This window comes from Parasteatoda tepidariorum, chromosome 4 (genome assembly GCF_982258835.1).
Source record: "Parasteatoda tepidariorum strain Cologne lab strain chromosome 4, Ptep-v5.0, whole genome shotgun sequence".
Taxonomy (NCBI): Eukaryota; Metazoa; Arthropoda; class Arachnida; order Araneae; family Theridiidae; genus Parasteatoda; species Parasteatoda tepidariorum.
In genome coordinates, this window is record NC_141758.1 from 43,477,953 (window position 1) to 43,622,131 (window position 144,179).

A 144,179-nucleotide genomic window follows, 5' to 3' on the forward strand; every position below is an offset into this window, starting at 1 on the left:
TCCATAAGCAAGAAAAGTTATTTAGCTGGCCTAGTTGTAAGCTAAAGCTAAATATAAAAAGAACATGTCTCAAAACTTTGAAATATTGGGGGGAAAGTTTTTATCATTCTTAGAAAATATTATAAAAATATTTTTGTGAATGTTATTTTAAGTTATTATTTATAATGCGTTGACTGAAATCAGTTTGTTTTGAATGGCACTAAGAAAAAAGACTAAGCTTTTGATTGATAAATATGCGTTATGTGGTGCATGGAGATGTGATGTTTCTTGTGATGTGATGTATAATTGAAACGTGCTTGCGCGGTCTTGATATACTGACAAACTTCGTGCAGGAAAGTTTAATTTTGATTATTTGTATATCTATATATTCATGTATATTTATACTTACATAATATGTATTTGCATATTTATATTTTTACTATCATTTTTATTATTATCCTTATTTATGTACTCATTTTTATATTTATGTAATTATTTTTATGTATGTTCAATCTTCATCATATAAGATGAAATTAACTCGGGTAATGTGGCCATTTATTAATCCTTGCTTTTATTTCTAGGATACAAGGACCAAAAGGTTTCCACCTCAATGATCCTCACCACTCGATAAAGGGGTGAAGGGGAACTTCGGCCTCAGGCACCACGGCCAACCGGAACGACTAGGACTAGGCTTTTAAGTTTTCGTTTGACATTTATTCAACTACATTTATTCTGTGACGTATTTTTTAAAATCAGAAACATAAGGACATCCACATAATAATATTTATTCGCAAACAGGAAATGCTGATAAAAATAAAATGTAATTTTTGAAGTAAATAAGAAGTAAGTACAAAATATCAAATGCTGTCATAAAAAGAAGAAAAGAATAATTCAGATTCATTCTCCTCCAACAAATTGTTTTTGAATCTATTCAAAATGAGGATTTACAAATAATTTGGGGTTTTGAAATTACGAAAATACGGGATAACTTTAACCTAAGAAACGGGTAATGGTACCTGGTTTAATTATTCTGATGTTATTAAATATTTTTGTCCATTTTTCCTTAATTTTTGCACAACTTATTACTACAAATCCTGTGAAAGATTCACTTAACACAACTCTAGTTACAAAGCTACGAAGGCATCATTGTTAAAAGCAAACAGACTTTCAAAGTTCAACTTTTTAAATAAAAAGGATACACTTTGGTATACCTTTTCTGTTTCAAAAAGTTGAACTTTGGCCCTCAGCCTCGGGTCACATTTGTCCACTGTTCAAGGTTTTTTTACAAGAAAAATTGATATTATTTCTTTAAAAAAATAGTGTATGGTGAGAAGCATGCAATTTGTCAGGTAAAGAAAAACCAAATCATAAATATGATTTTTAATGATAAAAAAATAAAAATTGAAGATTAGACCAACTAATCCCTGATTATCCGACTCTGTTCTTAATTTAAAGCTTCTAATGCTAACGAAATCCAAAATTGTAACGATTATTATTTTTTTATAACATCGTTAAACAGCCGACCCAATTTTTGAGTTTACCACTACCAATGTAGCCTTATAATTTTGAACACAACCAAAAAGGCAAGAGAACTTCTAAATGAAGCATTGGTAAAAATCTTCGTGGAGTACTTTTTTAATGTAACTAACCCGCATTTGCGTTAGATGGAAGGTTAAGCCACGACAAACTCCTGGCAGCAAGATAATTCTATCCCATGATCCGTCTACCACTAATGCTATTTAACGTCACCACTGTGGTTAGAGTGATCCGGGTGTGCACATACGAGCCTTAGCTGGGATTCGAACCCGGGTCACCTCATTGGGAGCCGAGCACTCTATCCCCTGAGCCACCATGGCTCTGTGACTATTATTTTATTTTATTTTATTTTATAACCGTCGTTGCACAACCGAGCGAATTTTTGCATTCAAGACTACTAATGTTCAACCCCTTGCAATTTTGAATCTAATCCAGAAGACAAGGGAACTTCTGGATCAAGTTTTGGGAGAAATCTGCATCCGTGGATGACTTATCGATGGAATTTATCGTATTTGCGCAACATTGAGAGGAAGGCCATGAAAACCTCCCACGTTTTTCTCGACGGCACGAAGGTGTCATGTCTCTAATACAAAAAACTATTAATTTTTTTTTCTCATGCTAATCTTCGCATACTTCTTCCATCCATAAAGTATAAATAAATGAATTATGCATTGTTATTTGCTAATATCAAATGTTAGTAAAAATATAAGAAGTGACTTTAAAAAATATACAAAAAGCAACTCAAAAAATCACAGGTCGTTCTTAATAAATAGAAGAAAAAAAATAATTAAGATGCATCTCTATTTTAAAATTTGTTTTTTAATCTATCATTCCGAAAGCAATTCAGAGTTTTTAATATTACTCTGTTTTTAATTTAAAACCTCCAAAGCTGAAGAAATCCAAAATTGTGACTTCATTCTTGACAAAAATTGTTCATTGTGCGTCTAAAAATGAAAGACTTTAATTACAGCCAAGCCATGCACTCCATTTATCCATTTTTTCTTCCTTCGCCAAAGCAAAAGCAATTTCTTGTGTGCAAAAAGTGTGCAAGATTAGCCTTCAAGCTTTTCTATTTCAGGATATTAAAACTACATCTTTTCTTATTAGATAATAGCTTATCCTTTTCGTTCGTGATTGATTAAGGAAAAGGGGAAACAAAAATATTCAACGCCATGCATAAAAGCGTTATTATACACTTATAAAGAATTAGGGTAATCCGTCTTCGTCTTCTTGCTTAGATTATAATATATCATTTGAGCAGGCAGCTGCCATGCATAATTTAAAGGAAAAGTTTAACGAATGACGTCTATTCAGACGATTTGCCGCCAGAAATTTACCGCATCAGTTATGAAAAGCCTTTTATCTTGTTGCAGTTACTGAAATTTTGAGAGCCTCAATTCGTTTAAAAAATGTTAACGTTTTCAACGGTTCGAGCTTCTACTATGTGATATGGTGTTGAGAGAAATCAAGTTTAAAATACACTGCTGTATAAGTAAACATACGTTATAACTATTAAAAAAGAAAATCTGCAGTGATCCAGTTGTTTTGTAGAGTCAAATAAATTTCTTTAACTGGCATAAAATAAGAATACTTTATGCTCTTGACAAAAATATTAAATATCCATCACAAAATGAGTGGTAAAAAACGAAGGACTAAAAGAGTAAAGGAGAACATACTATTACATCATGTCAATAATTTAAGAAAGATACGAATTCCAAAAGAAAAGTTAACGGCCTGCAACTCGTCTGCCAAGCATGTTTCACACATGCTATATTGGTTGAAGTCAAAGGAAAATGCTGGCTATACCATACGGGTGATATCCTCCGATTAAATGCATTCGTTTACGATGTTTGCTCCTGACGGACGGAAGTTGCCATTCATAAGCACAAATTCTGCTATTATAGTACCCCTAAATCAATGTACATGTTGTTCCAGAAGTATATCCCGATAAATTTGGGCTGTCATTGTTCCAACTTGAGCATGCATGTTCTGGAGCCTAGGATAATTCCAACCCCAAACGAGTACTACCACCATAACGATGTCGTTTAATGATGCTGTCTTAAGTCCTGGTTTCTTAGGAAAGGTCGGCGTTACAAAACGCCAGCTTGAAGCTAGCGCTAACCCCTGATTGGTCAATTTATGAGTTAGACAGCATATGTCATCGAACGCTCAGCTTAAACGACGACTGACGTCCGAATCAACTGCAGTTGGATTACAACGTAACGTTAACGACGGAAGCAATGGCGGACAACATCCAACACTGCATTGAAATCAGCCAAGATTTTGATTTTAACATTAAACATAGCTTCTTCTTCCTCTTCTTCTTCATTTAGCTAAGCTATAATGCGTTTTTACTAAGACAAAGTCATTATTTGTTCTCTAAAGCACTGGTCGACAATAACAAAATCAATACACATTCAAAATAAATATTTGCTTACGACTACTCACGCTAAGCTAACAAAACAGTATCAGCTGGAAGTTGGCCCAGAGAAAGTGCTTGTCTTTAGAAACCAGGTCTTTAGAAGTAACGGGTACCTGGCGCTCTCCATATGAAAGTCTGACCAGAATCAGATTGCAAGCTAAGCCAGGACTCGTCGAGAACATCACTCAAGCCCACTGTGACGATGTTCACATTGCATGTTCACTACTTCAGGCTAAATTACTGACGACAGTGAGTTACCATTAACGGAACACATCTGGCAATCCTGCGACTGTATAGACCAATATTCTACAAACGTCGGTACATGGTTTGTCTTGAAACTGTGGTACCAATGGCTGCATCTGGTTGACGAGATATGTCTGGTGCTGTACTCCGTCTGCTTCTTTTGGCAGTTACTGCAGATTACTGGTCTTCGTTCGGCATTGTAACTAGAACACAATCTGTTCTGTAACGTCTACTGACATTTCCATTATCTTGGAATCATTTCCAAACCCTAGAGATGACAATTTGAGCAATTAAAAACCCCTTGCATATTTCCATATGAGAGCCCTTACGCTCCAGACTGCCGATTATTCTACCACGTAAAAAATCTTCTGCATGCGTCTACTGTGTCGTAACTGTACGATTATGACACTGAGTAGCCTTACCGAAAACTTGTGAACAAATTTACCTCTTTGCTATCAATCCTTATATACTACTATGTTATGCTCTCTTTATTGTGGTGTACAGGTGGAGTAATCTAAGGTCTTCCTATTATTTGAATATTATTCTTAAAGATCTCGATAATAATTCTATAGGTGAAATTTTATTTTGGAGTTCAATTTCGGTGTGCTTCTGAATGATCCTTAATTCATGGATATAATTGTATTTAGACAGATAAGATATTATTTCCGGTGCAGTATTTTATACTGACGCGAATGAGATCAATTTCAGAACGATCGGACAAACAGATAAAAGGTATGATAAAAGATATATCCAAAAAAAGTACAATTTTACACTTATACCTATCTACATGTCATAAATAGCCTAACAGACAAGTGAAGTATTATTTTCATTGTACTTTTTCTTGATTAATCGAATGTAACTTATATTTCACGAAATTGCGATGATTTTGTTAAATTTACAGCATTACGTGCAATGCAAGTCCTATTGTTATTACGTTTGATCTTTTCGATTAAGCAAGAAAAAATACAATGAAAACAATACCTCACTTGTCTGTTTAGTATATATAAAAAGTCAGCGCCTCGACAGCCCATTGAGAGCCAAGGGCTACTGCGCCCATCTCAGTTTTCTTGACCTTGGGCTCTGGGGTGCAAGAGCAGATGTTCCGGTAACGTTTTTAAATAGTGATATTACTGTTTTTAAATAATGATGTTAGTGTTTTTAAATAGTGATATCAATGTCAATGTTTTAAAATAATGATATAAGCCCTAAATAGTAATTCTTTGAATTGGAAGGTTTCTCTTCTTTGCTTTTTCTTTCTTCAATATTATTTGCTAACTTGTATGTTCATTTTTGATGAGGTTTCTAAAAATGTATAAAGGGTATTGATTACGGAAACCCTATTCAATCTCTCCTTAATAACTCAGCGTCTAACTCCTTTTTAAACTTATTTGTAAATGCGTTATAATGAATTCATTATATTTTTTAAGAACTTTTACATCCATAAAAATACCAATGACTCTTAACTATAAAATCATAATCAAATATTTGTGGCAGATATTTATTCAGTCTTATTGTCTTGTTATAAATGCATAGTATCCGAGTCTTATTGTTAGACTCTTATCACTAGTGTTATTGTTATGTTATAACCAGAGAAATAATCATCGAATACTTTTTTTCTATGTACCGTAGTAAAACTTAAACATAATAAATTTTACATTTTCTCCTAAAATATCCATGCTTATGAATGTAAGATTAAAGAGCAAATTTACTTTTCTTATCATTCCAATATTTGATATCGAGTAAATTTCTTCCAAACGTATAAGAACATTTATAAAATTACCTTATAACACTGAGGATTATTTTCCTCATGCAGCCATAGAATTGCAGAATGATATGTATTAAATCAATATTTTGGTAACTCACTAGAAATATAAATCATGATTCTTTTAAAGAAGAAACTTTCTTTTGAAAAAGTCGATTGCTTCTGTTTTGTATAAACACAAATTTACTACATTATTATATAACATGAGTTGTTGCCAGACGACAATAATAAAATATCCTTAATACGGTGCAAAAGATTTTTAAACTATCGTCTGTCATAAAGCATGAGTATTTCAATAATAATTTGGCGGACATATAAAACGAAGTCTTAATAAATGCACAACTCAACTCGAAGAAATCTCTCCATCTCATTCTTACTCGGTATTTTATGAGTTGATCATAAGCTTTACGATGATGCAAAAATGAAGGATAAAAAAAGAAAACTGGAAATAAATGGATTGAAGATGAATTCTGTCTTCATTGAGGACTAGATCGAATCTCGGTCGTAACTTCTTCGTTTTTTGTCGAAGAATAAATAGGCCTTCAACCTATGCAGGAAAAAAAGGAAAAGGAATTCGGCATCTGACATTTAGAAAAAAGGAGAAGGGGGGAAAAAAGTAGGAGTATTTCTACGACGAAATTCTGACCGTGAATGGCAGACGATTTTTTTTATCTCATTGCAGCTGAAACTTATGTTGATTTTATTTTACTTTTCCAGACATTCGGGAGATGGAATGACCGGATTGAAGATAGGAGGGGCAGAACTGAGTTAATCTATACTTCCCAGCCTTTTGGAAGTGAGAGCTCAGTTTGTCGTTGATTTTTCCGGGAAAAGATATCAGTCGATCTGTCTGTGTATTTCTCCGGCTTCCGAAAATAGGGGCTCTTCATATATTTAATTCTAAACTGATGACTTGTATTTCATGTATTTCAAATATGAGAAAAATTAGAAAATGCATTAGTCGCTCATACCCAAATAATTTCTTTTTTGTCAGTAGACACTATTAGAAGTTTTGAAGGGTGCTCCATCAAAATCGCCGTTCACATTATTTATTTTTATTTAAATACACAAATAAAAATAAAATATTTTTTAAAAAGACTTTTTTATATTGAAAGGATAAGTATGTACTTTTAATTGATCTAGGGTTTTCTGAACTAGATTGATGGTATTCAAAAATTCACATTATTAAACTACTTAAAGTTAAAAGAAAACAATTCTTGAATTAAATTCATGAGATGAATCATACATTTTCCCAACAGAATTATTTGTTTTGATCCAACCCCATTACTGGAATTTAAACCTGTGCCGTTTAGATGGGTAACAAGCATTCTATCTCCTGAAGTCACCTAGGTTCTTTTTTTCTTAAGTTTGCAAATTTGTCAAAAACATTGACACTACATTTATCAATTGGTAAAACCTTTTGCAGTTAACTCTATTTACCTATATTTTTAGGACCTGTAATCAAGAACGATAAAGCACTCTCCTAAAAAAAGTTGAGAAATCTATATGTTTAATTAAAACTTTGATGTATTGAGTACTCTTTTTAAATTTATAGGAAGTTAATCCTAAAAAAAATCGACAAAAACTCTACAATTTTTAATAATTTTAGTAATTAAGTAAAAATTTCGTATCTATTCAATTTTCAAGAAAAATCTTATATTGCCGTTATGGAAGAAAAGTATGGTCAGAACTATCAAATTACGGTCAAATTTACTGTATGCCCTATATGGAAACACAAAAGATTTTGGCAATTTTTTGCTGAACCGCTTTGGTAATGGCTTTGGTTAAATTAATAAAATTAAGTTTCATAATAAACGATAAAATTTGGGTAATGAGGTAAAAATTTGGTAATTTTATCATGATACTTAAGAGCATGGCATAAAAACCTTTAATTCGGTTAAATTTACTTTTCCGTTTTTACTAAATATGTAGTAATAAGAACTATTTAAAAACCAGAATTTACGGCAAACCGCTACTATATGAACGTAAAAATTATCAAGTGAATTCCTAATTTGGATCCGTCCTTAAATGATGTCCCATTTGGAGGGGTGTCTTAAAACTGTGATAATTTGTAGTAAACGAAGTAGAAATTAGATATCACACATCTTAGATAATCTTAAATTATTTTAAATCAGCAGGTGAATATTTTTTACAGAATTAGTTGGTATATTTTTTTCCTATTTCACAACAAATTAAATACACATTTAACTATTATTGTTGTTGTCCTCAAAAATTTCAGTTTAAAAAAGTTTAAAAATAAAATTTTAAATATGATCTATAACATGAGCTTTGGTTCTTAACTGCTAATGTAGCGTGATTAGGTGAGCAGGGAGTAAGATTGTATGGGTAGTAAAAAAAGGTAGTAAAAATATTGAAAAAAATTTATGATATTATCATTTTTTTGTTATTTATTACTTTAACAATTCAAAGGCTTAGAGCAATTTTAATTGCTCTATTAATTTGCTTCAAAAAAGATACCTTACAAGTTACCGGCTGCTCTAAATAAAAGCAAAATATATAGAAACATACTGTGTTCCAAATATATGCACATCATGGCATTTTCTTAAAAATACACTCTTAGAGAATTCGAAAATGTGTCTAATCATTACATTGTTTCAAGCCCTACAATACGCTAGCAACAGCCAATTCTTCAACAAAGGTTAACGTGGTTTAAGTAAGATCATTCAATATGTTTAGATCATTTTTCAACCTGTTTCTAACATAAAATATTAAAGCAGTTTCCCTTTCCTTTATCTTATTGCATTTATCTCTTGATAATATGGCGATAGTTGGAAAACATTCGTTAAAGTTCTATTAATTATTTTCATTTAATTATTAACTTCATTGTCTAAAAATTCACTCAATAAATCTTTAAACTTAAATAACATATTAAACTTGTAATATATCTTGAGCTTCAATTTTTTTTTCCTTTAATTTCATCGTTACTTTTTATTCTGAGATGTTTACTAAGAAAATATGTATATTTTTTCCCCAGAATGTCTATAACCTTTTTTTTATTATCAAAATTATGCCAAAGAACGAAACGTTCCCTGTGTTTTATCGAAATTCTGATCATTTTTTCAATTTATTTTATTCCTTTAAAGAATTTCTTATTATTTTTGTGAAGCAAATATTTTTCTGTTTTTATGCGTAGAGATATTATTCTACGTTTCTTAAAATTTGAATGAGAACTATGTACAATGAGCATTTTATAAATATTTAAAAAACATGTTTTAAAAGTTGGAGGTACAATATCGTAATAATTTTTTTATCAAATAACTGAATTTTCACATAATGATAAATCCTACAGATTGGAAAAGTTAACCTCAAATATGCTTATTAATTCAAAACATACTTCATATTACAAAATCAGACATGAAAATATAATTTTTTCTAATTGAGTATGTATTTGCTTTTTTGACGTATTTAGATAATTGATGTTTAAATTTACGGTTTTGACGCTATCTAATGACTAAGAATGACTTGGTTTAGACAAGAGAATGATCAAAAGCTTATACCCCTCAGCGACAATTTCTCTTTGATGAGTTATGTAATTTTAAAAAAAAATTACGATTGTAAGGCCCGCGAATTTTTTTCTATTTTAAAAAACGTGATTAAAAGGACTAAATCCACATTAAACCAAATAATTACAAAATAGTCATATTTTTGAACTTTCTTTTTCTCAAAAACTGCAATAATTAATACTTTAAAATTTGCCATTTAAAATTAAACAGTTTAAAATCATGTAAATACGTGTGTCCGTTATAAAGCAAAAATTTTCGGGATATAAATAAATTGAGCAATGAAGAAATTATTTTCATTTTTCCAAAACTATTTGAATCGTATTACTATCTTAAACAGATTTGAATTTATGGTATTTCAAACAAAATTTTTCCCATTGGCCACCAGAGAACGGTTAACCGATTTAACCTTATATCTGAAAACATATTTTCTCGTTTCTTAAATGCGATATTTATTTATTTATTTATTTATTTATTTATTTATTTATTTATTTATTTATTTAATTTTTTGAAATTATGGACAAATGTTGTCTACATGCATGCCGAAGGAAATAATGACACACTAACTGATCAAGTTATTATTTAATATTTTACAGCGAAATTTAAAAATGCTTAGTTTGTATTTTTGATCATTTTTGAGGAATGCTATAAATTATTTAATTGATAGGCTGATCATGAACAATCAATGTCTCGGTGAATTGGTACTTTGGTATCTTATTTATTTATTTCAAAACCATAGAATTTGCATTAGTTTGGCTTGAAGATACAAGTAACAAAAGCGTAAATGTTAACAAAAGAATTTCCTTGTTTTAGATAGCTTACAAGATAGTAATTCCTACGAGTCTCCTTAGCATGCCAATATTACTTGTGATTACCTAACATAAAGAATCAAATGTGCATAATTATTAAAGAGTGAGCAATAAACTGTTAGTGAAACTAGTTTTTAATTAAATAGAGCTATACGTCAACAAACATCAGTGATATTATTTTTAAAATAACTGAAGGAAAAAAGAATCATAAAATATTTTAATTGCAACAATGCTCAATGCTAAACGAACTAAAGGTAATGAGAGAAATTAATTTTTCATACGCCCCCCCCCCCGCCTGGTAAACGAACTAAAATTTATAATGATTTCTAGTATCGCGGTGTAAAGATGTACCTTGCAATCGCAGTTTTGCAATTTAGAATCCAGATCAATATATCTTTAAACAATTAAAAATATTTTAAATGACCTTATTTTCTGACTCTTTAGAGACTTTAAATGACCTTATTTTCTGACTCTTTAAGAGATAATGTATCATATGATATATTTAAGAGATAATGTATCTAAATATGATAATGTATCATATTTAGCTTATCTTAAAAACAAATATGAGAATTTATTTACTTGTTATATTACTTTGAAATCATTTTAGATTTTATTTTTTTGAAAGAATAAAAATATAAATACTCATTATTTGAATTTCTGTGCTTTTTGTGAACTTCTCAATACTTTAAAATAAGTGAAGAGTCCCTTATCGTCTAACTCTTGTGATTTATAACAGCATAGTCATCAAATCAGATCTAAAAGAGAAGCTTTTTCAAGATCTTCGAATTCGGTAAAACTCTCTTAATACACGTTAACGCTCACCCTTCTTCTCTCCCTCCCCACTTTCTATCTCTTTCTCTATATTATCCCCACTCTACCCCTAAAGATTTCACTATCTCCAATATATACTACAACTTCTACTTACTAGTTCTAAGAACCACTTTCGTTTTGTTTTTGCGCCATTTTTTTTCCTTCTGTTCATCTATCGTCGCCTACAAAATGTCACTGCATCTTCTTACATTCCGTTCAAGAGTGAAAAGGAAGAGATTCAAAATGAAGAGCAAAATATATCTGAATTTTTCCTGTCTTCACTTTATTTCCTTTCTTCTAACAAAAGGAAAAGAGAAATTCGTTATCTGGTGTCTTAGGTATAAGAATTGAAAAAAGCAGAAAATGAATTATTTTAACTGAGAAAACGAGTTAAAGCGAAAATGTACATTTTTAATACGTTACTAGATTTCTTTAACTAGTTGTGACTTTTAAAGGCCATTAACTTTTAGATTTGTAAAGTCTGATTTTTTTTGCACTATTTTATTATTTCTTTTAAATCAGAAATCTAACTTTAAGAAGAAATAAGTATTTAGAGTAAAATAAATGTTTTGAAAATTACGTAAGCGAAAATCTATATATTTTCAAAATTATTTTATCTGTTCCTAATTTATATTTTATGTAAATACTATGAAAAACACTAATGGTTGCTATAAAATGAAATGGGAAGTATAAGAAAATGGACAAACTAATGATTTTTTTTAGTTTTATCATTTATGATAAATTAGATATTTTCTACAGAATAAACTGCTATAACAAAATATTGAATTATATTACACTGAATTAGAGATAAAGATTATTTTTTCCACTGAAGACTTTTCTCAACATAAACTAATTCAACACTTATAATAAAATATATTTAATTAGTTTATACTGAATTCGAGGTTAAAATTTTTCCCCAGAATAAACAATTAAAACAAAAGATTTATTTTTGAAATAAGTGAAAAAACTTCATGTGACCTCAAGGGTAATTTTTATGTTTCTAATCTGTCTATTATATAAATATTATTGCAGTAATATTGAACCACTTCTGCCAAATTTCAGGCATTTTAAAATTTAGTTACTATTGCTACACTCAGTTAAGCAATAACATTTCAAATAAGTAATGAACTTTAAAATTGCATTCAAATTACGTTTTTAATTCCTCAGATTCCAGTATTTTGATACCATAATTTAAATACGTTAAAAAAGAGCATGTTTGAGAAAATTTGTCTAATGATCTCGTATGATTGGTCTAAAAATCTCTTATAATTGGTCTAGAAATCTCGTATGACGGGTCAGACAATAATGGTCAGACGTAGTGACAATAATGATCTCTTTCTCACTCTCTATCTCTCTATTAATTACTTATTGGATGGTGAAAATGAAAAATTAATAAAGAAAAATATAATTTCCGTTTGTTTTGAAATTATTCCCAGATAACGAACAAACGTTTTATTTGTAGCTTCTTTTGATTAATGTAGTAAATTTACTGATTAATCGTCATTCTCACAAAGCAGAGATGTTACAGTGCCAATATTATTTTTTTTAAAAACTGAGTAAAAGCATGCATAAACCTCTACAAAGAAAACATAATTTCTTAGCTTTTATTGAAAACCTTATTTTTGAACTAATTTTTTTCTTTTTTTATGTTTATACTGTTAAAAAATTTTTGGGAAAAAGTCTTTAAATAACAATTTATGTAATTGTTATTTTATAGTCTTCAACCATAACAGTCAAATAACCATAAAAAAAGTAATCAAACTGTTCACACAATTCAAACTGTTAACTGCGAAAAAAAAATTTAGATTGATGGTTTTTACCTAATACGGTTAAACAACCAGAATTTTATCCAAATCAATCTTGCAATGCTATCTAAGATTATTTATTATTTAAAATTTTTATGGAGTTATTCTTGAAACTTCATTCTTGACATTATTCTCTACATTACTCCTCAAACTATATTGAAATCAATCTCACAATGCTATCTAGGACTGTTTATTATTTAAAAATTTTATGGAGTTATTCTTGAAACTAATTTATTCTTGACACTATTCTCTACATTATTCCTCAAACTACATTGAAATCAATCTAACAATGCTATCTAGGACTGAAGTTTAAATTTTTTATGAATTTCCATTTCAATTATTTAAAGAAAATTTTAAAATCGAGCATTTATTTTAGTACAGAAAGACACTTGTGAAAAATCTTAAATTTAAAACTTCATTAGTAATTTTTAATGCAAAATTATTTCTGCCATAAATCAATTTATAAATCCAGGTCATAAATTGCTAATGTAACGTCCTGATATCTTTAAGTAAGCAGACACGGCCGTTAAACTTACACAAAACTAATGATTATTAATGAGGGGATTTTCTGAAGTTTTGCAAAAGAATGTTTCCTTGCTTGGAGTGTTCCAACTCTTTTGTTCCATCTCCACCTATCCGGAAATACACTTCTTGAAACAACAGATGAATGTCTTCGTATCTCTTTGTGTTCCTTTTAGTTCCCCACCACGTGACAGCTATGGGAACTCTTGACTTCCTCTCTTAGATTTCTCCAATCAAGGAAGGATGCGTAATAGTCACGGGACCCATTTGAACTCCGTGACATACGGATTACCGATGGGCATGTTTCGCATATCTTTGGGAATTTAACAGAGATCATCTGCTTAAATATGTTATTACTCGGAACAACTGTCACGTGATCGTCGCCATTTCATTATACGTAACTGACATTTGGATGTGGCTTCGAGGGGGTTTTATGCTAAACTGAATTTATTCATGACTTGAATTCAAACAATTTCCGCCAATGCATGCATGCAAATCAAGATAAGGAAGAAACACAAAGTATATAAAAGATAATTGAATTAATGCTATTTGCTTTACCTATTCGATAGGCAGATTTAGTATTTTAATCTGAGAAATAAAAATGTGGATCATACACGATAAAGTAACATTTGATGCTCACATAAATGTATAGAGAGAGAAAAAAAAATCGAAATTTCATATACAAAAATTTATGTAGTTCACGATTAAGTAACATTTGATGCTTACATGAATGTGCAGAGAGAAAAAAAATCGAAATTTTTTATGCGCCAGTTTATATTTTGTATACGGTTTAAACCAGTGTTTTTATGTCTAAAAATTTAGCGAATCATAACATAGAAGAGCTAATATGTAATTAGAAGAGACCCAAAATTTATTAAAATTTGATTTTAAGAAAACGAAGCAAAAATGGGTGTTAATTTGAAGGGGAAGAATTTTTTTTCGGACAGAATCAGAGAATTATTGACAAGCATTCTTTTTTTTCTTGCTTTTCTCACTTACTTAATTAATATCAACTCTTCAAAGTATCAATTAAAAACGTAATTGAGCTGCTGTGGCCTATGGATTGATCATTCACCTCCCAACGAGGTAACCCAGGTTTGAATCCCAGTTGTTACTGTTTGATACGAATTCTGATCCCAGCTTACACCGACCACAGTGCCTCCTCAATGATAGACAATCTCCTCAATGATAGACGGATTACGGGTCAGAGTCCCCTTGTCGTCATACTGACCGGGGGAGGTTCTCGTGATTTTAATCTCCGTGGAAAGTAAATTCGGGTTAGTTCCTTCAAAAGTCCTCCACGAAAGCAAATTCTTCTCAATACCTGTTCAAGGAGTTCCCTTGTCATCTGGGTTGGGTTCAAACTTGCAAGGTTACGGAATTGCACATTGATAGTAGTAAACTCAACATTGGGTCAGCGATTCACCCCCGGTTGTAAAATAAAATAAAATTATTGGTACTGCCATAAAATACATCCCTAATACTTATTATTCCCTTTGCCATCGGGTTAGCCCTGGGAGGTTCTCGTGGTTTACTTTACCAAGTAACGCAAATGTGAGTTCCATCAAAAAGTCCTACTACATGAACGCTAATTTGTACCAATACTTGATGCAGAAGATTCCTTGCTTTCTAGATTGGGTCTAAAATTACAAAGCTAAGGAGTTGAACTTTATCAGTCCTAAACTCAGAAAATTATAATTATCAGAAAATCATAAATCATATCAGAAAATCATAAAATTAGAAACATGCAAAAAATAAGCTACAACTTTATGAAAAAATTAGCTTTAAAAAATTAATGATTGCTGAGCTTAGTACTTCTATAAGGTTATTTACGTTATTATTATCCGAAAGAGCTGTTAATTTTCTGATGAAGCATTATTTTTCTTGCTAAAAAGTTGCATTTAGAACATTTCACAAAAAAACTAAAAACAAAATATTGCGTCTTTATTTAAAAATCTGCATCAGGAATTCAGCAATTTACTCATCTTTTATGAAGTTTGACGTGTCCAGCGGATGATAAAAAAAATCAAAATGAAACGTAGCTTGCTTTTGTCAACCTTATAAGATAGCGCGAGTAAGAAATGTAACAAATGTGGAAACTGCTTATTTTTTTGGGTATGAAAATACTACTTTGTACATGGGCACTCTAAACTACGCAGGCTTTATCCAGTAGAAATCTGTACAAAACGAATTATCATAGAACGATGTCTCAAATAAATTATGTTTGAAATATTTACAATGAAAAATTCTTGATTATAGTATTTTATTATGACCGAAAGCGTAGAAATATTTACTTTAACCGCTTTTTGCCATTTTGAGAATTTAAAACGTAAAATAATGCATTTGTCACTTTAGAATCTTAAAAAAATTTAACAAAGAAGTTCCAACTAAGAAACGTGGTCAATCCATAGACGAGTAATGTAAGTAAAGCGCGCAGGTTAATATAATTTTCATCTTCAGAATAAAACCACTTGACTGGAGGGCAAATGAAGATGGAAATTTTCTACCTTCCGTTTCTCCTTATTCTGTCGGTGGAAGAAATTTGGATGGAAAACGCAAATTTATTTCAATTGAAATTTATTTCAGCGTTCTTGCTCCAATTTTATTATAGCTCTATGGGTCAACTGAAACAAAACATAAGCATATACTGTTTTTAATAGTGTTCACATCTAGATTAATTCTTCACAAGATTTCAACAAATTTTCCATAAAAACAAGAGGGGTCTATTTGACCTGCTAATATTGTTTTATTGTAGTTTCCCACCAAAATTAACTCAGCTAACCCCAGATACGAGACTGCATCTCAAATCCCACTATAAAAAATTTTTTAAAAATCTATAAATTATTATTTTCAAAATAATGGTTAGACCCTTTCAAAACTTGGATTATTTTGCTTTTGAATTTTCTTTAATACTTGTGATACCTTTAATTTGTACTTAAAAGAAAAAGTATTAAAAGAAAGCGTATGTGAACGTAAACAACTTTTTACAGGAACAGAAACAATCATCATAAGACAGTACATAAATATCATGTATATATATATATATATATACAAGCTCCCCAGTTTAGTTACTTTATTTAACCAAAATCTCGTTTGTTTAAAAAGTATTTAATAAAACTACATAAAAACCATTAGCAAGAAAATAGTTCATTTAAAAATTATTTAATCATCTAATAATTAAACTTAATCTTAATATTAAAAATTTTTCATGATATAAACATTACCCTAATTGTTAAAATAATGTTAAATCTTATGTAAAGTTCTCATAAGTTTGCTTTTATTGTTTAATTTAAACTTCAACTTAAGTTTCAGGAAATTGCTTAATCCAGACGACTAGACGATTCAATTAATAATTAACAATGCAAATTTTTATTTACACTCCTCAGTAGATTTCACCATGCATGTTTTTTTCATTCTCTGCAAAGAAAAACTCTGAATTTTTTAGCGTGTTCTTTTTTATATATAATTTCATTGCAGTTAATAGAAAAACCTTTTTTGAATATCTAAATTTAAACTTGTTTAAAAGAAATAAACTTATATTTTAATAATGAAACAGTAAAAAAAAGTGTAAAACTATTTGTTCAAACATTTTAAATTAATGACATCTTTAAACTAAATGTATTTTTTTATTTATATTTAGACTTATAAAAAAAGGAAAACAAATACAGAATTTTTATTCTTGGATCTGTACTTATTAATAATTAATAAGGTATAACTTGTAATGAGATATTACTCGTCTATTACTCTCATGTTTGTGAAAACTGCAACACCATGAATGAATTATGAAGTAAATTTAACTGAGTAAAAGGATTTTATGCCATGCTCTAAGGTATCATGATAAAATTACCAATTTTTACTATGGTTGCAAAATTTCATCACACATTACAAAACCATATTTATTGTCAATTGTACCGAAAGTGCTTCGGTAAGAATTATCGAACTTCTTGATGTTTCATAGAGCCAAAAACATGCTAAGTTTTACTATATTCTAGTAGTTTTGATCATATTTTTGAACAGCGTAACGATTCCTTTATGATGTTACACTTTTCACACCCATTAGTGTATATTTAGCTTTAATGCTTTAGTATGATATACTCGTTAATTATATTCAACCTTCATTTTGCATGATATAATCGTGCTTGCTTAATATTATCGTAAATGATATTTAAATTTAATAATTTTATTTAATCTACTCGTGTATTATATTTTACTGTTTTGCATTATATACCGTATATTATATTTAAAAATTATGCACGATATACTCGAATATTACATTTAATTTTAATAGTTTTGCATAACATACTCCTATACGTTATTTAACTTTATACTGTAATAAGAAGAATTTTTCGTTTAATATAATTTCGTAATCGGACTAAAATAATTTAAAATTAATACATTCCGTGATTTTAAAAATTGTAATAATAAATTCTAATTTTTAAAAAATACATTACCACATATGACCCGTAAGAAAGGAACAGTATTTTAAAAAAGGAAAAGTATTTTAAGAGCTACAGTAAACAAAACAATCAAAAAATGTCTCAAAACACGTTTTATTTATTCTATCTATTGCATTTTTTGCTAGTGTTTACTTTTGTTCATTATTAATTAATTTGAAAAAATCACTATTTTTGGCATTACTAAAAAAAATTCACTTTTTTTGCACTAAAGATGTTTTTTTTTACCATTCAACAACGCCTTCAAATAGTGAATATTTTTCAAATTACATATAGTGCTACGATGTAGGAAATTATTTGTTTCTATAAATTTTTTATGTAGCAAATGCATCAGAGAGAATACGAGACAATCATATTTTTCATACTTTGCTAAAACAATGAAATCATTACATCAACACTCTTTATGTTAATTAACTATTCCATATCCATGACCATTGACCATTCTAGTGGTCAGTTCTCGTAAGCTTTGTTTAATGATACGCACATCATGCAATACTAACGAAATACAGTCAAACCCCGCTTTAGTGAACACGGCTTATAGTGAACTCCCAGATATAGTGAACGAAATGCTCGGTCCCGTGCCTTGCTATACACGTATAATGTTATTTTTAGTGGATATAGTGAATCAAAAAAGTGAGGAAGTTGGATATAATGAACTTTTTTCTGTCTTCGACAGATTCCCCCCCCCCCATTTTCTTTGTAATAATTTTGAAATTTCTACTTCAAAATAAATACATATACCGATTTTTAAAACCATCTATAGAAACTACTTTTATGTGCTCGAATGGCAGGTTAGACAGGTTCAAACAGAAATTCAGGAAAAATTATCTGAGAATCGGGAAGTGTTTCCATATCTGATGTTGAAGATTGCTCATCAGCTAAAGATTACTAGTTTTTTTTGTACGGAAGACAAAGAGTGATTAAAAATAACACATTATTTGCCACTACATAATATTTTTCAGTCATTTATATCAATATAATGTAATAAAAGGAAGGAGTTTGGGAACCATTAGTGAAATTGCCTGCGTAACGGATATAGTGAACTCCCGGTTATAGTGAACCGAAATTTCGGTCCCTTGAAGGTTCACTATAGCGGGGTTTGACTGTATATTGAATACATTTTCTTCCCAATTATTTAAACACGTCTAAATAACACATATTCGTCTCACACGTCTATTTCATGGGAAACGATACTGAAACATTTAATATTTTTCGAAAATGTTATATTTCCGAGTTACCTCACTCTAGCATTTTCAGGCATATAAAAATTAGGATAGATGATATTTCGTCCGCATTGATCAGAAAGTTGGTGATTGTACAGTTCTGGATCAAAATACGGTAAAAAGTACCGACAGTAATGAGCTTGATACTTTTTACAGTAAACTCTATTTTTACCGGAACTTGTAATGAAACGAAGAATCTGTTATATCGTAATGTTGACAATGATATTTAACTTAAAATCCCTGAATCACTCGAATTTACTATATATATTACAGTATAAATTATGGTATAATATTTTACGATGAAAATTAATTTTACCGATGATGCACCCAAACTGCTGATACTATACACTGTGATTTGATCCTGAATTTTTTACAGTGTAGATATCTGAAATAAGTAATTTTTTTTTAAAAAAATCCTAAGAATATTTATTAAACAGAAATTATACATGCTACGATTTTGAGTATGACAATTTTAAAATTAAAACTAACTCATTGAACATAGTATAAAAATAATGTATGCATAAAATGCAAAAGAAAAAATTGTTTATTTAATTCGATGTTACTATTTATTTACGCCCTAATTAAAAACAAAAATTATAAGCTTTGAATGAATATTAATAACAATTTTTTACTTTGCTTTTTTAAAAAAAAAGCCATCATAGTGAAGTATTTACTCATTAATTTATAAAATGAAATATAAAAGAAAATAAAAGAAAGCATTATTTATAAAATTACATTTAAAATAAAATATTAAAAAAAATATTTAAAGTAAAAAATATATAAGATACTAAAATGTCATATTTGTATGCCATTTCCGAGACCATAACGAAATATTCACATATAAATTCGTCGAGACATTTTTTATATCCTATTTCTGTCATTTATCATATTTTCTTACATTTTTCACATAGCCCTTTGATACATTTTTGAATGATATTTTTTGCGACATTTATTTTCAACTCCAAAAAACAATAAAAAGTTTCATATAGATTGGCAAATCATATGAAATCGCAATATGGTATTCGAGTTGCTTTAAATCAGTTTTATATTCTTTCATGAATTTTTTTTTCAATGAATATTATATAGTAAAAGACTTATAATATTTTCTTTTTTGTCTTCATAAAATGATATGGTATATTATGATGATTACTAATTATTATGACCATGATTACTTTGTGCCGTTTATTATCAAATATTAGAAATATTGCAATTGACACTAAATTTAAATTTTTTTCAAGGAAAGAATACCCACAAATATTTCAAACGTTACAGAATGTTATTTTAAACAAAAAAACAAGATATAATTAAATTTGAAAGCATATAAAAGACGTAATAAATTATTTTAATCGTAAATAAATCATTAAGCACTGCACTGAGAAAAAGTATAGCTAAAACTACCAGAATATGCAAACATTTATCATATTTGCTGTTCTATGAAAACAGAAAAAAAGCAGAGTAGCTTTTATAGAAGCGCTTTGGTATTTATTTTGATAAAAATAACAATAAAATTTGGTAATTTTATCAAGATACCTTAAAGCAATGGCATGAAACACATTTTTTGGGTAGAATTTATTTACAGTTTTTTATTTGTTACTAAATTTATGGTAATGAGAACCATAATTTTAAAACCCTGAACTTCCAGTAAACCATTATCATGTGAATGAAGAAATTAATAAATGAATGATTTAAATACAGTATGTTTTGGTTTTATTAACCAGAATTATTGTTTTTTTAACCAGAAATGTCATTACCATACAGTGAGGTAAATTTACCGGAATTTTTTCTCCGTATTTGCACCCCTAAACTTTCATTTTCGTCGGAAATAAATGACAATTCCGTATTCATTATGATCTGACTGAAACGAAACGTATACAATCCAAGCCTAATTATATATATATATATATATATATATATATATATATATATATATATATATATATATATATATATATATATATATATATATATATATATATATATATATATATATATATATATATATATATATATATATATATATATATATATATATATATATATATATATTTTGTAATCTGGCAATCTTGTTGCAAAAGCATTTTTAAGTCATTCTTGAAAAATTTCCCGTTCATGTAAATGCATCTGATATCCCTACTCGCTTCATTGTTTTTGTTTTATACTGTTTTTTCTCTTTATTTTATTTTATTTTCTGTTTTTACGTGTTATTTTTACTTATTGTGTTCTATTTTATTTGTTGTAATTTTTGTAAAAAAAAACATTTTGAGTGCTCCTCACACTATTGTATTATTCAGAGTTGGCCAAGAATGCAATCGATTACATTTTTTGATTACAGTAATCAATTACTTGTAATCATGATTGCAATTTTCAAAAATTTTGATTACAGCTGTTATCATGATTACAATATTAATTACGGTAATCAATTACTTGTAATCGTGATTACAAAGTTTGATTACAGCTGTAATCATGAATACATAGTCGATTACAGTAATCAATTACTTGTAATCATGATTACAACTTTCAAGAAATTTGATCGCAGCTGTAATCATGATTACAATTTTGATTACAGTAATCAATTACTTGTAATCATGATTCCAAGCAATTGCGATTACAAGTAATCGCAACAAAAACGATTACGGGTAATTATGATTACAAGTAATCAAAATATATGATTACATGTAATTTGATTACATGCAATTTGATTACATGTAATTATGATTACATGTGATCTGAATACACGATTACAAGACTTATTCTTATAAATGATTATATTTTACAGTAGATAGTATAATGTATTTTATAATGATACATTTTGCACGTATTAACATGTACTGCATTTTGTACGTATTTGTATACGTACAACTGAATGTAACTAAAATGTATGTGCATATGATTTTATCTAGTGCATATGTTCAGACATCTTAGTTTCACACACATGTACATACACTTATATTGTAAGTATAAAACATATGTACGTATGTATATAGATAATAATTACGTATGTATGTGCAAACAATGTAGACATGTACTACATTTATACACAATAAATATATGCATTTCATGCAAATATTTTTGTATGCAAAATGTATATCTATGTTCATGTACGCATGTATATACAAGTACTTGTTGTTTGCACGAACATACATACATTGTCTGTACAATGTATGTCCCATGCATGCATGTGCAATTTATTTCTGAACAGTATAATATATGTATGCATGCACAATAAAGGTATATATGTAGTATGCACAATATATGTATGCATACATGTACACGATATGCATGTCCAATGTATTAATGTATATATACACAATATGTTCATGTTCAATGTATGTATCCAAATATGCATAATACATTTGTGGACGATTGTACGTACATTGGGCGTATTTATATTTTACATATATTCATACATACATTCGACATGCATAACGTATGTACATACACACATTTGAGATGCATATATTGTACAGTTGTATATATTGTACAGATGTATATACATACAGCGTACAGATGTACATTCATATAATGTATATATGATGATATGAGCATATAATGTTCATATAATGTGCATATGTGTGTACATATACAGTACATATGTGCATAAATATATAGGGCAGAATTTTTTCATACATGTATACATGCATACATGCGTACATTAATACATGTGTACATGCATGCTATCCCTATCTATGCATATGGTGCAATATATATGTCCAATGAATGTATCCACACATGTACAATGCACGTATGTTCCATGTATGCATATCCATATGTACTATATATGCATGTACAATACATGAACGCATGTACATGCGTACATACATTACATGTATACATATCCACACTACATTTACGTCTAAATATGTGTACAATGCAATAAATAAAATGCATGTAAGTTAACTTTTAATGACCCAAGCAAGTTAAATAACAGAATCAAACGATATTTAAATTTAGTTTTCAGCTTTAATTGTTCTATATCATTTTGAAATTCTTTGAATAAAAAATTATTTTTAAGTATTTTCATGAAATGTTTGACAATAAAGATTTTTTTTTATAACATAATGCATGATACATAGAAAATATTTAAATGGTTAAAAAAAAAACGGTAAATTTTATGTGTGGAAATAATATTTAGAAATTTAAAATAAAATTATCGTTTACTTTCTAAAAGATATGAGGTCGAGTTTTATATGCCTTAGAATAAATTTTAAAACAAACTTCAATAACTTATATAAAACTTTTTAATGTATGCACAATGTATGTGTGTATTATAATTACATATATTTAAATGTACGCATGTATTTGTACATTACTTGTAATTATGTACATGTATACGTTATATGTACATGTATACGTTATATGTACTTGCGTACATTGTGTATGTAGCTATTTTTTTGTACCTCCATACATTACATGCGCATAAATATTAACAAAGTATGTAGTTATACAAGTACATGCGTACGTTGTACATAAGTACATACTTTGCATGTACATATATCGATGTTCACATAAATGTGCAAGTATACATGTACGCATTTTATTTACGCAACTATGTGCATATATTGCACCTTTAAATAACATTCTCACATATTGTACGTGAATACGTACAATTTTATATACATACGTACATTGTATACACGTGCTATTATCGTAAATTTATACAATGTATGCTCTTAAGTACATAAAAGCATGCAAACGCATAAACATTATTTTCATATACGTTATACATATATTGTCTATGAATACAAAGATACAAAACATTGCCTTTTTGTAAGAACTAACATACATTCGTACATTTATCATAAATGTATAATTATATGTACTAAGCATATGCATATTGCATTAAGTATATTACAATATAATTAGGAATATTGTACGCACAAACAACGTTTGTGCATACATTGTATATATAGGAATCGGAAATTGTACGTTCATGAGTTCGTACATTCTATGTACATAAAAATATGTAAACTCATGCATACTTACATAATGAATTTGCATATAGTATACAATCGTAGTAACTTGTAATCGCAGAGTTTGATTACAAGTCATCACAATTACATGTAATAAAATTACATGTAATCATGATTACATGTAATCATATGTTTTGATTACTTGTAATCATAATTACCCGTTATCGTTTTCGTTGTGATTACTTGTAATTTCAATTACTTGGAATCATGATTATAAGTAATTGATTACTGTAATCAAAATTGCAATCATGATTACAGCTGTGATCGTAAGGGTCGAATCGTCATGGATTGGTTCGAGGAACATTCCAGTGACTTTCGAGTCATGTCTTGGCCCCCAAATTCAACTTACCTTAATCCAATAGAGCATTTGTGGTCCTACTTGGAAAACCAAATTCGTGCTGCCACGCTACCCCCTCGCAATGTGAGGGAATTGCAGGACCAGTTGGTGAGCTCTTGGTACCAGATACCTCCGACTACCTATCAGCACATTGTAGAATCAATGCCAAGGCGGGTGCTAGCAGTCTTGAGGGCTAAAGGTGGTCCTTCACGTTATTAGCAGGGTGGTCATAATGTAATGGCTCTTCGGTGTATATATATATATATATATATATATATATATATATATATATATATATATATATATATATATATATATATATATATATATATATATATATATATATATATATATATATATATATATATATATATATATATATATATATATATATATATATATTAATTTTTTAATTGATCTGCTAAGTTGATTAGAATAATAAGTTTCACATTTGACATCTCACTCGCTTTATTTTCAATTTTTTGTTACCAACGAGAAAAAGAAACTTTATCGTTTTTTTTAATTTCTAGGTATAGAGTAGCGTTTTATACTATAAAGATTTGTTACATAGCAATTGTGACATGTCAATAATCGAAAATCATAGCGATTGTGACATGCTAATTTTAAGCAATCATAACAATTGTGACATGCGAATTATAAACAAGCAGCTCGGGGAAATTAATCAAATTCAAAAGATGTCACTTGGAAAAAGTCATTAAATTAAAATTTGATTTTCCTTCCAAGATGCTAATCCTTCTAATTAATGAAATTAATTAGAAGCTTAACTTTACTTTTCAACAAAAAGTAATTAAAAAAGTGTCCCCGTGGCATATTTTCTTTAAAGAGTATTGATTAATCTTTTCCATCAGCAAACTTGACTTATATGGATTTTTAAAGCTCGGAAAAGGTATGCACATTCGAAAAATTACGAGTTCAAACTTTTAAAGATGCAAAACTAATTAATGTGATTATTGTTGAAGCACCAATTAAAAACTATTTTTATAACTAAGTTTATAAAGTGTTCTTAGGAATTACGCTCTAATTTTTTAAAATTAATTTTTTTTTAATGCTTTGTACAAAATTTGCCATTTCTCATTATCTGAGAAACGAAAAAAATTATTTTTTAAAGCAAGACGTATTATTAATGAATTTCTAGTGATTTCTATTGATCAAGCAAATCCGGTGCATAATCTGACGGTGGGGGAGGGGGGCATGGAATTTATTAACTAGAAAAAATAAGCTGCCAAAAAATTGCTTAAAAAATTATTTCAACTTGAAAACCATCTTAATGAGGCTCTGATAGTCCTGCGATGCTTTGAATAGATTATAATTGTTGATATATGTATAAACTCATGTTTGGGAAAATTGCAACACCATGAAGGAATCGTCATAATTGAATGAAATTTAATACACAGTTGAGTGGTAGTGGTACAAATAAATGATTAAACTTTCAAAGCAAACAAACAATAACAAGAGATCGAAATCAGTATTTTGTGTAGCCACCAAGCGCCGCAATAAGTGCTGCTACACGACGTGGCATGGAGTCAAGCAAATTTTGAATGTCTGTCCGAGGAAAAGCATGCCATATCGTTTGTATGCGTACCCAAAGTTCGTCTGAAGAAGCAACAGGACGAGGATCACGAGTGAGACGCCGATCAACGAAGTCCCACATATGTTCAATCGGCGTCATATCCGGGAAATACGCTGGCCAAGGAAGAAGCTGTTCCTGCCGCGATGCAAGGAAGGATTGAACAGTCCTAGCAATATGAGGGCGGCCATTATCCTGTTGAAATACAGCGCCTGGCAAGGCTTGAAGGAAAGGAACAGCTTGGGGCTTCAGAACTTCCCTGATGCACCGGTTGCTGTTCAGATTACCCACAATTCGTAGCAATTGAGATCGTCCATGATATGCTATGGCCCCCAGACCATAACTCTGGGTGTTCGTCCACTGTGGCTTTCGATAATGCACTTCGGAAGGCGGCGTTCACCGGCATAACGCCTGATACGAATGCGGCCATCATGGTACCACAAATTAAAGCGGTATTTGTCAGAAAACACGACATGCTGCCAATAAGCCAGCCAGTTACTATTCTGATTGGCACATTGTAGCCGCAGGCGGCGATGGTTTAGCGTGAGGGGGATCCTGCATAAAGGAGTCCTTGCACGCAGTCTACACTGCAGCAGACGTCTACGAATTAATGAAGCACACAATGAAACACCTGTAGCTATTGACCACTGTGCTGTCAGTTGTTGAGAGGGAGCCGTACGGTCCGTCAGCACCATGCGGATCAGGTGTGTGTCATCGCTAGCTGACGTCACATTTCGGGGTCCACTCCCGGATTTTCGAGTTGTCCGACACTCGTCCGTCCACTGCTTTCAAACACGCATCACTGTGCTGCTGTTACGCTGCACACGAGTGGCTACTGTACGATAAGATAATCCAGCTTCACGAAGGCCGCTGATTCTCCCCCGTTTAAACTCCGTAAGTTGTTGAAATCTCGCTCTCTTTCGTCGAATAGGCATAAGTAATGACTAAGCTAACGTTTACCACTAGCAGATAACCACCGATAACCATACTCGCTTGGCTACAGCCGTCTATTTATTCGGATCCATCCGCCGTTCAGAGGGCGCTGCTCAGCATACGCATGCGCTACGGATCTGAAATTCTACTCATTTGCATATCATGCTCTACTTTGCATTTCCTGAAAATTTCAGCTCACTCGCAAAGTCCTTCATGGTGTTGCAATTTTCGCAAACATGAGTTTATATATATATATATATATATATATATATATATATATATATATATATATATATATATATATATATATATATATATATATATATATATATATATATATATATATATATATATATATATATATATATATATATATATATATATATATATATATATATATATATATATATATATATATATATATATATATATATATATCCATTAGAGGGTGGTTGGGTCCAGTTAGTTGGACCAAAGATCGAAAACAATGAAGATAAATTTTTGTTTTAATATAGAGAGTTATGACCAGATTAATGATATTTTACTGGATTTTACTATATTTGCTAGATTACTATAACCATACCAGATATATTATACTATACCAGATATATGGATTACTATACCAGAATATATAAATGTTAAGTTAATTATTAGGAGGAATGTGAAATCAATTTATGTGAAGACCATGAAAAGATGTAAAGGCTTACACGTGGAAAATACAGTAAAAAGTGATAAGACATAAATATGAAAAGACATAAAGACTTACACATGGAAAATACAATGAAAAGTGATAAGACATATATATGAAAAGATATAAAGACTTACCCATGAAAAATACAATGAAAAGTGATAAGACATATATATGAAAAGATATAAAGACTTACACATGGAAAATACAATGAAAAGTGATAAGGCATATATATGAAAGGACATAAAGACTTACACATGGAAAATACAACGAAAAGTGATACGACATAGATATGAAAAGACATAAAGACTTACACGTGGAAAATACAATGAAAAATGATAAGACATTTACATGAAAAGATGTAAAAACTTTACATAAAAAGGTATAATGAAAAGATGAAAGACTTTTATCTGGAAAGGTATAACGAGCATATTCCAAAATATCCTGAATGCAGAAAAGTTACGAGTTGGTATTTCTTTAAAAATTATGCTTAGAAATAAATTCAAATTCATGTATTCAGCTGAATTCTTTCTCAGAGGAGTCAAAACTTAGACATTTTTCCTGGAATTTCAATGTCTCGGAATTTGAAGATGATATAAAACTAGAGATGGCGATGTTATCTGCGTTAATGAATAATATACTTCCGAATGCTTCGCAACATTTCATTTCTTTTAAATTAAAATAGGTAAGATCTTTAGGACGAAATTTTGGGTTATGCGATATTTTTCTGCCTGAATAGTTGGTTTTAAGTATTCCTTATCCCCTGAGAAGTTGCAAGCTGCGTAATTAATCTTCTTGCATTTGAACGCAAAAGACATGTAAATGCAAAGTGCAACTGAATACCATGAATTAACAGGATATGATAATCTGTCTCGAGTAACGATGCATCCTGCCGATTGTTTTCCAACATTAATCATTTCTTCTGACTGATGGCTCACTTTTTGATATTTCTTTTAAAATGAAATATTTAATGTATCATGTTGGTCAAGTGTTTAATATTTTGTTACATAATGTCTACATAAACAAGGAAACAGTATTTTTCGGTTATTAAATCACAGTAAAATTTAATTTGTGTTTAATTAATATTATTGGCCAAATTTTTTTTTAATTACATAATTTAAACTATGATAAACAGATATTATAATGCGATTAAGGTGAAGGCTACACAAAAGAAGATATATAAGTAATTCCTATTAATTCATTAATTCCTATGTTGGAAAAATGTTTGAATTCGGTTCATAATTTCATCTGAAAAAAAATATAGCAATTTTCAATTTGGACCATATTTCCCAAATTTCGGCTACATCCTATATTTTGGGGGTCAGAAATCCAAATCCGTCGAAAAATAGTTATATTTATTCAGTGGAAGTACGTTTTTGTGTGAACTTGAAATGTCGTTTGCACGAAATAATTAGCCTATTTGAAGTCACAGTCTCGAGCCATTAAGAATAAGTGCTAAAACGTGAAAATCCGATCATTAGGATCAAAAGTTATTCAGGGTGGTCCGTTTTTTTCGACTCACCGTACGATGTTAGATACATATATGATTTTGGAACTTCATTTAAACTTAATCAGAAAGATAGAATTTTACGAATTATAAATTGTATTTGAAATTAGGCAGGGAAAGTATTTTTCTTTACTTTATTCTCATTGTTTGACGTATATTCGAATTCGATACTCCATTTAAACTCAATTAGGAAGACAGTATCTTGCAGGGTAATAATGCAGCAGGATAAGTCATTTTACTTTAATTAATTCACATTGTTAGACACTTATTTGATTTTGGTACAACATTTGTACTTAATCAGGAGGATAGTAATCTACTATTTTTACTTTTCGGTAAAAATTAGATCGGGAGATTTTTTAATTCACTTTGTTTGACATATATTTGACTTCAATACACCATTTAAACTCAATCAAAAAGATACTAATTAATTCGTGATTTTTAAATTTCGGTAGAAATTATACTGAGTATGACGTTTAAATTATGCTTAACGTACATTGTTAGACACGTATTTGGTCTTGTTACATCATTTAAATTCAAACAAGAAAAATATCAATTTTATGGAGTATTTTATTGATTGTGCTTTCTCAATTTGAATAATTTAAGATGAAATATGGAGTAAACATTAATTAATCTGATTACTTATATATATATTATCTATTACTGATCTATTACTGATGATATATATCTGATTACTTATATTATATATATATATCAGAGTTGGCCGTTGATTACAGTAATCGATTATACAACTGTAATTGATTACAGATAATTACAGCTATGTAATCAATTACTTGTAATCACGATTACAAGTAATCAATTACTTGTAATCGTGATTACAACTTTCAAAAAATTTTGATTACACCTGTGATCATGATTACAATTTTGATTACGGTAATCAATTACTTGTAATCATGATTCCAAGTAATTGCGATTACAAGTAATCACAACAAAAGCAATTACGAGTAATTATGATTACAAGTAATCAAAATATATGATTACATGTAATCATTATTACATGTAATTGTGATTACTTGTAATCAAACTATACGATTACAAGTTATTACGATTGTATACTATAGTCAAACTTTTTATGTAAGTATTCATGTGTTTACATATTTTTGAGTACATAGAATGTTCGTATGCATGAACGTACAATTTGCGATTCCTATACATACAATGTATGCACAAACGTTGTTTCTACGTTCAATATTCATAATTATATTGTAATATACTTAATGCAATGCGCATATGCTTAGTACATATAATTATGCATTTATGATACATGTACAAATGTATGTTAGTTTGTACAAAAAGGCAATGTTTTGTATCTTTGTATACATAGACAATGTATGTATGAACGTATATGAAAATAATGTTTATGCGTTTGCATGCTTTTATGTATTTAAGTACATATATTGTATAAATTTACGATAATAGCACGTATATACAATGTACGTATGTATATAAAATTGTACGTATTTACGTACGATATGTAAGAATGTTATTTAAAGGTGCAATATATGCACATAGTTGCGTAAATAAAATGCGTACATGCATACATACATATTTATATGTACATCGATATATGTGCAGGCAAAGTATGTACTTATGTACAACTTACGTATGTACTTGTATAACTACATACTTTGTTAATACTTATGCGCATGTAATGCATGGATGTACAAAAAAATAGTTATATGCACAATGTACGCATGTACATACAACGTATACATGTACATAATTACAAGTAATGTACAAATGCATGCGTACATTTAAATATATGTAATTACAATATACACATACATTGTGCATACATTAAAAAAATTTATATGAGTAAAGTTATTAAAATTTTTTTTGAATTTATTCTAAGGCATATGAAACTCGACCTCATATTTTTTAGAAAGCAAACGATAATTTTATTTTGAATTTCTAAATATTAATTTCACACATAAAATTTACCGTTTTTCTTACCATTTAAAAAATTTCTATGAATCATGCATTATTTTATAAAATAAAAAAAATTTGTATTGTCAAACATTTCATGAAAATATCTGAAAATAATTTTTTATTCAGAGAATTTCAAAAAGATATAGAACAATTAAAGCTGAAAACTAAATTTAAATATCGTTTGATTTTAACATTTAACTTGCTTGAGTCATTAAAAGTTAACTTACATGCATTTTATTTATTGCATTGTACACATATTTAGATATAAATGTAATGTACATATGCATACGTGTAATGTATGTACGCATGTACAATGTATGTACATTCATGTATTGTACGTGCTTATATAGTACATATGGATATGCATACATGGAACATACGTGTATTGTACATGTGTGGATACATTCATTGGACATATATACATTGCACCATAAGCATAGATAGGGATAGCATGCATGTACACATGTAAAATTTGTACGAAAGAATTATGCCCAATATATTTATGCACATATGTACTGTATATGTACACACATATGTACATTATATGAACATTATAAGTTTATTTCATCATATGTACATTATATGAATATACTTCTGTACGCTATATGTATATACATCTGTACAATATATGCATCTCAAATGTGTGTATGTACGTACGTTATGCATGTCGAATGTATGTATGAATATATGTAAAATATAAATACGCCCAATGTACGTACAATCGTACACAAATGTATAATGCATATTTGGATACATACATTGAGCTTGAATATATTATGTAAATGTACATAAATACACTGGACATGCATATCATGTACATGTATACATACATATATTGTACATCCTACAGATATACCTATATTGTACATGCATACATATATTATACTGTTCATAAATAAATTGCACATGCATGCATGGGAAATACATTGTACAGACAATGTATGTATGTTCGTACAAACACAAGTACTTGTATATACATTCGTACATGAACATAGATATACATTTTACATACACAAATATTGTACATGTCTACATTGTTTGCACATACATACGTAATTATTATCTATATACATACGTATATATATTTTATACCTACAATATAAGTGTATGTACATGTGTGTGAAACTAAAATGTCTGAACATATGCACTAGATAAAATCATATGTACATACATTTTAGTTACATTCATTTGTACGTATACAAATACGTACAAAATGCAGTACATGTTAATACGTGCAAAATGTATCATTATAAAATACATTCTACTATCTACTGTAAAATATAATCATTTATAAGAATACAATAGTCTTGTAATCGTGTATTTAGATTACATGTAATCATAATTACATGTAATCAAATTACATGTAATCAAATTACATGTAATCATGATTACATGTAATCATGATTACATGTAATCATATATTTTGATTACTTGTAATCATAATTACTCGTAATCGTTTTTGTTGTGATTACTTGTAATCGCAATTACTTGGAATCACGATTACAAGTAATTAATTACTGTAATCAAAATTGTAATCATGATTACAGCTGTAATCAAAATTTTTTTGAAAGTTGTAATCATGATTACAAGTAATTGATTACTGTAATCGACTATGTAATCATGATTACAGCTGTAATCAAACTTTGTAATCACGATTACAAGTAATTGATTACTGTAATCAAAATTGTAATCATGATTACAGCTGTAATCAAAATTTTTCGAAAATTGTAATCATGATTACAAGTAATTGATTACTGTAATCAAAAAATGTAATCGATTACAATTTTGGCCAACTCTGATATATATATATAAATTATCATATATATATAATCACGAAATCAATACAATTTACTAGGTCTATAATGATAACTAAGAGGAAAAAAACACACTGAAACTTTACTTTAATAATTCAAATTGGAAAAGCGCACAAGGCAGCTAGAGCCAAATTTGTATAATATAAACTACAAATAAGACAAAAATTCCTAATAATGCAGCTTTAAAACAACTCGACTAAAACAACCCGCATAAATAGGCCTATGCGGTGAACACTAAAGATTTTTTTTTCTAAAGCAGATGGCAGCACTTGGATTTTTATTGCTCATTGATTAGATGTTTTACTTTTCAGGAATTCCTTCACAGGTGTCAGCACTTGAATTTTTCTTTTATTTATTCGGACTATTTAATATTGTCACTTTTATTAACTGCAACTGTTACTTTACTTGTATTTGTTTAAATTGTGATTTAAGGAGGCGTTTCATTCAATTGTTGATTTAAAATTTGTACCTTTTAGGTGTGATTCTTTTTCAAATTTATGATGATATTTATTTGTGGTAAAAGTTTTTTTCTTGTCTTTTCATTAAGGGCCCTCGGGGCACTGTTAATTTTGGCTAACTCTATTAACAACAGAAAGGCTCCTGTGTGTTTGCAGGCAGTGTGTCCCCTGATGAAGTACTGTTCTGCAAACACACATTTATATATTATATTTTATTTTTAAGTATTTTTAATTATTAAGAATTTATGTCTTATTTATAGATCATATATATATATATATACATATATATATATATATATATATATATATATATATATATATATATATATATATATATATATATATATATATATATATATATATATATATATATATATATATATATATATATATATATATATATATATATATATATATATATAATTAAATATATATTACTGTGAGAAACCTGCTCAAACCAGAAATATTATGAGATATTTATATCAACATGAGATATTTATTTTTTAAAGAAACTTTATACAAACAATAGAAAATATGTTTATAAGCTCTTCAGAATACTCTGCTATATGCAAAATGCATAAGTCTATAATAGTAACGTTTAGCTAAGCGATTCCTTCTACGAGACATTAAATCCAACTCAGTAATGGAACGCGTCAGGAGAAAGCTGTTAAATGACTCGTGGCGTTACCCTGTGTTCGGATAGCCGAGAGTGATTCAAATATCCATTCTCTTTGGCACTGACGTAGATATACCACTCAAAAGTAACGTTACGACTCGACGTCGATTTGACGTTATCGCATTCGCGCTCCGGCAAGCTCAAACATGCAGGGAGAGACACTGATTGAATTGTTTTCATGGAAACTTCGAGCATTTCTTTGTTCGAAAAAGTTGATAGAAACTCGGGATGCTCTTGGTCAATAGGATATAAATATTTTTTTCCTTTCCTCTTTTTTAAGTTTTAGAATTCTTAGCATAAAATTTCGCGTAAATCGAATTAATCAGTTATCAAAGCAATCCAATATTTTTAAGTTGATACTTTCCTTATGCATTAAATTTATTCCTTACGCATTAAATTTAAATTAACGAAAGTTTCTATTCAAATTTCGACTTAATTGTTTAATTTTTATGTGTTTATGTTTGAATAATTTAACGAAAGAAAACATTATTTACAAAGCCAAGGTTTTGACGGACTTGAATTTTTAGGCAAATATATTAGAAGTTAGAGGACAAATATCTAGTTTTAGAATTAGATTTCGCTGATTTGAGCCTTTACATCAAAAAATGTTAAAGCTATTTACACTGAGAAAAGGATTAAATATAAATTTAAGAATTAAATGAAACTCATAAACATGGAAATATCACAAATGATATTATTGATATTACTGCAATCGGGATAGATATTTAAAGCTACAGCAATAAAATGCTTGTGATGTATGCGGACAATGTGAAAATGTGACGTGCAGAAATTTAAATGAAAGTTTAATATGTTTAAAACAATATGATATAGCAATAGCATCTCGCGGAACAATATCTATTAGTTTTCCAGGAACTTGACACCTAATCATTATAAATTATTTCTTTAGTTTAAAATATCATGCGCATACATTTATTTTAATATTGTAAGGAACTTTCTTTTTTTAAATACTTTGAAAATATTTCTTTTTACTCAAAGTCCGCATTTAAACATAAAAGTAACGAAAGAAACTTCTTTTAATTTTACAAAAAAATTAATATATTCAGAACCAATTTGAATAGTTTCTAAAGAATTCTTGAATGAAGTATCATAAAACAAAACCATAAAATAAACGCCTTGAACCTTATCACAACTCAACCCACTGGAAACCATATTTCAACGAAATGAATTCATTCCAAATAGTTTTTATAATACTTGATCATGTGTTTATCTCTGTAACTACAGTATAAATTGTTCTCCTTTTCCCTTTCAATTTCTGCTGCCACAAAAAAAAAAGTTCTAAGCACGCAAAAATCCTTTACTAATAAATAGCAAAGTTTCCTTTAATTATCGATTCTTACCCTTAAGGGATATGATACGATAAAGAGAAGAAACACACAAAAATATCGATAACTTCCGCTTTGATGATTCTGCAATAAACGTGCGCTATCTTACCCAGCATCCCTCAGGGATAGAATAAACAAGTGTACACCAAAGATATATATAAAAAAAATTCGAACAATTTCTCTTGTTTGATCATGATCTACAAATTCTCTTGGGGTTGTTGTATAGCGGAAAAAAATGTGAAATATATTCGATTCATAACTCGAGGCAAACGACTTTTGTCCTAAATTTAAAATATAACGAGGTACTATATCAATACTTTTGGTACCAGGGCTGAATAAATATATATTAAGATTCAGTAGCCGTTATGATGCTAAAATATTTTACGTTAACGCTGCGAATTTTTGTGAATAAACTATATGATATAAGTTTCTTGTTACCTTAGTGTAGGAATTTATCTTAGTTTGTTGATTTATTTATGATTATCCTGTTAGATTAGAACTTTTCCCGATGGTAATTTATCGTCTGGTAGAATGTCTCCAAGGGGGGTATGCAAGTTTATTTCTAATAAGTTTTTCTCTTGAATTTGATCTTTTGTTTACATTATAATTCTATTTAATATTCTGTAAAAATAGAGGGAAATGCTTTTTATTTGTTATCTTTAAACTTCTAGGATTCAGTATTTTAATTTATTTGCGTAATTTTTATAAATATAGGTTATTTTTATGTAATAAAATTTTTATGTTTTAAAGTACTTTTAGGCTTTAATTTTAATTTTCGCTTATTTATGAACAAATTCTCTAGAGTTTGAAAGTTATATAAAGGTTTCCTTATTGTTCTGAGAAATGCTTTCTATTTAATACTATAAAACTTCTAAGATTCAATTTATGTAATATTTTGATGAAATATATTATATATTATTGTTTTAAAATTTATAACATATTTCGATTTTAATTTGCGTTTGTTCATAGATGAAACAACTTGATTTTAGTTTTTTTGTTAAGAATAAATTTTATATATAAAAAGGAAAAGAAATAGTCTTTATATTATTTGTTATGTGAATTGAATGATTCAGTCTCTGTATGCTTTCACTTCTGTATGCTTTGACTTCATAAATTAATTATGCATCATCAGTTTTAAGCTTCACTATGTTCCTTAGCTTCCGATTGCGCTTTTTTGTAAATTCATTCTCATGAAGTATATCTTTTGCTCAGTTGTTTTCAGTTTTAAGCTTCACTATATTTCTTAGCTTCCAATTCCGCTTTTTTGTAAATTCATTCTCATGAAGTATATCTTTTGCTCATTTGTTTTCAGTTTTAAGTTTCACTATATTTCTTAGCTTCCAATTCCGCTTTTTTGTAGATTAATACTCATGAGGCATATCTTTTGTTCAGTTGTTTTCATTTTAATCTACATTTCTTAGCTTCCAATTGCGCTTTTTGTAGATTAATTCTCATGAATATATCGTTTGTGCAGTTGTTTTCATTTTTATCTACATTTCTTTACTTCTAATTGCGCTTTTTGTAGATTAATTCTTATGAATATATCTTTTGTTAAGTTGTTTTCAGTTTTAAACTTCACTACATTTCTTAGCTTCCAATTGCGCTTTTTTGTAGGTTAATTCTCACAAGGTATACATTTTGTTTAGTTTTGTTCATTTGTTTTCAGTTTTAAGCTTCACTACATTTCTTAGCTTCCAATTGCGCTTTTTGTAGATTCATTCTCATGAAGTATATCTTTTGCTCATTTGTTTTCAGTTTTAAGTTTCACTATATTTCTTAGCTTCCAACTGCGCTTTTTTGTAGATTAATTCTCATTGAGGTATATCTTTTGCTCACTTGTTTTCAGTTTTAAGCTTCATTATATTTCTTAGCTTCCAATTCCGCTTTTTTGTAGATCAATACTCATGAGGCATATCTTTTGTTCAGTTGTTTTCATTTTAATCTACATTTTTTAGCTTCCAATTGCGCTTTTTTGTAAATTCATTCTCATGAAGTATATCTTTTGCTCATTTGTTTTCAGTTTTAAGTTTCACTATATTTCTTAGCTTCCAACTGCGCTTTTTTGTAGATTAATTCTCATGAGGTATATCTTTTGCTCAGTTGTTTTCAGCTTTAAGCTTCACTATATTTCTTAGCTTCCAATTCCGCTTTTTTGTAGATTAATACTTATGAGGCATATCTTTTGCTCAGTTGTTTTCATTTTAATCTATGTTTCTTAGCTTCCAATTGCGCTTTTTGTTGATTAATTCTCATGAATATATCTTTTGTTAAGTTGTTTTCAATTTTAAACTTCACTACATTTCTAGGCTTCCAATTCCGCTTTTTTGTAAATTAATTCTCATGAGGTATATCTTTTGTTCAGTTTTGCTCGGCTGCTTTCAGTTTTAAACTTCACTATATATCTTAGCTTCCAATTGCGCTTTCTTGTAGATTAATTCTCACGAGGTATACCTTTACTTAGTACGTAGTATATATCTTTACTTTTTACGTAGTCTTACATTGCTTACTTTAAGGCTTAATGGACTAAGGGTGAGATGTAAGGGCGGGCTACAGTGTTGCCCTTAATCATGCGCATAAGCATTTTATACCACAAGTTCAGTTTAAATTCCCCTACATGTACTCGATTAGTTCACTCGTGTAAGCTTTTTTTTTATTTTTTACTTTGGGTCACTTCATAATTCAGTGTCATTTGGAAAATTGGTAAAAGAAGGAAGAAATATGTAATTTGAGAATATGAACTTTTTTAAAAATTAATTTATGGATTCAATTCCAATTCGCAATTTTGTTTTAAATACTTATTCTGAAGCTTTAGGAAAGCTGACCAATTAAAATCATTCGCTCTGCTATTTTTAATAAAAATTAATTTCCAGGTCTGATTGTCCAAGATTATATATTTAGCTTAAAGCTTAGTTATTTTACTTACTGTTTATAGTTTATTTCTGAAATATTAAGATCACAAATTGGCGAATCCATTGACATCAGTTACTTTGATTGCTTTTAAGAAAGTCTTTATTATGGATGGGTGGTCTAATGTAAACAATAACAAGCGTCCTTAAACCGGAAGAAATTTAGAAAATTTCCGGTGTATCCCTCCGCTTATGTTATGTCTACGAGGCGATGTGTGAACAAGCCAAATATTCTATGCAGTTTTGTCATTGTAATTTGGGTTCAAATCTAAACATAATTGTACCATTCATAAGAGCTTTCAGAAATGTATTGATTCTCAGAGGTCGTAAGGCCAAAAAAAATTTTGGAAAGTTAATATCTCACTGTGAATAATTCTTAAGGTTTGCCATGTTTTGTATTTCATCCCGTATTTGGCTACATTTGAATAAAATATCTTTAAAAATATCTTTTTAAGTTAGCCTACTTAGAAAATATTCTAATGATTATAATATTAATATGATAATGCTGAAGTTTAAAGGCTGAAAGAAAGAACTCGGTACATGTGAAATACTGCAAAAGATATGATGCAATAATATGATGGCGCGTTTTCTCAATCTGCGGCGTAAAAATATATCGGAAGCAATAACCCGGAAGTCTTGAAAGAGCAATTTTACCACTAGCGCGACCACCCTTAGCTTTACACGATCACCCATCCATAAAAAGTGGAAACCATTATATATTTAGTTCTAACTAAAATTAAATTTTTGTCCTTGAATGTCACGAAGTCTAACTATTAATATTTAAAAAAAATTATTGTTAGTGAGGTAACAAATAAAATTTTTCTCATTTCATTCCTGTTTGTTATTATAAAAATAAATAGCCCTAGTGGCCGACCGGCCTGTGTAGGGGGCAGGGAACTGTCCCTGCATTAGAAAGGTTCTGGTTTCGAATCCCGGGCAGGGCATGGATGTTTCTTTCTCTCTCTGTGTGTTCTATGTCCTCTCTCCTTTGTGTGTGAATGTGACTCGCCCTATAAACGGGTAGTAGTTGTGTGAATAGTGTGGCGGAAGTCAAATTCCTGGCCATAGATGGCGCCACTGAAAAACAGGAACAATCGCACCCCCACGGCCTAAACAGGCATACGACAAAAAAAATAGTCCTAGTAATGCAAGTTAACATTGTGGAACAAATTTTTTGTTGCCTTTATATGAGTGCAAATACGTGATCTTGCCTGATTCGGGTCGAGGATTTCAAATCTGATATTACTTTTGCTTCCATAAAGTTACAGACTTCAATTAGAATGACATTTTTTGTATATCTTTTGTCGAGATGTAAAAGTTTAAAGCGTATATTAAAGAGGTCGCGTAAATGTTACAAATTTCTAGGGGTGTTAGGGCACATCATCGGGGTTAAAATTGCACAAATATTCATGCCTGTAAATTTCGTCATACGTGGCTAGGGGCACTCCCCTATTTTGACCAGTTCAGAAGCACGCCAAAAAAGTAGCGCCTCTAACTGCGTATATGGCTTTTCTGGGCATGAGTACCTATGTTAATCCTGAACATACACCCGAAATTTACTGAAAATTTGTCACAACATTTATGCAACCCCGTGTTATATATATATATATATATATATATATATATATATATATATATATATATATATATATATATATATATATATATATATATATATATATATATATATATATATATATATATATATATATATATATATATATATATACACTGGTTATCATAAATTAAGGAAAATTCACAAAAATCGCGATAACTCAAGAAATTACACATGGAATTTTATGAAACTTACCCACAATATACAACACATAGTAAGGTATTAAACAACATAAAAAGAAATTATCAGACATTAATAGTAGTATAGAAATTAGCACATGTATAAAATAAACAAATTGGAAGTATCGGTTTGCAATAGAAAAAGTACCTTTAATATGGAATATGATTGCCTCTAGAAGCAATACAGCACAAACAGCGATGTGTGATGCTTTCAATTATGCGGTCTATCAGTTCAATAGGAAGTGAGAGCCATTGCTCCTGTAAAGCAGTTGCAAGCGTGGCAAGGGTCTGAGGGGGCGGATTGATGGCAGATACACGCCTCCCTAGAGCATCCCAAACGTGCTCGATAGGATTCAAGTCCGGGGATCGAGCTGGCCACTCCATGCGAGTAATTGTTTCCTGTTGAAGATAATCATCAACAATGCGAGCTCTGTGTGGTCTTGCATTATCGTCCTGTAACAGGAAGCAATCACCAATTGCCCCGGCATATGGGCGCACATAAGCATCAAGGATGTTGTCTCGATAAACCTGAGCATTCACGGTTCCCCTTGGAAAGACATGGAGGTATGTGCGCCCTCCTAAGGATATGCCTCCCCAAACACAGACACTGCCTCTTCCGTATGCATCTCTTTCACGGATGTTTGATGGATGATAACGGGTCCCAGGTTCTCTCCATATCAAATAACGTCTACTGTCACTTTCTAGACTAAACCTGGACTCATCCGTAAAGAGAACAGGCCTCCATTGATCTGACGTCCAGTGGACATGTTGTCGGGCCCACTGCAAACGGTCTCTCCTATGGCGTGATGTGAGCGGCACGCAAATGGCTGGTCGTCTCGCATACAGACCACCTTCGTGGAGCCTTCTGCGCACAGTTGACGTTGACACCAACCTTCCGGTGGCTGCAGCAAGAGAGGATCTAAGATGTGTCGGAGTAGCGGTTCTATTCCTGCGTGCACTTAATGTCAAATATCGGTCATCGGCACTGGTCGTAACAGTTGGCCGTCCTTGACTGAACCTCCTAGATGCCGAATCTGTGGTTTGAAATTGCCTCCAAAGTCTATGAACCACAGATGGACTCACATTTAGCCATCTGGCCACTTCTGATTGACTCTGCCCTGCCTCTAGTCTCCCGATGGCTCTCCATCGTAGTTCTTCAGGCAAATGATGCCTAGAGGTCATTATTACGAATTGGCTATCTCAGATTTTCAATGTCGCAATCACAGTAAAATTTGTGTGCTTTCTCTCAAACTTGGACTTTTATGCTCCAGGCAGATGACGTAAGCCGAGTGCAGCGCCACTAATTTGCATATTGCAATTTTACTCAGCTACTCTTAGTGGACAACATATGCAAATTTTGCACGGTTTGGCTTACTTTTGAAAGAGTTATCGCTATTTTTGTGATTTTTCCTTAATTTATGATAACCAGTGTATATATATATATATATATATATATATAACGTTTTCAAAATTGCACAGAAAAATCTCATCTGTTAAAAGAAAATTCATGCAACAGTAAAACCAAACAAAATCGTTCCCCAGTGTAATCAAATAATATTAAATTTGTAAATCACTCATTTTAAGCACTTCAGTTCTGTTTATTTAAGTTGACATTCAACTGTTGTCCATCCGATTAAAACTATCATTATAAAATATTTTTTTTAATTTGCGAAGTAATTAACAGAATATCGTTCATTTATTCTCAACTGTAATTATAAAAGCAAATAGCCCTGCTATTGCAAGAATAATCAAATGTTAACCACTCATTTAAGCAACTCAATTCTAACTGTTTATTTAGAATCCTTAAATAAACAAACCAATTAAAACCGACCAACATTGTATAAATCATTCTCAGAGTTAATTTATTCAACCCAGTGTTTATTTCTAAAATATTAAGTTCATAACATGCTCTCCTAAACTAGTGAATCTCGACTTTGGTTGACTACTTTTATCAAAGCTTTCATTACAACAAAAACTGTTGACTTTGAATCTTTTTCTTTCCAACATTCAATTTCTGTCTCTGTATGTTCCCCCATCTAATAAATAAATTAACGGTGTCTTTCTTCTTCTAATGGATAGAGGGGAAACTATCTTTGTAATTAAAATCAAGCCAGAACAGAACGTTTCTAGTTGTCTCGTCCATTGTGTATACATATTTGTATATCAGATACAGCCATAGGGGAAATCAATTGCACTCCCCTCGTTTAAAAGATATTCCCCGCCCAATAATACCCAAAGACTGAGCTTTGCTGGTGGGTGCCATTTTTAACCACATATTGTAAAGATAGTAAATACGTTTAGTAAATGAAGTGTTTGGTCTTTACCCTGCACTTTTAAAGAATTTCGGATCAAGTTATGGTAAAAAGTTTCGACCGTTAGATTGCCAGTACTTTTAAACATAAAATCCATCATTAACGCAAAATTTTAGGGAGCAAAATATTTTACGTAATTCAATTTTTACAGTAATATTTACTGCAAAATCACTGTTAAATAAATATTGCTATAAGAAATACGGTATAAAATACGCTATAAAATTTTATAGTGAAAGTGGATTTTACAGTAGAATAAATTTTTCGGTTACTACACTCGGTGTACCAGTATTTTTTTACAGCAATTTATTTTGCAGTGCTGAGGCAGAACCATAATTCAATTTAAAGCTTAATTTGTTAGGATTTTAGATTCATTTTTTAAGCAATTTTTATTCGAAAAATTTCTTATTACATATATTGATTCATTCGCTTATTACAGATTCTTCATTGTAATATCTTACAACCATTTAAGTTTCACCAGCCGACCGGCCTGTGTAGGGATTAGGGAACTGTCCTTGCATCAAAAAAGTTCTGGGTTCGAATCCCGGGCTAGGCATGGATGTTCAGATAGATATTTGATATGCAAGTTGAGTTTGATGTTAGGTACTTAAGTTGTGATTTATGTAGGTACCCATCTTTCCCTTTTACAATACTCATCTTCCCCATAATTTGTCCATACCCTATAATAATACCCTATAATAATAACCTTAAGAAATTTATTTTTATCTCAATTTATTTGATATATATATTAATACTTATATAAAAACAACTTGTAATTTAACCAGGTTCTAATGCTATTTTTATTTTATTTTTTTCATTTCGAGAAAATTTTTTACCCTCCAATTTTTCCCAAATCAGTCTACATTAAATTGTATCACGTTTTACCCAGACAAATAAGGGTCAAGTTATTTTATTAGACTCATAATCAATTTTACATTATCAAAACTATGCAGATGTAATAATACAGACGACCCAAACCATGAAAAGAAATCAGCCCTAATAACCCTGACCCGCCTACGGTTTCAAGTTTATATATGTTATACGTTATTTTCTGAAAAGGGGGATTTATTTTTTTTACCTATAAGGTAAATGTTTTTATAATTTTGAAAATGGCTGTATTATAGTTAAAAATAATAGACTGGGTATTTCCTAAACTTACAGAAAATTCAATATATCTTACTACAGACACTTGTCCAAATAAAGAAAATGTACCTTACTAGAACATTACATGATTAAAAATTTGATTAGCTCCAAAAATACCCTAATTCCCGCCTGGCAAAATCTTGAAAATGGGTGCCTGTTTTTGAGCGCTTAAAGCACGTGTTTTTAATAAAGTAATATCTTACAGCTTCATTAAATTTCTTATTTATTAAAGGTATTAATCAAATTATACAGGCTTTGCAAAATTTATTTTAGACTTAACATAAAATATTGTAATACGAATTTTTTAGAATAACTTATGCTTAACTCAGAGTCTTACAACAAGTTAGAAAACATTACAACATAATTGACATTTGACTTATTGGTTACGCATTTACTTACTAAAATACAGATTCTGTCATTTGAGAGATTCGCATAATATATTCTAGTTTAGTTCAGACGTAAGTAAATGAAGTAATCATATAATACATATTATATTTTTATGAATCAATGCAATGCATGCTTTTTTTGAATCAATACATTTTTGAAGGGTGGATTTAAATTTTTAGTCCTCTAAATAAAGAAAGGGATGTTCGTAATCTGAAAACTTTTAAAAAAATGTTCCAAATGATTGTTAGAGCTCTATAATGAAATATTCAAGTTTTACAATTTCTCTAAAATCTCAATATCATTTGCTCCATCTGTACTATTTTAAACACACAAACAATTTTACCCGAGATCAAGAAATTCACTTTTGCCTGCCTTTTTTATGTCTAAACAATATGGTAATTGAAAAAATTTAATCAATTGCAAGTTAAAATTTACTGCATACATATATATACATTGTGAATACACTGTAGCAGAACTGAAACCGTTGGAAAAAGCTAAAAGGAACTTTTAAAATATTACAAATTTGAATTATCCTGAGAGGCTTATCTCATCACTGCAGAAATCGGTTTACGATAAAATAAAAATAATGCCAATAAAAATTTAAGTTGTTTAAATTGTGATAACTTAAGCGAATAAAAGAAGCCAAAACATTTTACAAGCCCCGTAATTCAGAGTGATATTTTACTAAGAATGTTATATTTTGCACACAGCTTTAATTCAAAAACACATTAATGTTGCAGCAAATTTTGAAAACGTAGCATCAAAATAAGATTGCATCCAACTTACACGCTGTCATGATTGAATGACACTTTATTAAGATCAAAACAATTTTTTTACAATGTTATATATCAAAGTAATACCTTAATAAAGTTGCATCATCGAGTCACCTTATTTTAATTGCACCAAGCTTTCTGCAACAACAGTGCAGTTTATTATTTTTAAAAATGCTTACTAGTCTTTTTCAAGCCAAATTTCCAATCAGCAAAGGAGAATCGTCTTCGTTTTATCATATGATATATGTGCTAATAAGACCAATATTAAACGCTGTATGATGTTAGGTACATAACATCACAACATTATAATATAAGATAATCAATTAAGATGATAAAAACACAGTTCCTCAAATAAGCAATACCATGCTTGCATAATCGGAATTTTAACAGTTCATTTTATAGCAAGCTTATTTCACGTTCAAACTTTCGTGTTTAATATGTAGAAACATGTCCTTATAAGGAATTATATGATCATATTACGAAAAGTTTTTTTTTTGCAAAGTCAAGACTGTTCACCCCTTTAAAAATCAAAGCCCACGATCAAATAACTCATCTTGACATCCATAGGAAGACAGCCACTACTCTCGTCAGACTAAGAACAAAACATCATAAAAACATGAAAATTTCTACAGATGGGACTGGGAAATATCAAAACTGTGGCAACTGTCTTAATGTGGAACTGATACCATATCATGTTTTTAACTGCCCTGCAGTCGCTGCAGGCCTTCACCTCTTAAGCTACCCACAGAAGAGGATTTGTATTTATTTAATGCCATAGAAATAACAAAAACTATTTAAGCGCACCATGAAATATGATTCAATAGAGGATACGACACCAACCAACCAACGAAGAGTTTTTTTTAAGAAAGTAACCGATTACATTATCTAAACATTTTGTAGAGAAAACAGTTCTTTTCTGTTGATAATATAGGATTATATAACTTTGCTTAAACAGTCTATAAACATTCTAGTAAATATATTGGCATAACCTATGTATTTTTTTTATCAATTAATGGGTCTTTGTTCTTTGTGAAAGTTTTGCAATTATCAATATCAGTCCATGGCTTATTGCAAGCAGTGGGATCCATACACAAACACATAGTAAGCATGCTTAATTTAATTTCCTTTCACGAGTTAATACCGAAGCAAATTAAAGCTGATGAGAACAAAAATGGCGGTTATGGAAAGAAGCTTGAAGAATACACCCACATCTCATGGTGTTGTGATTTCAAACCGTCCCAACACCACACACACTCCCTTGCGACTTGTGATGTTCTAGGCAGAGAGCTTCCCCGGTATGATATATCTGAAGAGGAGCCAACTTAATATGCAAATGGTCGACCTCCGTTAAGTTTTCGGGAATTTAGTCCGCTGCAAGTGGCAGAAGCAATTCACGGGACGAGATTAATTAGCTCTAAACACACCCATCGCTCGCTTCTGTGATCGAGAGTAGCCCAGGATAAATTTAGGTCACTTCAAGCCGGCTTTCTGATGCCTTGTTCTATTGGATTTTGGTGTGGAAATGTAGATGCCAGAAAATGCGCGTTCTTTTTCACTTTTTGCATAATCAATCATTCCCATTCTTTCATGTTGTAAATCGAAGGACGGAACCTTTTGTAAGAAATGGTAATTAATTTCAAATTATTTAAAATTCAGTCGATGCCTTTTTTAATAAATTATAAAGACATTGTATTGAATTATCTTATGTGTTGAAAGAACTTACGCAGGGATGAAATATTCATTTAAAAAATAATCAAAAGGCATGTATTATGTATCATCTGAGCTTTTTTTTTCTAATTGATCAGTGAAAAAATGCTATAAAATATTAAAAGAGAAAAAAAAAATTATTATTCAGATTGGTTTTTTTCTGGATAAGTTTTAGCTATGGATAGTAATTAAAAAACCACTTTAATAAAGGTTATCACTAGTCTTTTAAAAACTATGGTATGAGGTGACCTTATCTCTAAAAAGTACATAATTTAAAACTGCTAATCATTTTTACTTCATAATTATGAGGCGTCTAAAATTTATTATTCATCTTTACCCTAACTCATTAGATAAATTTGAATATCACCAGCGTTGCCACTCCCCGTAACTATATTAAACACAAAAACCCCTTTTTACACTAAAATTGCTAAATAGCTACGAAAAAAAAACATAACTAACGCTCAGAGGGCCAAATGCAAAAGGGAAATACATTTACATAAAACCGCTAACTAATGAAGATAAGATATCAGAACTGTGGTGCAGCTAATTCCATTTTTCTGCTTTAAAAAGTTTTCGAAATCAAACTTTCTAATTCTTCTATCAGATATTTATTCAATTTATTTTACTTTCCTTACTTCACTAGAGAAAGTAAAGTATTGATATACATCTTAAATAATCCAGAAATTGAGCGATTGTTTCTCACATAGATGACCGGTTAATTTTGACAGTTTTAAATTTTAGCAGTTTAAACTGATTTACATCCTATTTTCTGTTCGTAATAGAAGCAACGATGGCTTATAAATGTTTACGTAAATTGACCATTATGAAATTATACGTAATTTACCGTTACGTTATTATATCTGTTACGTGAATTAGCCATTAAATCAAAACCTCTGAATCACAAGTCCATAAGTCTGGTTTAATGTGTCAAAATTGTGGATAATTAAATTCAGATGCCCTTATTCTCCTGAAAACAAATTTCATTTCTATAAAGTACTGAAGGCGAGAAAATATCATATGAATAAAATCTCATAGGTGCAAGTCGTTGCGTAAAAAACAATTCCGCACCACATGAATTCTGATTATACAACTTTTTCCCAATGTTGATGCAAAACTGTAAACTCTTGCATTGACAGGTGCCTAAATTCGTCAACTCAATTTTTTTTTTTTTGCACAAATCTTACCTTAGGATCCAACTTGTCTTTTGATCAACTTACTGTCTGTCAACTAATAAAACTTCAAAAGCGCTCGTAGAGAGAAGTATTAAATATGGATCACTAAATTTTTGGTGACATTTTACGTTATCTTTAATAAGTGCGATGAACAAAACAATAAATACCATGTAACTCCGCCTCTATATTTGATAACAGTTTGAATTGAAATTTGGCAGAGAGTATTTCTTATAATTTTTTATATTTTATAACCGTCTTTTAACAGCCGACCCAGTTTTTGGGTTTACGACTACTAATGTTCAACTCAGTAGCCTTGTAATTTTGAACCCAATCAAGAATACAAGGGAACTCCTGGATAAAGTATCGGGAGAAATTAGCCTTCATGGAGGACTTTTTAATGGAACTTACCCGCATTACATGGAGAGGAAAACCAATAGAATCTCCCACAGTTAGCCTGACGACAAGGGGACTCTAACCCATGATCCGTCTACCACTGAAGATATTTCACGTCAACACTGTGGTCAGTGCAAGCCGGATGTGGAATTCATATCGAACAGCCATCGCTGGGATTCGAACCCGGTTCACCTCATTGGAAGGCAAACGCTCAATCCCATGTGCCATCACGGCTCTGGCAGAGAGTATATCACATTCAATTAATGACTCTCTCTCTGTATTTGGTCACGGAAATCCAAACCATTGGTGGATTTCGGTGATTTGGCGGCTGTTCTAACTCGTCCCAAAAACTTTCCATGGGTGTTCAAACCAGGGGAGTTTGCTGACGTATCAAGATGTAATAAGGTGTGGAAGTGCTCATAAAACCAGTAACACATTCTTTTAACACAATGAACTTTACTGTCGTGTTCTTGATAAATAGATGAATCAACATCATGTTAATCATTAGGATATTAATTGAAAGACAACATATGTTCATCCGGAAATTTAAAGTAAACATGCTAGTTTAAAATTTTGGAGCGTACCAAGTTCATAATAATAAAAATACCCTCAAAAAATTACACACCCATATCCATGTTTTACTTGCCATATCATTTTGTTTTTCTTCCAGTCAGTATAAATACGTAGATGCTCCTAACAAATACTATTATTTCAAATTAAATCACAAGTTAATCAAATATTTCCCCAGCAGATATTAATAACACTTATTATTTTTAGTGATCTATAATCAACATTTTGTTCCAATTGCATTTCAGACAAGCAACAAAATATTAAAATTGGTTTTTAAAATAGTGCCATTCATTCAAAATCACAATCAGCATTGATGTTAACTATTTTTCTCTGTTACAGTGGTTTGGCGGCACTATAAAAAAGGATTAAAACTCAGAAGTAACCACTTTATCAAGCATAGACACTTGACTTACCTCATCTTTATAAAAAAAAATTATCACCATAAAAATAACGGAATGTATTTTTAACATCAGATATCGTATACAGTTTTTCTATATTAGCAGCACACAAATCACATGTTTTCATAGACAGATAATTAAAAATGTGTTCAAAAGTTTAAATACATAATTTTAAACAGCTTTTAAAAGCAATATATTATTTAAGGACTAAAACCTCTCAGAGATCATTATAATCTATTATTAGTTTCGAGGGAAATAGATTTCAACATTAAAGATTTCGAAAAATACGACTATTTTGGGAACAGACAGAATCTTTGACATTTCGGTACGTCTTTCGAGAGTTTCGAAATCAGTCTGTAAATATAAAACTTTGTTTTTTATTTACATCTTTGAGGATATTTTATCACTATTTATATCGTTATATCTGTTTGTTTGTTTGTTTTTTCTTCAGATTTCATTTCTCAATTTATTCGATAAGAAATTGGACTTAATTTAAGTATCCCATTGCATTTTATCTAATATGTTTTATCCAGAATCGATTTTCAACATAAATACATATTTCAGTATTTATTACAATTGCTTGTAAGTTAGTTGTGTAATACAACCTATTATAATGTACAGTGTGCAAAAAAATAAACGGATCACCCTGAATAACTTTTGATATAGTGATCGGATCTTCACGTTCTGGAACTCAATCCTAATGGTTCGAAGGGGTGACCTTAAATATGCTTATTAATTAGTGCAGACGATATTTCAGTTACAAAATCAGGCACAAAAATGCACTTTCTCTGAATAAACCTACCTTTTTTTGATGGATTCGGATTTCCGACCCTCAAAATGTAGGGCGTAGGTGGAATCTGGGAAGTATGTTTCCCATAGTTTGGTCATGAGTGCAATCCAAAGTTTGAACCCCTTAATGTTAATTTTACTTTTGAGTATTTCGCCATATCTCGGGAGCTTTTTAACCAATTTAACTCGGGAGCTTTGAAAAAATTTGTTTATCCAAAGATATTTACAGTAAACTTTAAAAAATATGCTTAATTTTTTTATTACTTTATTTAATAACAATCGATAACATTTTGAAAAGTATCATATACATTTTTTACGTCATTCTAAATTAGATAACTTTTATATAGCAAAATACAAAATTTAAGCGAAATCGACTGAATAGTTTCTGAGAAATTTAATTTTAAATATGGAACTTTTTTTGCCCCAGTACACTTTTTAACAGAGTAGCTTTTATACTTCAATTTAAATTATTTATTTTATAAATATGTAGTCACTGATCATAATAGCATTACTAACTAAAGTAGCTATATAGCCACCAATGCAATACCACACCCAACCACCAACAACTATATACATTACATGTCTTTATGCATTTTTTTTATGTTTCCAGAAAAGCAGGACAAGAACTATCTACACTACCTAGAGTTTTTAGGCAATGTATAAAACATGAGAATTATTATAGACCTCATTTAAGTATTATCAATGGTAATTTCTCTCTAGATAAAGTATGATAGCATAGATTTGAGAATGCAAAACACGAAGAATTTTTATCGCCTTTTTTAAAAAAATATATATATATATCGATTACTGCTTTGCCAACCACGGAAAAACAAACTTGTCTTCATTAAATAAGCTAATAGTTTTTATGAAACACAAATTTTACTTTATCCGGTTATTGATCCTGTTTATTTATCCAATTAAAAAAGAACAATTAGAAATCCGGTTTATAATTTGACAATGTATTCAATATCTAATCGTTTGTCTGATTAATATACAGTCGAACTCGTTTATAACGAGCTCGGATTTAACGAGAACTCGGATTTACCGAGAACTCGGATTTACCGAGAACTCGGATTTACCGAGGGAAACGAGAATATTTGGTTGGACTAGTGTTAAGTCTATGGAACAGAAGTCGCTTTTAACGAGCAAGACCCGGTTTTAGCGAGCAATATTTTTCTGTCTTGCAATCTTTTTTTCAAAATGATAAGAAATGCGCGCGAAATAAAAAAAAAAACCGTGAACTGAAACTTCAAAGTAAGCTAACAAACTACTATTTCAAATATGTAGATTAATGAAAAAAATAAATGTTTTGGTAAGAATCTTTTCCTTCATTTTTCTTTCCGTTTATTGCTTCTTTCCTTTAAGACTGTAGCGCAACTGGAAATTTTTTGCTGGTTGGGGGGGGGGGGGGGATAGTTGTCAATAAATTAGGAAAAGTATTTCATTAAATTAATTAAAGTAAGTAAGTATTAATTAAATTTTGTGTAAACTCAATAATTTGACCTCCCAACCCCCCCCCCTCTTCTGGTTGCACGCCTGCCTTAAGGACCCGTTTATTACGAGCACTCGGATTTAACGAGTACATGTTACGGTCCCTTTGTGCTCGTTATAAACGAGTTCGACTGTATATATATATATATATATATATATATATATATATATATATATATATATATATATATATATATATATATATATATATATATATATATATATATATATATATATATATATATATATATATATATATATATATATATATATATATATAAATTCCTAGTTTTATCTAATTCTGAAATCTCGCTGAAAAACAACATTACTTGTTCTATATATAAGAATATATTTTATTTATTTTATTTGAAAACAAAAAATATTTTCCTCTATCACTTCTACTTAAATGAAAAGAATAAAATGTCCCATTTTCCTTTCAAAAGATCACATAGAAAATTGAATTCAGTCAATGGGATGACGGAAAAAAAAATCTACCCATAAGCGTTCCATTGAAAACAAACATCTCACAATATCTGAAATCTCGTTTTAATCTTTTGCCTTTATAAAAGGTGTCAAGAATCTGGCGTCTAAAATGTGCGTTCCAATGATACGTTCACCGTAACTTTTATGATAACTGGAATGGCAACGACGTAGGGCAATGGAACTTGGCCCGCCATCTATTGGAAATCAATTGTATTCAGCCACTGGAGGGTGTTCGTTGATTACGCAATCTAGAACATTATCTGTCACGATTTCAACATTTTCCGCTCATTTACACTACAAATGTAACACTAAATCGAGAATCACGCCCACTGGTAATCGATTTATTGAAAAAGAATTGTACTTCAGAGCACTGTTTTGTGCTTTTTTCTATTGTATAATGTTTAACATAGTGCTAGACCTTTGAACATGTTTTCTTCGACCAGTCGTACTCTTACGGACCATTGAACAAAAGTTTTAAAGTTAGTTTGATTTTCTATAGTATAAAATTTCGTCTTAAACTTAAGTATCTGCTTTGGTCTAGATTCTGTAATTAAATTTGAGTTTAAATTTACCTTACAAAGAGTATCTGTGATAAAACACAAAATTTTTTAAGCGACATTTTTCGGACCGTGGAATGAAATCAATATCTTTAAAGGATTTGATTTTTCTAATATATCTACATATAAAACAATTTTAAATCAAATAATTAATAAAACGGAATACTTGAAAGTAGCAAGTAAAATTATAAATACTCGTTTCTTATATTAATTTTGATGAACAATAAATAGGATATTAGACAATTCATTAAGATCGATTAAGCCCTTTAATTAAAGAAAAATATCCCGTTTCTAATTCAATAAAATAAACTTAAAAATTGGTAAAATCTGTCTATCATATGAGGTTAAAAAAGTTTGTCATTAATAAAATTATGATTATCTACGCATCGCAGGTCATAAATATTTAACAGTAAATATAGTAAATATAATTTATAAAACAGAATACTTGAAAGTAGCAAGTAAAATTATAAATACTCGTTTCTTATATTAATTTTGATGAACAATAAATAGGATATTAGACAATTCATTAAGATCGATTAAGCCCTTTAATTAAAGAAAAATATCCCGTTTCTAATTCAATAAAATAAACTTAAAAATTGGTAAAATCTGTCTATCATATGAGGTTAAAAAAGTTTGTCATTAATAAAATTATGATTATCTACGCATCGCAGGTCATAAATATTTAACAGTAAATATAGTAAATATAATTTATAAAACAGAATACTTGAAAGTAGCAAGTAAAATTATAAATACTCGTTTCTTATATTAATTTTGATGAACAATAAATAGGATATTAGACAATTCATTAAGATCGATTAAGCACTTTCATTAAAGAAAAATATCCCGTTTCTAATTCAATAAAATAAACTTAAAAATTGGTAAAATCTGTCTATCATATGAGGTTAAAAAAGTTTGTCATTAATAAAATTATGATTATCTACGCATCGCAGGTCATAAATATTTAACAGTAAATATAGTAAATATAATTTATAAAACAGAATACTTGAAAGTAGCAAGTAAAATTATAAATACTCGTTTCTTATATTAATTTTGATGAACAATAAATAGGATATTAGACAATTCATTAAGATCGATTAAGCCCTTTAATTAAAGAAAAATATCCCGTTTCTAATTCAATAAAATAAACTTAAAAATTGGTAAAATCTGTCTATCATATGAGGTTAAAAAAGTTTGTCATTAATAAAATTATGATTATCTACGCATCGCAGGTCATAAATATTTAACAGTAAATATAGTAAATATAATTTATAAAACAGAATACTTGAAAGTAGCAAGTAAAATTATAAATACTCGTTTCTTATATTAATTTTGATGAACAATAAATAGGATATTAGACAATTCATTAAGATCGATTAAGCACTTTCATTAAAGAAAAATATCCCGTTTCTAATTCAATAAAATAAACTTAAAAATTGGTAAAATCTGTCTATCATATGAGGTTAAAAAAGTTTGTCATTAATAAAATTATGATTATCTACGCATCGCAGGTCATAAATATTTAACAGTAAATATAGTAAATATAATTTATAAAACAGAATACTTGAAAGTAGCAAGTAAAATTATAAATACTCGTTTCTTATATTAATTTTGATGAACAATAAATAGGATATTAGACAATTCATTAAGATCGATTAATTCCTTTAATTAAAGAAAAATATCCCATTTCTAATTCAATAAAATAAACTTAAAAATTGGTAAAATCTGTCTATCATATGAGGTTAAAAAAGTTTGTCATTAATAAAATTATGATTATCTACGCATCGCAGGTCATAAATATTTAACAGTAAATATAGTAAATATAATTTATAAAACAGAATACTTGAAAGTAGCAAGTAAAATTATAAATACTCGTTTCTTATATTAATTTTGATGAACAATAAATAGGATATTAGACAATTCATTAAGATCGATTAAGCCCTTTAATTAAAGAAAAATATCCCGTTTCTAATTCAATAAAATAAACTTAAAAATTGGTAAAATCTGTCTATCATATGAGGTTAAAAAAGTTTGTCATTAATAAAATTATGATTATCTACGCATCGCAGGTCATAAATATTTAACAGTAAATATAGTAAATATAATTTATAAAACAGAATACTTGAAAGTAGCAAGTAAAATTATAAATACTCGTTTCTTATATTAATTTTGATGAACAATAAATAGGATATTAGACAATTCATTAAGATCGATTAAGCACTTTCATTAAAGAAAAATATCCCGTTTCTAATTCAATAAAATAAACTTTAGAATTGGTAAAATCTGTCTATCAAATGAGGTTTAAACTGTTTGTCATCAATAGAATTATGATTATCTGCACATATCGCAGGTCATAAATATTTAATAGTAAATATAGTAGGTTTAAAGAGGAAATGATTACTTAATTATTTTCTCTTTAGACCCCACTCATACTAGTAAATCGAAAAACAATAAAATTAGCACAAATGCAAATAATTAAAGTTGGCTTCTTTCTGTTCTTTAAACACAAACATTGAGGAAAAACACCTTGAATAACTTTTGTTCTAATAATCGGATATTCAAGTAAATGGCAATTTGAATTATTCATACGGATATATTTAAATATGCTAATTAATTCGCATCAACTACTAGCTTTTTGACCATCAAAATAGGGTATAGCATCTATCTGAGAGATATGATCTGAATAGCTTAGTTAGGGCTGCGGTCAAAAGTTTGAGCCTGTTTTGTTAATTTCTCTTTTCTCATATTTTGCCAAATCACTGAAATTTTTAAGCATATCGAAAACGTTTTGCACTTGCTTGTAAAACTTCTTTATCCAAAGATAATTCGATGCAAGAAATAATTTTTAATAATTTATTATTTTTATTTATATTATTTAATTTATTTTATTTTTACTTATTTTATTTATTTTATTTATTTTATTTTTACTTATTTTATTTATTTTATTTTTACTTATTTTATTTATTTTATTTTATTTATTTTATTTATTTTATTTATTTTATTTATTTTATTTATTTTATTTATTTTATTTTATTTTATTTTTTATTTTTTATTTTTTATTTTTTATATTATTTTTATTTTTATTTATTTTAATTAATTTATTTATATTTATTTTATTTTGCTCAGTAAATTTAAATTTGAAAGATATGCAAGTTTTTACATAATTTTAAACTATGTAAATTTAAATGAAAAAAAAATTAGCGTTTAATGAAAAAAAAATTAGCGTTTTATCAAAATCAGTCAACTAGTTCTCAACTTTTTGATTACGGCGCGTGATAGCACCCGCTATTCTGAACAATCAGTTGCACCAGCCGTAAGAATAAGGCTAATAAATAAAAATATGACCTTATTTTAAACTTCATAACACAGAAACTATTCGACAATTAAAATGAAAGTTATTAAGGGTGATGTTTTGACTCACTGCACCAACATCAATACCAAGACACTGACAGTAAAGAGAAATACAGAAATATTGTAGAATTACTAGATGTAGTTTACTAAATACACTGAAGTAATAAAAGTCATGGGATACCCCTCAATATCGTCTTGGACCTCCATTAACTCTGTTAAAGGCAGTAACTCGACGTTGCATGGACTCAACAAGTAGTCCCTTGCATGAATATTTACCTATGTCGCCTCAATTCATGTACATAATTGCTAAAAGGTTGCGGGTGCAGGATTTTGTGTACGAACTGAATTTTCAATTATATCCCATAAATGTTCGAAGGAATTCATGTCAAGCAATCTAAGTGGCCAATTCATTCGCTGGAATTGTCCAGAATGTTCTTCAAACCAATCGCTATCAATTAAGGGCCAGTGATATGGTGCATTATCATCCATAAAAATTACATTGTTGTTTGGGTACATGACGTCCATGAATGATTGCAAGTGGTTTCCATCTAGCTGAACACAACATTTTACAGTCAGTTATAGGTGGAACCCAGTCCATGGCGTGAAGCACAATCAGATTGCACAGTGATTTGTTTAATAGCTTGGGTTTGCAGCCTCGTGGGGTTTGAACCATACTCGAACTCGTCCATCAGCTCCAATCAGCTGAAATCATCCTTCATCTGACCAAGTTAAAGTTTTCCAATCATTTAAGGTCTAACTAATATGGTCACGAGCTCAGGAGAGGCACTGGACGTGATGTCGTGCTGCTAATAAAGGCACTCGAGTCGGTCTTCTACTACCATATCCCATTACAGCCAAACTATCTCACACTGTTCTGACAAACACGTTCATTTCACCCCATCCATTGCTTGGGGTTATTTCCCGCCAATGCTACTTGTCTGTTAACACTGTCAATTCTATGCACTAGTCAGCGATCTCGGTCATTAAGTGCTGGTGGTTGCCCACTACGTTGTCCATGATGGGAGGTCATTCCTGAAATTAGATAGTCCCGTCACACTTCTGACACTGTAAATCTAAGAATGTTGAAATGCCTCACAATTTCCAAAATAAGATGTCCCATACTTCTATCTTCAACTATCATCCCACGTTCAAAGTCTTTTAATTTTCGTCCCGTGGTCATAACACATTATCGGATGAATAAATAACTTGTACAGAAATAAAAGTCTTGTGAGAGCACTACTCATACACAGATTTTGTACGGGATACTTCAGCCATCTGTATATTTGCCTTTTGCTATCCTATGACTTTTGTCATCTCAGTGTGAAGTTTACGCCGGAAAACTTAACCAACTAAAAAAGGAACTAACAGGAAAACAATACCGAACGAGTGAAATGAAAAAGCACCTGGTATCATGGTTACAACTTATTATTAGTAATCTGGATCAACGATTAAAGGAGTTCGTGATTGCGAGATATCCTAATACAATTACACTTAAGTCAATTAATTGTCATTTCACTTAGCACAAAGATTTCTGTAGGAAAAATTTATTACGTTACATTAAAGTTTTTTTTTCTTCTGCTAACTTGAAAAATATATTGATAAAAATTCATTATATCGACTACTTTTTGGAAAGACGTGTAATAAATGAAACTTACTAAGGATTAATTGATTGCTTGAAACCATGCATCTCTCTAAATAATTAATATTGATATCATATTTCCTTGTCATGGATGATTAAGATTACTTGTAATCATGATTAAATGAACTGATCCACATGGAACCTGATTTTTAATCAATTACATTTTGACTAACGTGGCCAACAATTACTTTTTCTCCCCCCCTCCCCCATTCAACCTATTTGTTTCCTTACACTCTACAAAAAAAGACATTTGGAGAAATGGAATCAAGATAGTAAGAATGAATAATTTGAAGTCATTGGAAAGAATTTGTGATCGATATTTGAATTGATATTAAAATTTAACTTAAAATTATTCAAAAAGTTCCTAAATTTTGTCAAAACAAAATTCCTCATAGTTCTATGCCTGAGACTCTCTTATAAAATATAAACATTTTAGTTTTAAAAGTACGGTTGAATTAACCTATGTAATGGCAGGTAAAGAACGGAATAATAATAAAATGTTTAAAAATTACTTTTTTCATGTGGATCAAAAAGAAAAGAATTCTATTTTGTCTCACTTAAAACGAAATGACATGCTGCAATCTTCTATTACGAACGAAAATCCTTCTGTGTCTTCTGAAAGCAATGCTACCTACACTGTAAATAATTCAGGATCAAATTACGGTTTAAAGTGGCTGTACTTTGGGTGTAACCATTTCACTATAATTTTTACAGTAATATTTATTTAATTAGAGTAATTCAGTAATTTTGAGGCAATTATTACTGTAAAAACTATGGCATATCAGATTTTTTGCTCCGCAACATGTTCCCGTAAAATGGATCTAACAGTAATATATGCCAGCACCCTGAGTGTCAGAACTTTTTACCGTAATTTGATTCGGTGTACGTTGCAGTGAACGTTTTTTGTTTTTGATGTAATAATTATCAAACCACGTAGTTTCGAAATATCGAAAAACGTAGTTTTCAATTTTTTTTTTATTTATAGTTTATTTCTTAAATAAGATATATAATAGACTAATCAATTCGAGTTATCAATCTATCTACATATATATATATATATATCAGATTTGGCCGTTGATTACAGTAATCGATTACAACTGTAATTGATTACAGATAGTTACAGCTATGTAATCAATTACTTGTAATCACGTAATAAACAAGTAATCAATTACTTGTAATCGTGATTACAACTTTCAAAAAATTTTGATTACAGCTGTAATCATGATTACAATTTTGATTACAGCAATCAATTACTTGTAATCACGATTACAAGTAATCAATTACTTGTAATCGTGATTACAACTTTCAAAAAATTTTGATTACAGCTGTAATCATGATTACAATTTTGATTACAGCAATCAATTACTTGTAATCACGATTACAAGTAATCAATTACTTGTAATCATGATTACAACTTTCAAAAAATTTTGATTACAGCTGTAATCATGATTACAATTTTGATTACAGTAATCAATTACTTGTAATCATGATTCCAAGTAATTGCGATTACAAGTAATCACAACAAAAACGATTACGAGTAATTATTATTACAAGTAATCAAAATATATGATTACAGGTAATCATGATTACATGTAATTTGATTACATGTAATTGTGATTACTTGTAATCAAACTATACGATTACAAGTTATTACGATTGTATACTATAGTCAAATTTTTTATGTAAGTATTTATGTGTTTACATATTTTTATGTACATGGAATGTACGCACGCATGAACGTACAATTTGCGATTCCTATACATACAATGTATGCACAAACGTTGTTTGTACGTACAATATTCATAATTATATTGCAATATACTTAATGCAATACGCATATGCTTAGTACATATAATTATGCATTTATGATACATGTACGCATGTATGTTAGTTTGTACAAAAAGGCAATGTTTTGTATCTTTGTATACATAGACAATGTATGTATGAACGTATATGAAAATAATGTTTATGCGTTTGCATGCTTTTATGTACTTAAGTACATATATTGTATAAATTTACGTTAATAGCACGTATATACAATGTACGTATGTATATAAAATTGTACGTATTTACGTACAATATGTAAGAATGTTATTTAAAGGTGCAATATATGCACATAGTTGCGTAAATAAAATGCGTGCATGTATACATGCATATTTATATGTACATCGATATATGTGCACGCAAAGTATGTACTTATGTACAACTTGCGTATGTACTTGTATAACTACATACTTTGTTAATACTTATGCGCATGTAATGCATGGATGTACAAAAAATAGTTATATGCACAATGTACGCATGTACATACAACGTATACATGTACATAATTACAAGTAATGTACAAATACATACGTACATTTAAATATATGTAATTACAATATACACATACATTGTGCATACATTAAAAAAACTTATATGAGTAAAGTTATTAAAATTTGTTTTAAAATTTATTCTAAGGCATATGAAACTCGACCTCATATTTTTTAGAAGGCAAACGATAATTTTATTTTGAACTTCTAAATATTAATTCCACACATAAAATTTACCGTTTTTCTTACCATTTAAAACATTTCTATGAATCATGCATTATATTATAAAAAAAATAAATCTGTATTGTCAAACATCGCATGAAAATACCTGAAAATAATTTTTTATTCAGAGAATTTCAAAATGATATAGAACAATTAAAGCTGAAAACTAAATTTAAATATCGCTTGATTTTGTCATTTAACTTGCTTGAGTCATTAAAAGTTAACTTACATGCACTTTATTTATTGCATTGTGCACATATTTAGACATTGTAATGTACATATGTATACGTGTAATGTATGTACGCATGTACAATATATGTACATACATTCATGTATTGTACGTGCATATATAGTACATATGGATATGCATACATGGAACATACGTGTATTGTACATGTGTGGATACATTCATTGGACATATATACATTGCACCATATGCATAGATAGGGATAGCTTGCATGTACACATGTAAAATTTGTACGAAAGAATTATGCCTAATATATTTATGCACATATGTACTGTATATGTACACACATATGTACATTATATGAACATTATATGTTCATTTCATCATATGTACATTATATGAATATACATCTGTACTCTATATGCATATACATCTGTGCAATATATGCATCTTAAATGTGTGTATGTACGTACGTTATGCACGTCGAATGTATATATGAATATATGTAAAATATAAATACGCCCAATGTACGTACAATCGTACACAAATGTATTATGCATATTTGGATGCATACATTGAGCATGAACATATTATGTATATGTACATAAATACACTGGACATGCATATCATGTACATGCATACATACATATATAGTACATCCTACAGATATACCTATATTGTACAGTCCGCGAAAAAAAAAACGAATCACCCTGAATAACTTTCGTTCTAATGATCGGATTTTCACGAACTAAGTGTCAATCTTAATGGTTCCTGGGGGTGACCTCAAATATGCTAATTAATTAGTGCTAACTATTAATTAAGTTACGAAATCAGACACAAAACGTACTTTCTCTGAATAAACATGCATTATTTTTTACATATTTGGATTTCTTATCTTCAAAATATAGGGGGTAGCCGCAATCTGGGAAATGTGGTCCCCATAGTTTGGTCAGGAGAGCGATTCAAAGTTCGTACCCCTTAATGTTAATTTTGCTTTCTGCGTTTTCAGTCATATTTTCCAAACTAATGAAGCAATTCAAAAAAAAATTGCACCCACTCATAAAACTCATTTACCCAAAGCTAATTTCATGCAAAAAATAATTTTTAATAATTATTTATTACTTTTTATTATTTAATTAAAGTGAGGATGAAAAAATATTGAATTATAAGGTATGAATTTTTCTATACCATATTAATCTACATATTTTTCAATTGAAAAATCTAAAGTTTCAACTGTTTTTATTTATTAGAAGCTCAGAAAAATTAAAATTAATTATTTGGCGACAATAAAGAAATAACTGATTGGGGCGATTAATATTAAAATGTGATAAACTTGGGAGGAACTTGACTTCGCGCGCGTAGCGTAAAATTTCATTCATATTTTTTTCGCTAATAATCGTTTGCTAATCTTTTTATTTTTATTTCTTTCACACTATGAAATACGATGTTTCTTTTTTAGTCATTTAATAATTTATTTCCACTTTAATAAAGAATTTTGAATAAAAACACTTTATTCAACAAATGTCTAGTTTTAAAAAAGCTTGCTTCTGATAGAATACACCAGATTGTGCTTATTTAATGTGATTATTTTTTATTTTTCTTATTTTGTTTTTCAATAACTGATACAATTTCAATAATATACATACGTATGCATAGATTTGGAATAATTATATTTATCAATTTCTTGAATATATACTTTATAAATATTAATAAAAATACGTAGTCAACATTTTTAAACATCTCTCACAACATCGCAAATTTCTCAACATCTTATAGGGTAAACTAAACAATGAAGGAACACTTAAGCTTAGCTTGCTTTTAAAAAAAAATTCATAAAAATTTCAAAATTTTTAATTTTAGCTAAATGATGGTGTCGACATATTTGTTATTAAATGCAAATTATGTAAAAAAAAAGTTAGATAACTTACATAATATTGTTTTAAGCTTTTGGTGGTTTAAATAATAAGTAGTAAGATGACCAAGTGAAGGAACAGTTCTTACTAGTGAATAAACACTAAATTTTCCAGTGAATGAACACTTAATTTTGAGAATGTTTGATGCTCGTTAGGAATCCATAGGTCACACAAATGTATTAAAAAAACAATATTTTTCTTAGAATTACGACATATAACCATAGTTAATGTGGAAAATATTACTTTTTTTTCAGTCATGGAATGGAAAGTAAAATATGTTTGAATACATATTTTTAAGAAAACGTTTTTCATTTTTTTCTCACAGTTTAATAGTCCGTTCTAAATTATGAATGTTTATCATTGTGTAATCCGATGATGTTTTTATTATTATCATAATTCGATCATTTTTTTGTTTACTCTTTTCCCCATATTTTTTAAGCTTTTTTTTTTTTTAAATCTTTTTAAGTATTTTTTTTTCCTCTTCGTCATGAGTAATTTATTTCTTTTTCTTTTGATTTAACCTTCCTCTTTTTTCCAAATTTTGGGTCAATGTAAATGTATCTCTGAAATTTCTTTTGGTTTTCCAGTTCCATTTCCAGAATTCCTCACTGGATAATAAATGAGAAAAAGGAGTTTCGAAGTTTGAGTAAAACCCATCTCTCATTGACTTATATCTAGTAGTTACTTATAAAACCAATTGTTTTTGCAACTAACAATGCCTCAAGAGGACTTATCTCAAAATCAGTTTTCAAGATACTTTCATTATTAATGTTAGTTGTCTCAGCTTCAGAGCCAAAATTTGATTATGCAATTGTTCTTTTTGAAATAAATTCTTCAATATTGAAGAAAGCACAGGCTATTGGATATTTGGGAGATTAAACTTTTCTGTCAATGTTCCTTTAAAAATTTGCAACATAACTTGTGAGATTTCCTTCTCAAGCTTCTGAAGAAATAGCGCATCGTTACTCTCAAAGCATGTGTTTTGTTGATAAGTTGTCTTGCTCATTAACTCTTGGTGTCTGTTTTGCATGCATTTGTTACAGTCAACGTTTTTTACATCGAATGGAAAAATATCGCATTTCATAAAAGCATTTTAACTTCATCAGTTATTGCCTCAAATCTTATTTAAAAATGGATGTAAAATTTTCTAGACATATTGTCTTACAATTCTCTTGTTTTCAAGATCTAACGAGAGATTTCCATGAATTAGGTAGAAAACTTAACCAGAAAATTTGTTTTGAGGAACAAAACTTGCTCAGTATCAAATTGATATGAGATTTATACCTATCCAGAAGAAGCAAAATATGGAATTTGATTGCATTTTTAATTAACCATGGGAAGAAACATTTGCAATACATTTGTAAAATGTTGCTGCGGTCATCGTTTCATTTCATGAATAGCTTTTTCCAATGAAATATGTAGCAGGGACTGATTCTGTAATATCTCAATGAATTCTTCTGTAAGGAAAAACTACCAATGGAGGTATTTTTTCCTTCCTAGGTACTTTAGAATATAAATCCTTATAATTTTTAAGGCCGAAGATTTTTCCCGTTTAAGGGCAGTATTTAACTCTTGTTTCATTCGCATTGTAAATGCAATCACTTTATAAAAGGAAGATTCTCCTAAAGATTCTTCTGAAGTTCTTAAAACCAGTATTTCGAATATTATTCTCTAAGGGAAGTTTTGCCTTTTGAAATTATCTTCTCATTGCACTGAGTTATCGGTGGATTTCGCCTTAAAAAAAACTTCATCCATTTTTCACCTAGATAATTGTCTTTAAATGGATTTTTCCTACCAGTTCCCATTAGGACATCAAAGACGGCAATAAGATAATAATTTAGCTAATTATTGGCACAAAATCCTGCAAGGAAATTTTCCATTCAAGCTTTTATTATTATATTTAGTTGTTATATTTAGTAAATAAACATAGTTTATTAAGGTGTCTAAGGTATGATGTAATAACTAATCACTACATTTATAAAGATAAATAATAAATTAATTATTATTATAATTCTTTAAATAAATTTAGCAATTAAATTTGCATATTTAAATGAAATTGTTATAGGAACTATTCATACAACATTTAACTGAATTTTAGGAGTCCTCTATTTCGCTGAACTACTAATTATCCATGTAAAATCATGTTTCACACATACTATTCATTCACTGGGAAATCTATTCTCAGTGAAGGAACATGCCTGTTCCTTCACTGGTTAGAAGTTGTTGTTTTTTTTTATTTTTAACATAATTTTGATTTATAATATGACAAAAGGTACAAGAAAATTAAAATTTTCTTTTATTTTCATTAACTTGAAAAAATCCCAGTAAAGGAACACTTGTTTATTCATTGGTTTTTCATCGTTCGGTAATCTAGTTAATAAACACCCCCTAATCTCAGTACTTGCTTATGTTATGATGCTTAAAATAAATAAAACGTAACTACAATGACCATATTTTGAATTCTTTTTTTCACAATGAGAAAAAAAAAGCATTATTATATGCAATTAATTGTAGTTTAAACGGATAACAACAAACACTGACCTTATAATTTTGTCAAAGAAACAAGGCGTTGAACAGATACTAACAAATTCAAAACTTTTTCCAGAGAAGACTCAAAGACCAGGTAACTAAATGCATTGTTAGATGACTTCCTATTGTTAGGTAGTAAGCTACTGTTACCAATCAATCTAAATTAAAACGTTTAAAATCTTATTTCTAAGAAATATCTATGAAATGCTCCTTCATTTGTTGGTTTACCCTATATCATCCTAATCTTAAAAGAAATTTCTGGAAGTGTATCGCAGAACTATTTCACCAACTATTTAATTAAATTTTAACATTTTAAAAATCTTATTCTTTACTATTTTACGTTTATTATTTCTTCATTAATATACTAAAAAATGTTTTTAGAACTTTAATTTAGATTTTCTTTAATTTAGGTTTCCTTTTTAAATTATAGTCAAGTTTTTTTTAAAGAATTATTGTCTGCTAGCTAAGAATAATACCTTGTTAAGAAATTAAAAACATTTAGCTGTTTAAAATTATTTAAGGCAAAACAGCTGATTATTTACTTAGCATACTATTTTTTTTTGAAAAAATAATATAAATTATTGATTGTCCTTTTTTTTGTTTCTTGTGACTTCAACTTAGATTATCTAAAATAGTGTTGATGTTTTATAAGTCACTACAAAGAGGATAAAGATACCGAACAGCTGTGGAATACGTAGCCAATTTTTTTAGTGTCTTAAAATATCTCAGTATCTTAAATGTCGTCCTACTATCTTGGTTGTGAAATTAAATTTTTAATTATCTGACCACGTGTGATTCACTAATTATTTCATTACATCTTTTACTCTTTATGATACCAAGTAGATTTTTTTCTGATAATATACTAAACTATTTTGTTTAATTTTTTACTTTAGCATGATTTCCAAGATATTATTGTAGTATAATTTATTATCAGGAAAATGCCTTATTTTGTCAAGCAGGAAATACTAAAAATTGAAATTTGTAAGGATTCCGAAGCTGTGCCAATTTTAGAGTCATCTGATTTTTGAAAAAAGTGCTATAAAAAATACACAATTTCCGAACTTATTTTAATAAAAAAAAAATTTAAAAAAAAACATGGCAAGTAGGCTAACATACTTTTTACAGAAACTGTGAAAACTAATTTTTCCTATATTTCTTCAAAAGAGGATAAGAATGATATTGCTCCAAGGGACCTACTCAATAATTTTGCTATTTCCAGAATGAAATCTGTTTGATCGAAACATATTATTCCTTGAAAATTAAAACGAGGGAAAAATTAACTTTTATTATTTATCTAAGCTTATTCCATTTATTTAATGATAGCGGTATTAAGGTTAAGGATATGCGTCGGAAGCTCCGTTTATTATTATACTATAAATGCATTAAATCATGTAGCTTGAATAATTTATTTTAAGAAAATTATTTAATAATTTTAAGCAAATAAGGGTGTAAAATTAAACTCGATCGAAATACTCCGAAAGTATACCCTGAAATATATGTAGAATAAACTTTGGAATCGATATATAAAAAATACCTTTTCAAACAACTTCGAGTAGGACGAAAACGCTATTTTTTAAAAAAGTTGTCCTTGTAACTATTTAATTTCGATTCCTGGTACTAGGGGACATTCCATTTTCACATTCGACTTTTGAAATTTCAATTGTAAGCGGAATTTTTTTATGACCTTAAATTAAAATGTTAAGGCTTGCAGCAACAACAACAAAAAAAAAAATTTTTTTACTGCATTGATTTTTTTACAAAGTAGTGAATTATTATTTTTTCAATCTAAGAACCAGTGCCTATACCATATGTAAATTTTATTTTAATATCGAGTGGAATAATTTAATATGTTGTGTAACTAAATGGATAATCCCAAGAAACTGAATCGAAAATATAAAAACTTCATTGATTTAAAAAAATAATAGATGATAATAAAAATAGACATGTTTTGAGCGTCCAATAATATAAGTCACAAGTTATCCAAGCCTGACAAGTCTTGAGAATGGGCGATTATATTTGAAATCTCGAAACATGTCAACTTTTACTTCCCTCTTCATATGTTTTGAAGCCATTTGAGTTTTTATCGTCAATTATACTGCTTTACATTTGGATCTTGATCATTATTTTGATAAGGATTTTACACTCGTTAAAGTAAACATATGCATTTAAATATTTTATCAGGATTCATGTGGTCTTTAAAAACGTAAGAACATCAATATTGTAAAAGTTATATTTAACTTAAAAATTAACATTTTGACATCAGATATTTTGAGTTAATGAAATTAAATATTTTATCTTTTAAGTTTTTGTGCCCCCATTTCAGTATCTTAAGGATCTTACGAGCTCTGTTTAAAAAGAGAGCATCAGATATATATAAGAAAACAAAAATAACCATAGTAGCAGTATTTGGTGGTAAATGTAGCTTATCGTAAATGAAGAATATGCTGTGCGACATTTTATGGTGAATTTGCGAACGTATAAGTTTCAGAATGTATCGAAACATGAGGATGCTATTTGCTAATCATCTTTATCCAAAGAAAACGATGTAACCTAAATATCTAGTAGAATGAAGCGATTTTTTAAACAATGAATCCTACAATATGCAACATATTATTTCAATATCTTATTCTTAAACATAACATATTTCAATCTTTTTAAAATGCCACTAAACATTCAGCAATTCCTTGAGTTACAGAAAAAAGAATTATCGTAAATTACAGAAAACCTTGTGAATGTGCATTAGAATTATTATACAATCTACATTTTATTTTTCAAGCACTTTTTTTTTCTTCAAACTTTCTTGCCTAGAAGACTCGATTAGACTCGATTTACTGCCAAGAAACTTCGAGATAATATTATTAACCCCCTATTAACAATAAATTAAACCTCTCCGAGCCATCACTGAACATTATTTCAATTTTTTTACTATCAAAGCTTGGTTGCGTAGCAACCTAGTAAAACTAAGCACTCCACTTTTGAATTAGTCAATGGGTTATCTTAAAATATTTATTTGCGCAGGCGACTTTTTTTGGCGGTTCTCTGGACTATCGCCAAATATATAAACCTTTATTGCTGCCCAATTTACCACCCAATTTTTTTAAAATTTTGTCTACCCCCCCTAGTTCAAGTGTCTAGATTCCAAATATGTAAAAAAAAATATATGTTTATTCAGAGAAAGTACGTTTTTGTGTCTGATTTCGTAACTTAATTAATAGTTAGCACTAATTAATTAACATATTTAAGGTCACCCCCAGGAACCATTAAGATTGACACTTAGTTCGTGAAAATCCGATCATTAGAACGAAAGTTATTCAGGGTGATTCGTTTTTTTTTTGCGGACTGTACGAATCACCCTGAATAACTTTCGTTCTAATGATCGGATTTTCACGAACTAAGTGTCAATCTTAATGGTTCCTGGGGGTGACCTCAAATATGCTAATTAATTAATTCTAACTATTAATTAAGTTACGAAATCAGACACAAAAACGTACTTTCTCTGAATAAACATGCATTTTTTTTTACATATTTGGATTTCTTATCTTCAAAATATAGGGGGTAGCCGCAATCTGGGAAATGTGGTCCCCATAGTTTGGTCAGGAGAGCGATTCAAAGTTCGTACCCCTTAATGTTAATTTCGCTTTTTGCGTTTTCAGTCATATTTTCAAAACTAATGAAGCAATTCAAAAAAAATTGCACCCACTCATAAAACTCATTTACCCAAAGATAATTTCATGCAAAAAATAATTTTTAATAATTATTTATTATTTTTTATTATTTAATTAAAGTGAGGATGAAAAAATATTGAATTATAAGGTATGAATTTTTTTATACCATATTAATTTACATATTTTTCAATTGAAAAATCTAAAGTTTCAACTGTTTTCATTTATTAGAAGCTGAGAAAAATTAAAATTAATTATTTTTAAAAAAATAATTTGGCGACAATAAAGAAATAACTAATTGGGGCGATTAATATTAAAATGTGATAAACTTGGGAGGAACTTGACTTCTCGCGCGTAGCGTAAAATTTCATTCATATTTTTTTCGCTAATAATCGTTTGCTAATCTTTTTATTTTTATTTCTTTCACACTATAAAATACGATGTTTCTTTTTTAGTCATTTAATAATTTATTTGCAATTTAGTCGAGAATTTTGAATAAAAAACACTTTATTCAACAAATGCCTAGTTTTAAAAAAGCGTGCTTCTGATAGAATACAGCAGATTGTGCTTATTTAATGTGATTATTTTTTATTTTTTTTTAATTTTGTTTTTCAATAACTGATACAATTTCAATAATATACATACGTATGCATAGATTTGGAATAATATATTTATCAATTTCTTGAATATATATTTTATAAATATTAATAAAAATACTTAGTCAACATTTTTAAACATCTCTCACAACATCGCAAATTTCTCAACATCTTATAGGGTAAACTAAACAATGAAGGAACACTTAAGCTTAGCTTGCCTTTAAAAAAAATTTATAAAAATTTCAAAATTTGTAATTTTAGCTAAATGATGGTGTCGACATATTTGTTATTAAATGCAAATTATGTAAAAAAAGTTAGATAACTTACATAATATTGTTTTAAGCTTTTGGTGGTTTAAATAATAAGTAGTAAGATGACCAAGTGAAGGAACAGTTCTTACCAGTGAATAAACACTAAATTTTCCAGAGAATGAACACTTAATTTTGATAATGTTTGATGCTCGTTAGGAACCCATAGGCCACACAAATGTCTAAAAACAAGATTTTTCTTGGAATTACGACATATAACCATAGTTAATGTGGAAAATGTTACTTTTTTTTCAGTCATGGAATGGAAAGTAAAATATGTTTGAATACATAATTTTAAAAAAATGTTTTTCATTTTTTTCTCACAGTTTAATAGTCCGTTCTAAATTATGAATGTTTATCATTGTGTAATCTGATGATGTTTTTATTATTATTATAATTCGATCATTTTTTGTTTAATCTTTTCCTCATATTTTTTAAGCTTTTTTTTAAAATCTTTTTAAGAATTTTTTTTCTCTTCGTCATGAGTAATTTATTTCTTTTTCTTTTGATTTAACCTTCCTCTTTTTTCCAAATTTTTGGCCAATGTAAATGTATCTTCGAAATTTCTTTTGATTTTCCAGTTCCATTTCCAGAATTCCTCACTGGATAATAAATGAGAAAAAGGAGTTTCGAAGTTTGAGTAAAACCCATCTCTCATTGACTTATATCTAGTAGTTACTTATGAAACCAATCGTTTTTGCAACTAACAATGCCTCAAGAGGACTTATCTCAAAATCAGTTTTCAAGATACTTTCATTATTAATGTTAGTTGTCTCAGCTTCAGAGCCAAAATTTGATTATACAATTGTTCTTTTTGAAATAAATTCTTCAATATTGAGAAAAGCACAGGCTATTGGATATTTGGGAGATTAAACTTTTCTGTCAATGTTCCTTTAAAAATTTGCAACATAACTTGTGAGATTTCCTTCTCAAGCTTCTGAAGAAATAGCGCATCGTTACTCTCGAAGCATGTGTTTTGTTGATAAGTTGTCTTGCTCATTAATTCTTGGTGTCTGTTTTGCATGCATTTGTTACAGTCAACGTTTTCTACATCGAATGAAAAAATATCGCATTTCATAAAAGCATTTTAACTTCATCAGTTGATGCCTCAAATCTTATCTAATGAGATTTCCAAGAATTACGTAGAAAACTAAACCAGAAAATTTGTTTTGAGGAACAAAACTTGCTCAGTTTCAAATTGATATGAGATTTATACCTATCCAGAAGAAGCAAAATTAGGAATTTGATTGCATTTTTAATTAGCCATGGGTAGAAACATTTGCAATATATTTGTAAAATGTTGCTGTGGTCATCGTTTCATTTCATGAATAGCTTTTTCCGATGAAATATGTAGCAGGGACTGATTCTGTAATATCTCAATGAATTCTTCTGTAAGGAAAAACTACCAATGGAGGTACTTTTTCTTTCCTAGGTACTTTAGAATATAAATCCTTATAATTTTTAAGGCCGCAGATTTTTCCCGTTTAAGGGCAGTATTCAACTCTTGTTTCATTCGCATTGTAAATGCAATCACTTTATAAAAAGATGCCAGGGCTACTTCCCTCCTAAAGATTCTTATAAAATTTTCAAATTTTAAAATTCTTATTCTTTTCCATTTTACGTTTATTATTTCTTCATTAATATACTAATAATTTTTTTAGAACTTTAATTTAGATTTTCCTTAATTTAGGTTTCCTTTTCAAATTATAGTCAAGTTTTTTTTAAAGAATTATTGTCTGCTAGCTAAGAATAAAACCTTGTTAAGAAATTAAAAACATTCAGCTGTTTAAAATTATTTAATGCAAAGCAGCTGATTATTTGTTTAGCATACTATTTTTTTTTTGAAAAAAGAATATAAATTATTGATTGTCTTTTTTTTTTGTTTCTTGTGACTTCAACTTAGATTGTCTAAAATAGTGTTGATGTTTTATAAGTCACTACAAAGAGGATAAAGATACCGAACATAAAAAGCTGTGGAATACGTAGCGAATTTTTTTAGTGTCTTAAAATATCTCAGTATCTTAAATGTCGTCCTACTATCTTAGTTGTGAAATTAAATTTTTAATTATCTGACCACGTGTGATTCACTAATTATTTCATTATATCTTTTACTCTTTATGATACCAAGTAGATTTTTTTTTCTGATAATATACTAAACTATTTAGTTTAATTTTTTACTTTAGCATGATTTGCAAGATATTATTGTAGTATAATTTGTTATCAGGAAAATGCCTTATTTTGTTATTCAGGAAATAATAAAATTGAAATCTGTAAGGATTCCGAAGCTGTGCACACAATACACAATTTCCGACCTTATTTTAATAAAAAAAATTTAAAAAAAAACGTGACAAGTAGGTTAACATACTTTTTACAGAAACTGTGAAAACTAATTTTTCCTATATTTCGTCAAAAGAGGATAAGAATGATATTTCTCCAAGGACCTACTCAATTATTTCGCTATTTCCAGAATGAAATCTGTTTGATCGAAACATATTATTCCTTGAAAATTACACGAGGGAAAAATTAACTTTTATTATTTATCTAAGCTTATTCCATTTATTTAATGATAGCGGTATTAAGGTTAAGGATATGCGTCGGAAGCTCCATTTATTATTATACTATAAATGCATTAAATCATGTAGCCTGAATAATTTATTTTAAGTAAATTATTTAATAATTTTAAGCAAATAAGGGTGTAAAAATGAACTCGATCGAAATACTCCGAAAGTATACCCTGAAATATATGTAGAATAAACTTTGGAATCGATATATAAAAAATACCTTTTCAAACAACTTCGAGTAGGACGGAAACGCTAACTTGTTTAAAAAAGTTGTCCTTGTTACTATTTAATTTCGATTCCTGGTACTAGGGGACATTCCATTTTCACATTCGACTTTTGAAATTTCAATTGTAAACGGAATTTTTTTATGACCTTAAACTAAAATGTTAAGGCTTGCAGCAAAAGAAAAAAAAAATTTTTTACTCATTAATTTTTTTACAAAGTAGTGAATTATTATTTTTTCAATCTAAGAACCTGTGCCTATAACATATGTAAAACTTATTTTAATATCAAGTGAAATAATTTAATATGTTGTGTAACTAAATGGATAATCCCAAGAAACTGAATCGAAAATATAAAAACTTCATTGATTTAAAAAAATAATAGATGATAATAAAAATAGACATGCTTTGAGCGTCCAATAATAAAAGTCACAAGTTATCCAAGCCCGACAAGTCTTGAGAATGGGCGATTATATTTGAAAACTCGAAACATGTCGACTTTCACTTCCCTCTTCATATGTTTTGAAGCCAGTTGAGTTTTTATCGTCAATTATACTGTTTTACATTTGGATCTTGATCATTATTTTGATAAGGATTTTACACTAGTTAAAGTAAACATATGCATTTTAATATTTTATCAGGATTCATGTGATCTTTAAAAATGTAAGAACATCAATATTGTAAAAGTTATATTTAACTTAAAAATTAACATTTTGACACCAGATATTTTGAGTTAATGAAATTAAATATTTTATCTCTTAAGGTTTTGTGCCCCCATTTCAGTATCTTAAGGATCTTACGAGCTCTGTTTAAAAAGAGATCATCAGATATATATAAGAAAGCAAAAATAACCATATTAGCAGTATTTGGTGGTAAATGTAGCTTATCGTAATTGAAGAATATGCTGTGCGACATTTTATGGTGAATTTGCGAACGTATAAGTTTCAGAATGTATCGAAACATGAGGATGCTATTTGCTAATCATCTTTATCCAAAGGAAACGATGTAACCTAAATATCAAGTAGAATGAAGCGATTTTTTAAACAATGAATCCTACAATTTGCAACATATTATTTCAATATCTTATTCTTAAACATAACATATTTTAATCTTTTTAAAATGCCACTAAACATTCAGCAATTCCTTGAGTTATAGAAAAAAGAAATATCGTAAATTATAGAAAGCCTTGTGCATTAGAATTATTATACAATCTACATTTTATTTTTCAAGCACTTTTTTTTTCTTCAAACTTTCTTGCCTAGAAGACTCGATTAAAACTGTAAAAATGATTATCCCTAAAATTTTGTATATAGCTATAATAAGTTATGCTCATTATATTTTAGTATAAAATCCTCGAATAAATATAGTAAAAACAGTGTAATCTAAATAATATCAGATAAAAAGTTCATGTATTTAAATTCTAAAAACTATCATAAATAATTTATAAATCGATTCAAATTTACTTTTCAAAGGAGATTAAAATAATATTTTTTTTGCTTTTTGGACAGAAATCACCTAAAAAAATTGTTTATGGCCTGGAAACTTCGAGATATTTCCTATTAACAATAAATTAAGCCCCTCCGAGCAATCACTGAACATTATTTCAATTTTTTTACTATCAGAGTTTGGTTGCGTAGCAACCTAGTAAAATTAAGCACTCCACTTTTGAATTAGTCAATGGGTTATCTTAAAATATTTATTTGCGCAGGCGACTTTTTTTGGCTGTTTTCTGGACTATCGCCAAATATATAAACCTTTATTGCGGCCCAATTTACCACCCAATTTTTTTAAAATTTTGTCTACCCCCACTAATTCAAGGGTCTAGATTCCAAATATGTAAAAAAAAATATATGTTTATTCAGAGAAAGTACGTTTTTGTGTCTGATTTCGTAACTTAATTAATAGTTAGCACTAATTAATTAACATATTTGAGGTCACCCCCAGGAACCATTAAGATTGACACTTAGTTCGTGAAAATCCGATCATTAGAACGAAAGTTATTCAGGGTGATTCGTTTTTTTTTATTGCGGACTGTACATGCATACATATATTATACTGTTCATAAATAAATTGCACATGCATGCATGGGACATACATTGTACAGACAATGTATGTATGTTCGTACAAACACAAGTACTTGTATATACATGCCTACATGAACATAGATATACATTTTACATACACAAATATTTGCATAAAATGCATATATTCATTGTGTATAAATGTACATGTCTACATTGTTTGCACATACATACGTTATTATTATCTATATACATACGTACATATATTTTATACCAACAATATAAGTGTATGTACATGTGTGTGAAACTAAAATGTCGGAACATATGCACTAGATAAAATCATATGTACATACATTTCAGTTACATTCATTTGTACGTATACAAATACGTACAAAATGCAGTACATTTTAATGCGTGCAAAATGTATCATTATAAAATACATTCTACTATCTACTGTAAAATATAATCATTTATAAGAATACAATAGTCTTGTAATCGTGTATTTAGATTACATGTAATCATAATTACTTGTAATCAAATTATATGTAATCAAATTACATGTAATCAAATTACATGTAACCAAATTACATGTAATCAAATTACATGTAATCATGATTACATGTAATCATATATTTTGATTACCTGTAATCATAATTACTCGTAATCGTTTTTGTTGTGATTACTTGTAATCGCAATTACTTGGAATCATGATTACAAGTAATTGATTACTGTAATCAAAATTGTAATCATGATTACAGCTGTAATCAAAATTTTTTGAAAGTTGTAATCATGGTTACAAGTAATTGATTACTGTAATCGACTATGTAATCATGATTACAGCTGTAATCAAACTTTGTAATCGATTACATTTTTGGCCAACTCTGATATATATATATATATATATATATATATATATATATATATATGAAATATGCGGTGTATCCACACCGATATTTTTTAGTTAATTGCGTGAAAAAAGCATGATTAAAGAGTCCAGTTGTGCATTATCTGTTTATTTAGAAGCGATGGTGAAAGCATACACATTTTAGCCTCCTCCCGCTGGCGATGGGTGGAGACCCATGTCCCGTCTAAGCAGACGGAATTTAGTTAAGCATGATAAACAACAAAAAGCCACGCAAAAACTATTGCTCTTCGTTTTATAGGATGATTAAACAGTGTAAAAAGGTTCCAGTCATATGCCTTTTCTGTATTCTTACGCCTCATCAAATTTATTTATTACTCATAGAAAATCGTTTAATCTTTCCTTATATGGAAGTGAAAGATCTTAAAATAACTTCTCTTTTGAAGTATAAATCTAATTATTATTCATTGGCATGTTTTTAGCCTTGAAGTCCCAAAATAGAATTTCTACCCTTATCCTTTACTAAAGATATTTTATGAAAAGGCCTGAAGTTTTAATGCTTTTATTAATACAAAAGTATTTAATTTTTGTATTACATCCCCCCCAAAAAAAATATTTTGGTAAGCCAAAAAAAAAATAATAAAATTTAGAATACTATGAATTTATAAAATTTACGTTGGTATGACTGTCCTTTTTCCTACTATAAATAAAATTTTTCCAATATGTGAAAAAAATTATTTACAGCAACAACAATAAAAACATAATAATACAATTTATCTATTTAGTGAACTAAACAGAAAGAAAAGTTAAACATTTTATAACTATTCTACTAAACTTTTCAAAATTTTTCACACAAAAATATACAAAATTTTTATGCAAAACGACCTGGACAACAAGTGTCATTTAATCAGAATTTAAGATTCTGTATGATTAAAAAAAAAATATTCACAATTTTTATGTGAAAGAGGTGGACAACTAAGAGTCATTTAATCAGAATTTAAGATTCTGTATGGTAAATGGGGTTATTTACTAGATGAAATTCTGTATTCCCCGTTAAAATGGAGGAAAACAGAGTTTCATGAAGCACTGTGAAATTGAGAGATCCAGACTGGATAAAACAAAAATAGTTTAGAAATAATTTTCTCACTGTGTTGAGAAAAAAAAGTTCATGTTACTTCGCCCTCACTCCCAACTGATGCTGAGGTAAACATCTCCACACAACGCGATTCGGATCTCTCAAAAAAATAGGGATTACTTCTTCCCTTGAAGAAAGTAAAAATTTTCTTTTGGTGACTATTCATGATTTAATTTTAACATTTGTGGGTTGTGATATTTCCTAAGCTTTGAAACATGTACTATTTCAAAATTTTGTTTACTTAAATTATTCTTTTTATTTATTTTGTAATTAACTTCTGAAATTTTTTGAAGAATTTTATACGGTCCACTGAAAGGAGGTGACAACTTCCTCGCATTAGGATAAGTAAATTCTTCAAACAGAACTAATTCATCATTTTTAAAGTCTATATCTAAAAATCTATCATCATAATAAATTTTATTTCTTTCATGATATTCTCTAGTTCTTTGAATTGCTATTTTTTTAGCTTCTTCAACAGGTGGATAGACTTTTTCATTTAAGGGATTTTCGTAGGGGAGTCTACCATGCAAGAGGTATGCAGGTGGAAATTTTGTTACAGAATGGGGAGTTAAGTTATAAGTATTAACTATATCTTTTAACAAAACAGGCCAGGGAGTTTTAGTAGGTTTTTCATTAATTTTACATTTTAAACGCTTAATTATTGTTTGACCAAGGCGTTCAACCTTGCCATTAGACTGCGGATGATGTGCAGTTGTCAATAATTGTTGAATTTTATTATGTTTCAAAAACTTTTTAAAATGAGAAGAAGTAAAGGCAGCTTTTCGATCACTCAACAAGGATTTAGGGATTTGATTTTGAAAAATTTGATGCAAAAAATTTTTATAAGTTTCTGAGCTAATGGATTTTGATGCAAAAGCCCAAATGTAGCGTGTAAGGTGGTCAATAATTAAAGTTAAATATTTCTTTGTTGAATTATAGTAATTCAATCCACCAACACTATCTATTGCTAGTAAGGATTGTAATAATCCAAATCTTTTTTGTCGCGGTTTTTTATTTAATTGGCACGTATGACAATGTTTACAAAATTTTGTTATATCTGAAGTTATGTTGTTCCAATAATAAACAGGGGTTATTAAGTTAATCATTTTCTGAACTCCTGAATGATTAAATTTATCATGAGCACTTTGCAGAAGTTTTAATCTTAACGAAAATGGAACAACTATTTTATTAAAATTTTTCTTACGTACACACAATACATTATTGATATCAACAAATTTACCTTGTAAGTTATCTTTCCTTTGAGCTTCCACTATTTCACTCAAATTCAATAAATGTGAAACATGAACATTATTATTTTTACTATTACTTTGGACAATTGAATGTGTTGCATCTCTCGAAAGCCAATCTGCTTCAAAATTAGCAGAGCCTTTTGTGTATTTAATATCATATTCATACATACTTAACAATAATGACCATCTAAATAATCTACCTTTTAAATTTTTAACATTTTTTAGCCAAACTAAAGCAGCATGGTCAGAATGTATGGTGAATTTTTGGCCAAAAAGGTAATGATGGAATTTATTTAACGAATCAACAATAGCAAGACATTCAAGTTCTGTAATTGCATAGTTTTTTTCATAGTCCCTTAATGAACGAGAATGAAAAGCTACAGGATGCAATACACCACATTCATCTGTCTGTTTTAGCACACATCCAATTCCAACTAATGATGCATCAACAAAAAGATGACATTCATGATTAGGGTTAAAAATTTTCAAAATTGGTTTACAAATAATAGCATTTTTTAAAAGTTCAAAAGATTGTTGACATTTTTCTGACCACACCCATTTTACATCTTTCTTTAACAAGTTATTTAAAGGATGTCGAATACTTGCATAACTATCAATAAATTTATTGTAAACATTTATTGATCCGAGAAATCTTTGTAATGATTTTACATTTTTAGGGGGCAATAATTTTTTAATCACTTCAATATTATGGTTATCGGGTGATACAATTCCATTTTTAATTTCATATCCTAAAAATTCTATTTGTTTTTGCAAAAATGAATATTTTGAAAGTTTTAATTTTAAGTTTTCTTGTTTACAAATATCAAAAATCTTTTTAAGATGGGTTAAATGTTCATCATAAGAATTAGAAAATATAATGATATCATCAAAGTAGTTTGTAGCAAATTTAATTTTATGTTTATTTAAAATTCTACGAACTGTACGTTGAAAAATGCTCGGGGCATTCTTCCAGCCAAAAGGTAATCTTAAGTATTCAAATAGACCATTGTGAGTAGCGAATGCTAATTTCTCAGTGTCATCAGGATGAATACGAACATGATGATATCCCTGTGATAAATCTATTTTAGAATAATAACTACTATTAGACAATTTTTCTATTAAAGTTTGTATTAAAGGTAGAGGTTCAGAATCTGTTTTTGTAATTTGATTTAATTTCCTGAAGTCGATACATAAACGACTCTTTTTATTTTCATCTTTTTTAAACACTAAAGTTACTGGGGCAGCATAAGGGGATGAACTTTCTTTTATAATGTTATTTTTTAACAATTCCTCTATTTGTAAATCAATTTCCTGTTGTTGTTTTGGGGATGTTTTGTACGGCCTTAGAGATATAGGTAAATCTGAGGTTAACCTGACTCTTTGCGGTTCCATTCTAATTTCTCCTACGTCATGTTTGTGTTTCGCAAAAATATCATCATAACTTTTTAAAATTTCTTTTAAGTCCACATTTTCTATCTCCCTTTCATTTTTTATTTTTTCGTCGATATTAACCTGATAATGTATGCATCCATTACCTAGATTTATCTTCGAATCATTTGAGATTTTTGGACATTTTTTCTTTTTCCTATTTGTCCTTTTCCTTTCATTTTTGTTACCCTTTACATTACTTTTTTCAATGTTTACTTTTACTGAAACATCTTCAACTTTTATTTTTTCAACATTTTTACCCTTAACATTTTGAGAATTTTGCTGTCTAATGTGCAAAGATAAGTTGTCATTGTTAGAATTAGCAGAGGTGATCAATCTCTTACCAAATTGAGTAACAACTGGCCCGACACAATCAATAAACAAACAAAACTCTTTGCAAGCCTACAACCCAAGTAAAGCATATGGTAAATCAGTATCAATTACAAAAAACTTAACTGACTTAACAATTTCGCCTAACTTAAGGGGAAACTCACAAATTTTGTTAAGTGTTAGTTGTCCTTTCGTTTGGGTAACCTTTAATTCCTCACATTTTTTAATAGGAATATTCAATTTTAACACCAAATCTTTTGGTATTACATTCAATGTTGACCCGGTATCAACATTCAATAATATCTCTTTTACTTTTTCATTTTTATTTTGTTTTGGACGTCCCTTTAGGTATTTATTTTTCACTTTACCTCCATTTAGGTATTCATTTTTAACTTTATATCCGGATATTAGTAATTGCTATTGATTACTTGTCATATTTTGAACGTTCACATCAACCGCATTATTAGGGTTGTTTACACAGGTGGAGCCCATGTGAAATTGATTCAAAAGTCCTTTCTTTGAGCAATATTTACATTAATTCAATGGGTTCTCCTGTGTAGTATGATGTATTTTGGGTTTTGTCACATTCGGGGTTACATTTTTATTTTTAGGACAAGCCGGGGCTTTATGTCCTGGTGCATTACACTTAAAGCACTTAATGTCATATTTCGGGTTTTCTAACTTTTTAACATATGGTCCCTTATTAGCTTGAAATTTATTTTTATCTAAGTCACTTTTAATTTTTTCATAAAGTTTAAGTTTTTGTTTGAATTCAAAAAGATTATTGGCTCCATAAAGAACTGTTTTATTATTTGTTTGGTCTGGTATTCCTTGAATCATGTAAGTGATTAGAGCTAAATCATCAATATCACTTTGTGTAGCTATTTCTCTCATTTTTAGGAAATATTCTTGAAGAGTTTCATTATACCTTTGTTTTCTTTTTTGCAACATTGCATGTACTTCTGCACAATTGCAACTAAGTCCAAATTCTTCAAGCAAAAGATTTTTTAATTTTTCATATGAATTTAAATGAGTTTCACTTCTAATTAAAGTTAATGCGTTATTTTTCATACATCTTTTTGCAAATAAAAATTTTTGCATATCAGACAATTTAAATAAATTAGCATGAGTTTCAAAATTTTCAAACCAAGAATTTATGTTATCAAAGCGGTTTCCATTAAACATAGGGGTAACTGATTTAATATCTGAAAAACTAACTACTAATTTTGTTTCATTTTCCTTATTTATATAATTACTAGAACTTTGACTATAGGATACCATATCTTCATCAGCACTACTTTTTGTACATGTAGAATTTAAACTAACTTGTGTAAATTTATTTACATAAGTTTTAGTCTGTAAATGTGGTTCAAAATCAGTTTGAGTTTGTGTACTTTTAAACTGAGTAGTTTCCTCCTCATCTTCGGAGGGATTTTCATTTACGATCGAATTTTTTAAGTAATTAAAATCACATAAACAATTTAAAATATGTTTTGCGATTTCATTTTTATTTCCCTCACTGGAAATATTTAGAATGTCTGAAATTTTGATTAAATCCGAAAAATTAAAAGTATCACAAATTTCTTTCAGTTTGTTTGCAAATTCATTATCGTTAGTTTCAAAAGAAAATTCTGAAAAATTTAGAATTTTGTTACGGTTTAATCTAGACCAGAGTTTCTTAACCTTTTTGATACAATGGACCCCTTTTAAAGTTTTTTAAGAAGTCACGAACCACCCCTCTGAGAAACAAAATTGCAAAAAAACATCAATTTTTAGTATTTAATTTATTTTAGCATTTAATTTTATTATTTCAATAGTATACAAAATATTTAAAATTAAAATTTTTAGTCTGAAAGTTGTTGCTGCTTTTCCTTAATTAATAAATTGAATAGAGGGATGGTTTTCGACAAAGCAACGAGCATAACATGTTCAACATTCAATCGATAATGATGTTTTGTTTTTATTGTCACAACTGTGGAAAGTCCGGCTTCGTTAAGATACACTGTAGCTAACGGAATTATAGCTGAAATAGCTCGCTTTACAAGCAATGGGTAGGCTTCTTTCACAGAAGACCAGAACTCCCCGAGTGTTTTTGAATCGAAATCCATTTTTAGCAAGGACTTTGTTCTAAGATCAATAAGCTCATCTTTGGCAAGGTTCATATCATCGATACAGTCAATATCACAAAAAAAAAGGATGACGAATCCACAACTCATCTTTTATCTTTATCTCATCTAAATTAAAATATTTTTTCAATGAAACTTGAAGTACTTCCAGGTGTTCACAGATTTCATTTTTTAAGTTATTCAGTAACAAATTATCTTGCCAAGATCCATTTTCAGAAAGCCCTTCGTCCAAAGTTGACCACAAGAACTTTTAAAAGTTTGCATATATCTCTTTGAATTCTATTTTTTTCAAAGTGGCATCTTTAATTAGAATGCTTGTAATTTCTCAGTTGCATCCATAATGGTGATATCGGGTCCCAGAATTAAAAGACTTATATTGTTCATGTGGTTAAAATTATGTGCCAGGTTAACCAATTTATGGGTAAAATCTTTTTTGTTTAAATATTCGAAGAATGAGTTATCTTTTTCTTCTAGAACAAGTGATAATTCGATCTTCAACATGAAAAATTGTTTCAAAACCTACCGTCGTGACAGCCAGGGCAATTCCGTGTGGTACAGAAGTACCTCATGTTCTGTGTCCATTTCTTGACACACCGTTTTAAAGAGACGATGATTAAGAGCTCTACGTCTAATAAAATTTACAGTTTTAATAACTTTTGATAATACTTCTTTTAAGCTGGTTGGAAGAGTTTTTGTAGCCTGTTTATGTAAAAAAACAATGAGTAACAAGAACATTAGGAGACTTTTTTTTTTACCAACAGGGCAAAACCAGATTTATTGCCAAGCATCACAGGTGCTCCATCTGTACGAAGTGAATGAAGTTTTTCTTTCCAGCCGAAGTCTTGTTTGGTAAAGAAAACATTTAACATTGCTAAAACATCAACTGTCTTTGTAGTTTACAAAAGAGACTCACAAAATAAAAATTCTTCTTTGATAGTATAAAGAGGCACGTAACGAACAAAAACAAGAAGTTGACTATAATTCGAGATATGTGTAGTTTCATCCAGTTGCATGTTAAAGGGAAATGGCGATACTTACAATTCATCGATGATCTTTTTCAAGATATTGCAAGAAATTTCAACTATTCTTGAATGTGTCACATCATTTGAAAATGGAATTGCCTCAAGTTTTTTTTTTCTCTGTTCCAATCTACAAACTAATTCAACCATCTCCAGCGCATATGGCTTAATTAACGTCTCTCCAATAGTATGCGGTTTCTTGCTTTTAGCAATATGATATGCAACTTTGAGAGATGCCACAACCAGAGGTTTTTGTGGAATACCAAATCCAAGTTTGTCTAATGTTCCAGATTTCAATAACTGGGCTTTCTTCTTAGTAATAAATTCTAGATCTAGTAACCTGAACAAGGTGTCAAATGTACGTAGCTTGATTGGGGATGATAAAAATAGTACAGCGGCCGTCATCAGGGGATTGCCCCTGATGGTGCAAACTGAAAGCCGGTTAGTGGAGGATGTTGAAAATATGACAGGGATATTAGAGGGCTGTGTGCAATCCGTACTGAATTTGGGGTATCTCGATCACCTAGTTTCAAATATGTATGTATTTTCACCTTTTAGAAAGAAAAAATGATCAATGTTATTTAAATATTATTGATCCAAACGATTTAAAAATTAGGAGCAGTCGGTTAACCCCCAAAATATGACCCATGGACCCCTAAGGGGTCCATGAACCACAGGTTAAGAAACCCTGATCTAGACAAATCATTTGGAAATAAAAGTTTAAATAATAATTTAATTTTGTTTGCCTTCGTTACTTTAATTGACGTTTGAACCACATCTATTTCTTTTAAAAACATTTTAAAAGCAGTATAAATGCACTATATCATAAAAAAAAACAATATAAACACAAAAATGCACTTCATATTTCACTCTTCCAAAGATTCGTAATAAAATAAAAAAAAATTAGATTACTAAAATATGAAGTAAAAATTATTCATTATTGAGGGAAAAAAAAAATATACGGATGTTCACGGGATTCATTTTTGTTACTTAAAAAAAAGCACTTCGAAGGAGAAAATAAATCTTTTTCCTATGAAGGAATTTTCTTTAAAGGAGCAAAAGCTCCTCTAATTTTTCGAATAAAAAACGCGCACATAATTGGTTTTCTTCTTCTATGTTTTGATTTCACAACACTTTCTTTATCACTCGGTGCCGACTCACTACACTTTCTTCTTTTTTTTTCACAACATCATGATTAGGACTTTTCTAAAACACTAATCGCACACTTCCATTGTTTCTTGGGCACTAACAGGCATTGTAGACACAAACGCTTTCATGGCTGTGACACAAAATCATCAATCACTTTCAGCATTCTAGTAGCGGTGAATGTACCGGAACTGGTACCGTAAAATCACCGATGAAGCAATTTTTCTCCCGGGTGGGGGCCAAGTTGGTGAGTGAAGGGATGAGGAATCCTTCAGAACGGCATTAGGCGATTTCTTCCGGGTGTCAAGGACGGGAAGTCTTTTCATTTTTTCCCCACAATCGAAAACTTTTTAATCTCAGGAGTCCAATGAATTTTTTCATTGGACTTCAAACCAAGGGGGTGAAAAAGGGAGTTCCACGGCGACGAAGTAGCAGTCAGTTTAGACATAGTTTCCAGCGCGAAGCCACATCCTTGTCGGCTTGAAATATGCGGTGTATCCACACCGATATTTTTTAGTTAATTGCGTGAAAAAAGCATGATTAAAGAGTCCAGTTGTGCATTATCTGTTTATTTAGAAGCGATGGTGAAAGCATACACATTTTAGCCTCCTCCCGCTGGCGATGGGTGGAGACCCATGTCCCGTCTAAGCAGACGGAATTTAGTTAAGCATGATAAACAACAAAAAGCCACGCAAAAACTATTGCTCTTCGTTTTATAGGATGATTAAACAGTGTAAAACGGTTCCAGTCATATGCCTTTTCTGTATTCTTACGCCTCATCAAATTTATTTATTACTCATAGAAAATCGTTTAATCTTTCCTTATATGGAAGTGAAAGATCTTAAAATAACTTCTCTTTTGAAGTATAAATCTAATTATTATTCATTGGCATGTTTTTAGCCTTGAAGTCCCAAAATAGAATTTCTACCCTTATCCTTTACTAAAGATATTTTATGAAAAGGCCTGAAGTTTTAATGCTTTTATTAATACAAAAGTATTTAATTTTTGTATTACATATATATATATATATATATATATATATATATATATATATATATATATATATATATATATATATATATATATATATATATATATATATATATATATATATATATATATATATATATATATATATATATATATATATATATATATATATATATATATATATATATATATATATATATATATATATATGTATATATATGTATATATATATTTATGTGCATATGTGTTATTTTTGTTCAGCTTTTATATAATTATATTATTATATTATAGGTAGGCTCCCAGATTCACATTCTTCTGAGTGTAATTAAAGCGGAATCTACACTGATTTTATATCGTTATTAGTCTCAACTATAAGAGGAAGCAGCCTGTTGACTAATCATTGTAAAACGCCGACGGACAAGAGGAGAGAATGAGTGAACATTAATACTATTACCGAGGAACTCTGAACCGACAAATCTGTCTTCAATACCAAAACTCTATGTGATTATGGTTTCTGAAATTCCTGAATAACAGACGGAATTATTCGCCTGTCTAAGGTCCATGATTAAAGAGTCTCCAGAGTCTCAAGCGAGGCGCTTATCTCCAACGTTTTCTAATTATTGACGTCACTGGGCGCTCTAAATTATTCACTGGCTGCCGGTACCATAGATGCTGCATGACTTATTCTCATAGACTTGAAGTGAATCAAAGGCAATATTATTTGTAAACTGTAATTACAAAAGAGTATTTCCTTTGCTCTTCTTGATAATTAAAATTTGAATACAGTGAAATTAATTGTTTGTTTTTAATTGAATTAATTTCTGATTTTGTTATTATGTTCCAATTTAAAGTACTATTTTTCGCTATAATTTGTTTTTTTTTATCTCTTATGATGATGCATATAATGAATGTGTTACCATTGTACACTGTGCGAAAAAAATAAACGGACCACCCTTAATAACTTTTGATCTAATGGTCGGATCTTCAAGTTCTAGGACTCAATCTTAATGGTTTAAAGGGGTGATCTCAAATATGTTAATTAATAAGCGCAGACGATAATTTAAATTACAAAATCAGACACAAAAACGTACTTTCTCTGAATAAACATACGTTTTTTTTCGGTGGATTTGGGTCATTGACCCTTAAAATATGGAGGGTAACCGCAATCTGGGAGATATGATCCCAACAGTATTGTCAGGGGAACTTTCCAAAGTTTGGTCTAATTTTTGCGTATTTCGCTAGATCTCGAGAACTTTTTAAGCAAATCGAAATATTTTTGAGCACAATTATAAAATTATCTTATCCAAAGATAATTCCGTGCAAAAAATAACTTGTAGCAAATATTTATTTTTTTTAATTATTTTATTTAGTATAGGTCGAAAGAATTTTGAATTACAAGGTATACATTTTTTGCATCATTTTAAAGTTCATAATTTTAGATGGCACAACAAAAAATTCAGTCAAAATCGGTTAAATAGTTCCTGAGACTAATTTTGCTAACATTTTACATTCTGCCTCATAAAATTAACAAATTTAATGTGATGCAAACAATTTTATATCTTAGAATTCAATTTGTTTCTGGGCAATTCCATATGTGACGGAATGACATTTTGACTTGCAAAATAACAATTAATTGAAGTTTCTATGTATCCAATTTCAAATAAATAAAAAATTCTCGCGCATATCATTATTATTGGCATAATGCGCTTCATAAACTAAAAAAGCAGGATTTTCTATCTTTTTTATTTTTAATTTTACGAACTTTTTATTTGCGTGACGGAATGACATTTTGGCAACCAAGCTTTTGGCATGCCACTTAGAACTGGTAGTTTCTGCGAATTTTGCAGCTATTATTTTTCTGGACTATTTTATACTTTTAGTATAATGTGTAAGCAATGTAAAATGTGAATTTGGAAAATTAACCTCAGGTTGGCTAGCAGTTATTAACATCTATTTGCTGTGACCGAATGACCGTGACGGAATGACGAAAAGTTTAGTAGAAGAAAGCCTTCATTTAAAAAATGTTTTATTAATATGTAAATAATAAACAGAATGTAACAGATAAACAGGATTAATATTTATGTAAGAATTAGTAAAAATTTCAACATTTTGAAAATTAGGTTGTCTCTGAAGAGGTTTTATATCTAACTTGCCAATGTCACATCTTATCTTCGTTCTCAGGAAATTTATACATTATTAAGACATGTGACGGAATGACGTAAAAGAAGTTACTTTTATTTTATATATTAAACTTAAAATGTTTAAATTTTGTTCTATATGCATATTTTTATCAAAATATTGCAAAAGAAAGATACATTTCTTTTATTTTAAAAGCATTTTTCAAGAAAACAATTTGAGCTCAAATGTGAACAATTCACTTGTCAGTCATGTGATTACTTTAGAATGCTGCCAGATTCAAAAAATTTAAAATTATCAAAAATGAAACGGCAATATGTAGACTTTGGCTATTTTTGAATATATTTTTAAAATTAAAATATGCAATTCATAAAAAAAAATTTCACTTAAAAGTTGACACTTCCGTGGAACTGCCCAACTATTATTATTAAATAAAATAATAGAAAATGCTAAATAGTTACAAAAATTTGTTTCTTACATGAAATAAGTTCTAAGAAAAATACTTTGACGATACATTTAACGTCTCTTCTGACGATACATTTAATGATTTTGTTTCTATTGTATTCTTATTTTTTGTTCTTGCCGGTAAAATTTGAATTTTGACGCTATAAAATCAACTTAATGTTTAAATAAAATCACTTTCTAATAATGGTATAGCATTGATATAGAATCAAATTCTAATTAAAAGGTATAAAAAAGTGCTTTTATGTTTTTAAATGTTCTGGGAAAATACTTATTTCATCTGTGTTGATGATATATTTAATGATTTTGTTACCAATGTGCATTATCTTTGCTCTGTAACATGCACGCTATTTCCTGTACTTTCTGATTAATGACAAAATGGAGTACTCATGACATAATGACATTACGGAGCCCTTAATGTCTGCCAGTACCATAGATGATGCATGACTTATTCTCATGGATTTGGAGAGAACTAAAATCAAATGCCGTCGAATTTATGAATTGTAATTAAAAAGGTGTAGCGACTTATCCTTTGCTGGTGTTATAATCTAAATTTTAATAAAGTAAAACAAGTGTGTTTTAATCGAATTATTTTCAAATCTTAAAATAGAATTATTGACCTAGATTCCGATTTGATATTAAAAAAATAAATATTTTTCTGAATCATAACAGTATAGTGAAAAATGATCTTTTTTGTTCTAATGACAAGATATTAATGATATTTTTGCCGCCATAATTTTTATATGATAAGCTTATTTAATAATTTTTATCATATCTGTTCTGAAGGGATACATTGCTTAAATATTTCTTTCGTGGCATGTTATATAAGAAAATGAACAATAAACCTTTTCAAAATTTTAAATTAAAAATACCAAGAATTAATATATAGAGAATGGAACAATACGAATGCTACCATATGAAAAAAATAATTACAATTTGTTCTTTATCGAATGTTATGCTTTCAAAAATTATAAAGTTTCTAAGTTTAATAAAAAAATGCATAATTCACACAAAATTTAGGAGATAAGTTTAAACAAATAGTATTTCTTGAATATTTCTAGAAATGTTCTAAATATACGAATTTTTATTAAATTACGAAAAAAAAAGAATCTAAAACATATAGTTTTACATATATTTCAAATATTTTCTTGAATATGATTAAAAATATTTATTTTTTCCTCAGAATGTATTAATATTTTTATATTTATCTAGTAATTTCATTGACATCATACCAATAAATAGAGAGTATCATTACTATCAAAAAATTAAAATTGTACAATCTAAATTTTTGTAATCTGATCTAAAAATATTTGCTATAAAATAATGAATTAAAAAGGTTTTCATTGTAAAGATATAAATACTATCACTAAAATGCAAACAGAGGCGGAGTTTTTTTATACATTTCATTTAGAGTAAAATTTTTAATAGGTACAACTATTTTAATGGATGTCCTTGCATTTTAAAAATACCAAAGTAATATATCTGTCACATAATTTTTAAATAAATGTTGTTGACATGTATTACAATACAGAACTGAAAATTGTTCTTTAAAAAAAAGAATGAAATAGCTAAGAAAAATGAGACGCTAAAGACTGTCAGACATGTTAAACTAAATATTCGTTTGCTAAATTAAATTACTTCAAATATAGGAAACATTATTACCCTTAAAATGACTTTTTATTCTTGAAACTGCAGAGGAAGTGCTGAAAACCAATAGTTGATGAAAAAGAATTAGTTTTAACAGTTATTCGTACTCAGAAACTCGTTCGTATTTTCCAAAGAAAAATTGTTCCAATGCTCATTACCAAATCAATCAGAAAAGGTGTCATTATATTTGATATGCAATGCTTTATCTCGGGTCTTAAAATTAATGTTTACTTTCACACATACAGGCGAAAACTTTTCTCGAAAAATTACCCGGAATTGTTCAAAACGAAGAAAAAATTGCGGAAGACGAAAACTGAAGCGAAATCTAAGATCGTTTGGCAAAACAAATGTTGCCAGCTCTTTTACCATAAATACTAATTATCGCTGTCCATCATAATTACTTCGAGTCGCGCAGCAGGCTATGAATAGTTGCTTTATCGGTCTTTCTTTCCGTTTAGTTGATGAGAAAAAAAACTTTGCTTTAATCAAAACTCTTCACATCCTTCGTAACCTTTTCCCTCATTTATTTTATATTTTTTTTTAACTCCCATCACACTGAAGCCGAGATTTTCCCTTGCCTTTATATATCGTCTGCCACAATCAATTCTTTCTTACTTTTACTTCAATTCTTGGCTTCTAGCGAATTCTTTTCAATCTTAATCAGAATAGATTTCGAAAGGGACCTCTGAAGTCATTGTTACGAAATAATGCGCAGGGCTTCCTTTTTTTTTATTTTCTCATTCATTCCTTATAGGGAAAATCTTCTAAAAAAAGTATCATCTATTGTTCTAGCTAAATTGATTATTAATAATAGGAAAATATCTTTCCCATCAATATTAAAAGGCAGTTGCTATAAACGCTGCAAAAAGTAAATGCATAAATAATAAATATTTATAGAAGTCAGTTCAATATAGATTTTAATCATTCAGTTTAAATCATATTAGCATTCATAAAAATGCTTAATGGTGATTTTAAAAAAATTACCTGTATCATTAGTTCAAGTTTGAATCCGTGAATATATCTATAACGTAATGGCAGATGTTGGTGATCGATTTAAAACCAAATAAAATTCGTCTCATTTTTTCAAACAAGTTTATTTTCTCATTAATTCCTTTTAAGGAAAATATTCTAAAAACTATATTATATGTTGTTGTTGCCAAATTTATTAATAATAATAAAAAAATATCTTTCTTATTAATATTTAAAAGTATTAGCCATATACACTACAAAATGTAAATGTATGTACAATAAATATTTAGAGAAGTCAATTAAAATTTTGTATTAAATATTTAATTTAAATCATATCAGTATTTATAATTATTCATAAATTTGTTTGCTATATTATATATCCATAAATATGTTTAGTTATGTTATTCATAAATATGTTACGTATAAAGACAAATTTAGAAGGTTGCTTGTACCAGTAGTTTAAATTTGAATGCAAGAATATATCGATGAAGTAATAAAAAAAATTACTATTTATTTTTAAAATAATATTTTTCAGTTTTTTCAATGATTATCTTTCAACGTTCTATACATTTTTTAAATCTACGTAAGTTTTACGTAGATTACGTATAAATTACGTAAGTGTTTTTTTTATTACTATTATTTTCATAACAAAATCTGCAAGGATTTGTCATTCAAATTATTTTGCCAATAACAGAATTTATGAAAATAGGAAAGCAATGCACAAATTCAGATGTATATGACATATTTCACAATTTAAAACTATGTTTAATCAGTGTTGTGACCAAATGATAATTTTGCAACATGGGGTGAAAAACTCTTTTTTCCATTGATCAAGCCTGACTTTTTTTATACTAATATCAAGTTAAGTTAGTTAATAATTCGCAATACTTCTCTAAAATTACTCGCTGCTTTCATTTCTCTGTGATTTTACTCGTGATTTATATATAACACACCCTTTTTTGTTATCAAAGATCATGCATAAAGTTTTAAAACAACCCGATAATAGTAACTTAAACGCGTATATATCAAATACTGCATTCATAAAATCAACTAATAAACATATATGAAGACGTTCCTTTTTCGAGTACAAAAACTTTAAATTAAAGTAATAGTTTCTAAGTAAAAATGCAGTTTCTGAAAAATATCAAATAAAATATAAAAATACAAGTGATAATCTGAAAAAGTAACGTTTTTAAAATAAACATATTGAGAAGCGCGATTAAAATTTAATAATTAAACTGTTTGTTCGTAGTTGTCTATATTTATTTTATAAAATAATTGCAATAATTGGCAGACGTTTTGCTCTACAAGTCAATTCACTATTGATGTTGCCAGAGACTTAATTCTTTCTTCTTTTCTTCAATTTCGAAGAAGTGAGTTAATTCTCTCTTCATTCTCTTTTCTTGTGGCAAACGCAATTCTGAACAAAATGACCGTAACTCAAGCTTTAACTCAACCAATGATGATTCTTTATCAGCTGAAATTTTTCATACATTTTGTTAACTTAGGTATTTGAACTGCACATAAATAGCAATTAAATTAGCAAAACCTTGGTTCATATGACAAATTATAGTTCATATATCAAGTTGCCAATTTTTTTTTTCGAATTTCCGACAGAAGAAAAAAAAATTATTGCTGAAAATTAATAAATGTTCTATTATAAATTCGAAAATGCAAAATATTTTTGTCAACAAGCAGTTTCTTGTTTGACCTATTGATGATGTAATATGTGATGTCCCCTCTATTGATCTCCAGTTTTCCCTGCGATGCATCTAAATTTTATCTTAAAAAATACACTGTTATAACATATTTATTAACATATTTATTAACTCAATATTGCATTAAGGTGTTTAAGATAAACATTTGCATAAAATAATTGTTAAAAATATTCATATTGGAGAGATTATTGGTTGATTATTCAAGCACACATCACCCAACAGTGACCAAGTACCTTTCCCAATTTTTAATATTCTATCTTTTAATGACAATGGTAAAAAAATCACGCAATTTTGACCCAGTCACACGAGGTAAACAATGTTTGAGCTAATACATCGTTCTTTAAAAATCCTCCTCAACACTTACAAGAGGGCTTTAAGCCATGTCAGACTTAACGTGCTGCTTGCTGCGTATACACCGGTTGTATATTGAACGAAATGGATTAAATTTGAGACCTCGAATCCATCAGGTGTGCACGTATGGTCCTTTGATCCAGTAATGCCTCCAACCCGAAATTTACCTCAAATTGTTTGCGTTAAATGCGGATGGTAAATCCGTTAACACATATGTGTTGTTTCATATATTATTTTATCACAACGTAAATATTTTATATTTACTGAATTCTCCAGATCTTCTCGAGCATCTTATATTTTCTTAAATTAATATCCTTTGAATTTTAATTAAAATGCTGATAAATGAATTAAATAAGTCGTAAAAACATTTGAACTTTAATAAACTTTAGAACAAGCGCACACAATGGCAGATAATTGATTAAAAAAATTCATTATTTTACATTATTGTTGAATATGAAGTAAATTATTAATATAGAGAATATCAGGAAAATATTGAAATACGCTAACAATTTCCTGTAGCGAAAATCTATGTGATTATTTATTGTACGCAAACTAAATTCATGTAAATGGCTTTTTAAATCTTTTTTAGTTGTCATCGTACTTGAGAACGTACTTATCGTAGTTGCACAAACCGTACCCTAGTTTATCTTTTGAATAATACTGAATGGAGTGTTTAGTGCATGGAAAAGCAACCATAAGTAATGTTCCCAAAATGAATTCACGGTTATTAGTTGTAGGATTAAACATCCATGTAACTCATTTATCACTGTTTCAAGTTTTTAAAAGAGCCTACCAGGTGGCTGAGTGGCTATCGTGCCTGACTGCGGAGCCAATGGTTGCAGGTTCGAACCCTGCTCAGGGCATGGATGTTTCTTTTTCTCTGTGTTCTATGTCCTTTCTCCTTTGTGTGTGAATGTGACCCGCCCTATAAACGAGTTTGTGGTTGGTGACGTGGGCGACGCTGCTCCACTGCCATGGCTTGGCCACAGGTGCCCACTGGGTAACGAGAAAAGAGTAGCAGTTCTGGCATTTTCTGAGGTCAATGGGCCTTCGTCCCAAGTGCCCGCCATTAAAAAGAAAGTTTTAAAAGACAGCAAAATGGAATTAATTTTAACAGAAATTTGACACTGTTAGATATTTGAAACCATGCTAAACCATAAAACTGTGCAAGCTTATGGATACTCTAATACACTGATGGCTTACGTTGTACGATAGTATGCTACGTTGAAATAAATAATCGTGCAGCTTAAGCCCTCTTAAACTTGATTACGCGATACACTTGGTTTAACTTCGATGGAAACTTTGTCCAATATAATTTCCGATAAATTCAAATTAACACTTAATTTATTTATTTGACTTTAAGTAATTATTATTAAAGTCAATGTATCACGTTAATTTATTTGATTTTTTTATCACATTGCAAGTTTTGTAAGGTCACAAAATAAAACTGACTACGGTGAGAATTCTGCATTGCTAAAAAGTTAAAAGTTAGAACAATAATACCATATGCCTGCATTCTTAATACAATGCTAAAATGAAGTATATTATCGTGCAACTTAAACTACTTTAAAACTTGATACTACGGTTAAATTTGGAGATGGAGCCTTTATTCAATTGAGCTTCTTTAAAATGTCTCTGTGACTCATTTATGACTGTTGCATGAATTGTAAAAGCACAAAATAAAATTTATTACAGAAGCCAGCTTTAACAATTTTTCACTGTTAAAAAGTATGAACTATGTTGAACTATAATGCTAGCATGCAAGATGGCTGCAGCCTGAAAGCAGCTTTAAATAGAAGCACATTATTGCTTAACTTAAGCCTTCTTAAACTTGTTTACAAAATGCTATGGCTCAGTTTTGATGAAAAACTTTGCAACAACTTTGAGTAATACAACGTTGCATATAACCAATGTTATTAAACGAGGAACCGATTTTTTTAGAATCTTGTTTTCTCATTATTCAAAATTATATATGATTTCGTCCACAAACAATTATTTAAAATAAATATTTTTTTTAAAAAAAAGAAGAATGGAGGAAAGAAAAATGGAAAAAAAGAAAAACGGGTTTGGGACATATACTTGTGGAATTCCTGAAATTATGTGAAAAGCATTACTTGCATTAGGATTCATCAATCTAAAAGCAAAAACATGTTACTCCTTTGTCCACAGCTAAAAGCAGCAATTTCTTATTTTTTGATGAACAACTTTTTTGTGAAGAAAAAAACGACCTCACCTAGATCTAAGCTCAAAAAGAATCCGGTTCAAAACTGGCATTCTGAGTCTATAAACTCAAAAGTATCATTTGTACCCCCGCAACACCTTCTTATCCCTCTCTCCCTTTCCATTTCGAGTATTTTTCCCCTTCCACCAAAACCCTGATGCGCCATCAGTGGCATCATAATCACATGTCCTTTTCCCCCAAACCCCTTTTATTTTCCCCTTTCACACAGAGATAGAGAACTCAAAAGTCAGGAAAACGACCGAGTAAGCAGCTTTCCGTCTTCGCAGACAGACGGCGCCACCTAGCACACCGTGGTATAAATCACGGGACAAAATGGTCGTTGCTAGTGAAGCCATTTATCTTCTGTTGGAAGCGCGATCCTACAAACAAAGGTAATGGACTCCATTTTGAAAGTTGTCAAAAGAGCCTGGTCTCGAGATTATGTCCACGCGTTGCTTTGAAGAATACTGTCTCTCCTTTTCTATCTTTTACTCTCGTTTTCTTTTATTTAAAAAGATACAGCACTTGTGCTTTTCTCTTGTCGTTCCATTTTTAAATTAGTTTCAGATACTGATAAGTGAGGTGGAAAGTCTGAATTCTGTGACAAGTCGGTTAAATCTACTTTTAAAAATGGCAAATACCATGCACGTTATGGTTTCCGATCAATTTGCTGCCACAAACTGTTCCGTTTATCGTGGCTTTGGACGTTTTGGAACAATGTTTGACAATATCAGCTACAAATCAAGTTCTGCGAATTTGTACGTTAAATCATTATAAACAGCTAGGTGACAAGAATATTTATGAAATATTTTTAAAAATATGTTATGACAATACCAAAGATAAAAAGAAATATCATAACTTTAAGCTATTTTATTGTGTGCAAAAATTATACCACTTCTTTTTTATTCCCTAAAGTTCAATTATTCTTTTTATTTCAAAATTGATGGTCTATGTAGTCGGGTCATATGCGTTCATAAGATCCATAATTTATTCATTCAGCAAAAGAAAACTATTTCATTTCCCTTAAAGGAATTCGGTCGGATTATTGTGCTTTGAGGTTTATTAACGTCATGTATTTTTTCTAAAAATCAAAACAATTTTTAATGGCGACACCTGCTGACCAATTAATAAATTTAAAGTACAGAAAAGTTTAAGTTCAGGTAAACCCAAAGTAAACTTTGAAGCTTCAAAGCTTCTCCATTCTGAATTTAAAATTTAAAATACAGAAAAAGTAAGTTCAGGTGAACCCAAAGTGAACCTTGCAGCTTCAAAGATTCTCCATTCTGAATTTAAAATTTAAAATACAGAAAAAGTAAGTTCAGGTAAACCCAAAGTAAACCTTGAAGCTTCAAAGCTTCTCCATTTTTAATGTAAAATTTAAAATACAGAAAAAAGTAAGTTCAGGTGAACCCAAAGTGAACCTTGAGGCTTCAAAGATTCTCCATTCTGAATTTAAAATTTAAAATACAGAAAAAGTAAGTTCAGGTGAACCTTGAAGCTTCAAAGCTTTTCCATTTTTAATGTAAAATTTAAAATACAGAAAAAGGTAAGTTCAGGTAAACGCAAATTAAACCTTGAAGCTTCAAAGCTTCTCCATTTTCAATGACAAATTTAAAATACAGAAAAAAGTAAGTTCAGGTAAACCCAAAGTAAACCTTGAAGCTTCAAATGCTGATTTTTTTTCAAAATACCAATTTACAAAAATTATGTTAGGATTACTTCTATAAAGCTATAATTTCTTTAAATTTTATATTTTGAAAATACATTTCAGCGATTGAAATTTCATGGTTTACTTTTGATTAAACAGATTTTTTTTAACTAAAACTAAATATTTTTTTTAAATTTTGAATTACTAACATTTAAAAAATATATGTAAAACATGTAAAAGTAGAAAATTTATGTAAAACATAATTTGAAAATTTTCTCCCCCGATATATTGCTGTTTGAGAAGATAGGCTTTGATGAAAACTTGTACTTACTAGCTCCAATATAAGTGATAAGGACCGATATAAGTTACTCAAAAAGAACTGAAAAAAGATTTTTCATGTACATACTAGGATCGAATTTATTTTTCTCCACTTAAACTTCCAAGAAAATATCCAAACATTAATATTAATCAGAACTGAAATCTTTTAAAAATTGCTTTACAGCTTCAATTCCTTAAAACCAGAAAAAGTTGAAATTAACTTATAATATTTTTGCTATCCATTATTAAATTTATCTCACGTAATATTAAAAAGGTAAACAATGATCAAAGGTAATAAAACTGTTACTCATAAACCCAAAGTAACTTCGGCCACCAAATGTTATCTATCGTAACTGCGATTAATTAAGGAAATAGCACATATATTTTACTATAGTGTAACTCACGCAGTTTGAAAATAAATTCTCTTCAATTAGGAATTCGCTTCATTGTTACCTTGGAGATGGAGTTGCTTGGAATTTTTTCGGAAGACTTCTCTTGGTAGCAATATTATCTTGACATTTTTTTTCACGTCCATTGCTCTTCTTTCATCATAAATGGTTAAGTTATGCATAAAAATGCCAACTCCTTTGTCAATGCTCGGGTCAGTATTGAATAATAGCTGTTTTGACACTTGGTGACAGTTAATGCAAGGTGGGCAAAGAAACTGGGGATCATAAGATGACATTGCTCTACTAAAAAATTGGAAGTAATTAGAAATTCTCCAATTCTGCTCATACATTAGTTATTATATGTACCACATTTAAAAATAATATGAAAAATTTTCCAGCTATTCCTCATGGTCTCTAAGCTCAAAGTAACTGACGTTCTCAACAGTCACTTCCCCAACTGTCAGTTTACAAACTAACTATTTTCACACTTATAAAGATTACAGCCTTTATCTTTTTCAAAATTACAACCAGCATCCATAATTTACTTATTAAAAACTTCATTCAAATCAAAAATATACAGGTAGAAAATAACAGTCGATATATTTGAAGCACTCAAATGCAGGTGACCATTTACAAGACTCGTCAAATGTCTTGAAAATGGGCACGTCTTTTTGAGAGTTTGAAACATGTCGACTGTTATTTTCTACCTGTATATTTTTTAAGTGAATGGAGTTCTTAATTAATTAATATCTCACCACTTCAGTTTCTTAAGATTATTTATTCAACATTCCTGATTCAACATTCTAAAGGCCAATGATTGACTGAATTTAACCTTCCATTTTTTTATGGAATATCCAAAGTTACCCCCCCCCTCAGAGAAAGTACCTCCAGTTTAGTTACAGAAGTGACTAAAAAGAATTATTATCTACTAACGTCTTTCGATCGAATTGGTTCTATTTTATCCTATAAAAATTCTAAATAAGAATCCAAACTACATTGCAACTAACAATCAGAACCTTTTTAAAAAAATGTCTTACAGTTTCATTTTCTGTTAAAAGAAAAAAGAGATTAAACATATAGCAGTTCATTCGATAGTTTTGTAAACCACTTTTGTCTTACATTATTAACTTAAGAATTTAGGCAATGATGAATTCTAGTACCTACATGCGCCAATGAAAGTGGCTCATAATCAAGAGTCTGGAAAGGATTATTATTCTTTGACGTCCTTGGATCAAATTGATTCTATTTTCCTTTTTTGGTGTATATACCTTCTTCGTGATGATGTTCTTCCAGGAAGGTCCTCAGAACCTTCCATGTTTTTCTTGTCTGCGCTTCTCTCCTCTCGGAACTAATTCATTATCATGCATACAGACTACTTCGGTAAAGTAACAATTACGTTTCTTGCTCGAACTTTCTTCTGACAATAGTTATTATCATAATAACAGCATGTTCTATTTTTAGCTAAAACTTATCAGGCAAAAAGGATTAACTGAAGTCTAATTATCTTACCTTCTTTATTTACCATTATGTAACATATCTTCGTATTGTGTTATAGAATTACTGGATAAACTCTTCGTGATTATATTAAATTTCATTAAAAAGAGCGTTTAAAATCTCAAATGATAGAATTTTGTAATAATAAAAAATAAAATTGTAAAATATAATAATACGAAGAATTAATAATAATTAATAACAAAAAAAATTTCATTTGTGATTTTAAATCACAAATGCTAGAATTTATAATAATGAAAAATAAAAATATAAAATATAATAATAAGAAGAAGAAGAATTAATAATAATTATTAACAAAAAAAATTTCATTTGTGATTTTAAATCACAAATGCCAGAATTTATAATAATAAAAAATAAAATTATAAAAATATAATAATAATAGGAAGAAGAAGAATTAATAATAATTTATAATAAAAAAATTTTCATTTGTGATTTTAAACGTTATTTTTAATAAGAGTTAAAATTATATTTAAAAACCAATTTTTTTTTTGCTTTGATGAAAAAAATTTTTAAGTTTACTAAAATGCAGAACAGATTCAGTCTAAAAAGTTTCTTGATAACATTAACTTCCGATCAAAAAGAAGCATTTGGAGTAGTTTAAGTGTCAACTAATGAAGTTCAAGTTGAAAATTTTAAATATAAAAATCAATGATACGTGAAATATTGTTGCATAAATTAGCGCTTCTTAAATCTCTTTAAAAAAAAACTCAGTAGCCATGTTGAAATTTTTCAATGTAATCTTTATTTAAAATTAAAACGTATCAAATATTGTTTTGTTCAGAATAGTGTAAATAATTTTGAAAAAATAGAATGCTAAGTTTTTATAACATTTAACCCTTTAATGCCAATAGGAAGATAATCATCCTTATACTTGCCTGACATAAAACCATGTAAAAGTTGCTTCACTACAATTCGAGTCTCTCGGCTGAGAAGCAACTAATTTCACCTCGCTTTTCTCTTTATCGCTAGTGTTCCATTTTAACTAATTCTTCTTCTTTTTCCATTTTTCTTTTTTTTTTTGTTCTTTTTTTTTTTTTTTTTTTTTTTTTGAAGGAAACCAAAACAGCTCACATATTATTACATTCAAAATAATACAGAAGATTCTGAAAAAAATAGCATTCAAAATACGAAATATTGCATGTTTTAATGCCAATAGCTAGAAAATAGTTGCTACATCTGCCTGACTTAAAGCCATGTAAAAGTTGTTTCACTACAATTCGAGTCTCTCGGCTGAGAAGCAACTAATTTCACCTCGCTTTTCTCTTAATCGCTAGTGTTCCATTTTAACTAATTCTCTCTCTTTTTTCATTGTTATTTTCTTTTAAGAAAACCAAAACAGCTCACATATTATTGCATTCAGAATAATACAGAAGATTCTGAAGAAAAAAAATAAAGCATGCAAAATACAAAAAATTGCAAGTTTTATTGCTAATAGCAGGAAAATAATCAATACATCTGCCTGACATAAAACCATGTAAAAGTTTTTTCACTACTATTTGAGTCTCTCGACTGAGAAACAACTAATTGTATTTTTTTAACGCTATTGTTCCATTTTAACTATTTCTCCTTCTTACTTTCAATGTTATTTAAAATAAAACTAAAACAGATTACATACTGTTGCGTTCAGAATCGTACGAAAAAGTTTGAAAAAATAGCGTGCAAAATACGAAATATTTTAAGTTTTAATGCTAATAGCAGGAAAATAATCGCTGCATCAGCCTGACATAAAACAATATGAAATTTGTTTCAACAAATCTTTAATTTTTCGGCTAAGTTACTTCGTACTTTGTTTTTTTTCCCTTTTAAAAAAAATTTATAGGTTTCCTTTTACGTAATTTTTAGTACATTTGAAAATATATTTACTGAAAAATTATAGCCAATATCATAAAACGAATTCAGAAATACACACACGTTTAACAATGTAAAAATCAGAAATTGATATGCATGTACTTCTTGTTTTTTTACTTCAATTTTGTGTGTATTTCTTGTTTTAAATTCACACTTCTGTTTAAGTAATGAATCCTGTCACCTCCTAATGACTAGTTTAACAATTATATATTCTGGTAAATATACTTAAAATATCATTAATCTGGTCATAACTCTCTACATTAAAACAAAAATTTAGCTTAATTGTTTTTGATCTGTGGTCTAACTAACTGGTCCCAACCACAATCTGATGGAGATTCCAGTTTTTACCATTGGGATTTTGTCCTTAAATATAAAATAACTCTTTGAAAACATTCAAAAAAAAATTTCAGTAGCATACCTTAAAACTAAGTTCATAGCATTTGTAAAAAAAACTTTCATTAAGTTTTTCATAAAATTTCTCAGTGTTAATATTTTATGCGTCAAGTATAAAGTATGCTTACATATCTGAAGACATTCTACAAACTCGTCACCAGCTAACACGACCATATCCGCTAAAAAAGAATTCCCTCCAGTATTGCATTGATACAGCCAAAGCAAATCACATCAACACAACAGCTCGATGAAGAAAGACAATATATGAATATATAAGTAATTTTATACATATATATTTTTCCAATGCCCACCACCTGGATAATGACATTTCGTCAATACAGGCAGGCATCTGAATCAAAATGAAGAATAAAACAAAGAAAAATTATAGACATATGAAGAAGAAAAAAAGGGGGGAAGGGAAATAATAAATAAAAAAATAACAAACAACAGTTTTTAAATATATATATATATATATATATATATATATATATATATATATATATATATATATATATATATATATATATATATATATATATATATATATATATATATATATATATATATATATATATATATATATATATATATATATATATATATATATATATATATATATATATATATATATATATATATATATATATATATATATTTCAGTAATTTTCATTTCCATTATGTTTCCAGAATCTTCTTAAAGAAAAGGATAGGTAGAAAATGGTGCATTTTTCGAAACACTTATTTCATGTTATAATTAATTAATCAAACATTTTGAAGGAAATGAAAAAAAACTAAATGCAACGCAAACTACTACGGAAACTGAACAAGCATCAAGCTATTAACTATTTTAATCAATCAAGTTGAATAGAAACCAATGAACTTATCGAACCCTAAGTTTAAAAAAGATTTATTTTTTGAATACAATGCCACCTATAAGTTGTAACGGCTGAAAACTTAACATTGGTAATATCTACCTAATATAAGGATTATCATTTACTTTTAAGCAATCATTTTTCTATTCATATATAAAAAAATTGCCATGCAACACTTTAAAACAAGTATATCATTTTTTTAATGTTATTGTTCATACAAAACAAAAAATATTATAATAGATCTATAAATTTTTGTCATTGCATATTATTCCAATTTTATTCCGTTTAATATTTCGCTCCAGGTAATAAATAATTGAAAACGTTATTTTTGTAAAAAAAGAACAAAACTCAGCATATTTTCTTCAGTATGGAAGTAAAGATATTACTGAAAGATAACAAACTTTTTATTATATACATTCTGCTTGATATAAATGACGTAGACATACCTTTCGTTTTGTTATTGAGACAAAAGTCTCATAAGGCCTTCTTCTTGACGTATGGCTGGTTCAACAACCTCGTTTATTTTGTTTATGGTTGCATAAAGATAACACAGATCTTGCATCAAACTAATAAAGGAGTTGTTTTGTTAGACGCTATGCATTGCTCACTATGTGCTTTTGCCATAAATTTAACAAATTAATAAAATGATTACTAGTAATCCTTTTCATTTATAATATTTTGTGAAATATTTGTAATTTATTAACACAATTTTTGTATAACTATGTGTGGGAGTTTGGGGCCATATGACGGCTGAATGAAAAATATTTTTTTCAGATGAAAAAGACTTAGCATGTTTTTTTACAAGAGCATTGGTAGACGCTTTCCAAAGCAAAAAACAGCATTATTTTTTAGAAAAAATAATATTTTTTAACAAATTAGTTAAAAGAGAACTAAAATTAAAAGCTATCCGATCATAAAAACTAAAATTTCTACTATATCAAGTTTAAAACTCGTGTTAAATATTTTAAATTACTTTTTAAATAAGTTATGAAACAATAAAGATATAAGTATTTGAAAGACAAAACAACACTGTCCGCTTGTTTATGTCTTGTCTGTTACCGTGCATTATTTGCATTTTCAAAACTACGCAATTAAGATTTATGTATTGTGTCAGTTTAATATTGAAGGCAGTTTAAGAAAGAAACGTAAGCAGCTATTTCTGATGCTCGATATTTGATAGATGAACCGGAAGCTTTTTAGTTGTAAGTACTTTTTACAAATGACATATCGTTTAACATAATTAGATTCATAAAAAATATTTATTTATTCATTTTTTAGAAGTATAAGGCTATGAAGGGTTTAGTCTAACGAAAAAGAATTACAAGTTACTGAATCTTTACTTATACCGAATTTTATAGTTACTGAAATTGATTATTGTTATTAATAGCTGCATTTAAAGGAGTTATTTGGCGAACATTTTAATAAAGTTTTATTATTTTTTGGCTTGAAAGGGAACTTTGATATTAATACAAAGTGAAAGGATAGGTGTAAAAATTTCCAAAAACATATACATATACTAAAAAGTATTTTCAGAACTTTCTCAAAACTTTTTTTTACTTTTTTCCTTCCCACTCTATAAAGTAAGCGAATATGTCTCTATAATCACTGAGAATTCAAATATGATATATAGCTGTTAAGAAAATTCTGTGTAACCAGCACTTAAAGTATCCTACTGCTGATTTTTGTTTTAGGCTATTCTTTCTTTTTTTTTACATATTTTTTATTTATTATTAAATGCATTTGACGGACAATTTAACGATTTCTTTTATAATTTTTTTTGAAAAGAGAAATTTGATGTAAATATCGAGTTGAAGGACAGGTGTCAAAATATCCAAAAACTTACGCATATGTTAAAAATTATTAACAAAATATTTTCAAAAAAAAATTATTTTGCATTTGTCCCTCTATGTAGTTAGCACAGATGTTGCTAAACTCGCCAATGTCGCAAATATGATATGAAGCAAGTTAATAAATTCTGGGTAACCTATATTTTATGATATCCTATTGCTGATTTCTGTTTAGCACATCGCTTTCTTTTGTTTATAAAGTTGTTATTAATGGCTACATTTAAGGGAGTCATTCGGTGGACAATTTAATGATTTTTTATAATTTCTTGATATATAAGTATCAAATAAAAGGACAGGTGTCAAAATTTCCAAAAACATATACATAGGATAAAGAAGTTCATGAAATATTAAAAAAAAAAATATTTTGCCCTTGTCCCTCTATATAAAAAGAGCAGGTGTCGCTATAATCACTGAGAATGCAAAGTTGATATATAGCGGTTAAGAAAATTCTGTGTAGCCTACCGTTAAAGTATCCTTCTGTTGATTTTGGTTTCAGACTTTGCTTTCTTTTGTTTACATATTATTATTAATAGCTGCATTTAAGAGGATCTTTTGGAGAGCACTCTAGTCAGTTTTCAAAGTTTTTACGTTTGAAAAGGAACGTTGATATTATTATTAATGGAAAGTAATTTTCAAAAACATATAAGTATGCTTAAAAAAATTATTAAATATTTTTTAAAAAAGATTATTTTGTCTTTGTCACTCTACATAGTTTACGTAGATATTGCTATAATCACTAATGTCGAAATATGATATAATGTGGGTTGTTAAAAATTCTGATTACATGCTAATACGAGCGAACTGCATCGACATCACGTCCCTTTTATCTTGGGCTGCTATTGTCAGAAAGGTTTGTTTTATGTATGATAACAAGTGCTGTTAAGGGAGAATTACGAAATCACGTGTATGTAATCACGATTTTTAAGGCGTTAAAGATGGCACGATTTAGTTATTTGATTCAATATCTCGTTTCTATCACACAGCTGCTATCTTCACTTTTCAATGGATCTTACGAAACGTGGCAGCTCGCCAAAATTACGACCAAACATCATATTGACCAGCCATAGCCTAAAGAGATCCTAGCAATATTGGACTTATCAGCACAAAGTTTGAGTCACGCACAAAAAGGGGACCACTGTAGGCTAATTCGGAAATTGGTGCAAATCATCAATATGGAGAAAAGCCGCATTTTTGTGAAAAGGAAAAGAGTTTGTGATTTAACTTTATAATATTTAATACGTTACACCGCTGCATTATCTGGGTTCATTTAAAATTCGCAGAATTTGATAAGTGTGCCCTAATTTTGATCATTTTCCTCCAAGCGCAAGGAATCACCCTAATTCTGCTATTTTTAAAACAGTTTAATAACTTTTAAAATATTTAAGTTTTTTGTTCGTTCTAAATCCTAATTGATAACACAGGGAAATATTAATTTTTCTGTTACAAGAAATTCTTCAACGGATTTTGGATACTTTTACGTCCTTGATTCCAAATCAGCAACCGATTTCATTCTATAAAAAAAAAAAGAGAGAGAGAGCCAGCCGCAGTTTTCTTTTATTATTTTTATTTGTGTTTTTATTCAATTTTCTGTCAAGATGAACAAGTTTATAAACAATACATATAACAAGGGGTCGCGTAAATGCTGCGGCAAACGCTTAGGAGAGTCTAGATAAATTTTTATCATCATACGCAGCTAGGGGTACTTCCCTATTGTTAACTGTTTCTTCGTGTGCTTCTGAATAGGCAATAATAGGAAAGAACTCTTAGCTGCTTATTACGACATTTTCAGAGATAGTTTTTCATGCAATCTTAAACTAATGGTATTCCCTAAACCCTAGAAGTTTGACGTATTATTTTCACAACGACTTACTACGTACAACGTTTTAAATTTGTACATTTCGACGAAAAATAGACTAAAAAGGTCATTCAGAAAATTTGTAACTTTAGGAGCAAAACAATTTTAAATTTCTTACATTCGAATTAAGCAAGATCAAATATTTGTATAAATGCAGCAAAAAATCTGTTCCCCAGTATAATCAGTGGCTTCAAAATAATTAAAAATTGCAGCTAAGGTATAGTTCGTTCACCAAGAGTTGGCACTTGGCTCCGCCTTCATCACGTGGTATCCGACAATACTATTTCGCCATTTTTGGGAGAAGAACGTGAACAATCCTGAACAAGGTTGCTATTTGGCGATCGTGTGACAAAAATATTTACTTCGCAATCTTTAAGTGAAATTTTTTTAACATTAAATATTTTATAAATTTGATAATATTCCTCTGTTTAGAGTGAATAGTTTGTCCTTTTATAAGACATTTTGTTGGGAAAACAGCAGTTTTTTAATTTAAAATACATTTAATTATCTAGAGTAACGAAAGATATAGTAGCAGTAAGTGACTGAAAAAGAATTCACTGTTTGCGTTTGACGCGCATTAAGGGTTGTCTCATTTTCAAGCGCTGAGATGCTTCGCCTCTTACTCCCGTGCTGAAATGAACTCTGCATCCGAGGAGGTGGAGCTAAGTGACAACTTCTGGTGAATGAACTATACTTAATCTTGCAGTTTTTCTTATTTCCCTTGGCGAAATTTCAAGCTTCGAAAACCATTATTAATAGAGTATAGAATCTTTGACGTAACAAACCTAGATTTCGCTGGTTCAATGCACCGCAGTATAGAGTGCTGAAATAAAACGAACGGTAATAAAACGAACAAAAGAATATACATCAATGGGATATTTTTCAGGAAATTGAAAAATATTTGAAAAATTAAATTAAATAAATGTTTATAAATATTGGGCTTTCAAAGGTTAAGTGAAAGGCAACTATATACCTACGTTTAAATTTCTGCTGGGTTATTATTTATTTTCTTAGTTCACACTTATCCGACAATAGACTAATTGTGCATTAAAACACTCTTCAAAATATGAAAACTTTTCCCCAATTCTTTTGTAATGATTGGTTTTAATGAAAGAAGTGTCGCAAACATAATTATAAGTAAAATACGAAAATTGCTTTCATTAAAACCGAATCCTCTTTTTAAAAGTTTGATTTTATCTCTAAAAGAAGAAAAAAGTTCAACGAATTTGAAAATTTTTATTTAAAAATATACATCGCCGAAAGATTTCGTTCAGAAATCCAAATGAAGCTTGGTGTGTTATTAACGTCAGTTCCAATTTTTTTTTTTTTAAATTTCAACTTCGCGTTTGAATTTTTACCGATTGCTACTAATTAGCTTAATTAAGGCAGCCGAACACTGAAGCCAAATCGACAACCCTCTTATTCTAGAGTTCCTGATCAATAAAATACACAAAAAAATCTTAAGTAAGTGCTCTCCTTTTGGTACATCATTAATTCTCACCGAATCTACTCCCAGCCCTAGAAAACATCTAACACAGCACTTGTGATATTTTATTTTATTTTTATCTTCCCTTTTTTTTTTGTATTTGCTCATGAAAACGAAAGGAGAAAAGGAAGACAAAAAAGAAGGAAAAATTCCAACTCAACACAATAGCGGTGATCAGAGGAATTTATCTGTTCCGTGTTAGTTGTCATTGATTGGATGGCAACGGAAGACAAACGACGTCCGCTAGCGCCATCTGTTGGACAAAGAAGCCATCGTCGCCTACAATTCAGAAACATGCCTGATAGAGGGGGAAAAAACACCAACTCGTTTTACTATTGGTGGACTCCAGCTCTATATCTTTGCTCAAATAGCCAATTGGGGAACAGACATGGAATTCCAACCTTTTGTGTAAGACACTTTTTTTTTTCCCAATTGTTTTTTAGCCTTTCTTTACCTCTTCCAAATAAATGGAATGGGCATTTAGCAAGAAAGAATTTTCGGTATCTTGATAGTAATTTTATTATTTTTTTTTTCTCAGTCATTCTTCCTAACGCGTATGATAATAAAGGTAAAAAGTATTGCTGCCCCATGTCACTTTAATGATATCCTCATAAATTGTTGTAATGATCCACGATAAATTGTATTCAAACTCATTGATATAATGCGTCGCCAATGCCAAGATCATAAAAAAAAAAAAAATACGAATGCAATATAATTAAAGCTTATTTAAAGAACAAACATTCATTTTATATGATTTTACTGTTTGTACAAATACTACTTGCTGCTGCTATTTTACTATTTGACAAACTAGAAAAATTAAAGAAATTTTTACACTTACACTGAATGCTGCGATTTAACAAAAGACAAAACAGTTTTAAATAGAAATACATCGTATACAAAATGGAATAAAAAAATAAGAAAATACATAGAATCTTGAAATCTTGAGGGTAATTTTACTATTTTAAGCCATTTTTTTCTAAGACAAAAATTGTTTTGATCCCTTGTGGCTCCATTAATATTCTCATAAGTTGTTATACTGATTAAAAATGGACATTGTTAACACTCATTTTCTCAATCGTGCTAACACTCATAGTGTTTATTAAGGTCAGGAGGAATTTAAATGAAATAAAAACTTAATTAACTTAAAAGTAATAAAAGATCTGACTTTCCTATTATATGCTTTTTTATCTAACATAAAATAAGCATTGTTTTTTTTTCATCGTTTTCCAAATTTACACTGGTTTTATGCTTCTTTAAACTTTTATCAGTTCAGATTTCTATTTTTTTTTAATGTCAGAGGATGGAGCTCTTAGCTTCTAATGATGACTAGCCGATACGAAATCCGCACCCAACTCGCAACGTATGAAGTGCTGACGTACAATATTCTCAGTGTCAGACAGGTCATAGGTTAAACTTTCCTTGTCGTCAGGCTGAAGTGAGAGGTTTTCCTCTCTGTATAACGCAAACGGGATTAATTCCATCAAAAAGTCATTCACGAAAGAAACTTTCTCCCAATACTTGATACAGGAGTTCCCCTGTCTTCTGGATTGAGTTCAGAATTACAAGGATACAGAATTAAACGCGTGGGTAGTAATAAACTCAAAATAGCGTCGGGAGCGACGGTTATAAAATAAAGAAATAAGAAATCAAAGAAATTTAAATAATAAATTTATATTTACCAGGCTTTAATAATATTTTTAGGCTTCTTCTAGTAGATATTCATTATTTCTTAATGAAAACTACAAATTGATTTACAAAAAAAATACATTAAAAATCTATCAAAAAAACAATTAACGCTTCAAAAATATATTCCAATTAGAGATAAAATAAACATTGCTCATTAAATTGTTTATATAAAATATACAAATCTTCAAAAATGTAAATGAAATCTGGTTATAAAAAAAATTAGCATTTAAAACAAAATGGTATTTTGAGATAAAAAATGACACATTAAATTGCTTATAAAAATATTAATTAGATCTACTTCGTTTTAGGAAATATATCATTCAACATCCAAGTACCATTCCATAAATTTTCATACCAAGCCATTATAATCCAGTCTGTAAAAACTCATTTTTGAACGAAACGCGTCGGTAGCGTTCACATGGTACTCCGTAATAACCGCCTTGATTAGATATATTTTAAGAGTCAAAGTCTGAAATTAAGTCAAAAAATGTTTGTGATCGCAAATTAGATTTAAACGATGAGGAAACAAACTCGCTATTGAAGTTTATCGAATTACACATGTTGAATATTGACAGAAGCAAGGACGCAATCTGAATAAACCACAAATGAAAATAGTTTCACCAAGGCTAATATGGATTGCCGGATTAAATTTCGTGGTTTTCTTAATAATCATCTATCAACTCTTTTGTTTATAACAAAAAAACTGGTTTCGATCTTTTTTATCCTGCCTTCTTCAATAGTAATTTCTTGGATTTCAGAAGAGGTTAGAACTTTTATTTTATTCTCACTTAAACGTTAGTTTGCTACCCCAAATGTGCATACATTTTATTTTATTTCTTGAAAATATTTTAAAACTAAACTTTAGGAGACTTTATTTTGATTTTTGGTCGAAAAACAACTTTGTGTACAAAGCATGTGTGCTTTACCTTCGGTTTCTCTGCATAAATACTATATTTAAAAAAAATCGTCGAGCTACTTCCTTATTCCGTAGATGTTAAGAAACAAATTCAGAATGAGGTTTTTTTTTAACGGTTTAAGGTTTTATATCAGCGAAAATACGTGAATAATAAATTGAGATTTTTAAATGAGGAATGACTAAAGCAATCATTAATTGGCAATGTATTTAAACTTTTGGAGAGCTTCATATAAAGCTAAAAATTACAAATATTATTATTTATGCACCAAAAAAACACTGTGATTTTGCACTTTCAAAATTTAAGTATTTTTTCTTTTATCTAGTTCATAATTCTTGACCAATGAAAAAAGTGCGTTCTCAGAAAAATTGGTAAGCCTAATATCGGTACCTTGAATGGTGTGAAGTCATTGCAGCCCTAATAGGAAGTTAAATTGAATCACAATTTCGTTCAAATTGAACATAGCATCGCTTAATCAAATTTAAAATGTACGGTTTACTTTAGCACCATGTTTAAGATTGGAACAAATTCAAAAGATATAACTGTTCAATACTTTCCAAAATTTCAAACAATGTAGTCTTTTATTTGTGTTAGAGCAGTGATTCTCAACCATTGTGCCGCGGCACTTTTGTGTGCCGCCGAATTCTTAAAGTGTGCCGCCAAATTTTAGAAATGCATATACTAGTAAAATTCATAATGCTTTTCTTATTACCAGTAGAGTCCCAAAAGATTTTAATAAAACTATTCATAAAATTGTTAATGACCATTTGACAACAATAGAGGAGAGAATTATTAATTGTTTTACAAATTTAGATATAAAAAAAATTTGATTGGGTTCGTAATCCATTTGTAATAACGAATACTTCTGTATTTGAATTAACTTTGAATGAACTATTTTCGCTTTCTAACAATCGAGATTTAATTTTAAAATATTCCGTAGAATCAATTAATTCATTTTGGATTAACATTAGATGCGATTATTCCATGTTAGCCAAAAAAGCTTTAAAACTATTATTACAATTTTCTACATCTTATTTGCATGAATTTGGATATTCAGTATTAATTATTAACCAGCATAAAAACGAAGAAAAAGATAGACTGTTGAATGTAGAAGACGATATGAGAGTTGCGTTATCATTTTTACGACCAAATATAAATGAAATTATGAAAAAACATTAAGCTCAAATTTCTCATTAAAAGTATTCTTATTATTCATTTGTAATTAATCCCTTAATAAACGCTGTTTTTGTAGTATACATATTATATTATTTTACATTCAAAATTATTATCATGAACTATTTTACACAGTGTATTATAGGTGAGAAAACAACTTTTAAACTTCTCTTTTTCTTTGTGTGCCGCCAAATTTTGAAATCGTTAAAAGTGTGCCGCGAGAAAAAAAAGGTTGAGAATCACTGTGTTAGAGTATAATACAGCAAACAAAAATTTTAATTTATAGCAAAAAAAAATTTATGAATAGCAAAAAAAACAATTTTAAAAAGACAGATAGTTCGGTGCTATAAAAATTACGCACTGAACCACAAAATGGTCCTGGATGACCTGTGTACCCATCAAAACAAAAGAGGGCAAGCGTGGTATTAATAAAAGTACCACCTTCTGTCTCCCAATGATAGTACTTGTTACAGTGCCTAAACGACAGAGTCTGTATATTTCTAACTTTTCATTTACATTTTCCTTGTTTTGCTGTTATTATAATCATTATAAGAGAAGTTGTTATTATAAGACAAAAATCAAATTAAAAATAAAATTGCTTCACTTCCTTTTTGAAAAGTATTGTTTAAATAATGTTATTTTCATCAATTAATTGACCGATAAGCATGATGTAATATTAAAACCCTTTGCTTACGTTAAGGTTATTATTACATACGTTAACTTCCAAAAAGATAAAAATTAGTGCTCAATTTGTAAGACATTAACTATTACTCGTGTTACGAAAAGTCTGCATTCATTTTTACTTAACTATCACATTATTTCTCTTATTTTTCCTGCCAATTGAATTAATCTAGGAAACCACGCCCTTACATCATTTCAAATGTACATCAGAATTGGCTTGTTTTTGTGGTCTTAACTATTATCAAATTACAAGTTGCTCGCCAAGTAATGACAAAACAATGTAGCGACAAGAACCCTTTTCACTGTTTAATTCTTTCATCCAATCCAATAAAACAATGCTTTTACGATCGTACAATTTGCTTTAACAAAAGAAAGGAAAACATTACATGAGAGCTGGAATGAGGGACAGGCCATCAGGCATTAATCTGTACGGCTCTGGAAAGTGAACACCAGTTTCTCCTGACCTGTGATCATTTATTTGGACATAGCCTGACATCGACAACTATGGACCGTTGGTCGAACCTTCTACATGAGTGACCACAGGCCAAGCGTTCCTTAACTAATGTACTGTCGAGGTCGTTTGACTTCTGCGAAATCTCTGTTACTGACAGCTCAAACGTTATTAGTTAGATATTTTTCCAATCCGGGGGGTTTTAAACTTGGTTGATTAGAGAGGCATTTGTTATAACATTCGTGACATTAAGTTATTATAAAGCATTGTTTATAAACTGTAAAAAGGATGATCTTTAGTTTTTTTATGCATTTTTGTTTCTAATTGTTCTAAACTAAATGGGAATTGTTACAGGCTGTTTTTCAGAGGTTCTGTCATCGCATGAAATAACGCTGTTTCTCGAATGATATGCTAATTTTCATAACTGCTTGGAGTTTAAAACAGTTATTCATAACTGTTAAGTTAAGTTTAGTCTATATATAGTCAGCGCCCTCTAGGATAATTCTGAAACGTCTAAACTACAACGCAAAACGTCAGTATGTAGAAAAGCCGTTTTTTTTTTTTTTTTTTTTTTTTTTTTTTTCTTTTTTAAGAATTGAAAAGCGTTTGTGATTTAATTTCTTGATACTTAAAAAGCTACTTCATTATTGGGTTATCTGTGCGTATAAAAATTTGAAAAAAATTGAGAATTATTCACTGTCTTTTATTCTTTTCATTTGGGTGAAAAATTTTCTTCAAATTAGCGATTTTTAAAAATTTTTAAAAGATTTAAATTCAAGATTTTCCAGATAGTTCTTCATGGCAAGCTGGTATACATATTTACAAAATTAAAGCTTTGTCTCCAATGTAAGACAGTTAAACTGGTAGCCATTTTTTTTCTTTTACAAAAGATCTTCGAAAAATACTTTTAACGCATTACTGAACTATGTGTTCATGGTTTCATTAAAATTTAACCCTATCAGATTAATATAAAATAAAATCTTCAGCATAATGCAAGTAACATCAATAACAGTTATTTCCATTTTGCATTAGGCCACAACACTAATAAAATCATATTTTTATTTACATTCCGGATCAAGTTACGGTAATAAATACCGGTACAAATGGTGTCCGAATTTTTTTTGTAAAATATATTCCTACCGGAACATATTGCGGAAAAAGATATAATGTACCGTAATTTTTACAGCAATAATTACCGTAAAATCACAGAATCACTCTCATTAAATAATTATTACTGTAAAAATTAAGGTATAATATATTTTTCGATAAAAATAGATTTAAAATGGATTTCACGGAAAAAACAGATTTTAAGAGAAAATGGATTTTACGGATGCTGGTACTTCATACCGTAATTCGATCCGGAATTTTTTACTGTTTATAAATATTTTATCTTATTTATCTTAATAAATTAAATTACGTTCTTATTTTATTATAAGAAAACAACCATTTCATGCACTCACTTTAGCTTTGAACTTTTATAAAATAAATAAATAAAAGAAAGAAACTGGTTTCTCTCCGCGTTAAAGGGGGAAAAAACACGTACAAACAGGTTGTTTTATATTAGTAATAGCTTCTCAACCGAAAGACTACATTTGTGGTAAAACAACTTTTACAGGGTTTTTCTACAACGGACACAAACCGTTATTCCATTCCTTAATTCAAGTGTGAAACGCTCACTCATCTTTTGTATTCTGTTTTTAAATGATATTAACTCTAAAAATAATGCATGTGCGTTTCTGTTCAATATGATGGGATGCGTTATAGCTTTGAATGAAAAAAAATATAGTTAAAATAAAAATTTTAATTACCAATAGAGCAGTAATACCTCTGCGACATTTTCAAAAATTTGCACCATTCTCATTTTCCTAATTTCATTTCCAATTACCACAATTCCCCGTATTCATAAGTTGAAATTCAGTTAAGTTAGAAACTCAGCATTTTTGTATTTCCACGCACATGCAAGAAATAAGACTTTTTAAGTTTTAGTTTTTTTTTCAACTTATCGAATTCAAGAATAAAAATAAGTTTTTGAAAAATATAAAGCTAATGTGTTCTACAACAAAAAATGTACCACATATTTAATAAAAAATGTTTATTTTGCATTTTTTATGGAAATTAAATTTGTATATAAGCATAATACACTTTTATTAAAATTCTATTATATTTGTATTGCTCAAATTCCACTTTAAGCTCAGTTTACGCAGAATTGTTTATAAAAAGCTTTCTTTCTTATCTTTAAAATAGTTAGCTTAATTTTACAAATATAAAAATATTATGTAATTTTAAACCTAAAAATATTAACTTTTTTTTTATTCAATTAAACTAGAAGGAAAAAAACAATTTAAAAAACTAAACAAGTTAAGGAAAAATAAATGCATCTTTTTCAATGAATCAAATTTTCAAAGTAAGTCAAATTTTTTATCAGGCAACATACCAAAACCGTGAACGCAATGCTAACTATAATAATAAATGGTTTAAATCCTTTTTACTATTAAGCAAAAGGGAAGCATTTAAATTATAAAACTAAAATTATTCTTTCATTTTTGAATGAAGCAATTTTATTTTTTATTAGTGGTTTTTTAGCATTTTTAAAGATTTAAGTTTATTAAAAAAAAACAGAGCATTCAAACAATAAATCAAATATTAAAAAAAAATTAAAAAAAGTTATTATATAAGAACTATTTTATATTTATAAAAATAAAAGTTTTAAGTTCACAAAAATATCATTTTTCACTTAAAATTTCGAATGTGATTCGTAAATTCCATACATCAGAACATTATATTTTTAGAGCATTATTGTAGTATAAAAGATTTAAAAAGTTAGAATCTAAAAGTCGAAATTCTATCATTTTTTTCTGTAAAATCTATTCTTACTCAAAAAACTCGCCAGTGAGACCAGTGGTGATTTTAGGAAAAAGGATTATAATATTTCTGATTTTTGACGAAACGCAAAATCTCCAATAAATCACGAGATTTGTCGTACTCCTTCTAAGATTTCTAAAAGCGACATTTTTTCCTTAAGTTCAAAACCGTCTATAATGTATGACGGGGTGATGCAGGAATTAGTGCTTCCTCGATTCCTGGCAATGATTTTGTACTCATTAACTGTTGATCATTTCATTTTTTATTGAATTTTCTAAATAATGGTGCATTCTATTTGCTGCATTAAACCTAATGATTTTGAAGATAGTAATTTTTGGAATTTGGTGTAAGTATAATTGATAGTAGAAAATTATTTCATAAAAAAAAGAAGCTTACGTGAAGTTCGACTTTCTATTTCTTTTTGTATTCCAAAATAGAATTTTTCCCTCAAAATTTAGTTTCAAAAAACGATAAAATGAAGAGCTGTGTGCATTATACTGCGTAATAAACTGTTGTGAAGTTTTAGTTCTTATTTTCTTATAATGCAAAAAAAATTTATAGTTGAAAATTTAATTTTCAAAAATGGTCAAATAAAGAGTTTAATTGTTGAATGAACTCAATGTTTTAGATTTAAAACTAATTCATTTGCCAAAATGTTTCATTCTCTGATTTAATTAGTTGATTTTTCCACTTAACACGCTTACCCCAATATTTCATAAATTATTTCAATATTTTAATAAACAAAGATGTATCAACATTTTTTGCAAAATAGTTTCACATTAGAGGCATATGAGAGCCAAAAATAAACTCATCCATTTTATTCTGTAAGAAACATACACGCAAATATTTGCCACTCTTCAAAAAGAAAAAAAAAGTTTAATAGCCGAAAAACTCTTCTCTTCCATAGAAAAGAGAGCCTGAATGGAAAACAACGGAAATAATTCGTTGGAGAATGGGGGCGAAAATGACGTAGTGGAGCCCGAATTGACCTATGGAAAAACAAGCTCTACAGAATTTTCTACAGAGAACAGGCATTAGCTTTTAGCATCTCCACTTCCCTAGTCTCGTGTTTCTCCTTTTCTCAGGAAGAGGTTAGTGTTGGAGATAAGTGGGACCCATGTCCTTGCTATACTAGGGAGCTTCCCCATGGTTTAGAATTTCTGTCATCTTTCCTCAATATATGAAGAAGGCAGTGAGTTTTTGACCAGATTTTTTTTCTTCTCTTGTTATCGAAAGTTTATTGTCGAAGATAATAATTAAATAGAGGGTTTGATTACATTTTATTAGTTTTATGTTGTTTCGAAATAAATGAGTAAATTACTTTATTGTAATTTTCAGTAACATGGTTTTTAAATTCTCATATGTAAAATAAAGTATTTCAATTTCATATTTAAATATTTCAAGGCCTTTAAGGACCACAAAGAACTGTAAAGAGCAGATCAGGATTAGAAGCTACAAAGATTCAACAAAAAACTACAAAGGCAAAATCAAGTTACAAAGTTCGGACAATGACTAGATCATATTTAAATACTAATTAAATTATGTTAAATAAAGATACTATTTAGAAACTAGGAAAATCAAGCAAAGACTATATCAGATTTAGAAAATACGGAGATCAAACACAGACCAGATCAGATTTAGAGAGTTTAAATATTAGACAAAACTAGATTAAGCATAGTAACTACGAAGATAAGGCAAAGACTAGATCAGGTTTAGAAACTAAGAAGGATATAGTACAAAGAGTTTATCAAATTTAGAAAGCATGGAGATGAAACAATAAGTAAGTGAAATTTAAAAACAACTATGAAGATCAGCAAAGATTATATCAAATTTAGAAACTATGATTATTAAGGAAAAACTAGATTTGACATATCAAAGACTAGATCATATTCTGAAAATACAAAGAACAGACTAAGATTCGATCATCAGGCCAAGACCTTGGAGATCAGACCAAGACTACATCAGATTAGAAATTAAGAAGATTGTTAAGAGTAGGAAGAAGACTAAGACTAAAATTAGATCAAATTTATCAACTATAAAAATTAAGCAAAGACTATATTAAACAAAAAACATACACAGATTAGACAAAGACTAGATTGGATTTAGAAACTACGAAGATCGTACGAACACTGATTATATTTAGTAACTACGAAAATCTGACGGATACTAGATCAGATATTGAAACTACGAAAATCAAACAAAATCTAAAGGAAACTTAGAATTTACGAAAATCAGACCTCGAATCAGGAAATATAATGTAATATTTTTTATGAAAACATAAGATTTAGAAACTATAAATAATAAAATGTTATCCTAATAATAAAATTGAAGGAATATTTGAGAGATTATCATAAGAATTTAATTTTATAAATCATCTTCATAACAGTTCGCCATCAATTCTTCTATTCTGAATTAAATATTTTTCCGATTTGCAAGTCTAATCGTGAAAACGGTCACTATTAAGTCAGTATGAGTTGATTCAAATTCAGTCTTGGGAATTGATCCACCTATCTGTCTATATCTAGCTTAACTTACTTAATTCAATCATTTTGGTCCACGCTAAAACCGAGTCTTGGTTTGTTACACTGTATGTCTAATCATGTGATCCGACCTGCTGTGATCTATGACCATGGGGAATCCCATACATCATATACAAGGGGTATTCACAGAATTAAGCTAAATGTGTTACAATATCTAGGATTGCTTAGACTTTTTAGTCACATAATTGCCAACTATTGAACATCATACAAAATTTGTACTAACACATTTATAACTGGCTTGATACTTGCACTAAATTGATACTTATACGAAATTGATACTTATAAAATCGTCATTATACAATTAAATTTACAAATTAGCTTATACATTAATTTGTAAATCACTTGGGTGATTTACTAATAAAACAGAATAAGACGCATAGCAAAAAATTGTCAGGGAAAGCGATAATTGGGCTAATTATTGAATTGACATTTTTAAAAGTAAGAGTTGCGTAGAAATCAAATTTTCATATACTTAATAAAAAGCTTATTCAACTATATTTTCAAATATTCATTCCTTTGAAAATCAACTTAAGTTGTAAAAAATTATTGAATTCCTACAAATTTCAAAACAAAAATAACTTTTTTTTAAGAATAAAATGCTTTTTAACTTAATTTCAACTGAATGCACTGTCGGAGAATTTAAGCAACAGCTGTTAACAGCTTAATGGCTAAAGCTTGAAATGGAAATTTTGTTAATTTTAAATTATAATTAGCTAAAATTAAGATTTTAAACGAAAATAATATTCAACTAAATACTTATACATCTTAGTTTATTAATTCTCCTTCTTTTGAGCAACTTAAGTTGTAATAAATATTAAATCCTTCAAAGCACTAAAGTATTACTTCAAAGCGAAATTACTACAATGTTTGAATAAAATACTTTCAAGCATAATGTTGACTGGAAGCAATGTTGAAGAACTTTCCAAATATATATTCTTTTGAGCAACTCAAGTTGAAAGAAAAAAAATTTTTTTAATCCTTCAAATTACCCAAACGGAAATACTACAGTTTTTTAATAAAAAGCATACAATCATAATTTTGGTTAAAAGCAATGTTAAAGAGTTTACGAAATAATCATTCTTTTGAAAAACTTAAGTTGTAAAAAAATTTTAATCCTTCAAATTATCCAAACAGTAATGCTACCATCTTTCTATAAAAAAAAATAATAATAAAACGTAATTCCGAATAGAAGCAATGAAAAAGAATTTAAATGAACTACTTGAAGATTATATTTGGATATTGAAAATGTGTTTGTTAATATCTTATTATTGTTAATATCTGATTATTTAACTTAGTTAACTCAAATTAATATCTTAGTTTAAATTGAAACTCATACATATAATCTTTCTTTCAAAAAGCAACTTAAGATGCTCTTCAAATTACAAAATAAAAATACTATACTTTTGGAATAAAATATTTTCAAGCATAGTTTCAACTGAATGCATTGTCCAAACAAATGAACAACTTAAAGATTTTAGCTAGAGATGAAAATTTCGTTTGTTGATATTGGAGCTTACGTTCGAGCAAAAGTGCATAGAAGATTCAGCTTCAACTTAATGAAGTCTTATCTTGTATCCTGCAAAGAAGGACGTTAGGCGATGTCACTTTTATGTTCCGATCCTCTTAGCAATTATCGTTATCCGCTTAACTATTACTATCATTAGTATTAGAATGTCTCAACGCTAAATCTATTATTATCTTATCCTATTCTAAGAAACCATCACGAACAGAAACCTGTGATTATAATTTTTCCTTAATAAATAAGAATGGAAGCATGGAATTGAATTATAATTGAAATAATACTATTAAAATTGACTTGGATGAAAATTTGGTGTGCTTTTCTCGACGAAATCTATATTTAAAAAAATTGATTAGCGATAAGGCATAGATATGTATTCCTCTTCATTCCGAACTGGGACATAGGACCTCTACCATAGCTCTTTATTTAAAGGTTTGCCTCTTTCCATGCTTTGCGATTAGCTGTTTCAGACCTTCCTCTTTTTCTTTTCCCTTTAGGGTTCCATTCCAAAATTTACTTTAAACTTTTCAGATTTAACCTTTTGACGCAGATGGAACACCGATGTCCTTTTCATATATTCTTTCTAACGCTCTAATTACAAGTAAAAATATATTTAGGCATTTTTAATTACAAAAAACAGTCTAATAACTTCTGAAGCAATATGTTTGAATATTGGAATTATATTTGTATTAAAATATTAAAATTCAACTAAAGCAGTTTGAAAAATACTGCATTTGTATTCAAAATTTATCAATAATTGATTTAATGGTAATTTAAGGAAATTAATCAATGATGAATAACTGTTTTTCTTAGATCTAGATAACAGCAAATAAATGCGAATTTAAAAAAATTGAGCTGTGGTTGAAAGATTTTGCATTTAACATAGAAAAGACACAGCGGCATGCTGTATTTCATAAACATAAATTATTACAACGCTAAATATATTATTTTTCACTCATTTTGACCTAAATTATGATAAAATAATGAGAAAAGTAGAAAAAATATGTTTCATAAAAATTCTGCGTCAAAGAGTTAAGAACATGCTTAATTTAAAATTCGATTGGATTCAGCCTTGCAATTCTAAGAATTTCTGCGTTGCAAATTTTATAAAACCACTTGATACATAAAAAAGTTTTTGAACTGTTGTTCATAAATACTTGAATTTTTTTCTCTGATTTAGTTTAAAAAAATCGTATCAATTCTTTCCATCAGAAAAAAATCTATTGGCCACTGTCAACTTTCTTTCTCTAATCAACTTGGATCCATACCATAATTCAAATTTTTGTTAGTACTGATTAAGTTTCCAAAAATATTTCTAACAATACCATAAATCTGAAATTATCACAGTAGATAGTATATAAATTATATTATTGTTATATGATAACAAAATTGTATGCGAATTTTCAAAATTATGCATTAAATAATAGAACGTATATCATGTTTTACAAGTTTCATAGCATTCGTTATATATGAGTTATTACGCGATAAGTTAAATCAGCTATTTAATGGATTATCTGATAAGTAAAACATTCCATATCGTGAATTTCAAAAGTAAAATTCCCTATTTTATTTCATGATAAGTGAAATGCGTTATTTAGTGAATGAATTTCATAAGTGTAATGCACTATTTCATGAATTTGGGGATAATGCGCTATTCTGCGAATTACATGATAAAGGAAACGTCCTACTTCATCTATTTCATAAGTAAAATACTTTATCTCTTGTATTGCACGAAATGTATGAAAAATGCTAATTCTTGAATTTCATGATAGGTGAAATGTGCTATTTTGTAAATTCCCTGATAAGTGGAATGGACTATTTGATGAATTTTGTAATAATGCGCTATTTTTTGAATAGTGAATTACATGATAAATGAAACGTGCTATATCATGAATTTCAAAAATGAAATTTCCTATTTTGTGTAAATGCTAATTCATGGATTTCATGATAGGTGAAATGCTCTATTTTGTGAATTCCATAATAAGTGGAATTGACTATTTGATGAATTTTGTAATAATGCGCTATTTTGTGAATTGTGAATTGCATGATAAATGAAACGTACAGTATCGTGAATTTCAAAAATAAAATTCCCTATTTTGTGTAAATGCTAATTCTTGAATTTCATGATAGGTGAAATGCGCTATTTCGTGAATTCCATGATAAGTGGAGGACTATTTGATGAATTTTGCAATAACGCGCTATTTCGTGAATTGTGAATTGCATGATAAATGAAACGTACAGTATCGTGAATTTCAAAAATAAAATTCCCTATTTTGTGTAAATGCTAATTCTTGAATTTCATGATAGGTGAAATGCGTTATTTTGTGAATTCCATGATAAGTGGAATGGGCTATTTGATGAATTTTGTAATAATGCGCTATTTTGTGAATTGCATGATAAATGAAACGTACAGTATCGTGAATTTCAAAAATAAAATTCCCTATTTTGTGTAAATGCTAATTCTTGAATTTCAGGATAGGTGAAATGCGCTATTTTGTGAATTCCATGATAAGTGGAATGGACTATTTGATGAATTTTGTAATAATGCGCTATTTTGTGAATTGTGAATTACATGATAAATGAAACGCGCTATATCGTGAATTTCAGAAATAAAATTCCCTATTTTGTGTAAATGCTAATTCGTGGATTTCTTGATAGGTAAAATGCATTATTTTGTAAGTTGCATGATAAGTGAAACGTGCTATTTCGTGAATTTTGTGAAAATGTGTTATTTTGTAAATAGCGTTATAGCACTAATGAAAATGTATTATTTTGTATAAGTGAAAAGTACTATTTCATGAATTTTTTGATAAATGAAAGTCACTGTTTCATAAGAGTAAATCACGATTTCATGAAAAGTGAAATTCACTATTTTGTAATAAGTTGACCTTTCCATTTCAAGAATTTTATTCTGAGTGAAATGAACTACATCATGGATTTTGTGATAACTAAATTTTCGTTAATTTTTTATGATTTATTCGTTTCAAAAAATTTTATACAATTTGAATATTTCTTTAAATTCTGGACAAGGAAATTTTCTTAAAGTTTTTTTGGAGGGTATTATTTAAAACAACTCATTGTTAGACAGTAAGCTCATGAAAATTAATTCCGGTCAAATTCTTTCGTAAATGTTTACAATGATATTATAAATTAATAAAATCTTGCTCTTTATCTCATAAGCATTATCTCATTTCTTGTAAATAATTAAAATCCAGAAACTATGCTCGACGTATACGATTCTACGATAAAATGTTTATATTAACATACTTTATAAATACATATGTTCTTTGTCAATAACATTAAAAGTTGTCAATTACAAAATATCAATTTTTGAAGGGAAAATATGATAGTTTTAAACAAAAATAAATTATCTGTGTTAAATAATGATTTTCATTACAAACTGAATTAATTATAAAACCATCAGAAACTCTAGGTAGTTTAATCAGAGAAAAGAAAGTGTAATAAAACTCATGTTCAGCTATAACATATTTTTGAAAGTAAAAGTTCATCATCATCAATAAAGCGTGTATAACTAAAACATCAAATGCATAACATTGAGACAAAAATCTAGCATTTTATGTGCGAAATTAATAATCCTTAATGTCAACGTTAATACCTTCCTTTGAATCTAAAAAAGTAAAAAATTTAATTAAGAGAATAGCCTTGTTTAATCGAGTATTCGTTTTTATAACACCTCGCTACTCGTAAATCTCAATGGTCATCTTTTTAACAACGGGTGTTAAAAAGGATGGGATGAAATGTTCTCTAAGCTTTACTTGATTACATGGTCGCCGATAAGGTCATTTTCTCATTACCGAACTATCGTTAAAAACCCGTCTTAAGCGTCCCACAATACGCCATATTTACGTGACGACACATCATTTGTTACACAGCAGGATTCAAAATGGCGGAAGATTTTAATCTTAAGTAGCGCCCTCTACCGTTCAGAAAGCCAGCTTCATTACCCCGTTAAGCAGAGACAATTTCTTTCAATATTTTTCTTTTTTATTTTTATCTTTTTGTGTTTTCGCTCTTTCGGCGTCATCGAAAAGAAAGTTTTTATTAACTTTATCGAAAGAAACTGTACTTTGCAGCTGCTTTGATGATGGAGTGAGAAATCTCTTACATTATCGTCTGCGTAACGCGACTTTCAAGAGATATTTATTTTCGGGGATTGGCAACGGTACAAAACCAAAAAGAACTTATCCCATCAAAGCTAGCCAGCTCACCTAAACTTCAGACTTCTTTTTTAGTTTACTTAAAGAATCAGCTTTTAAGGGAGGAATAAATTTAAACATCTGGGAATGGATAAATCCTTCCCATGCAAGTTTAAGCCGATATTCATTTTAGAAAGCCGCTAAGTTTTAAAAGTGTTATTGGCAATTCTTACAATCTCCACGTTTCATCTGTTTCTAATAAATAAAAAAAATTTTGCATTTTATAACTGTATTATTGTCTTTTGAATAAATCATTCAGTTTTTTCTATATTTTTCAGTACATTTTTTTCCATATAACGCCCTCAAAATATTCTCTGAATGGCAAAATGTTTGCATAAGATTTATACACTCATTTTGTAGTTGTTTGTATTTGAGCTATTTCTTTGATATAGCCATCCAAACCTGAAGTTCCGCCTAGAAGAAAATCAAATTTGCTCGGTTCGGTTTTTATTTCAAAAATTTCGTGAAAGAATTCTCTTATTGTAAAATTCTTATTGTAATTATTTTTTAATATTTAATGTACACAGACATTTCCTAATGAACAGCTCCATGTTAACTTGTTCCACTTGTAATGTATAACATATTTGTAATTATAACAAACTCCGTGGAACAAATTTAACTTAAATGCAAGTTTAGCAATCAGTGACTTTTCTTCTTCATCTGCTTAATTAGAGTGTGCGTCATCTTCACATGCTTTATCTGTTTAGCTAGTGCATGTGTGACAAAATAATTTATTTTCGAAACGCTTGCTGAATTCCATAATTCAATATTTTTGTGTCAACACCTCTATAGATTAATCATAAATATTTCAATTACTTTATATTACATTAATAATTACACCATTGACATCAAAGTAATTTTGATTGTTAATTATTTTTCTACATTCTATTATGAAGAACCATGAAGCAATATGTATGCATTAGCTGCGATGGTTATTTTGTCGGGATTTCGACCCCCAACACGAATACCACACATTCTGTCTATTCCTAATATACATGCAGATATAGGAGGAGTTTATACTTCATTCATTCTTTATTTGGAGAACCTGGACTACAGAGACACGAAAATCTCTCAATCACACTTCGCATTCACGTCATCACCATCCGACTCAATGGCGGAAAAACTCCAATACAATCTCCATCGCTAGATGGCACCACTATGTCAATAACATTCAATTAACACTATATCAATAAACCACTATATCAATCAATTCCATTCTTTTCAAAATTGCAAGTCAGGCACCTAAATTTCTAAATAGTTGTAAATAATATGTTTGTCATGCCTCCATGTTGTGATGGCGCTGTCATCAAGGTAGATGTTGTAAAAAGACAGAGGAGGGAACGCTCTGATGGAGAGCGGAAGCGAATTGTTTAGATGTCTTGGTTATATTAATTTTCTTCAAACTTCATTTTTTTTCTTTGTTAATAAATATTTGTGTTGTTAACTGGTTACCATTTATTTGGCCAATTGTGATTTTGGGAAGTATCTGAGTGAAGAAGGGAAAAGGAAGAAAGAATATACGTTATATCACAGCACGCTCTCATACGAGAAACAGAGCATAAATCAAGGTATGAGATTTATCATATTCTGTTTATGAAAAACAATTAAGAATTGAATTATGAGAAGTATTGATTTTAAGTGATATTCTGAAAGAGAAGAATAATTGTATTGGATAGTAGAGAGTTGTAGGAGATTTAGAGAAATTATAATTATTTTGGGAATAGAAATAAATAGAACAATTATGTTTAACATAAGGGGGATGAAAAAAGAAGATTTGGTCGTAGCTGCCGAAGAGTTAGGTTTAGAAGTAAAATCGGAGCATAAAGTTGTTGATTTAAAAGATTTGATAGAAAAAAGTGATCAATTTAAAAATGACTTTGATTTTGTTAAAGAATTTTTATTTACTACAGTTACCGAACGTATTGAACGAGAGAAAAAAGAAGCAGAATTGTTAAATGCAGAAAAGAATCAAAACAAAACAACAACTGAAGCAGCATTAGAACTCGAGAAGACTAGGCTTGAGATTGTTAAAGCACAATTAGAATTAACTAGAATGCAGACAGAGAGTAATAGCTGTAACTCCAATGTAGGGAATGATTTTAGTTCGAATAATAATAACTTAGAAACATTAATCAAAAGCGTTAAAACTTTAACTATTTCCGTTCCTAGTAAACCCGAATCTTGGAATTTATTTTTTACGTCTCTTGAAAAAGCATTTGTAATAAAAAATGTTCCGGAAGAATTAAAAGTCGAAATATTATTTAATCTGTTAGGTGAACGAGCGGCACATTTGGTAGTTTATGCAAACGCGGAAGAAATAAAAGATTATCCTAAAGTTAAAGCTTTAATTTTAAAAGAATTTCAACCTACCCCAGAAGCCTGTCTAGAAAACTTTCTAAATGCCAAAAGATCTAAAAATGAAAACCATATGCAATTTGCTAGTAGATTAAGAGCCAATTGGGATTTTTATTGTGAACTTAAAAATGTAAAAGATTTTGAAACGCTGAATGAATTAATAGTTAGCGATAGATTACTAAGTGCGTTAGACAACGAAACGCGAAGCTATGTTAGAATAAAACAATTAGATACTTGGCTTAAACCTAGGCAGATAGCTGAATTATGCGATAATTGGTTTACCTCTAAAGGTAGAAATTTTTCAGAATTGTATGATAATTCGGTTAACAATCGCAATTTGAATGGAAACACTAAGTATGTTCCACCACCTTTGAGAAAACCCCCATTTACTAGAGAAAACAAATATTTTCCCCACACACGAGAATGTTATATCTGTTCTAGTAACTCACATATGGCTAAGAGTTGCCCAAATAGAAGAAATAAATACTATGATCAATCAAATAAAGCCGGTAATGATATTCAAAACAAAACGCGAAGTAACACACAAACGTCTATGAATAAATCCAGTGATAATACTGCAGTTGTTACAAATGTAAATTCGAAACATTTGCAGAGTTCTAAAACTTTAAATGAAATTAATTTGTACCCGTTACAAAAAGTCTCCATTTCTATTGCAAGTAGACAAATAGACGCGATCATTGATAGCGGGGCTGAGATTTCAATTTTGAATACGACCCTACTTCCGTCTTTAGAAATAGAAGCTAAGGGAAAAATAATTTTACAATCCGCATTTAAAGAACAAGTCGAGGCGAAATTAGCTATATTGCCAGTATATTATAAAAACCCTAACGATTGTCTATTTTATAGTTCAAATATTTTGTTTGCTTTAACAGATAAACTAAACATCCCTTGTTTAATTACACCGGACGCTTATAATTCTTTGATTTATCAAAATGATGATTCAGCTAAAATCGAAAACACTTTAGTTTTAGAATGCGACCCGTCAGTAGACGAGGGGGAAGAAATGAATAAAAGTTCACCAAGGTCAGAGGATTCATTTTCTCAATCCGAAGAAAGTGAAACAGGGTGCGGTATTTATTTAATGTCGAATACTAATAAATTATGCAGTTCTAGCGATGAATATTCGGAGACTAATAAATTTCGCGAAATGCAGAAAGATTGTTTAACTTTAAAGAATTCTTTTAAAGATGCTAGTTTGAAAAAGAATAATTTCTTTTTGCGGGATGATTTATTATTTCATAAAGATAAAATTTGTGGCGATACAATATATCAATTAGTATTACCTAAAATTTATAGGGATAAAGTTCTTCAATTAGCTCATAATGAGAATCATTTAGGAATACGAAAAACTAAGGAACGCATAAAATTATCTTTTTATTGGCCTAATGTTTCAAAAGATGTTGAAAATTATTGCAAAACCTGCGAAAATTGTCAATTAAAAAGTCCGGAGCGAAAATCTGATAAAATTCCTATAACCCCTGTCGTTAGAGCTCCATATCCCTTTCACACGGTAAATATAGATTTAATTGGAGAAATTGTTCCACCCTCAGGTAGAAAACACAAATATTGTTTATGTTTAATTGATCAAAATTCTAGATGGCCCGAAGTCGTCCCACTAAAAAATTTGTCTGCTAAGACAACATGCGATGCCCTTTTAGAGATATTCATGCGTACCGGAATACCAGAAGTAATTTGCAGTGACCAGGGTACTAATTTTACTTCGCAACTGACGAAAGAATTTGAAAATAGGTTAGGAGCAAGTCCTCGATTTTCCACCCCATCTTACCCAGCCTCCAATGGTTTAGTAGAAAAATGGAATAGGGTATTTAAACAGATGTTACACCATGTTATCCGTTCAGATCCTACCGATTGGGATAAACATATTCCATACTTACTTTTTGCGTACCGCGAAGTACCAAATTGTACGACGGGAATATCTCCTTTTAAACTTATGTATGGACGCGAAGCTAGAGGCCCTTTGTCAGTTCTAAAATCTTCTTGGTCAGGTGAGATTCCATTACCCTTAAATCTTAGCAATTCGGCTGTAGATTATTTACAGGAATTAAAAATAAATTTGGAAAAGGCGGCAGATCTCGCTTCTTTGACTATAACTAAGAAACAAAATTCTTACGCTCATTATTTTAACCGAAGTACAAGAATGAAAGAGTTTAAGAAAGGTGAATTAGTCTATTTACTCATTCCGGATTCTTCGAATAAACTGTACGCAAGATGGACAGGACCAGGCGAAATAATAGAACGAGTTAATCCTAATTCATATAAGGTTAAATTACCAGATGGCAATGTGCGACATATTCATGCTAACAAAATAAGACATTTTCATGCTAGAACACAAACCGTGGGAGTTATTTTTGAGGATGATGTTGAATTTGGTGAAATTCATCCTACACCAATTATAATACCTTCGTTAAGAAAAGATGACATTGAGGTAGATGTTAGTCATTTAGAAGAAAGTAAACAAACAGAGTTGCTTGAACTTTTGCACAAGCATGCATCATTATTCTCCGGTAAAGTACAAGTCGCTAATGTAGGTGAACATAAAATTCGATTAATACCAGGTGCTGAGAGGAAGAAACCCTACATTTACAAAATCCCCGAATCTTTAAAGACTGAAGTTGACAAACAAATTTCAGAATTAGAAAATCTAGGTCTTATTGAGCACAGCGAAGCAGATATTGCTTACCCAGTAGTTTGCGTGGCAAAGAAGGATGGTAGTATGCGTTTATGCATCGATTTCAGACAATTAAATGCCGTAACAAAACCGTTTGATTACCCAATGGAAAATTCATCAGACCTCATCAACCAAATTGGACATGCTAAAATTATAACTTGCCTAGATGTATTAAAAGGGTACTGGGAAATTCCTTTAGAAGAGGAAAGCCGTGATCTTACTTCATTTAAAACTCATCGAGCCCAATATAGATGGAAAGTAATGCCATTTGGTCTCCGCAACGCAGCAGCTTCTTTTCAGAAAGTGATGAACAGTGCTTTAAGTGAATATCGTGAATTCTGCAAAACATATCTCGATGATATAGCAATATTTTCTTGTAACTGGGATACACATCTTAAACAATTAGATATGGTACTGTCTAAATTAACTAATCTAAAATTCACTGTTAATGTCAAGAAATGTGTTTTCGCAAAAACACAAATCAAGTATTTAGGTCATATTATAGGAGATGGTAGACATGAACCAGATCCTGAAAAGCTTCGTGCTATTGAAATCATCGAAACACCTAAAACCAAGTCAGCTTTAAAAAGTGCTTTAGGTCTCTTTAATTATTATAGAAATTATATACAAAACTATGCTGAGATAGCAAAACCACTGACTGATTTAACCAAAAAGAAAGTTCCAGAGCTTATTCCTTGGACTGACGTAGAGGAATTATCCTTCCAAAAACTAAAGAAGAAGTTGATTGAAGCTCCTTCTCTTTATACTCCAGATCCTAAAAAACCGTATGTTATACAGTGTGATGCAAGTTCCTATGGTGTTGGTGCTTGTTTATCCCAAAGAGACGATAACGGTCAACTTTGCCCCATCAGTTTTGCTAGCCAAAAACTGAACAAAGTGCAGCAGAACTGAGCTACGATTGAACGTGAAGCGTATGCTGTAGTATGGTCGATTAAAAAGTTCGAAAATTACGTGTTTGGTGCGAATATTGACATTATAACTGATCATAATCCTTTAATATTTTTACAGAAGTCAGCACCCCAATCTGCTAAGTTGCAACGGTGGGCTTTAGCTCTCCAAAGGTACAATATTCATATCACACACTGCCCAGGTGCTCAATTAAAAAATGCTGACGGTCTATCAAGACTAGTAAGTGATTAAATGTTTTGTGTGCTTATTAAAAAAAAAATTAACATTAACCTGTTTTATTACAAGGCTTCTTTTCATCTGTAAATATATATATGAGTATTATTGAAATTGAATATCTATTGCAATATCGTATCAATTGTATCAAGGATTCTTTTCATCTGTAATTGTTTATACATACCAGTTTTATAGAAATTTGATTTGTTTATTGTATATATTATGTGTTATAGCCAGGCAACTATACATCTGTCATATCTCTAATATTTTCATCTGTGTTTTGCATATTTTATGTGTAAGTAATTGTAACAAGTATTCTATTCATATGTTTTATTTACAATTAAGTGTTAAATATATTTTTATATATATATTATCCTACTGTGTAGATCAGATTTCGCTATACCAGGTGTAGCGCAATCTTGTCGGGGGGGTGTCATGCCTCCATGTTGTGATGGCGCTGTCATCAAGGTAGATGTTGTAAAAAGACAGAGGAGGGAACGCTCTGATGGAGAGCGGAAGCGAATTGTTTAGATGTCTTGGTTATATTAATTTTCTTCAAACTTCATTTTTTTTCTTTGTTAATAAATATTTGTGTTGTTAACTGGTTACCATTTATTTGGCCAATTGTGATTTTGGGAAGTATCTGAGTGAAGAAGGGAAAAGGAAGAAAGAATATACGTTATATCACAATGTTAAATATGTTAAATAATTTTGATGTATTTTTATTTGTATTCCCTTGCTCCCAAAATTAAAAGACTTGATTTATTTCGAATAAAAATTCCTTGGTTGCAAAAGAGATTTCCAAATAATATGTTAAAACTATTAAACCTCATGCAACATGGAATGAAAAGTAATTTATTATTCCCAGCTATAAGATTCAAAATTCGTTCTTTTTCTAAAACATACCAAATTTAATTTTTGATTTCAGAAACATTTGAAAAGATACTTACTATAATCAGCATTCCACTTAATTCAAGGATGTTTATCGAAACGAAAAATATAAAAAGAGGTGACGAAGATTAAATCTTTATAACTAGATTTCACATGATCCTCATTCACTTCACTTCACTTGAATCAAGGGGAAGAACTTCACTTTTGAAATTGTTGTTTCAACTAGTGTCGATAATTACCTCGTGATACAGATAAGTCGTTTGCAATATTCTTCCTCCATTTGTTTGAAACTTCGTTTCTGTATTTTAAAAGTGAGAAACGACAGAAACAGCAGTTTTCAAAATTTTGAAAATGACAGAAACAGATATCAAACGATTCCTAAGAGAGATTAAAAAGTTGAAATAGATTCGATAATTAAGTCGAGTATTTACCATAAGCTGTTAGTATCGATAACTCCGGTTTATATTCGCACTAATTCTCTTAAAACATGAATTTTATTCTAAATCATTTAACCGACTTAATTATTTTAACAAATTTCAAACAGAAAATTGCAACTTATTGTAAAAAGAATACTTATAAGCTTGAATAAAAGAATATGACTTATTAACATACTTCTAAAATAAACACTATCTCAGTTAATAAAAGATTAACAATTCAATTACAAAATTAGGCATATATATATATATATATATATATAATATATATATATATATATATATATATATATATATATATATATATATATATATATATATATATATATATATATATATATATATATATATATATATATATATATATATATATATATATATATATATATATATATATATATATACAAGAAAACACAAAGAAAGTTAAGAAAAACAATAAGTTTCATTTATTGCGCTTAAGCTGCAAGTAAACAGAACTCATTAGATAAGTTCAAAATGAAGAATTAAACAAAGAAAGATTATAGACATATGAAGAAAAAAAGGGGGGGGGGAATAATAAGTAAAAAATAACAAACAACAGTTTATATAATAAATAATATAAAAATAAAAAAAATAAAAAAAAAAGGATGAAATTTTATTTAAAAAACCGGAAAAATAAAACCGGGAAAAAAAAGAGAGATAATCTTTTCTTCAGCCCACACGATTATATCCGCAAAACAGAGTGCTTTCTGATATTGTATCAATAAAGCCAAAGTAAAATATATTAATACAATAGTGTTAATTAAATAAAATTAGTTGACGCGTTTTTTAAATAAAATTTCATCCTTTTTTTTTTAATATTATTTATTATATAAACTATTGTTTGTTATTTTTTACTTATTATTCCCCCCCCCCTTTTTTTTCATATGTCTATAATCTTTCTTTGTTTTATTCTTCATTTTGAACTTATCTAATGAGTTCTGTTTACTTGCAGCTTAAGCGCAATAAATGAAACTTATTGTTTTTCTTAACTTTCTTTGTGTTTTCTTGTATATATATATATTGTATATATATATATATATATATATATATATATATATATATATATATATATATATATATATTGTATATATATATATATATATATATATATATATATATATATATATATATATATATATATATATATATATATATATATATATATATATATATATATATATATGTAATACAAAAATTAAATACTTTTGTATTAATAAAAGAATAACTCTTTCGTTTTCATTAAATGTCTTTGTTAAAGAATAAACGTCGAGAGATTCTATTTTGGGAAATCAAGGCTGAAAACATACCATTGAAATATAAATAGATTTATATTTCAAAGGAAGAGTTATTTATAGAATCGTGCCCTTTTTCACTACCATATAAGGAAGCAGAAATGATTTTCCTTAATGCGTAAGGATACAAGGAATGTACGAATGTGCCTTTTTACTTCAAATCTAGGTTGGTATAAAACCTAAGAACGCATTGTTTTGCGTGTCCTTTTCATCATAATGTGATTCAAATAAGCTGTGCCGGAATTGTCCGGAGTCTTGTCCACTCCCCCTCCTTTGCAGGAGTGGGGACGTGACTGTTATCGATACCAGCTATATTTAAATAAACCTGTTTAGAACGTATGATGGCTTAAGACTGCAATTATTTCAAGCTAAATACAACACTAATAACAGGGTTGGAGCCCTGTTATTACAAGTCGGCAGCATAGTTGCTTGCTGAGGAAATCTTTGGACCGGCTGACTGCTACGTTGAAATTTTCCATCAACCCCGGAGGAGAAAAAAATCGGCAGTGAAAAAAACGTTGAAGGAAGGAAGGATGGCGATTTTCCACCCGTACTACTTGTACCTCGTCGTGGAGAGTGTCCCCTGAAACCAGTGAAAGTATCCCATCCGATGACCCTACAGTGTCCCATCCATCGAGTTCTGATGTTCATTAGTGCTCAAAAAGAAATTTCACTTTGGTTCAAATATGAATTCGTCTCTTACAAGAATTGTTTTCTAAAAAAGGGAAAACAAAAGAGAATGTGCGCGAATTTTAATCATGAATATTCATGAATTGCTACGATTTAAGTGCGCGAAAGAAAAAAAAAAAAAGTGATATATTTTGTGTCTCTCGTCAACGAAAAATGGATGAAGGTCAAATGAAAAGGATTGACTGTAGATATATATTTTTTTTTACTCTCTCATTTTTTTTATCTGTCTCAATGTTATGCTTAAATATTTTAGTAATATTGGATATGAGTAGTAATTTAAATATTTTATTTTGAATAATGGAATCGAACATTATTAAGAGTTAGCTTGTATTTCTTGTGTTTATATATTATTTTTTATATAACATTATGATATAGTTTTGTATTTATCGTGCATCTAAAATGTTTTTAAAGGAAATAAATGTGATTCAAACGTCAATTAAATTAGTGACGGCAAACAAAATTAAGTTATTATTTAAACTTTTGTTTCCAAATGATTTTTCTAGATTAAACCGTAACAAAATTTTAAATTTTTCTGAATTTTCTTTTGAACCAAACGATGAAGAATTTTCAAACAAACTACAAGAAATTTGTAATACTTTCAATTTTTCGGACTTAGTCAAAATTTCAGACATTTTAAATATTTCCAGTGAAGGAAATAAAGATGAAATTGCCAAACACATCTTAACTTGTTTATGCGATTTCAATTTTTTAAAAAAATCTTTAGTAATTGAAAATCCCTCTGAAGATGAGGAGGAAACTAAACAATTTCAATGTAAAGAAACTCAAACTGATTTTGAATCACATTTACCAATTAAAAATTGTGTAAGTCAATTTACACAAGCTAGTTTAAATACTAAAATGTATGTTGATAAAGAAATACAAACTCATGTTTATACTGATAAAGATATGGCATCCTATAGTCAAAATTCTAGTAATGATTTAAATAATAGAGAACCTGAAACTAAATTAATAGTTAATTTCGCTGATGTTGAAGCAGTTACTCCTATTTTTAAAGGAGAAAAACACGAAAATATAAATTTTTGGTTTGAAAATTTTGAAACTCATGCTACCTTATTTAAATTGTCTGATATGCAAAAATTTTTATTTGCTAAAAGATGTTTGAAGGGAAATGCATTAACTTTAATTAGAAGTGAAACTCATTTAAATTCTTATGAAAAATTAAAAAATCTTTTGTTTGAAGAATTCGGACTTAGTTGTAATAGTGCAGAAGTACATGCAATGTTGCAAAAAAGAAAGCAAAGGTATAATGAAACACTTCAGGAATATTTCCTAAAAATGAAAGAAATTTCAACTCAAAGTGATATTGATGACTTAGCTCTAATCACTTACATAATTCAGGGAATACCAGACCAAACAAATAATAAATCAATTCTTTATGGAGCCAATAATCTTTTTGAATTTAAACAAAAACTTAAAATTTATGAAAAAATTAAAAGTGACTTAGACAAAAATAAATTTCAAAATAATAAGGGACCATTTATGAAAAAAATGGAAAACCCAAAATATGACATAAAGTGCTATAAATGTAATGCACCAGGACATAAAGCCCCGGCTTGTCCTAAAAATAAAAGTGTAACCCCGAATGTGACAAAACCCAAAATACATCATACAACACAGGAGATCCCAATAAATCAGTGTAAATACTGTTCGAAGAAAGGACTTTGGAATAAATTTCACATGGGCTCCTCGTGTGTAAACAACCCTAGCAATGTTGTTGAAATGAACGTTCAAAATATGACAGATAATCAATAGCAATTAATAATATCCGGATATAAAATTGGAAATGGATATAAAGTTGAAAATGGATATATAGTTAAAAATGAATACCTAAATGGAGGTAAAGTGGAAAATAAATACCTAAAGGGACGTCCAAAACAAAATAAAAATGAAAAAGTTAACAAAGAGATATTGTTGAATGTTGATACCGGGTCAACATTGAATGTAATACCAAAAGATTTGGTGTTAAAATTGAATATTCCTATTAAAAAATGTGAGGAATTAAATGTTACCCAAACGAAAGGTCAACTAACACTTAACAAAATTTGTGAGTTTCCCCTTAAATTAGGCAAAATTGTTAAGTCAGTTAAGTTTTTTGTAATTGATACTGATTTACCATATGCTTTACTTGGGTTGCAGACTTGCAAAGAGTTTTGTTTGTTTATTGATTGTGTCGGGCCAGTTGTTACTCAATTTGGTAAGAGATTGATCACCTCTGCTAATTCTAACAGTGACAACTTATCTTTGCACATTAGACAACAAAATTCTCAAAATGTTAAAGTTAAAAATGTTGAAAAAATAAAAGTTGAAGATGTTTCAGTTAAAGTAAACATTGAAAAAAATAATGTAAAGGGTAACAAAAATAAAAGGAAAAGGACAAATAGGAAAAAGAAAAAATGTCCAAAAATTTCAAATGATTCGGAGATAGATCTAGGTAATGGATGCATACATTATCAGGTTAATATCGACGAAAAAATAAAAAATGAAAGCGAGATAGAAAATGTGGACTTAAAAGAAATTTTAAAAAGTTATGATGATATTTTTGCAAAACATAAACATGACGTAGGAGAAATTAGAATCGAACCGCAAAGAGTCAGGTTAACATCAGATTTACCTATATCTCTAAGGCCTTACAAAACATCCCCAAAACAACAACAGGAAATTGATTTACAAACAGAAGAATTGTTAAAAAATAACATTATAAAAGAAAGTTCATCCCCTTATGCTGCCCCTGTAACTTTAGTCTTTAAAAAAGATGAAAATAAAAAGAGTCGTTTATGTGTTGACTTTAGAAAATTAAATCAAATTACAAAAACAGATTCTGAACCTCTACCTTTAATACAGTCTTTAATTGAAAAATTATCTAATAGTTGTTATTATTCTAAAATAGATTTATCACAGGGATATCATCATGTTCGTATTCATCCTGATGACACTGAGAAATTAGCATTCGCTACTCACAATGGTCTATTTGAATACTTAAGATTACCTTTTGGCTGGAAGAATGCGCCAAGCATCTTTCAACGTACAATTCGTAGAATTTTAAATAAACATAAAATTAAATTTGCTACAAACTACTTTGATGATATCATTATATTTTCTAATTCTTATGATGAACATTTAACCCATCTTAAAAAGATTTTTGATATTTGTAAACAAGAAAACTTAAAATTAAAACTTTCAAAATGTTCATTTTTGCAAAAACAAATAGAATTTTTAGGATATGAAATAAGCAATGGAATTGTGTCACCCGATAACCATAATATTGAGGTTATTAAAAAATTATTACCCCCTAAAAATGTAAAATCATTGCAAAGATTTCTTGGATCAATAAATGTTTACAATAAATTTATTGATAGTTATGCAAGTATTCGACATCCTTTAAATAACTTGTTAAAGAAAGATGTAAAATGGGTGTGGTCAGAAAAATGTCAACAATCTTTTGAACTTTTAAAAAATGCTATTGTTTGTAAACCAATTTTGAAAATTTTTAATCCTAATCATGAATGTCATCTTTTTGTTGATGCATCGTTAGTTGGAATTGGTGCTGTGTTAAAACAGACAGATGAATGTGGTGTATTGCATCCTGTAGCTTTTCATTCTCGTTCCTTAAGGGACTATGAAAAAAACTATGCAATTACAGAACTTGAATGTCTTGCTATTGTAGATTCTTTAAATAAATTCCACCATTATCTTTTTGGCCAAAAATTCACCATACATACTGACCATGCTGCTTTAGTTTGGCTAAAAAATGTTAAAAATTTAAAAGGTAGATTATTTAGATGGTCATTATTGTTAAGTATGTATGAATATGATATTAAATACACAAAAGGTTCTACTAATTTTGAAGCAGATTGGCTTTCGAGAGATGCAACACATTCACTTGTCAAAATTAATTGTAACAATAATAATGTTCATGTTTCACATTTGTTAAAATTGGATGAAATTGTTGAAGCTCAAAGGAAAGATAACTTACAAGGTAATTTTGTTGATATCAATAATGTTTTATGTGTACGTAAGAAAAATTTTACTAAAATAGTTGTTCCATTTTCGTTGAGATTAAAAATTCTGCAAATTGCTCATGATAAATTTAATCATCCAGGAGTGCAAAAAATGATAAACTTGATAACCCCTGTTTATTATTGGAATAACATAACTTCAGATATAGCAAAATTTTGTAGACATTGTCATACGTGCCAATTAAATAAAAAACCGCGACAAAAAAGATTTGGATTATTACAATCCTTACCCCCTGTTAATCAGTCATTTGACTTGCTAGCAATAGATAGTGTTGGTGGATTGAATTACTATAATTCAACCAAAAAATATTTAACTTTAATTATTGACCACCTCACAAGATACATTTGGGCTTTTGCATCAAAATCCATTAGCTCAGAAACCTATACAAATTTTTTACATCAAATTTTTCAAAATCAAATTCCTAAATCCTTGTTGAGTGATAGAAACGCTGCCTTTACTTCTTCTCATTTTAAAAAATTTTTGAAGCATAATAAAATTCAACAATTATTGACAACTGCACATCATCCGCAGTCTAATGGCAAGGTAGAACGCCTTGGTCAAACAATAATTACGAGTTTAAAATGTAAAATCAATGAAAAACCTATTAAAACTCCCTGGCCTACTTTGTTAAAAGATATAGTTAATACTTATAACTTAACTCCCCATTCTGTTACAAAATTTCCACCTGCATACCTCATGCATGGTAGACTCCCCTATGAAAATCCCTTAAATGAAGGATTCTATCCACCTGTTGAGGAAGCTAAAAAAATAGCAATTCAAAGAACCAAAGAATATCATGAAAGAAATAAAATCTATTATGATGCTAGATTTTTAGATATAGATTTTAAAACTGATGAATTAGTTATGTTTGAAGAATTTACTTATCCTAATACGAGGAAGTTGTCACCTCCTTTTAGTGGACCGTATAAAATTCTTCAAAAAATTTCAGAAACTAATTACAAAATAAATAAAAAGAATATGTTGAGTAAACAAAATTTTGAAATAGTACACATTTCAAAGCTTAGGAAATATCACAACCCACAAATGTTGAAATTAAATCATGAATAAATGACACTTGTTGTCCAGTTCGTTTTGCATAAAAATTTTGTATGTTCTTGTGTGAAAAATTTTTTTGAAAATTTTAGTAGATTAGTTATGTAAATATTTCATTTTTCTTTCTGTTTAATTGACTAAACAGATAAATTGCATAATCATGTTTTTCATATTTTTGTCAATGTAAATAATATTTTTCTTCTCAAAATTGAAAAAATGTTGTTTGTAGTAGGGAAAAAGGAACAGTCGTACCAACCTAAAAATTTTAAATTTAAAGTATTCTAAAATTTTTTATTTTGGCTCACCAAAAATTTTTTTTGGGGGGGATGTAATACAAAAATTAAATACTTTTGTATTAATAAAAGAATAACTCTTTCGTTTTCATTAAATGTCTTTGTTAAAGAATAAACGTCGAGAGATTCTATTTTGGGAAATCAAGGCTGAAAACATACCATTGAAATATAAATAGATTTATATTTCAAAGGAAGAGTTATTTATAGAATCGTGCCCTTTTTCACTACCATATAAGGAAGCAGAAATGATTTTCCTTAATGCGTAAGGATACAAGGAATGTACGAATGTGCCTTTTTACTTCAAATCTAGGTTGGTATAAAACCTAAGAACGCATTGTTTTGCGTGTCCTTTTCATCATAATGTGATTCAAATAAGCTGTGCCGGAATTGTCCGGAGTCTTGTCCACTCCCCCTCCTTTGCAGGAGTGGGGACGTGACTGTTATCGATACCAGCTATATTTAAATAAACCTGTTTAGAACGTATGATGGCTTAAGACTGCAATTATTTCAAGCTAAATACAACACAGATAACAGGGTTGGAGCCCTGTTATTACATATATATATATATATATATATATATATATATTGTGTATATATATATATATATATATATATATATATATATATATATATATATATATATATATATTGTGTATATATATATATATATATATATATATATATATATATATATATATATATATATATATATATATATATATATATATATATATATATATATATATATATATATATATATATATATATTAGAGCATATTACTAATATTTTAATCGTTACAAAATGAAAGATTTCTTGAACTTGAAAAATAGTTCACTGTAGTGGTAAAAATAATTTAACTTAATTATAAAAGAATATGCAGTGAAAATGATAAGTAATTTTACTTGTTAATAATCTATACCGATAAACTTATATTGCGTATGAGTTCAAGTTAAAACTGTTTTTTTTCCTCTTGAGTCTTTTTTTTTTAATTTTAATATAAATGTTATAATTTATATCTGGCAAAATTTATTTCGTTTTTCTTAGTTTGTTCATTCAATTGCTGTTGTTAATTTTAAAATGAAGCTATAATTGCTACAGGTGCAGTCTGCTAGGCTGCCATAGCTGCAGTGATTTTGATGCACAAGTTGACTTTTCAATTTGCAACCACAGCCTTTACATATTTATATATTACGGTTTATAAAATATGAAATTATAGCACATACCTTTATTCTAAAAAGAATTTTATTAAAGATAAATAATGAGGAATTGTTAATAGGAAATTTTTAATTAAACAATATAACTAACTGTAAAAAATAACGAACATACTAATCGGCACTCTTTATTTTCAAATATCGCTATTAAAATGATTGTTGATTACTGATTTGATTTAATGAGAGTACAAAAGTTGTGTGGATGAGTTTTAAAAGCTTGGAATATACTCAAAATAAAATAAAAAAATTGACTATTGCCATAAGAAATGGCTGAAGTAAAAATAAAAAAAGGAGATAAAAAAGGAGTTGAACTGCTTTTTTTTTTATCCATTTGATAAAAGTACACGAAAACAGAAAAAAAATAGAATATCGAAGTAACAAACAGAATGGAGGTCCGTTCTCTAAAACATCTCGGAAATGAAAGAGCCCCGTATTTATTAAATAGAAAGAAAGGAAAAAATAGAAAGAGAAAAACTATACTGAAAAGATTTTTTTATTTCATTATTTGATAAAAGTTCAAATGACACAAAAACACAGCAAAAAGAGAAGCTAGAAAAGAAATAAAGAAAAGTTTTTTCAAGAAAAAATGGCTGCTTAATGGAATAAGTCAATCTCAAAATCAACATTGCAAATTAAAATTTAAATTCGATAATAATCTACGGTAATATAAATTTACTATGAATACTGGAGAATACTTCTTACGTTTACCACAGTAAGGGAAGTTGTGAAAGAATAATAAAAGTTTCCTATTTCGACTGCGTTTTACTTAGTAACAGCTTTCATCTGAAAAATATGTGGAATTTACAAAAATATTAGAATTAAAAATTATTATACACAAACACTAATTAAACCCCATGAACAGCAATTTGATTTCCTGAACTACAATATTATAAAGTTTTCTGTAAAAACATTAAATATTCTTTCTATATATAGATTATCAGATATTAAACATTGATTTGCATAATTTTGGACGACACTTCGGTTGTTCAACTTTCTTTTCGAAAAACGTTAAAAGCGTTACGATTCATGTTTTGTAACTTTTACAGCAGGCGTTACCCTAATTACTATTATCGCGATGAATCTGGCTGCCAAACATATAATCGAACTCATTTATAATGAACCCTATTTTAAGAAAAACCCGAATATAAAGAAAAAATAGAAAATACTTGTTTGGTACGATGTTAAATCCAATGCATAGCTCGCTTTCAACGAGAAAGCCCCGATCTCAGCTTGCAATATTTTTGTGATTCATAAAATTTCTATATAATTCTACCATTCTGACTAGACTAATTCATTCTTGGAAAAATTCCTCTTTAATGCTTTTTGGGTCGACAAATTCTTTTTTGATGCCGTTTGTGTTTTCCGGGAGATGAATCTTATTCGAAGAACAGTAACAGACAGTTTAAAGTAAATTAACTGACTTCTTTTGTACTGTACAGAAACGAAAATTATATAAAGTGAGTACTTTATAAGTAATTTAGTAAGTAATGAACTAGTATCATCATTTTTTCACGAATTCGTTTTTTAGGAGCTTTCGGTTGTAACGAACAATTATAACGCCTTCTTGTTTGTTATAAGTGAGTTCAGTTATGTTATCTAAATTTACTGCTTTTTTCCTGCCATTCTTTTGACGCAGAATTTTCAACCTACAAGAAGGGGAAGATCTTTACCTATAAATAACTTATGAAATATTTAACTCATATGAAAAACAATATTTGTCAGAATAAAAAAAAAAAATATCTTAATTTTTGTAATCTTAAATTTAAGGCTTTTTTCTACATTTTTTTCTACACATAGTGATAAGAATTAAATTATTAAATTTAAATTGAAAATTATGCATAAAAATCATTTCATTATCATAATATATACTAACTAATCTTCGAGATGTAGATATTACCACTTAAATTCATTTACAATATATTTTACCAAAAATAAAAACAAAAAATCTTCTCAAATACCGACAGCAATTTTAACCCATTTTGAACATTTTTCTCTGTTTTTGAATTCAAATTGAATTCATTATTTTTATTATTAAAATTTTGGATAATCTTAGCAATCTCAACAATCTTAGACAAAACTAGTTTTACTACCTATTTTAATTTAAAGGGGAAGATCTTTAATTATAAATAATTTATGAAATATTTAACTCATAAGAAAACCGAATTTCGCTACAATTTTGAATTTTTTAAATCTTAAATTTAGTGCTCTTTTCTGCATTTGTTTCAATACATAACGATCTGAGTTGAAATAGAAAATTTTGCATTAAAATCACTTTTATCGTAATATATACTAACTAAACATTAAGATATACATAATACATTTAAAATTCCCTTAATTTCATCATTTACAATATTGTAACTTCACCAAAAATAAAAAAATAAAAATCTTCGCATATAACGATAACAATATTACCGGAATTTAAAAATTTTCCACAGTTTTAGACGTTTTTGAATGCAAATTGAATGCTCTATTTCCACATTTCCTTCCCTGTATAAAGTTAAAAATAATTTTACGACCTATTTTAATTTAGAAGAGGAAAGCTCTTTGACTGTAAAACTTTTAATATCCGTCCAAATAAGCGTATATAATGAAAATTTGACGTCACCGTATTTAACGAGTGTTTGCACAAAAGTTCTACGAGGCAGCAAGCGAATTTTAATTACCTTTTATGTAAATAACTTGCAAATATTACTTTTAAGGATGTGCTTCTCATTCAAAAATATTCCAATAGAACGTTTTTTCACTGTAGATATTCTGAATTAAGAAGAAGAAAAAAAAATGGCAGTAAAAATAACTTTTTTGTAAAAATTTCCCTCTTGTTTTTTAGGAAAGTTCATTCAAATTCAACCCAGTAAAAATGTCTTCCTTTTCTTTTTTTAGTGTATACACATTAATTTAAAGAGAAATATTTTCTTTGTATTCTAAGTTAAAGTGGGATCTTAAAAAAACTAGTTACTTATGACCAATTTGACTAACGTTTTTATATTTATCTTGCACGTTAATTTCCTTACTTAAATAATAAATAAGCTTATTATTTCACATTTATTACAAAATAACCAATTTTTTTTTTTTTTACAAAATAAAAAATCTGTTTCGAATTAATTTTTATAATTAAACATTTAAAGAAAATGCTTAGTAAAAGTATCTCTAGAGATAAAATATAAAATTTTTTCAGGGGCATATTGATGATATATGAATAAATAATCCAAAAAATATGAAGTGATAAGACATAATATAAATATATAAATAGGAAAAAACTGTCGAAATGTTTCAAGCTCTCAAAAACAAGTACCCATTTTCAAGACTTGCTGGCGTGACAAAATGATAATATTTATTAACTCTTGCTTATCATGGAAAGTTATGAAATTAATAATTTTGCGGTAGTTATTAACATAAATAATTTTAATATTTAGTTAAGATACATGAAGAGATATATGATACTTGATATATGATACTTTATATATATCAAGTATCATACATATATCAAGTACCATATCTTGATATATGATATATATACTATATATGATACTTTAAGAAACTCCATATTAATAATTTCAAAATTTTAATTATTCTTTCAATCTTGTCAACTCTTTTTCTTAAAATATACAGTAGGACCTCGATTGTTTGATTTAAAACAGGTTTTAATTTAGATAATCGAATAATCAAAATATTCATATTATGCAGGGTTTGTAATATATTTTGTCAATTTACTCTTAAAAATCGTTTACTTTATTAATAACATTGCTATATAGTATTTAATTTTAATATGGCCAGCAATAAATGTGATTTTGTCAAAAAGAAATAAAAACATTTTATTTTTGCTGTTAGCTGACAAGATCTAAATGATTGATAATAAACAACGTAGTAAAAAATAAACAAAACATTTAACATAACAATAATAGTTTGTTGAATCTTTTACCACGCTTCGCTGAACAACTTTTAACAGATTCTACATGGACTATTCTATTACAATTTTAAATAAAATTACTCCATTTGCTCTTTAGAAAAATTATATCTGTCAACAAATTTAAATTCAGAAATATAAAACCCAGGGAAGAAATACTTTCACAATAAAATTTCTTAGAAATTTTAGAATTAACTTCTAAATAATAGATGTCTAAACTCATATCAATAAAAAAGGAGTGGCATGAAAATAAAATAGTCTCAAAAACATTTAAAGTGTTTAAATGAGATTTTGCTCGGTTAATTATCGTTCCCGCCGTCTAGTCGTCTGGATTAAGCAATTCCCTGAAATGTAAGTTTAAGTTTTAAAAAAGAATAACGAAACAGTTTGAGGTAAAAATCAACACGTTTGTTTCTTTAGCATGAACTAGTTAAAAAGCTCATTTGTCAGAGCATTACCAATAGTTAAAAATTTAATCAATTAATTGTTTGGAACAAATCTAGCAAAAACTAACTTTAATGAAAATGGCGCTATTAAATAAAGATTTAAACAAATTTTAGACCAACGGTATTTCTAGCATATAGTCCTTCCTGATGAAAGTCTTAAGTACAATTTCTCCATTTTTATGTAATTGGGTACTTGCACTTCAAGAAGAAGAAGATCACGGATATAAACCACACATGTGACCTATGACGTCAGCGCCAGCCGATCGTTTATAAGCAAAATGGCGTGTTAAAGTTGAGCTAAGTTTCTCCACATAAATTAGAATGTTAGTTAACGTAAAGTTAGTTAAATACAGCGCTTTACCGAATTTATTAAAATATAATTCTTCACGTCTTTTACTTAACTTACATTTATTATTTGTTTATGCATTTTATTGTAACCGTAATGCATTTTTGTTTTGTGCACCTGGTAACTTCGATGCATAATTAGTTCGTGTCTTCCTGCCTTTGTGTTAAGTAGGAAATTTATAGTGAAAGAATTGAAATCTTTATGAAAGAATCTTTGTAAAAGAATATATAATATGTCACAGAAGATACTTGGCGACGGGATTGGCCTGAAACAGAATTGACGGAACGGTTGCTAACATAAATATATACCACGCTTCAACAGCCAATCAGGAGCAAGATACACACACTACGTCAATTGCAGATATCCCATTAAAGTATTTAAATTATGGTATTATTTATTAAAGAGATTTTAGTTAAATAATTGTATATTTTTTGTATGCATACACTTTTAATAATATTCATATCTGCCACCACTTGCACTTTTTTGAAGAATGATTTTTCTTAGTAATAGTGAAATTACACTGGATGGTCTTGGGACAATATAATTATAAGTTACATTTTCAATTTGTTTAGAAGGGCGTTTTTTAGCGACGTTTTTGGTTCCTTTTAGACAATGAAATATTTTTACGTACTATTCTGTTTAGTATTTAAAAAATTCTGGAAATTTTCTTAGATACTTATTGGAAACAAAAATTAAAAAGCAGTTTTAAGCGCAAGTGTCAACATCGGAAAAATTGTGACTTATAACTAGTTTCTCAAAATTTTCAATTACATCGATAATTGTGAGAAAAAAATTTTCCTAAAAAGTCTTTTTTTTCTTCTTTTTTCAAATTTTATCGTTTTCAAAACGTTTTTTTTTTTTTTGTGTGTGTGTGTGTGTGTGTTTAAATTTTATTAGTCCTTAAAAGACTTTTTTTTAATTTTATCAGTCCACGTTTAGGATCAAGTTACCAATGATGTCAATACAATCGTCAGATTGAAAATCATTAGTTTATCTTTGATTAAAAGGGCGGTATACCAAGGAAGAAATCCTTCATAGCGAATTCTCTTTCATCTCCACAGGTAATTTTAAAAAAAAATATCTCAATGCCCACCGCATATGGAACTTAACGGGAACTATATGGAACTTAGCGGTATTTTTTATCTCTTTTTCGTTGGCACCATATGGGTGGATAAACGACCCTCCAACCACATATGAAAGACAGATAAAACAGAGAGAAAAAAAATTACACCCATGAGAATTATCCAGGAGTGGGATTCGAACCCGGGACCTTTCAGTATGCCCCCTGACTACTATACAGACCGGTTCTAGCTCACCCATAGTAAACCATGTAAGTTTCAAACTCTGAAAAATTGTTATGGAAATGCAAAAAAAATTGTGAGAGGATTACTTGCGATTACGCTGTGGGAAAGTTCGCCTCAAATAATTTGTTTTCGTTTTGACATTTTAAAAATATTTTTTCAACATTTGAACCTTCATGGCTCACTCTAGATGTGTCTGAATACACTTTGCTTTAAACTTTAAATTTCAATGCACCAACTGATATAGAACCAAATTTGCGACGTAAAGTTACTCCTGCGGTGTAATGTTTTCCTCAGAAGACGAACCAATA

General features: G+C 29.0%; 1 long non-coding RNA gene across 1 annotated transcript in view; it reads left to right on the forward strand.

The window, feature by feature from the left end:
• LOC122269141 (uncharacterized) overlaps positions 1–839 on the forward strand; it is a 151,327-nt gene extending 150,488 nt beyond the window's left edge. Inside the window, exon 3 of the long non-coding RNA XR_006225000.3 lies at positions 561–839. This is a non-coding gene — a long non-coding RNA (uncharacterized LOC122269141). The remainder of the gene's footprint in view (positions 1–560) is intronic.
• Positions 840–144,179: the final 143,340 nt, after the last annotated feature.